The 144,179-nt window shown below is 45.1% G+C and overlaps 1 protein-coding gene across 4 annotated transcripts; it reads right to left on the bottom strand.

The window, feature by feature from the left end:
* Positions 1-48,616: 48,616 nt before the first annotated feature.
* LOC138787351 (proteinase-activated receptor 1-like) lies at positions 48,617-119,134 on the bottom strand. 4 transcript variants are annotated; one of them, XM_069964623.1, is made up of 6 exons: positions 119,087-119,134; positions 115,120-115,213; positions 58,030-58,089; positions 56,547-56,612; positions 51,993-52,049; positions 48,617-49,825 (listed from the first exon to the last, which is right to left on the bottom strand). In XM_069964623.1, exons 3-6 carry the CDS (start codon positions 58,073-58,075, stop codon positions 48,816-48,818), a joined length of 1,179 nt encoding a protein of 392 aa, XP_069820724.1. In that variant the 5' UTR covers positions 58,076-58,089; positions 115,120-115,213; positions 119,087-119,134; the 3' UTR covers positions 48,617-48,815. The 4 variants fall into 4 exon arrangements, with proteins under 4 accessions (XP_069820724.1, XP_069820721.1, XP_069820723.1 ...); XM_069964620.1 differs by lacking the exon at positions 119,087-119,134 and adding an exon at positions 115,685-115,951; XM_069964622.1 differs by lacking the exons at positions 115,120-115,213; positions 119,087-119,134 and adding exons at positions 64,702-64,803; positions 65,017-65,085.
* Between the last annotated feature and the right edge of the window lie 25,045 nt (positions 119,135-144,179).

The following is a 144,179-nucleotide window of genomic DNA, read 5'->3' as shown; positions in this document are numbered from 1 at the left end:
GAAAGGTGACACGAGATGTTGGTCACAGCCTCTTTCCTTCCACCCCCTCCTTGCACATTGACCTCTGTCTGGGTCACAGAGCATGCCTAGAGCACTCTTCACTAGAAGTCAGTGAATTATCCCCAGACTACAGGTTCCTTGTGGCTCATGCAGCTACCATAAAGCATTCCTCTAAATGCTAAAAACAGCTCAAAGGAAGATTGCCACAACTAAAACAAAGACCGTTTAGCAATATTTTGTTTTACAGAGCCATTACGGTGGAGGCATGGGTGTGTGGATCCGGCAACTGGTCTCCCTGTTGGAGATTTTATTTTAATAAATAATATGAGTGTTAAATACAATGCACAGTGTGTATCTATGTAAAGTGTGTTGTATGCCAAAGGCAGAATACCTGAGTTGTGGTCTGGCACAGAATACACATACTTGCCATGACCCTGCCTTAACATTGACTGAGTTATAATTTTACCCTTGTAAAATTTTACCCTAAATGCTGGTTTTCCAAAGGTGACAACCACTATTGACATCTAAAAAAAACTATGATGATGTGTTATTCATATGGCTATGTTCCATGAGTTGACTGACTAATCACAAGCCTCTGCAGTGATGTGTTTTAGTAATGTCTTTGGGTGTCTCTAAAATGTGGTGTCATTTCATACCTCATAAACCCAGTCCATTCCGCAGTAGAAAGACAGTGGTTAATAAAAGTATATATAGAAAGTGTGATAATTTAATTTGATGGACTATTATTCTGTTACTGTCCCACTACATCTGAAAAATAGTTACATGAAAAATACCTACAACTTTGCAAATAGTGTTCACTAGAAAAAAACAAAACTTACTGTTGTATGTCTACATCTCCTATGCAGACATGTGTGTCTCCATGGTAACAGACTACAAAACATGCACTGTGTAGTCATATATTTGGTAGATAAACAGAAAGTAGTGGCCAGGTTGGAAGAATGTGATTCCAAGATGAGACTATATGTGTCTCCATGGTAACAGACTAAAAAACATGCACTGTGTAGTCATTTATTTGGTAGATAAGCAGAAAGTAGTGGCCAGGTTGAATGTGATTCCAAGATGAGACTACTGGATTTATTTAACTACAGACTACAGGCCCTTTTTAAAGGTGGCAATCAGAGCGGCCTCATTCCAGTCTAGTTCCGCAGCCAGGGTGCGGAACTGGATGGCGTAATCACCAACGGAGGAAGTCCCTTGGGATAAATTGAGGAGAGCAGTCTCAGCCGAAGACGCACAGGCAGGTTCCTCAAAGACAGAGCGGAACTCGTCCAGGAAGATTCGGAGATTGGCAGCAACCGGATCATTACGGTTCCATAGTGGCGTGGCCCAGGCCAGAGCTCTACCTTCCAATAGGCTGATAATGAAAGCCACTTTAGAGCGCTCGGTGGCAAACTGACTGCTTAGAAGTTCGATATACATAGTGCATTGGGTCAGGAATCCTCTGCACAACTTGGGGTCACCTCCATATTTACTTGGGAGAGCCAGTCGTAGTTTTGAAGAGGCTGCAGGAGGTGATGACTGCTGAGCTGTGGTATGCTGCTGTACGGCTGCAGTCAGTTGTTGGATAAGCTGTGACTGTTGCTGAATCTGTTGAGCCTGTAGGGCGACCACTCGGGCTACTTCGCGGTTATCAGGCACCTCGCCGGGATCCATGGTTGGAGCCTACTGTAACGCCTGGAGTAGTGGATCCACTGGGCCGTCACCAGCGATGGCACTAACCTCACCAGGGAGCGGAGTCTAAGGGGCCGCTGGTTTTCACCAGAGCCCGCCGGATGGACTTGCTGCGGCAGGCGATCCCCAGGTCGCTACCCCTGGCTTGGTTGCTAGTGACGGCAGGCGAGGCGTGGCAGGAGCAGTAGGCAGGAGATAGTGCAGGCAGAGGATAGTAGACGTGCTCGCAGGTGGCGGACAGGACTCAGGAACAATGGGAAGGCAGCGGGCAAGGACTAGGGACAAGGACTGAAGACAGGAACAAGGGACAAGGACTAAGGTCAGGAACAACAGGGAGCTGGGCCAAACGCTATGGGAAGCATATAGAGGCTCCAACACGAGGGACAGGGCATGCTGGGATTTATAGGGAGTGATTGGGTGCAACTAACAATTAGGGACGGACTGGCCCTTTAAATCTGAGACAGCCGGCGCGCGCGCGCCCTAGGAGGCGGGGACGCGCGCGCCGGCCGGCACAGACGGAGACCGGAGCGGGACGAGGTGAGGCGCCCCCCGGGGCGGAACAGACCGCAGCGCCGGGTCCCTGCACAGGGACCCCGGCAGCTGCGTGGGATAGAGGGCGGTCGCGGCGGCGGCCCGGAGCACGGGACGCCGCCGCGGCCATGACAATCTGCCTACGACATACTGGCAGCGTTCCGCTCTTACTATCAGACGCTTTACAATTTGCCATCTCCCGCCGCGTCCGCAACCCCTGCACCCCGAACACTACAGCAATACCTCGCGGATACTGCCTTACCCGTACTCCCCTCCGACGATGTAGCCTCCCTGGAGGGCCCCTTCTCCCTGGAGGAGCTTCAGGCTACTATGTCCTCTATGCCCTCTGGTAAAAGCCCCGGCCCCGACGGCTATACGGCGCGTTTCTATAAATTGCTCCAACCGGAACTATCCCCTTTCCTGCTGTCGGCCTTTAATACCATCTCTCCCACCTCCCCCTTCCCCTCTGCGTCCCTCCTCGCCCATGTCATTGTCCTGCCCAAAGACGGTAAAGACCCGCTCTCCTGTTCCAGCTATCGTCCCATCTCCTTAATTAATTTAGACACGAAACTCTTCGCTAAACTAATCGCGCAGCGGTTGGCAGCTGTGCTGGGTTCCCTGGTCCACCCGGATCAAGTAGGATTTGTGCAGTCACGTGAGGCCCGTGACAATACACTCCGCACGTTCTCCATCCTCTCACACTCCCAACGACACCGCTCTCTGCTCATGATGTTATCGTTAGATGCGGAGAAAGCCTTTGATCGGTGGACTGGGGGTTTCTGGTGGGAACCCTGACACAGATAGGAGTGGGACCAAACATTTTGGGGAAAATCAGAGCCCTCTATAGCGAACCCCAAGCCCAACTTAAAATAAATGGCGTCTTGTCCCAGCCCTTCCCGATAAGAAATGGGACCCGCCAGGGAAGCCCTCTCTCCCCCCTGCTGTATGTCCTCTGCATGGAGCACCTCCTGGTAGCCCTCCGAAATAACACCCAGTTCACCGGCTTTCACACACCTGCAAACGTCCAGCATAAGTGCGCAGCCTTTGCGGACGATCTGCTCTTGTACATCACCAATCCCCGTTCCTCCCACCCAGCGGTAATGACTGAACTACAAAACTACAAAATAAATTTCTCCAAAAGCACGGCCCTAAATGTTTCCCTCCCACAGTCCCTAGTCCAGTCTCTCAAAAGATCATACCCTTTCAAATGGCAACCTGACTCCTTCAGATATTTAGGCATTCAAATCCCATCAGACCCGGATTCCATCTATGCCCTCAACTACCCACCACTTCTCCAGGCCGTCAAAAAAGATTTGGAGAAATGGGATAAGAGTAATATCTCATGGCTGGGGAGGATTAATTCCCTTAAGATGACGACCCTACCTCGCCTCTTATACTATTTTCAAACAATCCCGACACCCATCCCGAAGCAATTTTTCCTCCAATTACATAAACTCTTCCGCTCCTTTGTCTGGTCGGGGGGCTCCCCGAGGGTGGCGGGGTCCATCTTGGTGAGACGTAAACAGAGTGGAGGCTTGGCCTTGCCGGATTGCTTCCTGTATTATATGGCGGCGGCTGCGACAAGGGTTCTTGACTGTGTTCACCACGGCTCAACTAAGCAGTGGGTGCAACTCGAGCGATCTCTCTTCAGGGTGGACCCCGCCACAATACCTTGGCTTCCCCGCTCGGCACTACACACTAGCCGCACTCAACATTGGCCTATAGTTTCTCGCTCCTTGGCGAGGGTCTTCGGACACCAAGCCCAATCCGCAGGCCTAGTACACCAGGGAGGCCCTCTCACGCCCCTCCTGGGAAACCCAGATTTCCCACCGGGATCACTTTGTTCCTCCTTCCTGGGCCGAAGCAGGCTTCCAGCCCTGAGGTTGGGCCACGTCACCCGCGGCGGGACGCTCAACCCCTACGAGGACTTAGTACCCGACCACGCACGTACACCCCACCTTATGCTTCAGTACAGGCAGCTCCAGCATTTTCTCGCCTCCCACGCCCAGCGCCTTCAACTGACACGCACACTTACCCCTTTTGAGGAACTTTGTGCCGCATCCGCACCCACCTCGCACACAGTCTCATTGATATATACTCACCTACTTAGCACTAGGGCCGTGGACCCCCCTTCTTACACCAGAGGCTGGGAGAGGGAACTTGGTCGCACATTCGAGACAGCGGACTGGAACAGAGCCTTTCTTCTATGCCACAAATTCTCCATCTCCAGCCGGGCACAGGAAACGAATTTCAAGATCTTATCAAGGTGGTATCGGGTTCCCACTCTCTTGCAGAACCTGTACCCCGCTGTCCCTGACCTGTCCTGGAGATGTGGAGAGGCGCGAGGCACGATGGTACACATTTGGTGGGGTTGTGTGAAGTTGCAACCCTTCTGGCTAGCGGTAATAAAGTATATCCACTCTATCACGGGGATCCTCCTCGAGAATGACCCAGCCCCTCTCCTCTTATCTATGATCCCGGGTAGGTTGAGGGCTCTGGCCACTGGCCTTATGAGATTCCTGCTACAGGCCGCGAGATCCGTAATCCCGCGTTTGTGGAAATCTGATAGAGCGCCCACTATTACAGAATGGTTCAAAGAGATCCTATACCTCTGCCGTATGGAAGAACTGGTGCTAGACACAAAAGATAGCGCAGACCGGCACTACAAGGTGTGGAGACAATGGCTGGAATTCACTAACAAGCCTGAGTATCGGTCCGCAGTGTAGGTCCTGAACCCCCCCCCCCCTTGCCCTACCCTTTCCTCCCCTCCCCCTGTTCAGTAGGCCACGGTCTCCTGACTCTTGGTCTGGGGATATGGGCCCGCTCTGCCTGTTTATTTCGCCGGGCCTATGCCCGGATTGTTTTCATGTTATTATGTTTTGATACTTTTAAACTCCTGATTGACTATTCTATTGCATTTCCATGCCGTGATAATTATCTGTCTGTTTTGTTTATGAGCTTATGGGACGACACATCCCAGCCCGCGGTGTGATTTTGCTTCTGAGCATAGTAGACCCAATTGTCCTATGACTGTCCAGGCACGATTTGTACTAGCAGTCTATGCCATGGCGGTATCCTACTGTTTTCATCTCTTTGTTGTTTGATTTCACTGTATACATGTCTTTGAAATAAACCTTGCTTTGAATATTAAAAAAAAAAAAAAAAAAAGAGATGTGCGCCACTTCGTAAATCATACATACAAGTACACCAGTCTTGATAAGCGTGCCCCATAGTCTTAATGCATCCAACTAGTATAATATAATGGACCTACTCGTAAGCACAATTTGGTTGATCACGCGAGCGATTGTTATTTAAACAACGCTTTGATGTTGTAGATTAAAGAGTAGCTGTCATTCGAAATAACTTTTGACATGTCACAGAAACATGTCAAAAGGTTTGATAAGTTGGAGTCTGAGTTTTGAACCACAACCAATCAAAAGAACCAGCAGAGAGACAACCGCACTGCCATGTGCTTCTCTCCCTGCTCTGTGTCTGTCTAACCTGGATGGGCCCATAGACTTGCATTGGGAGTCCTTCCAGGTCACATAACACAGAGCTACGAGAGAATGTGCTGTGTGCTGACCTTTCCTGGCTTGTTCTCTTGATCACTCGCGGTCTGAATACTCAAGACGCCAACCAATCAAAACTTTTGACATGTCTCTGTGACATCTATACAGAAAGTGGCCAGGGTCCAGCAGCACAGATTATTTCAGATTACAGTACTCAGAGGATGCATGATGGAGAGTCCACAATCCCAAGTAATGGACAGATGAACACAGAGACAGGAAAGTAGGGAGTCAAACGTCATCCAGATAGTGTTCTTCTTCAAATTTTTATTGAAAGGCCAAGCATTAAAAGTACAATGTTTCACGAGTCAAAACATCATACTTTTAATGTTTGCCCTTTCAATAAAAATTGGATGAAAACTATCTTGATGTTGTTGGACCCCCTACTTTCCATGTCTGTGTGACATGTCAAAAGTTTTTTTTAATGCCAGGTACTCTAAGTATGTGTGTAAATTTTTACATTAGGATTTATTTTTTTAGCTGCCATCATTTACACAGTGGAGACATCTTGTTTCCTGTTTTATATCAATGTAGTCCCTTTATTATAAAGAACCAGTAGAGATCCAGCGATTTACCCCCCTTGGCATTGAGCATTTTGTGAACAGTGTTTGAAAGTAATAACCTCAGCTCAGCCTTCTGATAACTTGTTCATCCAGTTCACAAGTTATGACTTCGACATTGATCTCACCTCTCGGGAAGCACTGCGCTGTGTTCTAAATTTTAGGAAACCTCGTCTTACAGAAGAATGAGAAGAATATTATATATATATATATATATATATATATATATATATATATATGTATATATATATGAATGTCCAATGTAAACTATGTCAGATTAGTGCAGTTGTTTCTTGTCCTCACACGTTTTAAGTAGGTTGTATTAGGGAAGAAGAATCTGTATACATAGTTCAGAATATTTGTAAATTCTGTATTTGCTCTGTTTTCACTTTTTTCATATACAGTAAACTGAGAATATATGGGTTTATAAATTATTAAACCTTATCAAAGTTATGAAAAGTCATAAGTAGCCCATATGCCATTATCAAGGGTGTAACAAATAACCAAAGGGGGAATGGAAGCCTTAGAATGGAACCATGACCATTGCCAGTAAAATGCAAATTCAGTTTGGCGTCCTGTGTCTTCCTCTTTTTTTTGGTATATCAGTGATCTGCACTATATTGTTCATTACGCGTTCAATGTCTATAGTCATAGTATTAAGAGTCCATTGTCAGATGAAAGCCAAAATAGTATCCTGTTTGCCTCCATCTGGCCTGTATAGGTAACATACTATAAAAATGAATTATGCAATACCTCACGGAGCTCCAGTATCCATTTATGGACACGATCACTAGAGCTTTTAGAGAAAACCATGCAGGTAACTCATTCCTCTTTTTTCTAAAGCTGAATCCATAGTGTAGGTGCTGCAGACCTTTTGCATTATAATGTGTTTTGGGTGACAGAATAGCAGCGACTGATCAGATTGCTTCTGAGAGCTTTTGAAAAAGTGAGCTGAAATCTGAGTGTTCTAGCCAACTGCTTAGCTTCTGATAAGTTTAAGCAACTGAGCTACCCACCTCTAAAGGTGAAATCAGTATTGTACCTATATCAAGGAGCAGTGCATTATGGGAAAAGCTGTTCTTCTTTAAAATGCAACTTCAGAAAATAGCTCAAAATTAGTACAGGAATAGGAAAGGACATTTCTCCTATTTCACTAACATCTTACAGTGTACTTGTCACTTTTTAAATGGTGTGGTTGTTTTTTTTTGGCAAAGACCAGATGAGTTGGGTCCCATGCCCTAGAAATTTTTAGATCCTAGCAACTGCTGTGTTAGTTGTGCAGCCACAGCACCAAAGAGCCACCCATCCCGTGGAATAGAGTCCCGTGGAATAGAGTGCAACGATTAGCCGACATCGTTCATGTCGGCTGATCGTTGCAGTCGCTTGTTTTTCAACATGTTGAAAAACAAGCGACTGATACAGCAACGATCTGCTGCCGTCGCTCCGTTGAATAGGAGTGTCTGCAGCAGACGCTGCTATATCCTATGGGCTGCCTGGACGATCAGCGATCACCCGGGCAGCCCCCCCGCAGCTCTCCGCCGCCCCTCCCGCACTCACCCGCTCGCTGCTGCTGCGTTGAATAGCGGTGTCAGTGAGCGAGGAACGAGGAGCAAACAAGCACTGACCGCTCGTTTGCTCCTCTATGACGACCCGTGGAATAGGGGCATTACGGAGTGTACGCAAGAGCCAGCAAGATAAGCATGCACCTGTATCTGCCAATGTTTACAGTTCCTTCCAACAGTGTAATGTGCAAGTGTGCAATAAACTCAGATCTTGGTCCCTATGTGCCCTCCCTCTGCCTTCAATCCTCTTGGTAATAGTGTGTGAGTCAGTGCCACCATCTTATCGGTGCTGTGCAGAGTATCGGCAGTACTGCCAATGTCAAGGCAACATGGCAGAAGATAGCTGAATAGTAGCATAGGAAAAGAATATAGAGTCAGTATACAGGAGGACAGGGGAATAGTTGCCATATACAGGTGTATAGTTTTTTTTTTTTTTTTTTTTTAAAGATTCTATTTATACTTTTGCATAGAGAAAATACACAGAAACAAAAAACATAAACAGGCAAAGTCCGCCCTATTTAAACTTTGAGGGTGTACACCTTCAGGGAGCAACAAAGAACAAGTATGATCATAATACTGGATAACTCAACCAAGATGGCACATCAGGGATGTATCACCCGAGGACTACCGGCCGCATTAACACACAACCATATAGCTAGTGGCGGACAGAACATGTAGGCCTCACATACACTCATTCACACACACACACAGAACAGGTGTATAGTTTTTGAATGGAGCTAAGTACAGTAGTCGGGTCCCAGGCAAAGGTCTTAGCCAAAACCGTGTTTTGGCCTCAGAAACTTTGGTAATCAACTTACTAAGCTATAGTTTAATGCATTTTCTACATTCTTTAATGTACTCACTGGTTAATGTAAAGCTGGAAGGAAAGACTTCTGTAGAAACTCATAGTATAAATTCTTTTTACTGGTATTAAAGGCAGAAAACATCAGTCCAGTATAAGTTCCCCAGCAAACTAGAGTTGGCACAATGCATTCATGTACAGTATGAAGCATTCTCCTGGCACCCATCTAATTCAGAACCAGACTATTATGATAAAGCATGATTCATCATTCGAGAGTTGTGACGTTACAGACTCCAATGGCAGCAAGCATTACACAGCGAAAGCCAACACCTTCGATTTCCCTATATTAACCTCAGTCTGTCTGTGATGAGACAGCTGAAGAGTTGTGATATCACTTACAGAGTAGTAAGATAAGATGACGACGTATCTAAATTCTGTATCACTTGAGTAGCCCATGCCATGCTCTGATGTTCTTCTTCTTATCAACATTTACATTTATTTCATTGTACACCAAATAATAGGGCCCCCTTAGTAGTCCCCTTTTTACCGTTTTATTTGGATCAAGTAAATCCTTTAGGTCACTACCCTCCAGAGTAGCAATGGCTGAGATGTCTAAGCATGCTACTGTAGCAGTGAACAGAAGACATTGTCAGTCTGGCAGAGGTCAGGACTGGTGGGTTTCCAGGAGTTCAACCAGTGCAGTGGATAAACAAAGGTCAGGGCAGGTGGGTTTCCTGGGATACAGGCTGAAGGGTCAGGACAGCAGAAAGCAAGAAGAATTAGGGTCTTATTAGACAAAGCGATTTTTTAAACGATTAAAGTCCGGCGAAATTCTTTACTAATATATTGTATTGCCCCCCAAAAGTTATACAAATCCCCAATATACTGTTAGTATGGGAAATGCGTATAAAGTGCTTTTTTCCCTGCACTTACTGCTGCATCAAGGCTTCACTTCCTGGATAACCTGGTAATGTCACGACCCGACTCCCAGAGCTGTGCGGGCTGTGGCTGCTGGAGAGGGTGATGGCAGAGGGATGCTCAGTGTCCCTCCAGTGCCCTGTGTCCCTCAGTGTCCCCCTGCCATCATCCTCTCCAGCAACCACAGCCCGCACAGCTCTGGGAGTATATTGGTAATTTGTATAACTTTTCGGGGGCAATACAATACTTAAAAAAAAATTTTTGACGGACTTTTCCTTTATTGACTAACGATAAACGATTGCAAACAAGATTATCGTTTACCATAGTCGTTAGTTACATTAGTTATGATTGTTATTACGATCGTTTATTCCATTTGATCCCAGAAAAAGAATGAACAATGTGCAATTACACTGAACGATTAGTGAACAAATGTGAAATTACAGCGAATGATTAACGATGATTTTAGGGTCAGATCTAAATCAGCAATCAATGACAAACGAACAATTTTTTCATCGTTGCCTGCAATTACACAGAATGATTATTGTTTAAATTTGAATGATATAATGATTTTTTGCATGATAATCGGCCCGTGTAATAGGGCAATTAGGAATGAACATGAGTCAGATACACCTTTTCAGCTTTCAGGAATGTAAGAACCATTTTGCTCAGGAGAGAAAGACTAACAAAGGAGCTAAAGGCAAAGGGCATTGGTGGACAAAGGCAAAGAAACGGAGCGACTACAGTGAAGAGACAAAAAGGGTAAGGATGAAGTAATGGGAGTGTGGTGGTAGCTCAGCAATATAGAATATGGTACTTGTGCTAAAATAATAGCCATGATTTCTGTGAAGCTCCTGATATGAATGTCCAGTAAAATCTATAGCCAGAAGCCAGTTTGCACATATGTGCTTCCCTGACCTTTTTACCATTTAATATATCAATTATTCACATGATGTGTACAGACATAACCATGATTTATAGCCTCCAACCACATGATGTGAAATTAGACATCTGAGACATCCGGTGTACTATGTGACTCAGGTACTAGTTTGCAGAATGAGCTGACATTTCCTTTTTCCTTTGGCACACGCATTGCACCTGCGACAAAGTAACTAGTTATCAGAACCTGACATCATTCCCCCTCACTGTTACCTTGTGAATACACAGCCGGCTTTGTGTGCTTCATAGAAAGGTATCTCTCATTCCGTTTCTGCTATGTAATTTATTACTATGGACTGAATAAAGGAATTACTTTATCTGGACAAGTAGCTTTTTAATACTTAAAGAGGTACCACCAGGTACCATCCTCTTTAATCTGAACCCACTGATCGAACGGCGCCGGCACGGGGAAGCCGGTGCCGTGGCCCGGTTCCCGTGCATGGCGCCGTTCTATGCACCGGAACCGGACAGTACTCAAGCACTGGAGGCCGGCCGGCCGGCCCCCAGTGGGAGGGAATTCCCTCCCCTGTATGATGCGGCTCCATTCATTCCAAGGGAGTGCTTGAGCACCTGCCGGTTCTGGTGCTTCCGGCCGCTTCGCCGAGTCGGCGCCATTCGATCAGTGGATTCAGATTAAAGAGGATGTACCAGGTGGTACATCCTCTTTAAAGTGATTTTTCAGGGCAGGAAGGGAATTACATGAAACCCCTTAACCCACTACAATGTAACTGTACATTGTGATGGTGTTAAAGGGGTATTCTCATCTCAACTTATCAATGGGGATCTGACTATACTTCTTTTAAAACATGTACCCAACATATACTTTTTTTTTTCAATCAGAAGCATACAGAAAAATGGCGGTTTACGTCTGCATATGTATACCATATACCAGGGGCGTAGCTAGGATTCACGGGGCCTCATAGCAAAAAATTTTGAGGGCCCCCCCCTCCCCTACCACAACACAAAGCACTAATATATATATGCTCTCTGTGATGTGGCCATAAAAATAAAATCTCTCGTGGCCAGAGGCAGAATCCTGGCTGTAGCCACAAGAGTGACTGGTAGAGCAGAAAGCCAATGGCTGCTTGCTATGGCAGTCCACTGTATTTACCTATAAGGGCCCATTAGGAGGGCCCTTATGGTTAAATACGTAGGTGCAGGAGCAGACTACCTTCTGCTTAACCTGTTATGTACTGCAGTGTAAGTGACCCAATATTTAAAAGACAAGGAGATATCTACTTTACTGCTTGTGCACTGATAATCCCTGACCTCTGCGCATTTTCCTACTTGATTGCAGCAGAGAACAGAGGTCAGGGGTTATCAGTGCAGTAAGGCAGATATCTCTGTTTTCTGCTTGTTAACCCTTTTTTGTGTTGCAGCATGTAAGTGAACACTGCAGTACATAAGGGGTTAATCAGAAGGATACAGGACATTCTTATCTTTTCCCCCGGACCCCCTCCTGCACGGGCCCCATAACAACTGCCTACCCTGCCTCTGTGGTAGCTATGCCACTACAATATCCATCTTTTATTTTCAGGCATGTGTAGTCATTGGATTGGAATTGAATTCTACAATTTTATTTACAAAAAAAAAAAAAAAAAGATTTTATGGGAAAACATACTTTTTTTTACAATCCTAAAATATATGAAAGGGGGGAGGGGCCCTCTGGCCCCTGCCAGATAAGATTTGGAAACAGGGGGCCTGTGGCTGCATATACAGGTGACACATCCCTGCAGCCAAACTTGCGTTCCCTAATCAGTTAAAGGGAAGCAAGCAGTGGCGTAGCCGCCGCGACCGGGCCCACCACGAAGGGGGGCCTGCGGGGCTCACCCGATCAATCACTCTTGTGACCGCAAGCATTGTTTTGCTTGCGGTCACAAGAGTCCGGCTCCGTCTTTCCCCGGCTGCTGTGCGGCTGCCGGGGGTGTTGCGTCTTATCCCCGGCAGCGCGCGCATCCCAGAGCTCCCTGCACGCCTTGGGCCCTGACTTCCGGTTCCGGCGCCCAGGGAGCTCTGGGATGCGCACGCTGCCGGGGATAAGACGCGACACCCCCGGCAGCCGCGCAGAAGCCGGGGACAGACCAGGAGGAGTGAGGATCAATGTGGGAGCGTGTTGTCAGGTGAGTTAAGTTTTGTTTTGTTTTTTATCAGCCTGCAGGGTGGGGGGAAAGAGGGGGGCATCTATGAGGGTGGGGGGAAAGAGGGGGCTTCTATGAGGGTGGGGGGAAGGAGGGGGGCATCTATGAGGGTGGGAGGAAGGAGGGGGGCATCTATGAGGGTGGGGGGAAGGAGGGGGGAATCTATGAGGGTGGGGGGAAGGAAGGGGGCATCTATGAGGGTGGGGGAAGGAGGGGGGCATCTATGAGGGTGGGGGAAGGAGGGGGGCATCTATGAGGGTGGGGGAAAGAGGGGGGCATCTATGAGGGTGGGGGAAAGAGGGGGGCATCTATGAGGGTGGGGGAAAGAGGGGGGCATCTATGAGGGGGGCATCTATAAGGGTGGGGGGAAAGAGGGGGGCATCTATGAGGGTGGGGGGGGAAAGAGGGGGCCATCTATAAGGGAGGGGGAAAGGGGACCATCTATAAGGGGGGGGGAAGGGGACCATCCATAAGGGAGGGTGAGGAGAAAGGGGGCCATCTATAAGGGAGGGGGTAGAGGGGGCCATCTATAAAGAGGGGGAGAGGAGGCCATCTATAAGGGAGGGGGTGGAGGGGGTAGAGGGGGGCCATCTGTAAGGAGGGGGAGAGGAGGCCATCTATAAGGGGGGGTGGGGGGAGAGGGGGCCATCTATTTGGGGGGGCAACATGGAGAGGGGCCATCTATTTGGGGGGGCAACATAGGGGGAGAGGGAATACACAGAGGGGGGCATACATTATTAGGGAGTCACATAGAGTCAGGGCTACCCACTAAATGAGGGTGTAAAGGGGCCAATACAGATGTGCAGCTTGTATAGAGATGAGGATGGTGCCAGTGTGAGGAGCCTTATATGTCTGTCTGGCAGATTCTGTGGATTCATGGCTCGGAGAAGTTCTCATAATGGCCCAGGACGGATGGAGAAGATGAAAAGGAAAGAACTCCGATCAGAAAAGACGTCTCCTGTGAGTCACCTGATATAACTGCACTGTAATGTATATGGTGTATAGAACCTGTGTAGAGCTGGGGCCACCTCTATATGACTGGATAAGGTGATTTGGTATACTGGATTTGGTCAGTAACAATATGGTGGTGATGGTAGTGGTTGTGGTGTGGCAGTAATGTTTCCTTCCTATATACTGGTATTACTGGTAATACTGGTCTCAGTATACAGGATTTGGTCGGTAACAGTATGGCGGTAATATGTACGGTGATAATACTTTCTCTTCCAATATGCTGGTGTTATTGGTAATATCTAGGGATGAGCGAACTTTTGAAAAGTTCGGTTCGGTTCGATCCGGCGAACTTTCGTGAATTTCAGATCGGTCCGAACCGAAAACGAACCTTGCTCTGACGGCTTAATAATTGCAGCTACAATAGTGGGAGTGTGATAGGGTATAGTTTCGTTTAGTTGCAGTTGCTATTACAATGAAAAAAGTGGGAAAATAAAATTTTCAAAAATAATGAGAAAAAAAAAATAATAATAATAGGAATAAAATTAATAAAATAAAGTGAATAAAAGTGCCAAAATAGGGGGAAAAAAATATTGGAAAAAAAAGTTTACAAGGAGGATGCGGCAGCACTTGATTGCACCCAGGCCAGTAGTGTTAAGAAGAGACAAGTTGAGCAGCAGGAGGAGGCAGCAGTTGATTGATTCCAGTCCAGTATTATTGAGGAGAGACTACTTGAGGAGGAGGCAGCAGTTGATCGATTCCAGGCCAGTATTATGGAGGAGAGGCTACTTGAGGAAGATGAGGCAGCAGTTGATCGATTCCAGGCCAGTATAATGGAGGAGAGGCTAATTGATGAGGAGAAGGCAGCAGTTGATCGATTCAAGGCCAGTATAATTAAAAAAAAACTACTAGAAGAGCAGGAGGAGGCAGCAGTTGATTGATTCCAGTCCAGTATTATTGAGGAGAGGCTACTTGAGGAGGATGAGGCAGCAGTTGATCAATTCCAGGCCAGGATTATCAAGGAGAGGCTACTTGAGGTGGATGAGGCAGCAGTTGATCGATTCCAGGCCAGTATAATTAAAAAGAGACTACTAGAAGAGCAGGAGGAGGCAGCAGTTGATTGATTCCAGGCCAGTATTATTGAGGACAGGCTACTTGAGGAGGATGAGGCAGCAGTTGATCGATTCCAGGCCAGGATTATTAAAAACAGACTACTTCAGGAGGAGGAGGTAGCAGTTGATCGATTCCAGGCCAGTATTATTGAGGAGAGGCTACTTGAGGAGGAGGAGAAGGAGGCAGCAGCAGTTTATCGATTCCAGGCCAGTCTTATCGAGGAGAGGCTACTTGAGGAGATTGAGGCAGCAGTTGATCGATTCCAGGCCAGTATTATTGAGGAAAGGCTACTTGAGGAGGATGAGGCAGCAGTTGATCGATTCCAGGCAAGTATTATTAAGGAGAGGCTACTTGAGGAGGATGAGGCAGCAGTTGATCGATTCCAGGCCAGGATTATCAAGGAGAGGCTACTTGATGAGGAGCAGGCAGCAGTTGATCGATTCCAGGCCAGGATTATGGAGGAGAGGCTACTTGAGGAAGATGAGGCAGCAGTTGATCGATTCCAGGCCAGTATAATGGAGCAGAGGCTAATTGATGAGGAGAAGGCAGCAGTTGATCGATTCAAGGCCAGTATAATTAAAAAAAAACTACTAGAAGAGCAGGAGGAGGCAGCAGTTGATTGATTCCAGGCCAGTATTATTGAGGACAGGCTACTTGAGGAGGATGAGGCAGCAGTTGATCGATTCCAGGCCAGGATTATTAAAAACAGAATACTTCAGGAGGAGGAGGTAGCAGTTGATCGATTCCAGGCCAGTATTATTGAGGAGAGGCTACTTGAGGAGGAGGAGGAGGAGGCAGCAGCAGTTTATCGATTCCAGGCCAGTCTTATCGAGGAGAGGCTACTTGAGGAGATTGAGGCAGCAGTTGATCGATTCCAGGCCAGTATTATTGAGGAGAGGCTACTTGAGGAGGATGAGGCAGCAGTTGATCGATTCCAGGCAAGTATTATTAAGGAGAGGCTACTTGAGGAGGATGAGGCAGCAGCTGATCGATTCCAGGCCAGGATTATCAAGGAGAGGCTACTTGATGAGGAACAGGCAGCAGTTGATCGATTCCAGGCCAGGATTATCAAAGAGAGGCTACTTGATGAGGAGCAGGCAGCAGTTGATCGATTCTAGGCCAGTCTTATCGAGGAGAGGCTACTTGAGGAGGATGAGGCAGCAGTTGATCGATTCCAGGCCAGGATTATCAAGGAGAGGCTACTTGAGGAGGATGAGGCAGCAGTTGATCGATTCCAGGCCAGGATTATTAAAAACAGACTACTTCAAAAGCAGGAGGCAGCAGTTGATCGATTTTAGGCCAGTATTATTGAGGAGAGGCTACTTGAGGAGGAGGAGGCAGCAGCAGTTGATCCATTCCAGGCCAGTATTATTGAGGAGAGGCTACTTGAGGAGGATGAGGCAGCAGTTGATCGATTCCAGGCCAGGATTTTCAAGGAGAGGCTACTTGAGGAGGATGAGGCAGCAGTTGATCAATTCCAGGCCAGGATTATCAAGGAGAGGCTACTTAATGAGGAGCAGGCAGCAGTTGATCGATTCCAGGCCAGGATTATCAAAGAGAGGCTATTTGATGAGAAGCAGGCAGCAGTTGATCGATTCCAGGCCAGTCTTATCGAGGAGAGGCTACTTGAGGAGGATGAGGCAGCAGTTGATCGATTCTAGGCCAGGATTATCAAGGAGAGGCTACTTGATGAGGAGCAGGCAGCAGTTGATCGATTACAGGCCAGTATAATTAAAAACAGACTACTTGAGGAGCAGGAGGAGGCAGCGGTTGATTGATTCCAGGCCAGTATTATCGAGGAGAGGCTACTTGAGGAGGAGGCAGCAGCAGTTTATCTATTCCAGGCCAGGATTATGGAGGAGAGGCTAATTGAGGACGAGGAGGCAGCAGTTGATTGATTCCAGCCCAGTATAATTAAAAACAGACTACTTGAGCAGCTGGAGGAGGCAGCAGTTGATCAATTCGAGGCCAGTATTATTGAGGAGCGGCTACTTGAGGAGAAGGAGGCAGCATTTGATTGATTCCATGTCAGTATTATTTAAAACAGACCAGTTGAGGACCAGGAGAAGGCAGCAGTTGATGGCTCTCAGGCTAGTATTGTTACAGACAAGTTGAGAAGGCAGCTTCCACCCAGTATAATTGACTGTGGGGGCATTAGTAGGAGTAGTATTCTTTCGGACCCAGAAGGACCTAGTACAGACAACTAAAGTTTGAAGCTAAGGATATGCATGTGTGTAAAAATCATTCTTTAAACATGACAACATGTTAATGTAGAGTTCAGCACAGAACAGTCAACGTTAAAAAACACCCCCTCTAACATTACACCTAGTCTAGCAGGATACGGATACGGTAAAATAGACAGAATGCATGAGGTGAAGAAAGGACATTTAAAAAGGTACAGATTCAAGAAGGCTTTACCCCAGTTCCATTATCCAAAAATACGTGTCCAATAGGGAACCACAAAAAAGCCTCCTATTGTAAAGGCACCCGTAAAGAAGGCAAGATAACCTGCCTTTCAGCAACTGTTTGTTGCTGTAACTAACTGTGGTGGTTTTTTATATCACAGTTGAAGGACAGTAGCCTCCGTGATATATACCCCATAGACAGACTTATTCCACACGTGACTGCATGAAAGGCGTGAAATAATTTACACACAGAAGAACCCCATCGGGATTTGCGGTGCAAGATTTCACTACTCTCATGATTTCAAACAAAATACCTCAAGAACAGTTAGTACCCACTCACAGAACGGTGAGTAGTGTTCCTTGGCACGGGTGCCAGGGATAGAACCCCACGGCTATAGTTCACAAAAGGTGAAATCCACACTTTTTTAAGCATAGTCGTGGGGATTATTTTAGGGTTGCTTCTGTTCTTGGGGTATGGGTTGGACGGTGCACTGGTGCAAGGCATTAATCTGGTGTGGAGATGTTAAATGGCCAACACACCATGGGCATCAAATTTGGAAATGGGGATCTGTTATTTCAAATGTATCCGAATTAAGTTGGGAATTTTTAAGGTGATTTTTTTAAAAAATTTGGGGTCTAAGGGGGGAACGTTACTTAATAAGTTAAATTACGGATTTTTACGTTGGGCACATATTTAGCATATTAAGGTCAATTTCTTGGACACACGGATTGCCATGCAAGACGGGTGACTAATGACTTAGTCATTCACATCAGGCAGGGGGGTGGTATAATCCGATGTAATCCAGGCACGATTCATTTTAACAAAAGTGAGCATCTCCACACTGTGGCAAGAGAGCCTCGTTCTTTGCGGTGTTATGATGTTACCCGCCGCAGTAAATACCCTCTCTGACGCCACACTACTGGCTGGGCAGGACAGCAGAGCCAAAGCAAACTCTGCCAGTTGAGGCCAAATCTCGAGTTTTTCTGTTCAGTACTGCACGGGGTTGGTGATGCTTTGGGGCAGGGTAGAATCAAGGTAGGCAGTGACTTGGTGGCTGAGCTCATGCTGGTCCACGCCATGAGTCCGGTGCTGTGTCCTTTCTTCACCAGCTGGCTGCATGAAATCGCTCATGAGGGCTTGCAGGCTGTAGCGACTTCTGATGCCTCCACTAGTGGTGGTGGGAGTGGAGCGCGCTGGTTCCCCCCCAGAGTATGTTGTCTGGGAACCTGGCTGGTCTCGCAGGTAAGTTGAGACCAACTGACTGGTGAGCATGTCCCTGTACTACAACATTTTAGCCTCCCTCTGTGATGGCGGGAAGAATTCTGCCATTTTTCGGCAGAAGCGAGGGTCCAACAGGGTGGCCATCCAGTATTGGTCCCTCTGGCGGATGTCCACAATCTGGCTATCATTCCGCAGACACTCCCGCAGACACCTTGCCATCTGCACCAAGGACAATGACCGCCTCTCCTTTCCACTGTCCTCGGTGTAGTTCCAGGGTCTGCTGGGGTCTTCCTCCTCTTCCTCTACCACCTCATCCTCCATCTCCTCCTGTGATGGAGAGGCAGAGAAGCCAGGTGGCGGTGTGCGGAATGGCTGGGCGTAGACATCTTCCTCCTCCTTAACCTCCATCTGCACTTCATCCAGATCTGGGCTCAAGGCGATGTTCAGCCTTGGAGTTGTGGCCTGGGAATCCTCGCTGATGATGTTGCTCAGCGCACTTTCCAGAACATGGAGGAGTGGGATGATGTCGTTGATCCCATAGTCCTGCCTGCTCACAAAGAGAGTCGCGTCCTCAAAAGGGATCAACAATTGGCAGACCTTCCGCATTAACTGCCAGTGTGTTACTTGGAAGTCGCAGTGTGGCATGAAGCTGCCTGATTGCCACATGAGGTAGTCTGTTACGGCTGACCTTTGCTCGTACAGGCGGTCGAGCATATGGAGGGCAGAATTCCAGCGGGTTGGCACGTCGCAGATTAGCCGATGTTGGGGCATGCCGCGCTGTCTCTGTATTCTGAGCAGGGTGTTCCTTGCAGCGTAGGAGTGGCTGAAATGTTTGCACACTCTACGTGACATCCTCAGAAGGTCATGTAGTGCATGAAATGATCGGAGAAACCTGTGCACTATGAGGTTGATCACATGTGCCATACAAGGTGTATGAGTCAGCCCTCACCGCTGAACTGCAGAGACAATGTTCCTCCCGTTGTCCGCTACGACACTTCCCACCGTTAGCTGAATGGCTGACCCCACGTCGACTATCTCCTCCCTGATGGTCCAGAGGAGCTCCTGCCCACTGTGGCTTCGTTGACCCAGGCTCACCAAATGGAGGACAGCCTGAGAGCGGCGGGCCTGACATCGGTGGTAAGACACTGGGTCAGGTTGGACTGCAGAGGTGGTGGAGGCAGAACTTGTGCTACCCGCTGCTGGCCCCATAAAGCACCGTGGAGGTGACAGTGGCAAGAATGGGCCAACTTCCTGATGGTCTCCTGGGAGGATGTTGACCCAATGGGCAGTAACTGTCATGTACTGGCCTTGCCCTTAATTAGAGGACCAGACATCAGCACTCAGGTGCACGGTCTTGGACACCGAGAGTCCCAATGAGTCACCAACCTTTCTCTTCACATAACTGTGCAGTGATGGGACAGCTTTGCTCGAGAAGTAGTGGCGGCTGGGGACTCACCATCTGGGGTGCGCACACGCCACGAAATCCCTGAAAGGCTGGGAGTCCACAAGATTAAATGGCAGGGACTGAAGCACCAGCAGCTTAACCAGGTGTCCGTCCAGTTTCTGTGCCATGGGATGGCTGCTGGAGTACACCTGACATTTGCCCATGGACTCGGTCAGGGATTGCTGCCTCATTAGGGGTGTACATGGCAGTGAGACTGTGCTGCTGCTGGCAACTGAGGCTGACGAGGCCTGAGTTGCAGTGACAGGATGCTGCATGATGGGATCTGCAGTGTATGGTGCATCCTGACAGGAGGTGGTATTGGGGTCACGTTTTTTCCAGGCCTGTTGGTGTTGCCTTTCCATGTGCTTCCTCATGGATGTTGTCCCAAGATTATCACCCCTGCCACGACTGACCCTCTCGTTGCACAGCAGGCACAGAGCGATGTGCTTATCTGTCCCCAGCCGAAAGAACTGCCAGACGACAGAGCACCGTGGTTTGCTGCCAGCCACGGGGGGGTCTTGCGGCCTGTTGGCTGCCACTGCTGCCTGAGGGTCCCCTCTCAGGACCAAGGCTTGGAGGTAAGTGACTCTGCCTGGTAGGTTGTCTTCTACCCCTCCCTATTGTGCCTCGCTTCCTTGCACCAGTGGGATGTTGCTGCTTCGGTAGCACCTCACTTTCCTCCCCTGATGACGCTGAGGATAATGGTGCTTGGGGGCGCCACGTCCGATCGGCGACATCATCATCACCACCACTGCTACTGTCCTCCAGTGGCTGGGACAGGATCTCAGGTGTGGCACTGGATGCCCCTCCCTGGCTTACAGCCACCACCTCCTCTGCAGTCTCTGCACGTTCCACCTGCTGCCTTTGGTGGACTGCCTCCTCCTCCTCCTCCTCATCACTAAAAAGTGGTAGAGAATCCAAAGGCAGATCAAGATTTGCTAACAGTTCCCTGGCAGAAGGTGCCCCAGAGGTGGGTGGCATAGTAATAACAGGGGACGGGGCAGAGGACTGTCGCTGACCGTCCCATGTAAGGGTGGTGTCGGATGATCCAGCCGACCTCGTTTGGGAGCTTTGGCGGTGGAAGTGGAGGATTGGGTAAGCCAATCTAGAACCGCTGGCTGTGTGGTTCTTACAGAACCACTGGGTGTCTGGGGTAGCTGCTGCCGGGCCTGGTGCTGCCACTTCTCCTACCCTCACCGCCTGCCGTTGCAGTCCTTGCCTGGGAAGTGCTGGAAGTAGGACGCTTGGGCATAGTTCTTTGGTTGGTGTAAATTTTGAAAAAGAAATAATCTATTGGGCAGAAGGCACAAATTTTCAGTGACTATTGCTTTGTGGGTTGGAGGCACCCAGCAAAGCAGAAATTTACAGGTTATCCCAAAAAAAACTATTGTTTTTTTTTTTTTTACTTTTTTGGTTGCAGGTGGCTAGAGGGGTTTGACGGCAACCAGCAGAGCACAAACGGACAGCTTTTGTGGGGCGCTGACTTCGCCTCAAATAGAACAGCTGATTACAAACAAACAAACAAACTAACTTTTTTTAATTTTTTTTTAAAGTTTTTTTTTAAACTTTTTTGGTTGCGGGTGGCTAGAGGGGTTTGACAGCAACCAGCAGAGCACAAACGGACAGCTTTTGTGGGGCGCTGACTTTGCCTCAAATAGAACAGCTGATCACAAACAAACAAACTTTTTAAAAAAATGTTCAAGTTTTTTTTTTTTACTTTTTTGGTTGCGGGTGGCTAGAGGGGTTTGACAGCAACCAGCAGAGCACAAACGGACAGCTTTTGTGAGGCGCTGACTTAGCGTCAACTACAACAGCTGATCACAAACAAACAAACGTCTAGCTTCTCCTCTCTGTTATGGAACAGTAGCTGGTTCAATGCTACGTGTCCTGAGTGACTCTTCTCACTTTTCTCTCCCTATTTCTTTTTTTTATCTCCCTATCTCTCCCTAGATATCAAGATTTTTGAGTTAGATGGCTATCTCTCTCTCTCTCTACCTAACTCTTGATTTCTCAGCCTCTTTCACTATGTATGAGCTTATCAAGATTTCCCTGGATCTTGCAATTTTTTTTTTTATCTTCCTCTCTCCGGCTTCGCTCACAAACAATATATACTCCTTCTCCATCTCTCCCTGTACTTATCCAGTTGTTTGGATATGTAATCTATGTGTTTTCCCTCTCTGCCTAACTTACACCTCCTCTCTCTCTGCAGTCTAGACACACAATGAGAAAGAGCATGGACGCTCAGGCACTTCCTGTTCCTGGAGTGACGTCACACACCTTGATATTCACATAATAACAGGATACAAAGGATTATAGGAGTAATAATCCCTTGTAGCCTGTTCTATTCTCTGATTAAAGTACAGTTTTGCGACGCCGTTGCGATTTTAACGAACTTCGTCACAAACTTTTTGAAAGTTCGGTTCGGTACCGAACCGAACTTTTTGCAAAGTTCGTAACGAATCTGGTTTGTAACGGTTCGGTTCGCTCATCCCTAGTAATATCTGTCTTGGGGTGTGTGTGTGTGTGTGTGTATATATATATATATATATATATATATATATATATATATATATATATATATACACACACCAATAGCATCACTTGGTAGTGAAAGAAGGGGGGGGCCCAAGTTGGCCTCTCGCACCAGGGCCCAGGAGACATTAGCTACGCCCCTGGAAGCAAGCAAAGCTGGTACTGGCTACACGTACGTACATACGCACGTTCTGCAAGCGCTTCGGAGCCTAAGTGAGTAGCTGGAGTCCGGTGCTCTCACAGCCACCTCCCGCTCTTCCCTACCTCCTAGCTCCTGCACACAGCCCATCTGCATTGTCCCAGGAACAGTGCTGTGCAGAGAGGAGTGCCACTGTGCATGTGCATAGCTGCCACACTCTGCTCTGTTCCTCCCCCCGGCAGTAGAGTGCAGACAGAGCAGCCTCAGGACACAAAGCCACATCGCCCCCTTGTGCTATCTGCTATGTGTGATGAAGTAACTCAAAGTAGGGGGTGGAAGTTGAAGCAATTATCATGAATACAGGAATATCAACTGCACACCAATTGGCATAAATTTTTATATTTTTACTTCATGCACTTAAGGGTACAAACACACTTGCGGGATCAGTGAAGCAAGATGAAGCAAGCCGGAGCGGGGACCAGGTGAAGCATTCGCTCCTGCCGGGGGTTAACGGGGTGGGCTACGGACAAACTTGCAGCGGGAAGCACAGGACAGGGACCCTCAGTGAGAAACTCGCTGCGGATACAGCAAGTGTGTTTGTACCCTAAAGGATTTTTTACAGTTTCCATCACAGGTAGCGATGATTTAAAGTGACACTGTCACCCCCTTTTTGCATTCTGACATAGGTATAAAGGGTAAATTTAGCGGTTTTCACACCTCACCTTATTTTATATCATACTTCATGGTGCTTGTTCAAGTAAAAAGTGATCTTTTATCAACTGCAAAGTGTGTTAAGTGTGTTATCCCCGCCCACAGTGGCACCATTGGCCCCGTCCCCTTGACGCCCATTGGTGGGCCAACCTAGAGGGGTGGGGCCTAGACCTTTAGGCCAGCCTGTTCCAATGGCTGGTGAGGGGGCAGGGCCAACAGCAGTGCTGTGGGCGGGGCTAAGTGGCGCAAATGCCGCCCACTTAAATCCGGCCCACTTAACACAATCTGCAGTTGATAAAAGATCACTTTTTACTTGAACAAGCACCATGACGTATGATATAAAATAGGGTATGAAAACTGCTAATTTACCCTTTATACCTATGTAGAGATGTCAGAATACAAGAAGGGGGTGACAGTGTCACTTTAACATAAGTCTTGGTGTACCATTTCAGTGGATGTTTCGGTCATTTACAACATGGTATATTGTGCTCAAGAGTTATAGGAGACACCGTGTGTGGGAACTATATAGGAGTAAGTGATGGCGGCCGGAACAACAAAACTCCCCTACAGGGACAGCAGATAAGTGCATACACATACTCACCTTGCCCACCGCAACGTTCGTTTGTTCTCCCAGCTTTCTGGTGCATGAGTGACACGCAGGGGGACTTTGCTAGGCCAGGTTAGTATGTTGAGGTATGTGGTGGCATGGTTTGCTTATGGGGGGCACATTTTTCGCACAGGGGCCCTATGCAGTCTGTGTCTGCCCCTGTCCACACCGCTATTCTGGCGATCATAGTGGGTCCCAGCAGTCAGACCCCTGTGATCTTAAGGCCCTATTGCACGGAAAGATTATCGGCCGGTATGGGGTACTCCAGCGCTGATAAAAAAAAAACAATCAATCAATCATAAACATAGTTTTTACATTTACCATCCCTCCTGAGTCTCTTTGTTTGAATTTCCTGCAGTTTGCAGGTCCCTGAAGCTCCAGTTGGTGGCTTTATTTTTTTCTTTAGTTCCTGGTCTGGGCTTTCCCATGATGCACTTTGTCTCCTGTGATGTCTAACTGACTCTGTAAAACTGTTAGATGACTTACATCTTGCTCAGCCAATCAGAGCTGAGCAACCTGAGTCATCTGACAAAGGGAGGCTGGCTTAACAGGGCTTAGTATTAACATAACTTTATGTGTTTCGATTACTGGGAAAAAGCTTTTAGCTGGAGTACCCCTTTAAGGAGGGCCTATCACCACTCCTTCCTGTCTACATGCAATGCCCATGAAGTAGCATTTCTGGAACAGTGTATTATGACTTGGTATGGCTGCCTTGATATAGGTCAGAGCTTTTCTGGAGAGGTTCCCTCTTTTTACAATTGCATCAGATACTTAACCACTTGCTCTGTCTGCTCTGTCTTCCTAAAGATCCAGATGCACTGTAAAAACTACTTTCAAGAAAAAAAATCACTATGCATCCTTAGCCTAAAATAATATAGGTAATAATTTTGTAGGACTTCATGGTAATACAGAATCTCTTGCAGTCTGCCATTAAATAGTTTAGTAGCTGAGTAGTAGTGGATGCAACTTCGGTTATTGCAAGTGAATTAAATATTTTCCTATGGGGAAGAAAGTTGGCAGCAACCCTGTAGTAAAAAAAAAAAATACACTGCAACGATCAAGTTTTTTTAAATTATGGTCACAGGGTTCCTTGCAACTTTCCATCACAAAGGAAGTAATTGAAGATGCCCACAAGTCACACTACTGCCAAGATTTGACAGTACATTGCAGCTGACGCCATGTCTTACAATAGTGGTAATGCTTACAGTGTTATTTGTAGTAGACATACTCCCTCTAGTGGTTGTGTTTTTTTTTTTTGTTCTTTTTTAAGAAAAAAGAATTGACGTTTGTTACAGCGGTCAGAAGATGATGACAATCGGCTATGAGACCTTTCTTAGGCCGCTTTTACACAGTGCAGTTCTGCATCAGAAATGCCTGCCGTTTTTAATTCCACAGTACAGCTAACAGTTGATTTAATGCATGCTACATTTACTGACAAAGCACAATTCATCTGAGGGTGCTCTTACACACTTCAGTTTGTAGGTGTGGATCGTAATGAATTAGATATTAAAAAACAGATATAACTTCTTTGTTTTGTAAATTTTTAGGTGAATTATGTTTTCTCAGTAAGTGTAGGTTGTATTGAATCAGCTAGGGTGTACAATAATTGTCTTTTTTTGTCAGATGCGTGTGGGGGTGGGGGTGGAATAGGGCCAGATAGCTAATTAACATACGTTACAAAGCTATATGACATTGTAATTTGTGTTAATTAAGCAAACAAAAAAGTAAAAAAGAGTTATGCTTTAAGGGCCTTATGGTGCGTTTACACAGAGATTTATCTGACAGATTTTGGAAGCCAAAGCCAGGAATGGATTTGCAAAGAGGAGAAATCTTAGTCTTTCCTTTATGACCTGTTCCCTGTTTATAGTCTGTTCCTGGCTTTGGCTTAAAAAATCTGTCAGATAAATCTCTCTGTGTAAAGGCACCCTTAGGGTACTATTACACCAACAGATCTGACGAAAGATTATCTGCCAAAGATTTCAAGCCAAACCCAGGAACAGACTATAAACAGAGAACAGGTCATAAAGGAAAGACTGGATTTCTCCTCTTTTCAAATCCACTCCTGGGTTTGGCTTCAAATCTTTGCCAGATAATCTGTCGTCAGATCTGTTGGTGTAATAGTACCCTTAGACTTGTTATAAACAAGGTCGTTGTTACATAATAATAGGCTTCACAATCTGGTTCAGTTTTTTTTTTTTTTTTTTACTGATGACTTAACTGTAGAATGGCAGATTTTCTGCTGCAAGAAAATTTGCCACATATCTGATGTGTGGATGCACCTCTATAATTAATGTATTGGTATATTGTATATGGTATATTGTATGTGAGAAAAACAAAATGAGAAGCAAAAGTTAAAGGCTTAAAGGGAACCTGTCACCCGACCCGACAGGCTCCCGACCCCCCGCTACAGCCCCCTATACTCACCTGATCCCGCTGGGTCCCGCTTCTGGATCCGGTCGGGTCACTGAGATCTCAGCCGCTGCAGCCCAGCGCGCACGCTGAGAGATGAGTCCAACGCTCATAGAGAATGATAGGAGAGTCCAGCGCTCCGTGAGTATAGGGGGCTGTAGCGGGGGTCGGGAGCCTGTCACCCCGGCACGGGGGGTGACAGGTTCCCTTTAAGCTGCTTCTACTTGTGTACAAAATAATTGGAAAAAATCAGTTGTTCATTTATAAAGAATATATCATTAAAGGGGACTATTACAAAAGTACTTAGCTTTTGCTGCTCCTCCTGGTAGGGGGGGTTTCGGTTTGCCGAATTTACGTTTGTATTTTGATTCTTGCCATTTTTCACGTATGTTAAAGGGGGGTTCCATTAAGGTTTTTGCACATTCATTGTCACGGAGTAAACATAACACCTGGTTGGAGTTCTTGGACTCAGGTAATATATATATAAAAATTGGTTATTCTGTTTACTACCTAGTAAAGTTTGGAGGTATTTTAGAGATAAGTGTGGGATAGAGGGAAAATTGTACTTCACCCCTGTTACGGCCGCGGCGGCGTCCCGCGTTCCGGGCCGCCGCCGCGACCGCTACCTGCCCTATGCAGCAGCCGGTGTCCATAGTCGGGGACCCGGCGCTGCTGTCACCTCGGCCCCGGGGGGCGCCTCACCTCTCCACGCTCCTGTCTCCCGCTGTGCCGGCCGGCGCGCGCGTCCCCGCCTCCTAGGGCGCGCGCGCGCCGGCTGTCTCAGATTTAAAGGGGCAGTGCGCTCCTAATTGGTAGTTGCACCCAATCACTCCCCTATAAATCCCAGCATGCCCTGTCCTTAGTGTTGGAGCCTCTACATGCTTCCCATAGCGTTTGGCCCAGCTCCCTGTTGTTCCTGTGTCCTGTCCGTTACCTGGTCCCTAGTCCCTGTTCCTGAGTCCTGTCCGTTACCTGGTCCCTAGTCCCTGTTCCTGGTTCCTGTTCCCCTGTCGCTCCACCTGTTCCTGTGTCCAGCTTGTCACGTGCTCTCTCATCTGCAGACTATTGCCTGTGCCATCTCCAGCCACGCCTCGCCTGCCGACACCAGCAACCAAGCCAGGGGTAGCGACCTGGGGGTCGCCTGCCGCAGCAAGTCCATCCCGCCTTGCGGCGGGCTCTGGTGAAAACCAGCGGCCCCTTAGACTCCGCTCCCTGGTGAGGTTTGTGCCATCGCTGGTGCCGGTCCAGTGGATCCACTACTCCGGGCGTTACAACCCCATTATGGAATAACTCGTGTCTGCCTGAATTTGGGAAAATTCCATATACGCAGTTCTGGAGGGATAGGGGTATCACTAAGGTTAGTCAGATGTTTGAAAATGGAGGTATTATTAGTTTTAAGAGGTTAAAAGAGGCTTATGGGTTGGAGGAAAAGCACTGGTTTTACTATAGGCAAATAGTTTTTGCTAGAATACAAATAGCTAGAATACACGCTAGATCTGTTTTGTTTGACAGGTTTATTAATGAGTCGCCACAGAAGAAATCTCTTTAATTTATTTACAAAATTATGCTATATGGGGTTTCACAGAAGATGGTGGATAAAAGTTTAGCTGGTTGGTATAAGTATCTGCCGGATTTAAATGGTGACACCTGGGAACTGATTCTTGGGAATCTAAGTAAAATGGCTTTAAAGGGGTAGTGCGGCGCTAAACATTTATTCACAAAATAACACACATTACAAAGTTATACAACTTTGTAATGTATGTTATGTATGTGACTGGCCCCTTTCCCAGTGTTTCCCCCCACCCACGCTAGACCCGGAAGTGTTGGTGCATTATACTTACCGCATTCATGTTGACCCCCGGCCGCCACCTTGTGACAATGACGTCATCTTCGGGAGGCCGGCTGAACCGCTCCATCCGCCCCTCATGCCGGCCCCCCTCTGCCGCGTCATCCGCTGGTCAGCATAACTGTGCTCAGCCAATCGCGGCAGAGCAGCTGGCGACGAGGCAGAGGGGGGCCGGCATGAGGGACGGATGGAGAGGTTCGGGCGGCCTCCCGAAGACTAAATCATTGTCACAAGATGGCGGCCGGGGGTCGACACGAATGCGGTAAGTATAATGCACCAACACTTCCGGGTCTAGCGTTGGTGGGGGGAAACACTGGGAAAGGGGCCATTCACATACATAACACACATTACAAAGTTATATAACTTTGTAATGTGTGTTATTTAGTGAATAAATGTTTAGCGCCGCACTACCCCTTTAAGTGAAGCACATAGATTTGTTCAATTTAAGATTTGGCACCAATGTTTGCTCGAATGGGCTTCATTTCCAGATCTTCTTGCCCAAAGTGTGGGCAGGAGGAGGCTGATCTGTTGCACATGCTTTGGACATGTACTACAATTGGCAAGTTCTGGGAAGAAGTATGTAATGCTTTAGAAGTTAAGTTAAACTGTATAGTCCCTAGGGATCCTTTATTGTTAATTCTGGGAGACTCAAGCAGGCTTAAAGGGGTATTCCCCCCAAAATTATTTTTGCATTAATATGTTGCCCACCCGTAGCTTTCCATCTTTCCAATATAGTCAGTTATACGTCTGCGGAACCTCCTTTATACAGCTGGATCTACCTCTATACCGTCACTGCACTATAGTCAGTTATAAGTCTGCAGAGCCTCTTGTATACAGCTGTATCTACCTCTATACTGTCAGTGCTCAGGGAAAATACTGCACTATAGTCAGTTATAAGTCTGCAGAGCCTCCTGTATACAGCTGTATCTACCTCTATACAGTCACTGTGTTATAGTCAGTTATAAGTCTGCAGAGCCTCCTGTATACAGCTGTATCTACCTCTATACCGTCAGTGCTTAGGGAGAATATTGGTCCTTATATAGTGGATATTATAGAGGACAGTATAGAGGTATACATTTACTGTATGGTGAGGGTAGGGGTCATGGTTTTATGGTATTTTTAGTCCTGAATATACTGGTATTATTGCTAATATTTGTGTTTATATTTTAGGTTGTATTCAGTATCAGTATGGTGGTGTTAGTCACTGGTACTGATAATGGTCATGGTGTGGAAGTGTAGTTACTTGTATACTGGTGTTATTTATAGTAGCGGTCACTGTACACTGGGTTGGTCAGTAAAAGTATGGCGCTAATATGTATGGTGGAAATATTTGCTACTTGTATATTGTTATATGGTAGCTATGATGGTTATTTAGACATGTCTTCTGTTAACATATATGTGTATTATTATTTTTTTATAAATCCTAAAATTTGCACTGGGGCTGTACGTACCCCTCTAAACAATATTATAGCCTGTAGATGCATGCTGGGCCTATCAGCTAGTGCACAATCCTCATACGGCCTACACCGTTATCCAGGGGGAAAAAAAGCATATTTTTATAATTTTATATTTTCACTATCCACATATCACCTATTATACTGGCAAACTATTCCACTCACTCACGAGGTTCAGCGGGCAACAAGAGCCAACATGCATGCGCATCACAAGCCAGGAATAAAAGAGAACAACTGATCTCACGGAATGGCACAGAAGCGCAGCAGAAGCAGCCAGCATCGGAAGCAGTGAGCGGTGCTTTCAGCACCAGGCATCTCCTATTGCATTATCGCTTACCTATTTGCCTTACAGCCCTATTCCGCTCCGCAACTAATACAGCTTGCATCAATTACTGGCTATCAATACAGTTTGCAACTACTTCTGTAACAATCTGCCTCTACATTCACCACTGGCCTTATGAACTCTTTTATCCTACACTCTGGCAAAGCAATTCATACTGATTAACTGCCAGATGCTTTTTATCACTATGGGTGGCATTTATTAAGTCCGGCGTTTTTTACGCCGGACTTATAAATGCCCCCGCAGCTCCGGCGCTACGGAGATTTATGTAGAGGCGGACTGCCTCTACATAAATCCCGTGCGCGCCGGTGCGCACCGCCGAAAACCTACGCCAGCTGAGGACTGGAGTAGGTTTTCGGCGTACATTTGGGCAGAACGGATAGTAAATCGCGCGGACTCTGAGTCCGCGCCCTCCGTTCCGCCCACTACACGCCCCCTTTCCGCCCCTCTGGCGTACTCGGCGGAAAGTGCTGATTTGCGAATATTTTATTCGCAAATCGGCCATTTGCGAATAAAAAAATACGCAAATCGGCACTCTCCGCCGAAAATCATCCGTTCGCCGGATGATACATGTGGCCCTATGTGTTTGCGATCTAAGCTCAGTGTTTGGATATGTGATATGAATTGACCTTTACATGAATGACTTTTACATAAGTTTACCTCTGGGAGATTTTATCTGTACTGTTACTTTCATCTTTGGACATTATCTATGGCGGATATCAGACATCATCGGATATTGGACTGATATACATTTTGCACACTTTTATATATTTCAGTTTCAGTTACTTCAGTTTCTTTTTCTCATTTTTTCATTTTTACTTTTTCACTTTTAATTATATTTTTTCATCTTTTTCATTTTATTTTTATTTTTCTATTTGCATTATAATTTTTTTTTCCATTATCGATTTCTTTTATATATCTACATAATTGTATCTCGATTGTATTGCTCATTTTACTCCAGATCTATTGCTCTGAATGTATTTATCATTTTAGTTACATCACTTATATTTTCTGTGATACTACTTACAGTATTTATTATTTATTCTTCCAATTGATTAAACACATTAGCATTTTTCCAATTCCTACTTCTTTGTCTTTCTGGAGGACCTGGCTATATACTTTTTCTGATGATAGAGGACAGTATAGAGGTATACATTCACTGTATGGTGAGGGTAGGGGTCATGGTGTGATGGTATTTTTAGTCTTCTATATACTGGTATTATTGCTAAATTTGTGTTTATATTGTGGGTTGTATTCAGTATCAGTATAGTGGTGTTAGTCACTATGTTATGGTAGTGGTAATGGTCATGGTGTGGAAGTGTAGTTACTTGTATACTGGTGTTATTCATAGTAGCGGTCACTGTACACTGGGTTGGTCAGTAAAAGTATGGCACTAATATGTATCTTGGAAATATTTGCTACTTGTATATTGTTATATGGTAGCTATGATGGTTATTTAGAGATGTCTTCTGTTAACATATACAGTATGTGTATTATTTTTTTTATAAATACTAAAATTTGCACTAGGGCCGTACGTACCCCTCTGATCAATACTGTAGTCTGTAGTTGCATGCTGGGCCTGTCAGCTAGTGCACAATCCCCATACCTCCTACACCGTTATCCAGGGGAAAAAAAACACTGTTGCTTTCTTTCAAAAACAGCGCCTGTCCTCAGGTTTTATGCAGTATTACAACTTGGCTCCGTTTACTTCAATGGAACTGAGCTGCAATACCGCACAGAACCTAAAGACGAGAAAAGTGCTGTTTCTAAAAGAAAGTGGCTGTGTTTTTTCCACTTTAAATAAAATCTGTGAGGTCCATGCCAGGTACAGGGCTGTAGATCTTGGCATACATGTGCGGGGAGATATCACTGACAGGACCTTTAGTCCAGTGTAAACTACTCTAATTCTTTTAATTACCAGCAGAAGTATTACAGCGACAGCTGCAGCACCGCTTTGTATGATGGTCAGAGCAGGAAGAGGCGGGGGCAGGGGGCGCTTCTGTGGCTCAGCTCCTCCTCTCTGACACTTCTGCTTGTAATGATAAGGAGGATTATAAACCTTTTATGCTGGAATAAAGATCCTGTCTCTTGTATCTCCCCCTACACCTGTCTGCTGGGATCTACAGCTCTGTACCTGGTATGCGCCTAACAGGTTCCCTTTAAAAGCATTTTCATACCTAATCCATTGTGGACTTGATGCTGCTGATTTAATCAGTTAAAATAGATACATAAATATGCAACATGAGATCCACAGTGGATGACGTATCTTTATATTTATGTGTTCACATATTTAAGGCAGTAGAGAGGGACATTTCGAATAGATGAAGAATTTGCTACATTATGTCTCGTACACCGCTATCCATGACATATGGGGAAGGATATGGCATGTGGGCTGCCGGGGTTTGTGTGCCAGGGCTGATTTTAAAGGACAAGTGCCAAGAAAAACTTTTTCCCAGTAATTGAAGCACATTACAAAGTTATATAACTCTGTAATATGCTTCAATCACCTATCTGCCTCACTTCCCTGTCTTTTCCCCCCTGCACCCCCCCCCCCCCCCCCCCCACCAGGAAGTGTCCTGACTCACACAGACCTGATTACTGTCGTCACCGTCAACCAGGCAGCTCCTTCTTGTGAGGATGAGTCATCAGCAGGAGGGCTGCTCTAGGTCCTGTTACACCAGCCCCCCCCCCCTCCCCCTCCTTGTCAGGTGACTCTGCTTATCTTCTCTAGTGACATGACTAATTCACTCACTGAGTCCACGGCAGCAGGAGAGAGGGTATGAGGGGAGGGGGGAGCTGCCTATGTGCCAGAGTCAGTCAGAGGGAAGATAAGCAATTGAGATGTGACAAGTGATGGCTTGCAGTTGTTCAGCCAGTGGGAGCTGAGCAAGCCTGTCACCTGACAAGGCAGGGGAGGGGGGAGAGGCTGGTGTAACAGGAGAAGGAGCTGAGAGAAGAGCTTGGTGACGGTGACAACAGTAATCATGTCTGTGTGAGTCAGGACACTTCCTGGTGGGGGGTGGAGGGGGGAAAAGACAGGGAAGGGAGGCAGATAGGTGATTGAAGCATATTACAGATTTATATAACTTTGTAATGTGCTTCAATTACTGGGAAAAAGTTTTTCATGGCACTTGTCCTTTAAGTCCCAGTGTGGCCCTGCTGTACAGAGTCCAGTATTACCCCCCCCCCCCCCCCCCCACACACACACACACACAGTGACAGTATAGTGATCAGGGTGCAGTGACTCACAGGTGACGTCTTCTCTCATCAGAGTCGTTCACTTTCTCTTCTCTTCTCCATTCGGATCTGGCTCCAACTAGCCCCTTCTCTTCCTCCATGCTGTAAATACTTCCAATTTGCCTTGACACTTAATGAGATCCCCTCTGCACCTCCACACTATTATAATCCCCCTCCCATTTGTCTCCTCATGTAGTCATAATTCCCCATCATGTGCCCCCGTGTAGTTGTAGTCCCATCCAGTGTCCTCATGTAGTTATAATCCCCCCCATCCTATGCCACCATGTAATCATAATCCCCATCCTGTCTCCTCATGTAGTCATAATCCCCCTCCCCCCATCCTGTGCCCAGTGGTGGTCATAATCCCCCATCCAGTGTCCACGTGTAGTCATAATCCCTCCTGTAGTTCCCCTCCTGTGTCCTCATAATCCCCCTGTAGTCCCCCTTCTCTGTCCTTATAATGCCCCTGTAGCCCACTTTTCTGTCCTCATAATCCCCCTGTAGCCCCCCTTCTCTGTCCTTATAATGCCCCTGTAGCCCCATTCTCTGTCCTCATAATCCCCCTGTAGTCCCCCTTCTCTGTCCTTATAATCCCCCTGTAGTTCTTTTGCTGTGTCCCCCTCCTCTGTCCTCATAATCCCCCTGTAGTCCCCCTGCTGTGTCCTCATAACCCCCCTGTAATTCTTTTGCTGTGTCCCCCTCCTTTGCCCCCCTCCAATGTCCCCCTGTAGTCCCCCACTTCCTGGACAAGTATAACAACAAGCCAGTTACTCACCTCACCAATCACTCCCTTGCTGCTGTGTCCTCCTGGATGCTTCCAGGTCAGGCTGCACACAGATCTCATGGAGCAGCCTGACCAGGAAGACATCACTGGCTGCTCCAGATCCCTTCTAGATCGCAGCCCTAACACAGCCTGTGATCTAAAAGTAAATGGCACAGAGCAGAGAACTGATCACTCCCTGCTCTGAGCTTCCTGTCAGCTGTGTGTGCGCCCTCATAAGGACAGAGACACAACTGCAGCAGGGGTGTCCATACAGTGCAGGAGCAGGGAGTCTGGTGTCAGACTGGTGCCCCTGTTTCTGCACATACAGTATTCCTGGAATATGCATACAGGAGCAGAGACATCAGTCTCTTCTTCTGTTGTGAGTGGCCATGCATTTAATATAATGCAAGGCCACTCACTGTGTGGACACTCACTGTGCCCCCTGTCATTCACCACAAGATGGCGCCCTAGGTCATTGCCTACCCCTGCCTACCCTTTGTCCCGGCCCTGAGTCTAGAGGGAGGCAGGGTGGTGCTGGCTGGTGCCGACATTACATGGGGTCCGGGGTCTGCCCACCCCTTCTCTGGTTTCCATTACTGGCAGCAGTAAGGACAGAAACAGTCCCTATGCTGCCACCTTTGGCTGTGTTGGGAACTGCAGGGCTTCCGAAGCCCTGGTCCCAGCATGGTTAAATACCCTCTTCCATAATGTGTATCCTGATTCATACTAGGATTAGCATAGACATTACTGGGGAAGCAATTTTGTTTTGCCTGATGCCTGAATACCCCTTTAAGCAAAAAGGAACAAACAAGAGAAGATCTGAAGACGCCAGCATCTGCATAACTCCCATAGTCCCTTATAAACTACAATTATAAACCGGTAGTCACAGTCACTGGCAAGGACAACTGGACCACTGAGAAACTTCTGATAATTAAAATATAAGTATCCTGAGGAAGACTGCTTCTCAACAAGAATGTGTTTATCGTCCAGAGCCCCAACGCAGTGTCGAAGCTGCACAGCATCATAGAATCCCTCAGTAATTCTGACCCAATCTTCTCGATCTATTGGTGGCATAACTGTGGCTTTCAAACGCTGCCATATGAGGTGGATACAAGATACAGGCACAACAATAAAACCATGTGTTTCCTGAGGGTAACAAAGAGACTTTTCACTGGGGAGATCAGTGACCACAACTAAGTCCTCAACTAAGATCATTTAGCAGCCGACCAAACGTAGATACCAACATCTGTGAAATTTGTCCCAGTCCCCTTTGAGGCCACAAAGACATCAAGGGGTGAATCCAAAACCTCATCTTGTTCTTCATCCTGGTCCTTCTTGCCTCCGTTTCCAGACATGGATGATGAACAAAAGGACGGTAGATGAGCCAGCAAAGAAGAGCTCCTACAACAGGATCACGATCCATCAAAAACTCCATGTTTATTCTGATGCATACACCTTTTAACGGTTGCATATCGGAATAAAGTTACGGCGCCGTGGGGGTTAAAATCTCCCTGCTTTTAGCTACTGGAGGTACTTGAGAGCTTGGAGAAGCCAGCCGGGGCTGCAGTGAGCGGTCCCCGGCAATGTGATCGCCGTTATTCACAGAATAACGACGATCGCATTAGAATGAATGGCAGCTGTGGCAGACAGCCTTTTTATCAACACTGACCGTTCATTTTCGTTCGGTGGCAATAAAAAATGCTGTGGCCAGGCCCCCTCACCTGTCCCACTGACATGGCCGCCGGGAGGCCCCCCTCCCCTCTGGATGCCAAGAAAAAGAAAATGGCGCACGCATGCACCGTTAGCTATGTGACAGAGCTGCCTGTCAGCTGCTGTCACATAGCAACAGGGGAGGGGCCAATTTGTTCCCTTACCCAATGATGACTGTGATAGACAGTCATCATTTTCACAGTGTTTAGTAAACACAGCACAGAACTTTTGCTGTGTTTCTCTCTTCACTCCCTGTAGTTGATCTGTGAGAGAAGAGAGAGAAACTACAAGTCTTGTGCTGTGAAGAGGTCTCACACAAGCACAAAACACATATCCTGCGTCGCCCCTGTCTGATCGCTCGTGTCCGTCACCCCTGTCCGTTGTTACTGTCTGATCGCCTGTGTCCGTCACCCCTGTCCGTTGTCAGTGTCTGATCGCCCTTGTCAGTCACCCCTGTCCGCCGTCACTGTCTGATCCCTCACTGTATGTGAAGAACCCCCACTTCACATATATATTTTGTTCTATATTTTTTTGTTGTTGTAAGTTGTTATAAGTTGTGTGGTCGCAATTACACCTTTACACACCTGTCTATGCTGGTAACAGTATTTTTAAATACTTAAAATGTCCAGCAGATTTAGTGCAGAGCAGGCGTACGCCATGCTGTGTTCTAGCACTTAAGGAAGCGAGACTGACACTGCATCAGATCCGGATTTTTTTCCGGACTCTGACGACAGTAGCAGTGATAGTTCAGAGGAGTCTGTTGTTTGTAGACCCTGTATGGCGGCCGCAGCCGCAGTGGAGGTTTCATACCCTGGCCCCAGTCATGTCTCTAGGGAAAGGGGTGTCCCTAGATCCTGTTAGCTTTTGGGATCCAGCCACTTCTTTCTCTCCCCAAATACCTCCATTCACTGCCACTCCAGGGATCAATAGGGATATAACAAATTATAACCCTATAGATTTTTTTTATTTGTGGGTGATCAGTTCCTAGGATTGATTGTCGAGCAAACAAATTTATATGCCCAGCAGTACATCACCCAGAAGTCCACATCCACCTATGCGACATCTTGGAGGCCCACAAGTGTAGCAGAAATTAAACATTTTCTGGGCTTGACGCTTTTGATGGGGGTAGTTAAAAAACCATCCATACGCTCGTACTGGAGTGGCCAGGCTGCCCACAGTACCCCTGTGTTTGCAGCAGTGATGTCCCACACCCACTATGAGACCATAATGTGTTTCATGCATTACAGTGACAATGCACAGTGCCCCCCAAAAAATGACCCCAATGATGACTGCCTCCACAAATTAAGACCCCTATTATCCCTCCTACAAGAAACATGTACACCCCAGACAAACAATTGGCAGTGGATGAGTCCCTTATGAATTTTAAAGGCGAGATATGGAGTGAAAGTTTACAAGGTGTGCGAGAGCCCCACTGGCTACACCTGTAATTTTTTTCATCTATGAGGGCAGGGACCGCCAACTAAACCCCCTAGGCTGCCCAGGCACAGTTGGCGTCAGCGGAAAAATTGTCTGGGAGCTGATGGCGCCTTTTCTCCACAAAGGCTACCTTCCCAATTTTTACCCCTTTACTAACTGTTGCATGCTGCAAACACAGGGGTCTGTAGGACAGTCCGAAAAAGCAGGGTAGGACTCCCACCGGAATTGCTGTCCAGGCGGGTAGAAAGGGGGGCGTCATTTGCACTGGCAAGTGATATCCTGCTTGCTGTCAAGTGGCATGACAGGAAAAAGGTCTTTATGATCACCACCCTGCATGCAGACACCTCAGTGGTGATAAGGGAGAGGGGGGCCACAACTGAGAGAATTAAAATGGCCTGTGTCTGAGATTACAATCCCTTAATGGGTGGTGTGTACCTGTCAGACCAGGTGCTGCAACCATACCTGGTGAAGCGTAAAACCATGGCCTGGTATAAAAAGGTGGCAGTCTGTCTTATACAGACTGCCACCTACATTGCTTTTTGTTGTTTATCAGAAGGCACAATGGGCGCTTACATTTTTACAATTTCAAGAGGAGGTGATTAAGCGCCTCCTGTTTGATTCCCCTGCCCCTCAGCAGTCCTTTGAGAGTGAGGATGTGCGCAGACTTCCCACACCTTGTCCTTGCCACTGCCACCCGAAGGTATCCCCGAAAAAGGTGCAGAGTGTGTGCCAAGCATGGAAGGAGCAGTGATTCCCGTTTTTTTATTGTCCCATTTCAACCAGGCCTCTGTACTTTGAAATTTATCATACTGTGGCCCACTTTTAATTTTTTTTCAGAAGCCAAAAAGGGTGGGTGGGGGTGATCCTTTGTACGGACTAAATTTCTGTATAATTTCTATTTTATTTTGTGGTTTATTCTTTAGGAGAGGTATTAGTTTTTTTTAAAATTTTCTGCACTTGGAAAAGAAAACGCCAAGAAGGTTGGGAGGGAGGGTTTCTTTCAAGGAGTCGATTTATTCATCACTTCTGTTGTATTTTGTGGTGTATTCTTTCAGGGGAGGTATTATATTTTTTGTCCAAATGGCATTTAATTATTTAAAATTATTGGGAGAAAAAAATTATCCACTTCTACTAGACTACAAGTGCTGTCCACACAATCCTTGTACTGTCATCATTACTCTGATCCCACTCTCTGTTTTTATGTACTTTAGTAATAGCTCATAGGGACCCCCAAAAAGTGACCCAGGCTATGATTGCCTACATAAATGAAACCATTGATCACGCTCCTAAATTCCTTAATTCTTACACCCCTAATGTCAGTGCACCTTTTTGATGGCACAGCCAATTGTGCATATTTTATTTTTACAATTAAAGGCAACATTACTTTGGAAAAGTAGCATTTGTGATCATTTGATCATCTTTCAACTGTTCTTATGACTATGTCCACCCACAAAAGTATGTTATTTCCACTCCTAATACTGTATTTTTTTATACGGGAAAAACTATTTTTTTTCTTTTTTTTGAAGGATATCCAATAATAAAGCTGTTCAATATCAATACACTAGGGGCTTAATTACAATTTTATTCGGTTTGGCTGGACTTCTTTCACCCGACAATACTGAAATACTGTCTTCACTATGGGGACTAGTGACACTTTGCTGTTCAGATGAATGGTTTTGGACACTGTCTCTCTATATATTTCAAAGGTCATTGGTTGTTTTGTGCGCCTAACGGTTCCTACTTTCCCAGGCAGGGGCCTGTTCTGGTGTACCACATCGCGTACCACATTCGTTCCTCATATAAGGATTGACTACAAAACTTTTTTTTCCTGCTACAACTAATTACATTTCAGACCAGAATTTTGTTCTTTATGTCATCACAGTGACACAAATGCAAGATATCTGCTTCTGTGGCAAGACAGTCATATTCACAGGTAGTTGCTGTGGGGTGACGTTATCAAGATGGACATACTTCCACGCTTTTGTTTTTTCAGTCGATCCCTATCAGTATCCCCCTAGTGTTTTTGAAGCAACTGCAAGGGCTCATCAGAAAGTTCATCTGGGGCTCCCTGAGGCCACGCATAAAATACAAGACTCTCACCCGCCCCAAGCATGAAGGAGGCGCTGGTTTACCTGACCTCACCCTCTACCACAAGGCTGCGGTCTTGCTGCGCATTGTAGACTGGTTTCATGGGTCTGGTAACAAGCAGTGGGTCAGCAATGAGGCGGAACTCTCGCCTCTAGCCCTAAAGTCACTACCCTGGATCATGCCTATTAAGCGACCATAGATGTCGGAATTTTTATTCTTGACACGGGAATTCCTACAGGTTTGGGATGCCATGCTACCACGCCTGGGACTGTCCTGCCGTCCGGGCTTGATGAGCCCGCTTTTTGATGACCCAGCTTTCCCACCCTCCTGTGGTAAAGATCACTTTCTGTGCTGGTCTGCGTCTCAGGGTGTCAGGCTACATCAGGTTCTCGGAGCCTCGGTCTCTCTCCAACCTCTCTCGGTGCTTCAGCTGGCCTGCCCCGAGAGGACCCTTTCTTGGTTGGAGTATACCCAGCTACGGTCCTACCTTCGACTTCACTTCCCTGAAGGCATCCGTGTGTCGACCGCTACTGATCTGGAGTCCCTACTGCTACAATCCTCCCCACCACTTAAAAAAATCTCTCAGTTGTACCACTTGCTGCTTGGGAAATGGAACTTGGGGTCTCCTTGACTCCGGCTGACCAACTTAAGATTTTCACCTTGACACATAAAATGCCCACAGCCTCTTTGGCTCAAGAGAAAAGCTTTTAAATCCTAACAAGATGGTATAGGTGTCCCCAACTGTTGCACCGTTGCTAGGTGGGTACAATGTTACACATCTGGTTTGCTCCCATTGGACGACATAAAAAACAAGCCTGCTTTTTGTCCAGAGGCTCTCATGAACACCCAGTGGGAATCATACCTAATTGATTCTGCAGAGGTGACATGGTGCCCTTACCCTCCTGCTCCCCCCCACGTCCTCCCCCCTTCTTCTCCGTATTCCCCTTACCGCTCTTTCTTGCTTTGCTTACTGCTTCTTTCCTTGACTCACTTTTCTGCTCTCTTCTGGTGGTCTTTATGAAGGCTTACTCACACTCAACCGTCTTTATTCGCTGGCCGGTCACTTCCGGAAAGCTCTCAGTGTGATACTGGTACCCTTTTTGGGTCTCTACTCAGGATACCTTTAAATCACCAGTGGAATACATATCGCTCACTATGCATGGCACTACCCATATAGAATAGTGCTATACTCAGTGTTTGAGCAAAGAAGTTCTTACATGATTACTTTATGTTTGCTTGAAATGTACGACCACGTTGTCCATTACTTGCTAATCTATTGTTGGTGCCTTCTTGGGACAGTTCTCTAAATGTCAAAATGTTTGTTTTCTGTTATTTCCTGTCCTCATCTTGAAAAATACAAAATAAACTTCGATTTACAAAAAAAAAAAAAAATTAGGGGGTGCCTTTTCTCATTATGTGGGGCAGCGCACTGATTGGCTGGGCGGGACGTGCCGGGAACCACCGTACCAAGCAGGAGCGGGGACCCGGTAATGTATATTGTCCAGCCATCAGGGGGTTAACGGGGCGGGCTGCAGACAAAGTATAGGGCATTGAAAGTATAGGGCCGGGATCCGGCAAGTGGGTTTGTACCCTTATAAATAAAAATAATAAAAAAAACATATTTGGTATTGCCGTGTGCGAAATCGCACGAAATATTAAATTATCATATTTCTGAACTTGCACAGTAAACGGCGTAAGCGCAAAAACCCGCCAAAGTTCAAAATTGCACATTTGTTTTTTTAAAAGGTTTTAATTTTTTAAAAGCCATCAAATATAAAAGTTATGCAAGTTACATATCGTTGTAATTGTACTGACTTGAGGAACATAGGTAACATGTCAGTTTTACCATAGGGCAAACAGCGTAAACATGAAACCCCTAAAAAAAAAAAAAAAAAAAGGAATTGCACCTTTTTTTTTTTTTTTTTACAATTTCACTGCACATATGAATTTTTTTCTGGTTTGCAGCATATTTTATAGAAAGATTAAGTCTGTATTTGTAAAGTATAATTGGTGTCGCAAAAAATAAGGGCTCATGTAAGTCTGTAGGGGAAAATATGCAAGCGCAGTGGCCTTTTAAACACGAGGAGGAAAAAACGAAAGCACAAAAATAAAAACTGGCTCAGTCCTTAAAAGGGTTAACATAGTTTATTTCTGAAGAAAAATAGAAGGCACTTCCGAAAGTGATTCTTTAGGTTTTACATTTAGGCTATGTTCACACTACGTAAAAGTACGGCCGTTGTTACCGATGGCAACAACGGCTGTACTTTTGGTGCGGTGGAACAATGCCTTACTTTCAATGGGATCCCGATGTGGGCGCATCAGCCGCTCGATTCGTAGTGTGAACTGACAGTTTCCTACATGTCAGTTATTTCCGGCCCCATACGGAATCCCGGCCGGAGCGCATACAATGTGTATACGCTCCGGCCGGGATTCCGTATGGGGCCGGAAATAACTGACATGTAGGAAACTGTCAGTTCACACTACGAATCGAGCGGCTGATGCGCCCACATCAGAGCTCTGCGGCCGTACAGATCATCCGGTGATCCAGGCAGAGACCGGCCGTTCCGTGACCCGGTGGCCAGTCTCTCACGCCGTGTGAACATAGCCTTAAAGTGTAACTGTCATTTAAACCATTTTTGCAGAAATCAGTACAATTTTAACCCCTTAACGACACAGGGCATATATTTACGCCCCCGGGGCCGCCTCGGGGAGTTCAGAGGGGGAGGGGCACGGCGATCCGGCTCTGAACCGCCACGGTGCCGGGTGCCGCATGTAGCCCGGGACCGTGGCTACTAGTGGGCACAGTCTGATCGCCGCGCCCGCTAATAATGTAATCAGATGCAGCTGATTACTTATGCAGCCCGATCCGTGGTGGTCGGCAGCAGCCGAAAGCCATTGAGTGCCTATCTCATTAATCTTTGCTGTATTACTATTTAGCATAGATCTCAATGAGAGATCAGTGTACTTATACTAGAAGTCCCCCAGGGGGCTTCTAGTATAAGTGTAAAAGAAAAAAAAGTTTACTATTAGTAAAAAGCCCCCTCCCCTAATAAAAGTGTGAATCACCCCCCTTTTCCCATGTTATAGATAAATATATCACCGCGTGTGTAATCTCCCGAACTATTCATTTATCACATTCCTGATCTCGCACGGTAAACGGCGTAAGCGCCAAAAAATCCCAAAGTGCAAACTTGCGCATTTTTTGTTTGCATCAAATCCAGAAAAATTGTAAAAAAAGCGATCAAAAAGTCGCATATGTGCAGTCAAGGTACCGATATAAAGAACACATCATGGCGCAAAAAATTACTCCTCACATAGCCCCATAGACCAAAGGATAAAAGCTCTATAAGCCTGGGAATTTTTTGGGGGTTTTGCAGTGTACTCTATGAAAAAATTCAGTCTCTCATTGCAAAGTACAATTAGTGGCGCAAAAAGTAAGGGCTCATGTGGGTCTCTAGGTGAAAAAATGCAAGTGCTATGGCCTTTTTAAGCACAAAGAGGAAAAAAAACGGAAGTGCAAAAATGCAAGTTGGCTCTGTCCTTAAAGGGTTAAGAAACTCTGTAATAGCCTCCCCCCTCACGTCTTATCTGTTCACTATCAGGTAAAGCCATCTTTATTACAAAGAAGCAGAGTGAAAACGCATTTGCTGAGTCCATTATAACCTATGAAGGGGTGAGGGGCCGGGGAAGAATGAGCAGAGAAGCTATGGCGGAAACTGTATGAGCACATAAAATGCTGGATTCACAGGTCACAAAGGTCACTGCTAACCTGGGAACTTGGTGAGATAACACCAAGGGGCCCCTCCCCCCTCCATAGACTATAATGAACACAGAAATCCTGCTTCTTTTGAAATGAGGAGAGAGGATGCAAAACAGCTTTTTGAGTACAGAAAGAAACTTTTTTGCTTAATAAAACCTATTACAGAGTTTCTTAAAATCGCTTGTGCTATTGATAGTCATTGATTTCTGAAAAGTGACATTTAAATTACAGTTACGCTAGAGGTCTATACTCACCCTCCATTGCTGCCAGTGTCTGTAAACTAATAAACTTTTAGCCAGACTGTTAGCAGAGCAGAGATCTCACTGATCTGTGCAATACTTAAGCATTGCATAGATCAGTCTAATTGATTAAAAAAGGTTTTTAAAAATAAAAAGTTCTAATAATCCCCCCCCCTTTCCATTATAAAAATGTAAAAAAAACATATATTTCACATCATCGCATGTGTACATGCCCAAACTATAAAAGTATCACATTCTTGATCTTGCATAGTAAACAGTGTAAGTGCAAAACAAATGTCAAAGTCTAAATTTGCTGACTTTGGTCATATCACATCCCAGAAAAAATTTTTATAAAAAAGTGATCAAAAAGTCACATGTATACAAATGATCAAAGCTACAGCTCATGGCGGAAAGAATGACCCCTCACACAGTCCTACAGGCCAAAAGATTAAAAAGTTATAAAAGTTAAGGGAAAGTTTGAGAAATTTTAAGCAAATTTTTTTTTAAAAAAAAAGTAAACTTTCTATTTAAAGTTATAAGATAACGTGTAGGATTTGTTACATGAAGAACAAAAACCATTCTGGGGGCATTATATCTGCAGTTTGGGGGAGGGCATCATATGCTCAGTCTGTGGGGCCTTATATTTGGTTTTTTTTGGGGGGGGGGGGGTGTTATACTTTATTAAGTAGCGAATTGGTATAGAGTATCGAAGTAAAAAAAAAAAAGCTGACATCAATATCTAACTCAAAATTCTGGTATCGTGATATCACTACACCTAATGTGCCTATGCAATGCATTAGTAAAAAGCTCTAACCTACAACCTAAAGTTCTCATCTGTGGATTTCCATTGAGTAGAAGGTCCTAGTGGTTGGGCTGGAACTAAGAAAGCCAAGAATAAGTGAGGATATGCAAACTGAAGAACAAATGATTAAGAGGTTCTGTCAAGTAGACCAGTCTAGAAACCCTGACCCCTGTCTACCACCAAAAGCAAGTTGATAAAGGTAATAAGAGGTAGGCAGGGCCACTTTAACCAGAGTGAAAATGGTGCATCTGCACCGGGCCCTGTGGTTAAACTGGCCCCCTGAGCAGGGACGGCCTTTGCTATGTGCGACCAATGCGGTCACACAGGGCTCCGTCTGATAGCCTGTTGCGGGGACGCCATCGGGCTGGGTAAGTAATTAATCTACCCGCCTGCTGCTGCGCTTGCACCCAGTGCTCATAGTTGCCTGCAGCAGCACTGACAGAGCAGGAGCCATTGGTTCCCTCCCTGTCAGTCACTCTTAAAGCCGCAGGAAGTGCTTTGCCTGTGGTCACAAGAGGCAGCTCTCTCCTTGTGGTGCTGGCACTCGAGTGACGTCACTGGAGCAGCGGCGCCTGGACCACAAGGGGAGTGCACCCTCTTGTCACCGCAGGCAAAAAACTACCTGCAGCCACAAAAGTGAAGAGTAGATGAGACGCGTGCACACAGGTGAGTATAAGTGTTTGTGTATTTATCTTATAGGCTATGTACTACTGGGGGAGGCTATTTACTACTGGAGGAGTGCACAGGAGAGGCCATGTACTACTGGGGGAGCGCACAGGGGGCTATACACTACTGGGGGAAGCACACAGGGGGTCTATATACTACTGGGCGCAGCACAATGGGGTCCATATGTGGTGTCCCACCATGGATGTTACTAGTGCTTTACAACCCTACCAAAAGCCTGTACTTCAAGTAGCTGTGGTAATGAAGTAGTACCTAAGTTTTGCCACTATTCTCACTATTGAATGTAACTGTACTTGTAGTTTGCACAGCTGCAGGAAACGAAAGGGTTATTGTTTATTGTGATCTGTACACCAATGAAGACCTTCTCTACCTATCTCTAAGCTCCTTTCTTTCTATGCTTTCTTCTCCACCACTCACAGGGGATATTACACCTGTAGGAAGTTGTCACATGGGGAGAGGAAGCATACATCCACTTTTAGTTAGTCTTAGTCTGGTTGTTGAGCAGAGAAGATGCCAAACAAGTTGGTCCCTGCTGTGGTCCAGCTGGGCCCTGGCTTTGCAAGGTCCCCACTCCAGAACTAGTCCGCAGTCTTAGTCAGGTTCCTGTGCAGAGCAGATGCACATGAGAGGCGCAGAAACCAGGTTCTTGAAAGCAGCACTTCTACACTCTATGCAGTGTTAAACTACTCTAAGAAGAGGACAAGTCAGAAAAACCCCTACCCATGCCGAGAATAGGTCTAAAAGTGCAGGAAAGTATCCCAATAACAAGAGGAACTGATCCGGATAGAGCAAAGTTGCAAGAAGCCTATGTACTCTATCTCGCAGCGTGGGTGTAACCAGGAAATCTTGGCCAGTCTGCTAAACCCAGGTAACAAGGTCTGGGGCTTGTGTCACCCTCACAGGACGGGTCACCCGACACTGGTGGGCAAAAGGGGGTATAGTGACACAGGTTGAAAGACGGGCACAAGTAAATTTTTTCAAGTCTTTAGTATTCTACGTCTTCTAAAGTTCCGGCAGAGCACATTACTATTTGGGTTGGGACACGACACGACACACTCCTGTCTACTACTCCGAACCTGGAGTACAAACTCCTCTCAACTATTCTGGATTATCAGCACAAACTCCTCTCAACTGTTCTCAGCTCTACTACTCTAAAGGTCCTCGCTACAGCTTCTGTCTTGTCAAGTCTACAGTCTGCTATCAGCTATTGTATAAAGTATACTCTCAGTAAAGAAGATCTATTTAAGCCAACTGGACTCAGTGATTATTACTCAGGCACCTACACAGTAGATCATGGGTCTCCAAACTACTGCCCTCCAGCTGTTGCAATACTACATTTCCCATCATGCCTGGGCAGCCAAATCCAAAGCTTTAGCTGTCCAGGCATGATGGGAATTGTGGTTTTGGAGGGCCGCAGTGTGGAGACCCATGCATTAGATAACACATCCTTGGTTCATCTCCCCTTTGGGTGGCGGCACTGATAGTCCGGGTGGGTCACAACTCCACTCCGGACCACCGTGATAGGTACCCAAAGGACCCCGGCACAGCCCGGCAGGTCAGCGACCACAGGGGAAAGGGTGTAGCTCGCCACTTTAAAATAAAAGCAAGTGTGCCTCCATACTTATGTGCCCACCGGGCACTGGCGTAACAACAGTATATCATCTCACTAAGCTATATCTCGACCAACCACTACAGCAGTGGCGTCACAGTACCATCTAGCAAGTGACCGGTCGAGCCTCACAGGAGTGAACCACACATATACTACTGGGGGCAGCACAATGTGGTCTATACATTACTGGGGGCAGCACACAAGGGGTATATACTACATTGGGGCTGCACACACTGGCCTATTATGTGGGGACTGCACAGGGGGGCCTATATTATATAGGGACCTTACTACTATACTGGGGCACAGAGCATACCTAATTATTAAGAGGGGTGTAACTACTATATAGGGGAACAGGGGACCTAACTACTGTATGTGTTAGAGCCTAAAATAATTTGGAGAGAGGATTCACAGCCAGGAGAAGACTTTAAAAGGTGGCCCACACTGGATAAGAAAAAAAAAGATTCTGATCAGAGAAGACGCCACCTGTGAGTCACTAGATGTAACTGCACTCTGTTATAGGGTTGTAGGAATAGTGGTCATGGTGTGCCGGTATTATGTAGTGGTATCATTGGTGATATCTTTCTGTTTTGTTCAGAGCAGTTTTGAGGCAATATGTAATCACTGTATGGTGGAAATAGTGCTGTAAAATAACTACCATATTTATTGGGGCTCTTAATACAGTGTAGGGGAACTTTCAGGGCATTATCCTCTGTGTGGAGCACTGATTCTGATAATATTGGCTGTGGGGGACGCCAAAAAGCAAGGGGGGGGGGGGGCGGCACTCTTGAGGCCTTTGCACTTGGCCCACCAGTGTATTAAAATGGCCCTGGAGGTTGGTATTATGCAGGTTAAATGTATCCTTTAATAACTATATGAATTAGATTTTTGGTTCAGTTGTTTGACATAAAGGGAGGTTGTCATCAGAAAATGTGACCTATTTAGGAATTTTGATATTTATATCTTAAAATAATGCTAAAATCTTGGAATTTTCAGTGCGGTCACAGAGCCTAATAATAACACTGACACTTCCAATTCAGAAGAGAAAACTTTTCAACTATCCTCACTATTATCTCAGATAGGATTACAATGAAAAGTGACACTGGTATATAGATAAGACAGGATGAGGCCATTCACAGAGGTCATGGCCACAACTCCCCTCCTCACACTTACCTCTGTACAGGCCACAGGGCACCAGACATAGATAAACAGAAGAGTAAAAGCTTCACACAAAAGGACAAGTCAGTAGTTAATTCTTTCAAATGTTTATTTAGAAGGAAAAGCACTTCAAGTAATAGTAATACAATGTACGCTGCTAAAAATGAACAAATAGAATACTATTAGAGGTGAGAGAATTTACATTACAAATGAAGCAAAGCTCGCAGTTTTGCTTGCTCGGCAGTTTGCTTATCAGCCGGCTGCCTTTGATCTCGGTGCTGCTTCCCGACGCTCGTCCCTGGGTGCTTGGAAAAGCTAGATCCAGTCCAGGGAAACTGGGAGACATTTCCCAGGACTGGATCCAGCTATTCCAAGAACCCGTGGTGGAGTGGCAGGGAGCGGCACAGAGATTAAAGGCAGCCTTTACATTCTTAAGGTCCCCATACACTTTTAATAACTGAAGGCCATATGATCGTCTGGCCGTCAGTTATGTATCTTGTCCATCCTCCAAGCGGACGGACGTCCCACGCACACAATGTATTGGATAACGGACGTTTTCACCACATACGTCAAAATAATGATCATGACAATTATTTTCGGGCTTCTTTTGCAAACAGCGTACGTTTTTTAGCAGTTGTTCACACACAGTTTTTCTTTTTTCACTGTTCTTTCTCCATTTTTACTATTAAAGCAACTCTGTACCCACAATCTGACACCCCCCCCCCCCCCCCAAACCACTTGTGCCTCCGGATAGCTGCTTTTAATCAAAGATCTGTCCTGCGGTCCGTTTGGCAGGTGATGCAGTTATTGTCCTAAAAAGCAAGTTTTAAACGTGCAGCCCCATGCCCAATGGGCGTGGCTTAGAATATCTGTGCCCTAACTTTGCACCACCCCTCTGTCCCTCCTCCCCACCCTCTTCATCATTAGGAATGCCACTGGAACATTTACTCCTGTCTGAACATTGCACAGGTGCCTTAACGATGAAGCCCATGTGCCGGGCCGACACAGCTGATGAATAGTAGGCAATCTGCCTGGAGCATTCCTAATGATGAGGAGGGCGGAAGGGGGGGACGGACAGAGGTTGTGCCAGCTTAATGCATACACAATCTAGGCTACGCCCGTTGGGCACAGGGCTGCAGGTTTAAAAGTTGTTTTTTAGGACAATAACTGCATCACCTGCCAAACGGACCCCAGGATAGATCTTGGATTAAAAGTAGCTATCCGAAGGTACAAGCGGTTTGGGGGGGGGGGTGTCAGATTGTGGGTACAGAGTCGCTTTAAATTCAATGGACTTTTCAATTAAGGCAAACCCAAAGGCCAATTAGTAACCCCAAACTAGACTAATGTACCAACAGCCGTCATTGCAAGGGAAGGCTAGAGGGCTAAATGACGTCCGTTATTTAGACTTTTAAAAAGAGCTGAAAAACAAACAAACCTGTGAACATAGCCTTAAACTTCATTTACTCAACTTGGTACCTTCTGTACTCAATTGTTTGAAAGCATAGAGCTGGGGTGTGATTTGTAGTTTTTCAGACTTCCTACAGCTTAAGAGACTATAAACATACTTCCGACACCTTGCTGATGCATAGTAATACATTAAAGGATCAAGACAACTACTTATGCTACTTATACAAGCACACAGAATGTAGGCAAAATAAAGAGACTCAGAATGTCCACTAAGGAAGTGCAGATAATGCATTAGAAAGATGATATTGGTTGGACCAAAGCAGATAATGAACACACAAAGGACTATAATGGTTAAGAAAATAGCTCTTGTCTTCTTAGAGTAATTGTCAATGACCTCTGGGCTTTTACTTAAGGATCGGATTATTCCAGTGTAACAGAAGATTGTAACAATTAATGGAAAGAAGAAGAAAATGGAAGAAAAGGCTGTGAAATAGTACATGTAGAAGCCCTGTTGGTCTACTAATTCCAGCAAGTCATGGCAGGTTGTGATGTCCAGGGACCAAATGTGAAGAGTCTGCTTAGTGACCAGAAGCGGCACAGTGCTAGCTATGGATACTATCCAGATGACAACACACACCAGCCAAGCACGCTTCTTTGTTCGCCAAGTACGAGAGTGCATTGGAAACACCACAGCCATGTATCTGTCCACACTCATACTTGTCATGAGCAGGATGGAGCAGTACATATTGCAGTAAAATGCCGCTATGGTTAATCGGCACATTTCTTCTCCAATTTGCCAGTTGTTCCCACTGAATCTATAGACAATGTGAAAGGGCAACACAGCAACAAATAACACATCAGCTGTCGCCAAGTTCAGCATATACACTACTGCCGGCGTCTTGATTTTTATCTTAAGTAAAAACATTACTATTGCCATTAGATTTAGCGGCAGAGCCAAAATTACCACCACAGTGTGAATGGATGGTACAAAGGCGGTCAACCATTGACCGGTAAGGTACACTTTAGTGTAATAAGAAACATCCTTGATCAAAGTGTACACTGGAAAAAAACAAAACAAAGAAAATACATTTCAATTATTGTTGTGCCATCTCCTCAGCATGGTGGTTAACACTAGGCTGCTTGGAAGATATTCAAACAGTACTATTATATTTATCATTATATACTGAAATATTATGTTAGTATAGAGAGATTAGAGATGAGGGCGACTCGAGCAGGCTTGAGTCAGATTGCTCAGCATTTGAATACCGGTGGCTGAAGAAGTTGGATGCAGCCCTAGGGGTCCGGGAAAACATGGATACAGCCATAGGCTATGTTCATACATAGTATTTCCGTCAGACTTTTGATCATTGGTATTTGCAGTGGGTTGAAAAAACACAGACTGTGCAAATATATATATTTCCATTATAATTTTGCCCTGATAATTCAACTTTTGATTTTGATTGAAAAAAGACTGCCGAAAATACTGTGTGTGTGAACATAGGCATAGACTCTAGACACAAATCAAAATACAGACAGATCAAAAGGGGCTAAGAATACACTACATATACACTATATCTAACTATTGTATTTACAAATGATAAAATGTGAACAATTTGAAAGTTAAAGCGACTCTGTACCCACAATCTTCCCCCTCCCCCAAACTGCTTATACCTTTGGATAGCTGCTTTTAATCCAAGATCTGTCCTGGGGTCTGTTCGGCAGTTGATGCAGTTTTTGTCCTAAAAAACAACTTTTAAACTTGCAGCCCTGTGTCAAATTGGTGTGGCCTAGAGCAGCACTTTTCAAACTGTGAGGCGCAGCTTACAGTCCGGTGAGGCGCAAGGTCTGGTGCACAGGACGATACTGATACAGCTGGGGCTGCTCTCTAAGGAACCCGGTCCCCCTGCAGTGCGGTCACACATACTACTGACCCTGTCTGCAGGGGTGCCGAGGAGGCGCTGCGGGGTGTACTAGGAAGACATGGGGTGCTCTCCCAGCAGGACCTGCTAGTACACCTGTCACCAGCCTCGGTTCCAGATTTGCAGTGAAATTCACCGCTAATCCAAAAGTTCGGGTCTCCATGGATATGCATCCATGGAGACCCGAACTTTTGGATATGCGGTGGATGTCGCTGCGAATCAGGAAGTGCGGCAGGTACCAGGTGCACGGTTAGTTGTAGGGCAGACATGTGTCTCCCCAAGACCGGGACATGGCCGCACCGAGACATGGCAGAGCTACTAGAGGCCGGGGAGCACTGGAAGGCGCTGGGCAGGAGCTGGCATGCCATACTAAGGGGGTGGGGGTGAGGGGGAGCATTAATTGCTGGTGTTGGTGGGTCAGAGAGGTTTAATTGAATGTATTGGGGGTGGAGGGCTTAATAACAGGCATTATAGCAGGGGGCATTATTACTAAACAGGAGGAAACAGCAGGAGGCATTATTACCAAATGGGGGATACAGCAGGGGACATTATTACTAAATGGGTGGATACAGCAGGGGACATTATTACTATAAGCAAGAGTCTAACCCTGTCATGATGCCAGGGTCCTGTCGGCGATTGAACGTGCAGGTTATTCTGTAACTATTTGGCACTGGTGGGGGAATTAAGGATGTGTGAGGCTCTATATGGCAATATTTGACAATGCATAGTAGTATGTGTTGGTTGGTGAGGCCCGACCATCAATATGGAGCCCCAGGTGAGGCCTGAGAATGAAAAGTTTGAGAAGCACTGGCCTAGAGTACCCATGCCTTAGGATTGCGACACCCCTCCGTCCCTCTTCCCCGCTCTCCTCATCATTATGAACGCCCCTGGGTAGGATCCTATTCATCACTTGTCTTAACACTGCACACAGTGCAGTCACTGCACAATCACAGTGTTCACACAGGTGATTAATAACAGAAATTGTTCTAGGGGCATTCCTAATGATGAGGAGGGTGGGGAGGAGGGACGGAGGGGTGTCACAATCCTAAGGCACAGATCCTAAGATACTCTAGACCACACCAATTTGACACGGGACTGCAAATTTAAAAGTAGTTTTTAGGACAATAACTGCATCACCTGCCAAATGGACTACAGGACAGATCTTGGATTAAAAGCAGCTATCTAAAAGTACAAGCTGTTTGGGGGGGGGGGGGGGGGGGGTCAGATTGTGGGTACAAAATCTCTTTAATATTTAGACATTAACTTTTTGCACATTTAGAGATTTGCAGCAGACACATGTTACTTACTTGTGTCATTGTCATTCCAGTATATTTTAACAGGGGCAAAAGAGTTATCATAAAAATCTAAAAAAGAAAAAAAAAAATTATGAGAATGTATGCCTCATAACAGATATGTAACATTTTATTTTATAGACATGTATCCAGCAGGAATTTGAAGTATAATCTTCCCTTTATAGTTCCCATTCCTTTTGAATCCACAAAACAAACTGCTGTGTGAGGGCTCATGCACACTGAGCAAAAGATGAGGAATTAGGGTATGTGCACACTGAGCAATTCCCGAGGAATTGAAGCAGAAAGTTTTCAGGCAGAATTCAAGCAGAATTTAAGCCCCCCATTGACTTCTATAGGATTCCTCTAGCAGATCTACAGCAGAAAATTCTGCTCAGAAATTCTGCAGTGTGAACAACAGAGCAGAAAACCCATTGAACACAATGGGACTTTGCTCTGTACATATTTTACAGGAGGAATTTCAAGCTGAATTTCAAGTTGAATTCCTCGCCTTTTCCTCAGTGTGCACATAGCCTCAAAGAGGAAAGTTTTTTGCTTGAAATTCCTCTTCTATTCTGCTCTAGCAGAATAGGAGCTGAATTTGAGCAAAATTCAAGCTGAATTCAAGCTGAATTTTAAGCAGAATTCAAGTCCCATTGACTTCTATAGGATTCCTCTAGCAGAATCCAACCAAAGTAGTAACATGTCACTTCTTTGGCCACAAAAGCGGATCTTCAGCAAAAAATTCTGCAGTGTGAACAACACACTGCAGTGTGCTCTGTTCATATTTTAGGGCGGGTTCACACTATGGAATTCTCACGGATAAATTCCGCCGGATTCCATTGCCTGTACACTCTCACGGCTGTGCCCCTCTCCGCCCGTGCCGTAGACACCATTCTATGCACAGGAAGAATCCGCCGAAAGAATTGACACGTCAATTCTTTTGGCGGATAGCGGAATCGGCCAGCCCATAGAATTGTGCCTATGGAGCCAGCGGAAAGGCGCGCGGCCGTGAGCGCGTACAGGCAGCGGAATCCGGCGGAGTTTATCCACGAGAATTCCGTAGTGTGAACCCGCCCTTACAGGGGGAATTTCAAGCAGAAATTAAGAGCAGATTCCTCTTCAATTCCTTGTCTATTGCTCAGTGTGCATGACCACTTAGCCCATCCTTTGGATGCCTACGGCTATCAAAAAGACCATGAAACTGCCAAATAAACACTCTTCCAAGCATTCATGTGTTCTAAATAATAAGGAGAGTAAGCAGCTGGGAGACTGCACTGATGGCAGCTTATCGATTCAAAAACATAGGATTGGGCAGTTAAAATTCAACATGTTCAATATTTTTCTACCTCGGCTTCATCTGTCACCACAAAATCGGAATCAGCCACCATATACTGTACATCAAACAGTTCTACTGAAGCCACTGGTTTCGATCAAATTTTTCTTATTTGTATTTGGAATTGAGCCTCCTCATTTCAACGTATAATGTCTCATTTTGAAGTTTAAAATAAGAGAAATATTTTAGATTGCCTTTGTATACTTTCTTGGGAGCAGATAAGGATATCAGTGTTATTGCACATCTAGCATGATGTCACTGCATTGCACCACCACATCACCTGCACTGGGTTGCATACAGCAGGATGGACACAATCCGTGGGGGATTAACTATACCATAAGCCCCAGGTTGTTCACAAAACGTAGCCATTTGGCTGGGCGATCATGATGACTTCTGGTCACAACCCATCACCCCAACCTAGTGACATCCCTGGATTACACAAATCTCAGATGATGACTGCTTCTGTGTGCAGGAGGAGCCCTCTTTTACTGTATTGACCAAGGATATTTTAGTGAGCTTCCTTTTAGTGAGCCTCAAAGCCTCTGTTCTATGCAAGGCTAAACATTATAACAATATACGCCCAATATACAGAGGATGTATATGGAAACTTTACATACATGACAATATCTGATGGAAAGGAAACTGTATACTGAGTGTGACTAGATATGGAGAGATAACTTCTCAGATTATCTGTATCAAGCAAAACAGACAGTTTTATGTCCATAACAGTTAGGTATAATGCAGGCATGTGGTATTGCATGTCTGAATTATAGATCTAGATATAGCTATTTATTTTCTTATTTTAAATATCAGAAACACCTCCTATATGACCTCTATAGATGGTGCAGCATGGAGGATGTGCTTTATGGGAGACAGTTAACATGTAATTGCGGCCCTGTGCATCTCCGCTGGTCCTATAGGCTTCAAACTATGGTTTGGCAGATTCCGCCATCCTCCCGAAGTCAGCACTTTGCTGACGGAACGCTTGGGGCAGGGTACATACCGGGGTCACTCTCATCCCTTTCCTAACCTGTTATTTTGGTTTGTATATTTTTGGGTGCATTTAGCATTTTCTATGTCATCTTTAGGTATCATGTTTATTTTGTACGTGTATACATGTATCTCGCACATCTTTATTTGGGTATCAGTGAGGGATGTTAGATTTTCAAATGTGTGATGTGCATTTATGTAGAGTATCCGGTTGGAGGGTTGATCTACCTTGTTCTTCCTCCTTGAAGTAGGGTTTTATCACTGTATGTAGCCTTTTTTTGTGTGTTTTAGCTTGCACCATTACAATCAAATTCTTTTTTTATACGGCCGATAATCATCCCGTGGAATAGAAAGCAACAATCAGCCGACATTGTTCATGTCGGCTGATCGTTGCGTCGTTTGTCTTTCAAACATGTTAAAAAACAAACGACCGGGATAACAGCGATATACTGCTGCAGCACCGTGGAATAGGAGCGGCGGCAGCAGGCAGCAATGATTGGCGTATGATGTCACTAAGGCAAGTCTGTATTTTATTCAGGAATGATAAGGTGATATTCAGTCATTATGTGGGGGTAATACTTGTCAGTATATAGTGTGTCATTAGGCACTGGTCACTCTGTGCTGGTAATATTGGTCATTGTATAGTGTGTTTTCTTCAGTAGTAGTGTGGAGGTACTATTTAACACTGTGTGAATGTAATATTTGGTCCTGATATAGCAATATTTTATAAAAACAATGCATATAACTAGTTGTTGCGTGTCAGTCCTTTACGACACTAGTAGCAATCCTGGCACGCCACCTTCTGAACTGACTGAATGTGACTAAAGGTGGCCATACACCTTCCATAACTGAGCCTAACTTTGTTCTCTCTCGGGAGGGGTAAGCCACAGCTGGACAGATCCAATGGCAACTTATCCACTGGCAAAAGTGTAAAATGTATGGGGACTTTAAATTGTTGCTACAATATATCACCATTTGGGGCCCCACCTTCAACTTTGCCCAGGGCCACATTTATGGTGCGTTTACACAGGCAGATTTATCTGACAGATTTGGAAAGCCAAAGCCAGGAATGGATTTGAAAAAAGGAGACCCATTCCCAGTTTAAAGTCTGTTCCTGGCTTTGGCTTAAAAAAAATCTGTCAGATAAATCTGCCTGTGTAAACGCACCATTAGTCTAAAACCGGCCCTGCCTAATGGTACTTTTACACGGTGCGATAATTCGCCCGATCGCACGATTAACGATTTTGAATGAACAATTTATTTTTTTTTATCAACGTTTAGACGGAACAATACATCGTACGGAATAATCGTTTTGCGATCGCTTAAGCCTATCTCACACATAGGTGAAATCGCTGAAAGAATGTTTACACTGAACGATCTGTGAATTTTTTGCGAATGATCAACGATGATTTGAGAACATGTTGAAAGATCAAAATGAACGATTTCTCGCTGGTCGTTTGTTCGTTCGCTGCGTTTACACATACGATTATCGTTCGAATCCGATCCGATCGTTATCGTGCAAATTCGAACGATAAATCGTTCCGTGTAAAAGGACCATGAGAAAGGAAATACTAAAAGGGCAGACTAGATGGACCAAGTGATCTTTTTCTGTCGACAATCTTCTATGTTTCTTTTTACCATATAAAAGCAATGACTGCACGAACTTTGCTAACTATGTTTGTGCAGTCCTCGCCATGTGATAATTGAGCCATCTAATAGGCTCTGTAAGCGAGCACCTATCTAGTTGATCGCCACTCGTTTACCCCCGCTAATCGTGTAATACCACCCTAATGCATACAGGGCCACTTCTGTGTATATACAGGGCAATATATGTGTATATACAGCAGTAATACTATCCTATCTTAACAAGAGATTATTTTAAAAAAAAAAACACCTAAAATAAATATTAGAAATTGCTTTGCATCATCATAACTTTTTCTTATATCTTTGTCAATAGGCTTGCATGAAGGCTTCTTTTTTTACAGACGCTAGTTGGTAATATTTGGGGTACACACAACCTTTACATTATGTTTTATTGCCTTTGTTTGGGGAGACAAGATTTCCAAATAAACAGCAATTCTGTGTTGTGCAGCAATATATTTTTATTTTAGTGTATTGGACAGTGGCATCACTCCTAGATCTATGGTGTAATAGGACTACTAAGATGGCAAGCCAAGGGGCCTTCACTAGAAATGACAAGAATGTAAGTGACTGTTTAAAAACTCTTCATATATTTCAGTCATTACCTTTTACATAGATACCATGAGGGTTGAGAAATCCAGTGAATGTATAATTTATTTCTGTAAAATAACCTGCAAAAAGAAAAGGAAATCAGAAGGCAGATACATCGTGCACACTAAGGACTGATTAAACAGTCTGCTGACAGCTAGCTCGCTCTTTCTTGCCATACACAAGAATGTTCAGCAGAAGGGGTAAGCCACAGCTAGACCTCTCTGTAGAATTCTCCCAAAACGAAAAGATCAGGCAGTGAAAATCGTCACTCCTGATCCATATCATCATCTTACCGGCAATGATCTACTATATATATATATATATATATATATATAGCCCCCGGCAGCCGATGACATATAGCCCCTGTGGCAATGTATATGGGAAGTGGTACTGTGCAGTGTATATACATACAGACACTGAGGGAAGTGGTACTGTGCAGTGTATATACATAAAGACACTGAGGGAAGTGGTACTGTGCAGTCTATACATACAGACACTGAGGGAAGTGGTACTGTGCAGCCTATACATACACACTGAGGGAAGTGGTACTGTGCAGTCTATATATACAGACACTGAGGGAAGTGGTACTGTGCAGTCTATACATACACACTGAGGGAAGTGGTACTGTGCAGTCTATATATACAGACACTGAGGGAAGTGGTACTGTGCAGTCTATACATACCCCCCCCCTCGTACCCCACATGCACTGACTACCGCACCTGGCCGCCATCACAACAGGCACACTACCAATCCCCCGCCCAGGCCGCGGTCCCCCCACACACATTACTGGCCAGCCGCCACCCCTGCCGTCCCTCCGGTTGTACTCACCCACTCACCCACAATCTAAGCTTGGTGCCGCTGGGGTGAACTTGAAGAACCGCCGGGTGAGGAGAGGCGGGAGGGAGGCGCTGGAGGAGTGTGGCGCCTCTGCGGCAGTCCGTCCAATGAATGACGGACGTGCTGCATCACGTCACTGGAGAAGCGTGTCCCCAGTGTGCGGGGACACACTTCGATGTAGCGTGCAGAAGGCGGTCATTGTCCTTAAAGAGACAGCGCGCCGCCGCCAGGGCCAGTCGCATATGGCGCCCAGATTAATAAATCTGGGCGCCATTTGCAAGATGTCAGTCGCATTGGCGACCATTTTGGTCGCCATCTGGAGCCCTGCAGAGCAGGAGAGGTTTTCTATGGTGATTTGCTACTACTCTGGAAGTTCCTGTCATGGACAGAGGTGGCAGCAGAGAGCACCGTGTCACACTGGAAATACACCACTTCCTGCAGGACATACAGCAGCTGATAAGTACTGGAAGACTTGAGTTTTTTTTAACAATTTACAAATCTATATAACTTTCAGCCATCAGAAAAACATTGTTTTTCTCCAGAGTAACCCTTTAATGGAATCTAAACATCTCTAAGTTGATCAAGTGTTACCTTAATGGTGCATGGTGCACTTTTATATGGTTTCATTATTCTCCTGACTTTATTTAACTCATTCATTACCTTGTTCATTATACGAACTGTTGTTGGAAAAATCAACTATATCCATACTGAGCGTTGTATCTGAAAAGATAACAATAATAGGATAATGCACATGTGGGAAATCAATCATTGCATTTCATGTGATTTAGGCTGTGCTCCAGATTACTTGGTAATATATCACAAGTATACTGTATACCAATATACCACAAAGTACCGGTGGTTGAACACCCAGGTATGGATAGGGGATAACACGCTAAAATGGGCAAACCCCCTTAATGGATGGAATGTAATATACGAGTGATTAAACATGTTCTGCAAACTACACTTACAAACCCACCATAGTCATTTAAGGGGTTATCCAGCACTACAAAAACATGGCCACTTTCTTCCAGAGACAGCACCGCTCTTGTCTCCAGCTTGGGAGGGGTTTTGCAGCTCAGTTCCATTGAAGTGAAAGGAGCTTAATTGCAAACCGCACCTAAACTGGAGACAAGAGTCATGTTGTCTCTTAAAGAAAGTGGCCATGTTTTTGTAGCGCTGGATAATCCCTTTAATACACTACATTTACTCCATGGGTAAGCTACTTTGCCAGTATCCTATTGTATACTACAGACGTAGTACATTTGCTAGATGTGACCGTAGCCTTAGAGGGGTTTGTTTCTATCATTTTGAAAGCTACAGCATCATATAAAAGCAAGGGCTGGAGTATGAATGAATACTTTTATGCTGGATACGTTTTCCACAATTCCTTTATAGGGTATTACAGAGAAAATACCTTAGGGCTCTAGTACACCTCTCAAAATTTTACAAGTCGGGTCAGGTTGTGTGCTTGCTTCCCGCTCTTTCCCGGGATGCTGCACCATGCTAATACACACACAGACAGCGAGCAGAGAGCAGCGGTAGGGGCCACCCAGACAATCCTTAGATCCTGAAGGTGGCTCATTGAAGTCAGTGGCGGTTTGCTGCCACTGCTCCTGTTACACAGAGTGCTGCGTTACAGACCATCACCGGTCATTGAACATGTTGAAAGACCACTATCAGCCGGATGTTCTCTAATCTACCAGCATTATGTTACAGAGCAGAAGCTGATGAGCAGAATGATACATTTCCTGTGGGAAAAGATTCAGGATAGCAAGTAATGTGGCATTCCGGGGACCGCCTGGAATTCTAGGATACAGCCTATTATAAGGTGTCTGGCTAGGTTCGAGTTCGATCAAACCTAGCTTTTCCCGATGTTCGATCAAGCCCAGTCATGACCCAACTCCCAGAGCTGTGCTGGCTGTGGCTGCTGGAGAGGATGATGGCAGAAGGATGTTCAGTGTCCCTCCAGTGCCCTGTGGCCCTCAATGTCCCCCTGCCATCATCCTCTCCAGCAGCCACAGCCCACACAGCTCTGGGAGTCGGGTCGTGACATCACAATTTTATCCAGGAAGTAAAAGTGCAGGGAAAAAAAGCATGTTATAAGCATTTCCTGTAATAAGTGTATATTGGTGATTTGTATAACTTTTGAGAGGCAATACAATACTTTAATAAAAATTTTCGCCGGACTTCTCCTTTAAGGCTGGCTTCACACTGCCTTAAAATACTGGAAAAACATAGCGTTGTATTTTTTTTTGGGGGGGGGGTCGTGTTTTTCTCTAATTTCCAGCTCTGTGACAGTTTTTACAAAACACAATATACTGAGAGTGTGGTGCTTTTTTTGCCAAACTGTGGTGTTTTTCTCCAATAGCCGTCAATAGAAGTCTTTTTCTCCACAGAAAAACACTGGTGCTTATTAGAGATAAGCGAGTACTGAAATATTCGACTTTCGAGAATTCGAAACGAATAGACACTGAGATTCAATCCCATTATAGTCTATGGGAAAAAATTTGCGGCACTTGGAAATCCAAATTCGACCACTTGGAGGTCACCAAGTCCCCCATGAAGCCTCCCTAGACGATGCAAACCTCTGGAATGACACTGGGACATTAGGGGGAGCATGCCTGGTTGAACCCAACACCCTAAAATCGCAGTATAATGCCACTTTCCGCAGTTGTGAAGGAAAAATATTTGTGAATGCTTTACAAACATTTATGGCAATGTTCACACTTCTTGTTCGTATTTCTTGCGCAGCGTTAGATACATGATTTCAATGTGCGTCCGTAGAGCAGCATGTTATTCGCGCGCATCACGCGTCATGCTGTTAGAATGTTACTGGAACAGTATGTATGACGTGCCTTTTTCTTGGCTACTGGAACAAAATGTATCATGTGCCTTTTACTAGGCTACTGGAACAGTATGTATAATGTGCCCTTAGTGGGCTAAACCAGGGACACTATAAGTCCCTTGTACATACAGGGTACTGGAATGAATACAGCTGTTGATGCTGATGCTGCTGTTGTTATCATCTATTTCTTAGCAGTGAGAAGTGCTTTAAATTTAGAGATTACTTTTTCGCTGGTTCTTAGCCCTGAAAAGGACTTTTGGGTTCTGTAGTAAGCCTGCCTAACCAAAACACTAATAAAACCTAGGTTGAAAGCTCATCTGTGGTTAAAAGCAAGTACAGTTCCCCCCATTTTCAAAACCGGCCAGAGTAACAAATTGATAAAAATGATTTATGTAAAAAATAACAGACACAATCCTCTGGATACCAATAACTAAAAAACAAAAGGGGAGACACAAAACACACAAAAAAATGGCAGGAGCAGAACACCCATCACTTTGACAGGTGTTCTGTGCCTTACATTATGCAGCATCTTGCCAGATGCTGCTTCCAGTTTAGCACACAAGGGGCTAAGTGAGCCAAAAAAAACTGCCAAAAAAAGATGTTGTGTGGTCGTGGACTTATTGTGGTACACTAATTCTGATGAAGAGGCCATTACTGTAACCTTAGAAGCTCAAAGACTACACTTAACCCCTCGGCAGCCAGACAGATCTCACACTGCACCCAGGTCCCCGCCATTCTTGCTGGGGATGGGTGCAGTGTAGGGAGGAGAGTCCATACTACTCTCCGCCATCTCTCTTCACCAGAGCTTGACAAACGGAGCTTGAAATTAACCAGGATCGTTTTCTTCAAATCTGCCATCAGCAGCTGAGGTGGGACATCACTAACTGGTGATGCTGACACTGCACAAGTGTCTCTTCAGCCAATGAGCAGGTGCAGCAGAGTCCCACTGTAAGAAATATGATTATTGCCAATATTAATATTTATGCATAATAATACTGAACAATAATAATTTTCTCACGTAGGTTCTAGGGGACGGTCAGCGAAGAAAGTACACAACAACAGTGCATATAAATAAAAGGAATTATATTATATAAAGATTCAAATGAACTGTGTGAAAGATAAGAAAACAAACAAAATAATAAATCTTGAGATATGACACAAAATGGCTCACCACAAATACAAAACAGTACATAAATGTCATGAATGTGCCTGTGCGAAACTCCGTGCGCCCCTTGGCTCGTGCTGCGCGCTTGAAATGGCGCTGATATTCAGTGTTTTTGTATGTTTGTGCGGTGTCCTGGGCCTTGTCTGAACACTGGCCTATTTCCTTCTGTGTTTGTTCAGCCACACCCGCCTGAGATACTCCTGGCCATTTCGGAGTTAACTCTAATGCTGGTTAGCTTGTCTGGTCAGGTTGCTCTTGCCCCAGGTGTTCTGAGGAGATTAGGGGTCTGGTCCAATCAGCTCCTGCACTGGACCTCTGGTCTCCTATATAGTGTCTGCCAGCCTGCCTCTCAATGCCGGATATTGAGCTTGTCTCAGCCTGCGTCTGCTGACTATTTTTGCCTTGTATTCTGACTCTCCCTGCTTGCTGCCTGCCCCTGACCATATTGCCTGTTTATTGACCTTGCTTGTTGGATTGTGTTTTTGTACTGCGCTGCCCGATTGTTGTGACCCGGACTGTCGACCATTCTTTATTGTGTTTTGTCTGTCTGTCTTGTCTTTGTGTCCCACCAAGCCAGTACGGGGACCGCCGCCCAGTTGCTGCCCTGGGGTTTAGCCTAAGGGGGCAAGTAGGTAGAGTCAGTGGGCGGGGCTGAGCTTAGGGTGCACTGTCTCTGTGTGTCTGGTGTCACCGGTTCCTGACAGAATATCTGGCCAAATATATATACTGCCCCCCTCTGGTGCCATGGCTACTGTGGAAGATCTTGCTACCCGGGTGGAGGGGGTGTCAGGCCTGGTGGTCCAACTGGCAAACCAGATAACTCAGTTATTGGATTTAAACCTGGTGGCTAAGATGGAGGCTTTGTCTTGCCTGGTTGGTGACCTTGCTAAACAGGTTCAAGTTTTGTCTGCCAATCAGAATAATGCTGTGGTAGCGCCCCCAGTGGTGGAAAATCCTAGAAAACCGGTCATGTTGCTCCCTGATAGATTTTCTGGTGATATGGAGAAATTTGAGTCCTTTAGGGGTGCTTGCATGTTGTTTTTTTGGATCAATCACTTCTCTTCTGAGCAGGAGAAGGTTGGTATTGTGGTCTCACTGCTGCAGGGAGATCCTCAGGCTTGGGCTCTCAAAATCCCTCCTGAGGCGGAGGAATGGAGTAGCTTGGAGAAATTCTTTTTGTCCCTGGGTACTATATATGCTCAACCAGATCACATAGCATTGGCAGAGAACAATCTACTCTCTCTCCGTCAGGGTAAGCGACCAGCAGAGGAATATTGCTCTGAGTTTAGGAAATTTTGTGTGATGACTGCTTGGTGTGAACCAGCTTTGAAGGCTTTCTTTAAGCAAGGATTGGCAGAGGGCATTAAGGATGCCTGGGTAGGTCACCCAGATCCTCCAACCCTTAAAGAGACCATGGCTTTGGCCATTTCTATTGACCACAGACTACGAGACAGAAAAAGGGCGAAAGCAAACTCTGACCTCTTCAAATCTTCTGCTTCTCCTGCTGAAAAACCTTTATCCCCCCCTGTTGTCTCAGAGGAGGAACCTATGCAGCTGGGAGTATTGAATGTCAGGACCAGACAAGAATTCCGGAGACATAATGGCCTGTGCTTTTACTGCGGGAACAGTGGTCACTACATCAGCCATTGCCCCATCCGTCCCCGGCGATCAGAACATCATCATCAGCGTCCAGATGGCTACCAGGAAGGTCATCTGGGCGCACAGGTAACCATTGGTGAAATGGGCATACACTGTTCCTCTGATAAACCTGCCATACCTGTGCCTGATGTGAATGAAAATTGTGGTGATGATAACTCTGTCTGTAGCTCATCTGTCTCTATCTCAGAGTCCTCCGCTGACGAGTGGGAGACGGATAGCGATATTACTAGTGACATTCAAACCTGTGTGGTGAGAGGTAGTTTTCCACCTACACCTGATTTATCAAGTGAGGGTCCGGAGGCCCCTCATAAAAGGGGGGGTACTGTCATGAATGTGCCTGTGCGAAACTCCGTGCGCCCCTTGGCTCGTGCTGCGCGCTTGAAATGGCGCTGATATTCAGTGTTTTTGTATGTTTGTGCGGTGTCCTAGGCCTTGTCTGAACACTGGCCTATTTCCTTCTGTGTTTGTTCAGCCACACCCGCCTGAGATACTCCTGGCCATTTCGGAGTTAACTCTAATGCTGGTTAGCTTGTCTGGTCAGGTTGCTCTTGCCCCAGGTGTTCTGAGGAGATTAGGGGTCTGGTCCAATCAGCTCCTGCACTGGACCTCTGGTCTCCTATATAGTGTCTGCCAGCCTGCCTCTCACTGCCGGATATTGAGCTTGTCTCAGCCTGCTTCTGCCTCTGTTTAGTTCTCTGTTTATTCTGACTATTTTTGCCTTGTATTCTGACTCTCCCTGCTTGCTGCCTGCCCCTGACCATATTGCCTGTTTATTGACCTTGCTTGTTGGATTGTGTTTTTGTACTGCGCTGCCCGATTGTTGTGACCCGGACTGTCGACCATTCTTTATTGTGTTTTGTCTGTCTGTCTTGTCTTTGTGTCCCACCAAGCCAGTATGGGGACCGCCGCCCAGTTGCTGCCCTGGGGTTTAGCCTAGGGGGGCAAGTAGGTAGTCAGTGGGCGGGGCTGAGCTTAGGGTGCACTGTCTCTGTGTGTCTGGTGTCACCGGTTCCTGACAATAAACCAATTATCAGGAATAATCAAATAATATATCAAAACAATATTCCTGCAATGGAAAACAAAGTTAGGGTTACCAAGTCCAAATTGAGTTCCTGTGGTCCTCACTCCAGCCTTTGCTGCAGGAGACCCCAATTCTCTGTATCCTTCTAGCATATTCCTCCGGTCTTCCCAGGATGTCCTTCCTTTTCCTAATGCCCCCAGTCATGGTTTCTTATACTAATTTCCAGCTTTCCCTGGTGTCCATTTGTCGCTTTGATCCCTGGAATTTCTCCTCCCTCTCCATGCACACAGCCAATCAAGCCACTTTCCCATATTAGCATTTTTACACCTAGGCATTTACACCAAACTGACAGGGGATATCTCGACTGGTTGTTATAACTGTTGGCCTTTCCAATACAGTTGGGAAACCTTTTGTTATAAGGAAATGTCCAGGCCTCCTGATATTTATCACCTCCCTAATACACTGACTTGGAACTGCATTCAGACTTGGCAATCTAAACAACTGGACTCTCCATTGTCTACAAGTACACAATTATATACAGTAGTGTGTGTGTGTGTGTGTGTGTGTATATACACACATATATATATATATTACAATGTAATAGGCATAACACATTTCATCTGTATGTATATCTTACACCACCTCAGCTGCTCATTGGCTGACCCCTTCCTTTCTGGAGCAGATGCATTTGGAACCAAACACAGACTTCAGCATTGAAGTCCTTGTTCGAGTCAAAACCCAGACCTGAAAAACGTCAAGAACATACAGCACATCATTCACACATTAGGTCAAAAATGCTCCCCAAAAATCACGAATGCAGGGAAAAAACGCCATATGCGCAAATAGCGTTTTTTTCTGGCGTTTTTCTAGTGTCCAAAAAACGATACAAAGAAAACAAGTGTGAGAGCACCCCCAATTGCATGTTTATACTTTTAAAAAGAAATTTTTTTTGTTTACCATGTGAGCCATTGGATAGATGTGAAAAAAATTGAGAGTTCTTGGTAGTTGATGCCTTTTATTGGCTAACTGAAAAAGATGATGACAGAATGTGAGCTTTCAAGGCTACAGAACTGGTTCCCTTAATCAGACATGGTGTAACACAATAACTAGAGAGATAAATTATAAAAAGCAGAAACATCATATTGATTACATCTCTATTGCTGTGTCCCTTTTGTGTCCGCAATTACGACGAACACACATAGGGGGATATTTATCAAACATGGTGTAAAGAGAAACTGGCTCAGTTGCCCCTAGCAACCAATCAGATTCCACCTTTCATTCCTCACAGACATGGTTGCTAGGGGCAACTGAGCCCGTTTCACTTTACACCATGTTTGATTAATCTCCCCCAAAGTCTCTTTTGGCTATTTGACAGCTGTTTTTTTTTTTTTTTTTTTGGCAGTCATTTTATGCCCAAATAACGGCCTTTATTTAAAAAATAACAGGATCCACAAATAACAGACGATGTTTTGATAAGCCGTTATTTGGATGTGAAACGACAGCCATCCAAAAAACAGCCCTTATTGTGTTACACCATATCTGATGAAAAGGCCAGTATTGTAATCTCATCAGTAGTGAACTCATCATAAGAGACAACTTAATCTTTTAACCACAACTGAGGCATCTGCCAGCTAAAGCAATGTGGTTCAGGAAGCTTTATTTGCTCAGTCTTGGGGGGGGGATCTGGGGGATGGGATCCCTTTCGTTTACTATGCGGCCTCCCCCTCAGCGTGAAGGGAACAAACCCTGAAAAAATCAAAAAGATACTTTCCTAGGTGCTCCAGCATACTGGCCCCAGCCCTTCTTTATAATTCATATCTCACCATTCTGATTCCTAGCATATCAAACATTATATGCCCCAGACATTGAGAACGTGAGATCCCCCCTTTTGTAATGACACAGACAGGTAGACAGACCATTTTTGGACTCCCTGCGATGTCCTTGTCCTACCCAATGCTACGGAATTGGTTCTTTATTCTTGGTTCTTTATTCAGAATATTTTTACTTCTTTTCTGAAAGAGAACCCCCTCCCCCCCCCCCCCCCCCCCCCCAGCAAAGAGGTGTGATCTCCACAATCTAACCACAATGTAATCTACAATCTCCATTGTTATCGCCCCCCCCCCCCCCCCCCCTTGCTGAGAGCATTTGGTCTTTTCCACAAGGTAAACAAACGGCCTGACTCCATGCTAATCAATGATTGCATATCATTAACTTGGATCAGCTCTGGGCCTGCAGACAAATTTAATTACAGTTAATATATAAAGAATATCAGAAGTATCCTCTGTAAGAATATATATAAAAGCACATCACATAGAATTTTTACATATATATAAATAAAGACAAGGCTGTCCATATTCATTACAGTGTACACTTATGTTAGTCAAGGGAAAACAGATCCTGACAGATGCCATACAACTTCATTGTTTTTACCAAAAATGGATCTGTTAAATGGACAGCAAAATGCAGTGTGAACCGAGCCTTAGGGTATATTCACACGGACGGGCTCACAGCGAGATTCTCGCTGCGAGCCCGGCAGGTCCTGTCAGTTCCTATACACTACATACTTGCTGCGGTCTAAACGACCGCAGCGAGTATGTAATTATACCGCCCTTAACCCCTTCTGCTCCCCCGCTGTGTATATACTTTACCTGTCCTCGCTGCACAGGTCCGGCGTCCTGCTCTCCCGCCCGGCCAATCAGTGGCTGCGGCTGGGCAACACACTGATTGGCCGGGCGGAGAGCAGGACGCCGGACCCATGCAGGGAGGACAGGTAAAGTATATACACAGCGGGGGAGCAGAAGGGGTTAAGGGCGGTATAATTACATACTCGCTGCGGTCGTTTAGACCGCAGCAAGTATGTAGTGTATGGGAACTTCCAGGACCTGCCGGGCTCGCAGCGAGAATCTCGCTGCGAGCCCGTCCGTGTGAATATACCCTTAAAAGGAAATGTGTTGTCTAGTTTTTTTTTTTTTTTTTTTTTTACTGATTAAAGTCTGATGCTGAAACTTTTTTTCTTATCTGTTTCTAATTTGTGACTGTAATTTTGTGTTTCATTTTTTGTGCATTATAATGGTATTTTTAATAGCATTTAGAGCAAGCCTCATGGACAGAGGAAAGTGACAGAGAGAAACTGTCTCATTGACAAGAATGGAAAAAGTTACTGGGTACTCTTAAAGGGGTTGTCCAGTGGAAATCTTTTTTATTTCAAATCATCTTGTGTTGGATAGTTATATAGATTTGTAATTTACTTCTATTAAAAAAATCTCAAGTCTTCCCATACTTTTTAGCTGTTGTATGTCATGCAGGAAATGTTTTATTTTCAGTCTGACACAGTGCTGTCTGCTGACATCTCTGGCCGAGACAGGAACTGTCCAGAGCAGGAAAGGTTTTCTATGGGGATTTATAGAAAACAGAGACAGAGTTCCTGTTTTGGACAGAGATGTCAGCAGAGAACACTGTGTCAGACTGAAAATAAACAACATTTCCTGCAGGACATACAACAGCTAATAAGTTTGGGAAGACTTGAGATTTTTTAATAGAAGTAAATTACAAATCTACATAACTTTCTGATATCAGTTGGATTTGAGAAAAAACGATTTTTGCTGGGCAGTCCCTTTAACCCCTTAACGACATCGGGCGTAAATTTACGCCCTGATGCCGGTAAGGGAGTTCAGAGCGGGGCCGCGCGGCGACCCCGCTCTGAACCGTGGCGGTCCCGGGTGCCGCTTGTAGCCCGGGATCGTAGGTATTAGCGGGCACGGTCCGATCGCCGTGCCCGCTAATACAGTAATCAGATGCAGCTGTCAAACATGACAGCTGCATCCGATTACCGGATTCAGCCGTTCCCTGGTGTCTAGTGGAGGGATGTTATCCCGGAGGAGCGATCTCCGTTTCTGAAGCCGGCCGGGGACCGCTCCAAGATGGCGCCGTCTCTGGTTCGGCACTCGTTTACTTCCGGCTACAGCAGCCGAAAGCAAACGAGTGCCTATCTCATGGATCTCTGCAGCATATCTATGCTGCAGAGATCTCTATGAGAGATCAAAGCACTTATACTAGAAGTCCCCCAGGTGGGCTTCTAGTATAAGTGTTAAAAGTAAAAAAAAAAGTGTTGTTAATAGTAAAAAGCCCCCTCCCCTAATAAAAGTCTGAATCACCCCCCTTTTCCCAGGTTATAAATAAAAGTAAATAAATAAACAAACATGTTTGCTATCGCCGCGTGCGTAATCGCCCGAACTATTAATTAATCACATTCCTGATCTCACACGGTAAACGGCGTCAGCGCAAAAAAATCCCAAAGTGCAAAATTGCACATTTTTGGTCGCATCAAATCCAGAAAAATTGTAATAAAAAGCGATCAAAAAGTCGTATATGCGCAATCAAGGTACCGATAGAAAGATCACATCATGGCGCAAAAAATTACACCTGACACAGCCCCATAGACCAAAGGATAAAAGCGCTATAACCCTGGGAATGGATCGATTTTAAGTGACGTATATTTGTTGACAATGGTTTAAATTTTTTACAGGCCATCAGATACAATATAAGTTATACATGTTACATATTGTTTTAATCGTAACGACTTGAGGAACATATATAACAAGTCAGTTTTACCCCAGGGCGAATGGCGTAAAAACACATTTCCCCCAAATAAACAAAATGCTTTTTTTTTTTTTTCAATTTCACCACACTTTGAATTTTTTTCTGGTTTCGCAGTGTACTTTATGCAAAAATTCAGCCTGTCATTGCAAAGTTCAATTAGTGACGCAAAAAATAAGGGCTCATGTGGGTTTCTAGGTGGAAAAATGCAAGTGCTATGGCCTTTTAAGCACAAGGAGGAAAAAACTAAAACGCAAAAATCGAAATTGGCTCTGTCCTTAAAGGGTTAAGAGGTCATTCTATAGGGAGGGGGAGCCTGAGCTGTGAACATCACCTATTGTCTTTTCTATCTACTGCTGTTACCAGTCGCTGTAATTCTGTACAGATTACTTTACAGCATCCTCCCTCTTAGCATCACAGACAGATGTCTCAGCTTATTTTTAGGATTAGTAGTGAGAGTGGAAGATTTCAGGATTATTTTAAAATATAAATAATAAAATGGCAAATCAGAAAAAAAAATCACAAAAACTATGTTTAACATAAAAACTTAATTGAAGCAATAGGTCATTTTTTGATGCAAATTCCCTTTAACCCCTTCCCGCATAAGGACATACCTGTACATCCTGTGTTGCTTGGGGGGGGGGGGGGGGGGGGGAGGGGAATCAAAGAGGGGTCATACCATGACCCTGCTCTATACCACTGCTCTCCCAGGTGCTGAAAGCCGGTGCAGGCCGATCGCGGCGCTTGGATAATTAGCAATTCAACCCCTTAGGGTCAAAGCCAATTTTCATTTTTAGCAGTTTATGTTTAAAAGGCCATAGCACTTACATTTTTTACCTAGTGACCCATATGAGCCCTTATTTTTTGCGACACCAATTGTATTTTGCAATGACAGACTTTATTTTCCCATAAAATATGCTGCGAAACCAGAAAAAAATAATTTGCGCTGTCAAATTGAAAAATAAAAAAAAGAAATTTCTTTTCATTTCAGGGAGTTGCAAATAAGCAAGCAAGCTATGAATAGAAAGTACAGATCATGGTGACAGAAAAATAACCCTTCACACAGCCCCATAGACCAAAAAATAATAGGGCTGGTAATAGAGCAAATTTATCTATAGGATCTATAGGTGAAAAAATGCAGGACTTTTAAACATGAGGAAAAAATTAAAGCGCAAAAATAAAAAGTGGCCCACGAGAGAAGGAAATAAAGGACAAGTCCGACGATTTTCTTTTTTAGCCTATTTAACACACATTACAAAGTTATATAACTTTGTAATGTGTGTAAATAAGCTGTGTGGCCCCGGTCCCCTCCTTTCCGACCCCCCCGGAAGTTAAATAAAGCATACATACCCAATACATACCACAATGCCGTCACAGCAGGGGGCGGGCCTTCTTCCTCCTCTGCGTTTTCTGGTAAAGTGAATAGGACATGAAAAGGCTGCCTTTTCATTAGCTGGACCGCATCACATAGCTTCCAGCTTGCTGGAAGTCTGTGTGTGTGTCTGTTTTTTTTTTTTAGGTCCCGCTGGAGACCCCTAATAAAAGTATGAATCACCCCCCTTTTCCCATTTAATAAATAAAAAATAAACATATTTGGTAATGCTGCATGTGTAATCGCTCGAACTATTAATTTATCACATTCCTGATCATGCACGGTAAACGGCATAAGCGCAAAAAAATTCCAAAGTGCAAAATTGAGCATTTTTTGTCGCATCAAATCCAGAAAAATTGTAATATAAAGTGATCAAAAAGTTGCATATATGCAATCAAGGTACCGATAGAAAGAATAGATCATGGCGCAAAAAAATGACACCTCACACAGCCCCATAGACCAAAGGATTAAAGTATTATAATGATGGTAATAAAGCAATTTTAAGGAACATTTAGTTTTTTTAAACATCAAAATTTTTTAAAAGCAGTGAGATTAAATAAAAGTTGTGCAAGTTGCATATCATTGTAATTGTAACATCTTGGGGAACATGTATAAAATGTCAGTGTTACCATAGGGTGAACGGTGTAAACCTAAGCCCCCCAAATAAAAAAAAAATGCTCCACACATGTACCGTATTTTTCGGCGTATAAGGCGACTGGGAGTATAAGACGACCCCTGACTTTTAATCAGATTGTCAGCGGTTCGCCTTATATGCCGAAAAATGTTAACCCCTGCTTGACTGCAACCCTGCTTCGGTCAGGCAGGGGTTAACTGCAGCTAAATAAAAAAATAAAAAACATTTAACTCACCTGGGCCCGTTCCCGGTGTCCATCGACGTATACTACCTGTGCCGGGGACAGAGATCGCCAAACCTCTCCTGGGCAGCCGAGCGTCTCATCGGAGAGGCTCAGAGATGCTCGGCTGCCGGGAGAGCTTTCGGGAGAATGAGAGAGGCTTCGGCAAATTTCCCGCTCCTCTCTTTCTCCCGAAGCTCTCCCGGCAGCCGAACGTCGCCGAGCCTCTTCGATGAGATGCTCAGTTGCCTGGGAGAGGTTCGGCGATTTCCATCCCCGGCGCAGGTAGTGTACATCACACTGCCGGGAACGGGCCCAGGTGAGTTAAATGTTTGTTTTTTTATAGTAGTCATCCCAAATGATGGGGATGGGGCCATTTAAGAGCCCCCCCCACCATATGGGGCGACCATACCCGGCGTATAAAGACGACCCCCGAAAACTAAGAAGATTTTTCGGGGTTAGAAAGTCGTCTTATACACCGGAAAATATGTGTTTTTTTTCTGGTTTTACAGCATATTTAATGCAAAAAGTAAGTCTGTCATTGCAAAGTACAATTAGTGGTGGGGATAAGGGATCATGTGGGTCTGTAGGTAAAAACTATAAGTGCTATGGTATTTTAAACACAAGGAGGAAAAAACTAAAGCGCAAAACTGAAAATCGGCTCAGACCTTAACCCCTTAACGACATTGGGCGCAAATGTACGCCCCCACAGGGTGGCCTTTAACGCAAATGGACGTACATTTACGCCCGGTGTTTCCCCGATCACTGTGTGATCACACACATCGATCGGGGAAGATGGCCTGCTATAATGTATAGCAGGCCATCTCTGCTCGTCAGCACGGGGGGAGGTTAACCCCCCCTGTGCCGAAGATCGCTGCTATCGGCTGATCAATTCAGATCAGCCTATAGCAGCTAAATTCAGCTTTCCAGGTCATCGGTGACCCGGAAAGCAATGGCAATTGGTGTCCCCGTGTTCTGCATCCCTCAGCTAGGTAGGGATCCGGGGGTCCGGAGCGAAGATCGGCGGGCCTGCGCGTCCTCTTTTCTGCATCGGCTGACTTCCGGGTTACGTCGGGTCTGTATCGTCTAACTTCGAAAATCTTCGGCTTCGGCAATCTTTGCCAGCTTCGCTCTACTGCCCTCTAGCGGCTGATCAGTGTATATTATACACTGATCAGTGGCTTTGGGGAAAAAAGATTTTTTTTTTTTTCAATATTTTTTTTCTTTTTATGCGCCCTAACGTTGTTGGGAGCTGATCAGCATCGCACGTAAGTGTGCCCCTGACCAGCAACACCTCCTTTTTGCTGTATGGGTTTCCCCCCTTTTTTTCTATATCCTACTGCCACTGTCTGCAGATAAGTACCGCACATAAGTGCGGCATTTATCAGCAACTCCTTTCTTGGCGTAGGTTTCTTTTTTTTCTTACTGTAAAAAAAAAAAAAAAAAAAATGTAAAAAACACTACATTACATTACATGAAATAAAGTTTGACACTAAACATTTACATACCCCATATACCAATCCCTATATAAAAATGCCCCCCAGAGTGTTTTTGGCATCGGAGGCATACGCTATTATTGCCTCCGACACCGAAACAGCCAGTGAGGATAAATGAGGGGATCCTTTTTCTCTCCATTCATCCTCATCATCATCCAGTGATGTGTCTGGGGGTAGGTAGCGTACGCTGCCCCCAGACACGTCTTTTCCACCAGTACCGTCCCAATAAGAGATGATGGTACCACACGTCATTGGAGTTCTACATTTTCTAAAATCTTTCCCTTATTCCTATTTCAGGGGTCACATTAATTCAGGGATTATTCTGATTTCCATTATAGAGTCGGGAAGGAATGTTTTTCCCTGTGATGAGGCTACTGTCGTCTGCCTCACAAGGGTTTTTTGCCTTCCTCTGGATCAGCACAGGTTGAATTTGATGGACTCCTCTCATGGACTCCTCTCATTTTCATTCTTATAAACTAATAATTGGCCTAATACCCCCAAATAAATTAAACTTTTTCCCTTTTCCCTAGCTAAGTAGGTATGGCCGCCATTCCCATTAAAGGCTTGCCATGTTGCATTTACAAAGCCTCTGTGCGGCCAGGACATTAGAAACCCCACACAAGTGACCCCCTTCTGGAAACTACACCCCATAAGAAATCTAACAAGGGAGCAGCGGGGATATGGCCCCCTGGTGACGCACACATTTGTGCCGTGAAAATAAAAATAAAAAATAGTATTTTTTATTTTCACAGCACATGTTCTACATATGTGCCCGTCATCAGTGGGGTCCATAAGCTCACTGCACCACTTGTTAGATTCCTTGAGGGGTGTAGCTTCCAGAATGGGGTCACTTGTGGGGGGTTTCTACTGTCCTGGCAGCACAGGAGCTTTGTAATTGCGACATGGCCTCCATCCTCCATTCCAGCCTCTAAATGGCGCTCTGTCCTTTTGGTGGCTTGCCCTGTGCCCATATGGCACATTATGTCCACGTGGGGTATTTTCGTGCTCGGAGGAAATTACCCTACACGTTTTGCATTCATTTTCTTTTTTTAACCCCTTCTGGAAATAGAAAAAATCAAGGCTAGACCAACATTTAGTGTAATTTTTTTAAAAAATTTTAACACTAAATCATTGATCTTGTCTTGATTTTTTTCATTTTCACAAGGGGTTAAAAGATTTTAAAAAACACACAGAATGTGTAGAGCAATTTCCCCTGAGCACGAAAATACCCCACATGTGGACATAAAGTGCCAAGTGGGTGCAAAGTAAGCCTCCAAAGGGAAGGAGCGCCATTTGGCTTTTGGAGGCTGGATTTGGCTGGAATGGATTTCGAGGGCCTTGTTGCATTTAAAAGGCCTTCATGTTGCCAAGACAGTTGAAACCCCCCACAAGTGACCCCATTATGGAAACTACACCCCTCAGGGAATGTAACAAGGGGTGTAGTGAGCATATGGATCCCACTGGTGATGGGCACAAATGTGGAACAATGTGGCAGAAAATTAAATATTAAATTTTTTACACTATAATGTTGGTTTAGCCTTGAATTTTTCATTTTCACAAGGGGTTAAAAAACACACAATGTGTAGAGCAATTTCCGCTGAGTCCGTAAATACACAACATGTGGACAGAAAGTGCTGTTTGGGCACAGGGCAAGCCTCCAAAGGGAAGGAGCGCCATTTGGATTTTTGATGCTGGATTTGGCCAGAATGGATGATGAACGCCATGTCGCATTTACAGAGCTATCGTGCTGCCAAGACAGTGAAAACCCCCCACAAGTGACCCCATTCTGGAAACTTTATCCCTTAAGGAATCTAACAAGGGGTACAGTGAGAATATGAACCCCTTGATGATGGGCACATTTGTGCCGTGAAAGTGAAAAAATGAAAAATTTCCCTTTCATGTCACATTGTTCCGCATTTGTGCCCGTCACCAGTGGGGTCCATATGCTCACTGCACCCCTTGATAGATTCCTTGAGGGGTGTAGTTTCCAGAATGGGGTCACTTGTGGGGGTTTCCAGTGTTTTGGCAGCACGAGGGCTCTGTAAATGCGACATGGCATTTCTCTGATAATAGGTTTACAATTATGAAAGATATTGGATTACAATAAAATCTCTGCACAGAAAATTAAAATTTTCAAATTTCTTACACACTTAGCTTTTATTTCTGTGACTCCCCTAAAGGGTTAAAAAAAAATTCTGGATGTTCTTTTGCAGAGTTTGGGGGGTGTGGTTTCTGAAATGGGGTGCTTTGTGGGGCTTTCTAACATACAATCCCTTAAATACACTAAACCTGAACAGGTCCCTAAAAAAATCTGATTTTGAAATTTTACAGAAAATTTGAAAAATTGCTGCTAATGTTTTAAGTTTCCTATTGTCTAAAAAAATGAAAGATAGTTTAATAAATGCTGCCAACATAAAGTAGACATGTTGCTAATGCTATTTAATATATAATTTATGTGGTATAACCATTTTCTGTATAAGCAGAAAAGTTTCAAAGTTGGAAAAATGCATTTTTACACAATTTTTCACGTAATTTTTTTTTCCCATAAAGATTCATTATAAGTATCGACTCTAATTTACCAGAAATGTAAAGTACCATATGTCACGAGAAAACAATCTCAGAATCAGCCTGATCGGTAAAAGCATCCCAAGTTATTAATGAATAAAGTGACACAGGTCATATTCATAAAATTTGTCTCTGTCCTTAACCTCTTAACGACGCATGACGGGTATCCCCGTCATGCGGCCGTTAAGAGTAAACAGAGAGGGCTCCCGGCGTGAGCCCTCTCTGCAGCGCGCTAAGTGCAGCCAGGGACCGCGTGTACTAGCCGGCGCTTCGCGGCTAATTAGCGTGTATTAGCCGCGGCCGGCTAATTAACTATTCAAATGCCGCTGTCAAAGCTTACAGCTGCATTTGAATAGCAGCTGTGACCCCTCTCCCTGATGTCCAGTGGGGGATCTCCCCCCGCGATGCGATCGCGGAGGGGAGATCCGTTCTAATGAGCCGGCCGGGGCTCAGCGTCGGAATGACGCTGATCCCAGCTCGGCAATCTATTCAGATGGTCTGCAGCAGACCATTATAATAGAGCATCGATCTGATGGATCATTGCTCTATTATATACACAGGATTGATCTCAATGGGAGATCAGTTCTGTATATATAGAAGTCCCCCAGGGGGCTTCATATTACTGTTAGTAAAAGTTAAAAAAAAGTGTTTATTAATAAAAAATCCCCTCCACTAATAAAAGTCTGAATCACCCCCCTTTTCCCATTTTACAAATAAAAATAAATAAATAAATAAACATGTTTGCTATCGCCGCGTGCGTAATTGCCCGAACTATTAATTAATCACATTCCTGATCTCACACGGTAAACGGTGTAAGCGCAAAAAAATCCCAAAGTGCAAAATTGCGCATTTTTGGTCGCATCAAATCCAGAAAAAATGTAATATAAAGCGATCAAAAAGTCGCATATGCGCAATCAAGGTACCGATAGAAAGAACACATCATGGCGCAAAAAATGACACCTGACAAAGCCCCATAGACCAAAGGATAAAAGCGCTATAAGCCTGGGAATGGAGCGATTTTAAGGAACGTATATTTGTTAACAATGGTTTTAATTTTTTACAGGCCATCAGATACAATAAAAGTTATACATGTTATATATCGTTTTAATCGTAATGACTTGAGAAACATATATAACAACTAAGTTTTTCCATAGGACACACGGCGTAAAAATGAAGCCCCCCCCCCCCCCAAAGAAAAATAATTGCGTTTTTTTTTTTTCAATTTCACTGCGCATATAATTTTTTTCTGGTTTCGCAGCATATTTTATGGAAAAATTCAGCCTGTCATTGCGAAGTACAATTAGTGACGCAAAAAATAAGGGCTCATGTGGGTCTGTAGGTGTAAAATGCAAGTGCTATGGCCTTTTAAGCACATGAAGGAAAAAACGAAAACGCAAAAACGAAAGTTAGCACGGTCCTTAAAGGGTTAAGGCCTCTTCAGGCTCTGTCCTTAAGGGGTTAACAGATTAAGACAGACACACACTATAAAAATACTACAACCAATACATGGTATCAACATGAACTTGCAATTACCCCTATCAATTTGTGACTTTTTCTCTCATATAGAAACTTTGGGGAGATTTATGAAAGGGTGTAAATATACACCTGGTGTAAACTGCCCACAGCAACCAATCACAGCTCAGCTTTCAGCTCTGGTAAAATAAAAGACTAGCTGTGATTGGTTGCTGGGGGTAGTTTACACCAGGTGTATATTTACACCCTTTCATAAATTTCTACCATTAAGTTAAGTTTCATAATCATGTAATGGTGTGTTTACACAGAGAGATTTATCTGATCTGACAGATTTTTGAAGCCAAAGCCAGGAATGGATTTGAAAAGAGAAGAAATCTCAGTCTTTCCCTGTTTATAGCCTGTTCCTGGCTTTGGCTTAAAAAATCTGTCAGATAAATCTCTCTGTGTAAACACAACCGATGGGTGGTGAACAGATTGATATGTAGCCTTATGGGAATAGATTCAGTCTAATTAATATTTTTATTTTAATTTCTGTACATTCTGGGTTTATACATCCAATTACCAGTTCTAATCATTGCTTGACAGTAATCCCTATTTACCTGCTCATATAAGGATGGCTGTTAATCACTAGGTAGGACCACCTACTGGACTCCAGAAATTCAAATAAATGAGTTACAGGTTACATTAAATCTATTCCCACAAATCTATATATCAATCTGCTCTGCTCCTGCTGGTTTGTAAATGCTAAATACTGTCCGATAAACTGAAAAAGTGTCTATGAACAACCAATCCAGTTACATCCCTTATGATGCTAATTCCCTCAAACTGTATTACAGCATATGGTAAAATAAAGAAAGTGATAGACATATTCCTATAAAAGAAATTCTGTCCATATTGTTGTACAGGTAAAATGACTGATCATCAGCTGCGCTATGTAGTTTCAGAATGTCTTACCTGGAGATGGAAGATCACAGAGTACTGTACAGAGGATGCTGAATGCACCCAGGATGGAAGGTAGTAGCTGTGCTATGCTCTTCATGACTGTGTTGCTTTTCCTCCTCTGCTTCCAAAGTCCTTATAGAGAGTGTGTAGAGGGTCAAGGCAGGGCAGTGAATGTTACAGTCCTGATACTATCAGGCTACTTCTCACAGGCTGGGTGTAGCCTTTCAAGGGGGAGGTGGAGGGGGGGGGAGCAGTTTGTACATTAACATAATAGTTTAACCACATTAGTATTCCACTCTATTCTACCGCTAAAATGGCTTGGAATTTCCATGTTGCATAGTATAGAAATATGTTCTGTATAACTATTATTATTGGGGATCTGTCTTATGACATCAGACTTCTCACATATTGCTTACAAAATCCAAAGCCTCTTTCTCTCTGTAAGTTCTTCCTGTGCGGTGACATGATGCAGCCTGACTATTAAGATACTGAAGACACAGTTGTTGCTGATTGTGAGATAATCGTCTGCCTCCAGGGCAGGTAGGGGGGATCAAAGGCCTCTGCTGAGACCCCCTAATAGTGAAAGTAGGATAATGGTTGCTAATCACTTAGGGTGTCTTTATTTTTACTTTTTACTTTACAGGGTAAAATAAAGACAACTACTTAAAAAATATTTATATTGTATAGTAAAAGGTAGGGCTGAGCGATATTGGCCTAATTCAATATCACGGTTAATCGTACATGTAGCCGCGATAACGATAATTGAACGATAATTATGCCATGTCCCTTTTTCTAAACCACACCTTTTTTGCAAGCCACACCCACTTGGCCGTGCCAAACTGGTGATATTTAGTTTAAAAAAAGTGGGGGGAAAAAATAACTCACTGAGCAGCAACTCAAGGCTGTGACATTTAGTCTATTTCCATTATTATTTGTCATTATTAAGGGACTCAGCAGAGCCCTGGAAATGTATACACACTACAGGACGTGTATACACAGGTATACAGCAACGTACACACTACAGGAAGTGTATACACAGGTATACAGCTACTTACACACACCAGGATGTGTATACACAGGTATACAGCTATGTACACACCAGGATGTGTATACACAGGTATACAGCTATGTACACACACCAGGATGTGTATTCACAGGCATGCCAGCATTTGACCATTCAGGCCCCCAAGTGTTATATAGTGGTACATGCTTTATCCATATGATGTCCATATGGTGCCCACAGTGTGTTATACTTTACTAATATAAAGCCATATAGTGCCTGTAGTACCATACTTTACCCATATGAAGCCACATAGTGCCCGCTGTACCATACTGTAACATACTTTACCATATGAAGCCATATAGTGCCTGCAGTGATATACTACCCATATGAGGCCATATAGTGCCTGCTGTACCATACTTTACCCATATAAGGCCATATAGTGCCCACGATGACATACTACCCATATGAGGCCATATAGTGCCAAAAGGGAGTCAAATCTCAAATATGAAGCCATATAGTGCCTGCAAATACCATACTTTACCCATATGAAGCCATATAGTGCTCATAGTACTATACTTGAAAGCCTTAGCAATCCAACACTTGACTGTTCAGACCCAAATGATGTCAGAGTGTTACACTTTACCAATACAAAACCATTGAGTGCCCAGTGTAATGCCCCCTTTACACGTCCGGAAAAAACACCCGGATTTCCGGACGCATAGACTTTCATTGGACACGGACACCCGTTCCGGAAAATAGGATTTTTTACAACTGGTCCTATTTTCGTCCGGAAATCTGGCCCGGACGCCCCCATAGAAGTCTATGGGAGCGCCCGGGCCCCGGACGCTTTCCTGATGCACATCAGGAAAGCGTCCGGAGTTCCACTCACCCGGACAACCTTCTGCCGCTGCCCCCGGTCTGCCCCGGCCTCCTGCTGCCTCTTCTGCAAGCCACCGGCACTCGCGACACAACCTCCCCCCCCCCCCACGGCCGCTCGCAGCACAACCCCCCCCCCCCCCCCGCCCCGCGGCCACTCGCGGCACCGCAATGGAACGCCCCCCAACACCCCCCCCGCCACGGCCACTCGCGGCACAACTGCCCCCCCCCCCCCCCCGGGGCCACTTGCGGCCCTGCTCACAAGTCATGATGGGAGTTGTACTTCTGCATCCTGTGGCCATCCAGGTTGCAGAAGTATAACTCCCACCATGCCCCTGCTGACAGGTCATGATGGGAGTTGTACTTCTGCAGCCTGTGGCCATCCACGTTGCAGAAGTACAACTCCCACCATGCCCCTGCTGACAGGTCATGATGGGAGTTGTACTTCTGCAGCCTGTGGCCACCCAGGTTGCAGAAGTACAACTCCCACCATGCCCTGCTCACAAGTCATGATGGGAGTTGTACTTCTGCATCCTGTGGCCATCCAGGTTGCAGAAGTACAACTCCCACCATGCCCCTGCTGACAGGTCATGATGGGAGTTGTACTTCTGCAGCCTGTGGCCATCCACGTTGCAGAAGTACAACTCCCACCATGTCCTGCTGACAGGTCATGATGGGAGTTGTACTTCTGGAGCCTGTGGCCATCCAGGTTGCAGAAGTACAACTCCCACCATGCCCCTGCTGACAGGTCATGATGGGAGTTGTACTTCTGCAGCCTGTGGCCATCCAGGTTGCAGAAGTACAACTCCCACCATGCCCCTGCTGACAGGTCATGATGGGAGTTGTACTTCTGCAGCCTGTGGCCATCCAGGTTGCAGAAGTACAACTCCCATCATGTCTTGCAACCTGGGTGACCACAGACTGCAGAAGTACAACTTCCATCATGACCTGTCAGCCGGCCATGATGGGCGTTGTACTTCTGCAAGCTGTGACCATCCAGTTTGCAGAAATACATCTCTGATCGTGTCCTATTTTTTTCTCATCAGGAAATCCTGATGGTTTCCTGAAGGTAAAAACGGATTACTGTCAGGAAATCCTGATACTTTCCTGATGACATTTAAGGCCTCTTGATCAGGATTTCCTGACAGTAAAAACTGACACGGACGTGTGAATGGGGCCTTAATTCATATAAAGCTATACGGTGCCAACTGTACTGTACTATTTACAACTAGTGTCCATATAGTTCAATATACACAGGATTTACACATTCCCCAGGTGATAGGTAATTCACTCAAAGTCCTTGGCCACATACATTTAGGTTGAGCATACACTTCTCTTTATAGTGTCCATATAGTGCCAACCAGTTCCCATAGGGACTATACCTTTCTCACAGCTGGGGTTTTGCTACACTTGGAGCCAGTTAACAATCATCTCTGCACAATAATTTACAAACTCTTAGCTGTGGGAAGGATCAGATCAGTGCAGGTTTTCAGCCCCTAAATAGTTACAATGCTCTGTCGTGCTGGGCAGGGAGGGGACCAGTCAAAACACCATTAGAGGCAAAATTCTATGATTCCATTGAACACAAACACGATATTAGGAAAATATCTTCCAGTACCAACAAAACCCGGAAATTTAAGAAACAAACGAAAATACATATATACCATTGAATCATAATGAAGACCCCACAAATATCAGGTCTTACAAAGACTCCAAGATTAGATAGCCAATGCTCACAAATTAGCTTACCCAATTCGATTTAATTCTGAAGCTCTGTCACCAAACCTATAAGAGCCAATGCACACAAGGGGCACAAAATCACGAGGCATATCCAAGTCTCATCAAATGTCAGACAACGGCAAACAAAAGCATACCATGCCTTAATAAACAACAAGTGAAGTTATGGGAACATTGAATTGTTAGTAGTTCAGAACACAACTAGTTGCGTTCAAAACCACTTTAGGCCTCCTCCTCCCCTATAGCCTTCCTTACCATCACCAAAAGTGGTAAAATAAAATACCACCAATTATAATTGCCACACATAATGTGGTGTATAAATATCTACCATTCCCATAGCCATACGATACATTGACATGTATTTCAAATATTCTGCTTTGCTACAACAAACAGTCAAAACACCATTAGATGCAAAAATTCTAGGATTCCATTAAACACAAATGCAATATTTGGTACATATTTTCCAGAACCAACAACAACCGGAAATATAGGAAACAGACCTAAATACATATATACCATTGAATCATAAGGAAGACCACACAAATATCAGGTCTTACAAATGCTAAGAGACTCCAAGATTAGAAAGCCAATGCTCACAAATGAGCTTACCCAATTCCATTAATTCTGAAGCTCTGTTACCAAACCTATAAGAGCCAATGTACACAAGGGGCACAAAATCACAAGGCATATCCAAGTCTAATCAAATCTCAGACAACGGCAAACAAAAGCATACCATGCCTTAAAGCGGAAGTGCAGCGGTAAATAATTATCCACAGAATAACACACATTACAAAGTTATACAACTTTGTTATGTATGTCATGTCTGTGAAATGGCCCCCTTCCCCATGTCCCACCCCCCCCCCAGCCGTGTACCCGGAAGTGTGGTGGGCTATACATACCTGTCACGTGCCGACCTCCGTCTCCGATCTTCAGTCACTGACATCTTCTTCGGGCAGCCGGCGAACAGCTCCGACTCTCCCGAATGCCGGACGCTTTCTGCAGCATCATCCGATGCTCAGCCGCGATTGGCTGAGCATAACTGTGCTTAGCCAATCGCAGCTGATGACGCGGCCGCACCACACTTCAGGGTACACGGGTGGGGGGGGTGGGACACAGGGAAGGGGGCCATTCACAGACATGACATACATTACAAAGTTGTATAACTTTGTAATGTGTGTTATTCTGTGAATAATTCTTTACCGCCGCACTACCCCTTTAATAAACAACAAATTAAGTTATGGGAACATTGCATTGTTAGTAGTTCAGAACACAACTAGTTGCGTTCAGAACCACTTTAGGCCTCCTCCTCCCCTATAGCCTTCCTTACCATCACCAAAAGTGGTAAAATAAAATACCACCAATTATAATTGCCACACATAATGTGGTGTAGAAATATCTACCGTTCCCGTAGCCATACGATACATTGACATGTATTTCAAATATTCTGCTTTGCTACAACAAACAGTCAAAACACCATTAGATGCAAAAAATCTAGGATTCCATTGAACACAAATGCAATATTTGGTACATATTTTCCAGAACCAACAACAACCGGAAATATAGGAAACAAACATAAATACATATATACCATTGAATCATAAGGAAGACCACACAAATATCAGGTCTTACAAATGCTAAGAGACTCCAAGATTAGAAAGCCAATGCTCGTGTCGAGGAGGAAGGGCCATGAGAGCGGACGCATGAGGCGTGAGTACGCTCATGGGCGGATTAACTTTACTATAGGCCCCGGGCTGTTCACCAGGCCTGGGCCCCCCCACCCCACTGTAACTATGGCAGCATTAGCCTGGCGTTCATAGTACAGGACAGATAATGTCATGATGTCCTGATTTGTGCCCGCCCGAAACGCCCCTATTATAATCCACTACTGAGTACGCCGGGTAACTTCATGTCAGAGACCGAGTCTGAGACTAGCCGCCTTCCGTAACATCAGTGAGGGGGAGCTGTGAGGGTCTGAGCAATACTGAGAATCGGGTGGAGGAGTGGAGACAGCCTAAACAGAAGGCAGTGGCGGAACTACCGCCGTAGCAGCAGTAGCCGCCTTATCAGGGGGCCCGGTGCCCGATCCTGTAATGGACCGAGCCCCCTGAGAAGACACTCGCAGCACCCGACCGCCCCTGTCCTCAGCGTCCCCTGCGGCACCCGCCCCCTCCTTCCCTTGTCCTGCGCAGGGCCGTTTTGGGCGACCGCACGGGGCGCCGACAGCTAGGGGGTGCTGATGGCACTCTCCGCACCCACTTAGCTGCGGGCATCCCCGGCCGCCCGCTCAGCCCATCACCTGCCCCTCTGCCCCATCACCTGGCAAGACTGCCCTCCGATCGCCTGCCCGTAGCTCCGCCTCCCACCGATAGCTCCGCCCCCAGCCCGCCCGTAGCTCCGCCCCCGGACCGTTCGTAACTCCGCCCCCGGACCGCTCCGACTCAGCCGAGCACATGGAGACATCTCCCTCCTGCAGCGCAGTGACGTCATGGAGAGAGAAGACGTTGCAGGGGCGGCAGTGGAGGAGGAGAGGGACCGCGGTATGCCAGAATAAGGTGAGTATAATGTGTTTTTTTTTTTTGTGTGTGTGTTTGCCAATGCAGGGGGAGCAGAGGGGATTAGTACTATGGGGGGGGGGCACAGGGGGGATTTTTTTTATGGGGACGGCATGGGGGAATTACAATGAGGTCAGCACAGGGGAATTACAGGGGGTGGTCACCTAGTTTTCCCAGCATCCAGTAAGTCAGTATAGTGGAGGTCACCCAGCTTTTCCAGCATCCTGTATGTCAGTGTAATGGAGGTCACCCAGCTTTCCCAGCATCCTGTATGTCAGTGTATAATGGAGGTCACACAGCTCTCCCCTAATCCTGTATGTCAGTATAATGGAGGTCACCCAGCTTTCCCAGCATCCTGTATGTCAGTGTGTAATGGAGGTCACCCAGCTTTCCCAGCATCCTGTATGTCAGTGTAATGGAGGTCACATAGCTTTCCCAGCATCCTGTATGTCAGTGTAATGGAGGTCACCCAGCTTTCCCAGCATCCTGTATGTCAGTGTGTAATGGAGGTCACCCAGCTTTCCCAGCATCCTGTATGTCAGTGTAATGGAGGTCACCCAGCTTTCCCAGCATCCTGTATGTCAGTGTGTAATGGAGGTCACCCAGCTTTCCCAGCATCCTGTATGTCAGTGTAATGGAGGTCACACCTTGCAGACTTTACTGCACCAAGCAGCAGAATTACTACAGTTTAGGAGCCTATAGGAGGGAAAAGGGAAGGAAGTTGCCGGAAATGTGCAGAGCCTGAGATGTATGTCTGGCAGGTTCTGAAGACACGAATTGTAGCTGCAAGAAATCATCATGGTGGTCCGGGCCGGATGGAGGAAAAGGAAAATGGAGCCTCAGATCAAAGAAGACGTCACCTGTGAGTCCCTGTACGATGATTTTGTATTCAGTTGAACTCTTAGGGGTGCAACGCTGCTCTATGCCATAATACACACCCTGCTTCTTCCTAATAACCCGATTCCTGATAAAAGCCCCCCTTCCTTCTCCAGGGATGAATTGAGTGAGGTCGGGGGGGGGGGGGGGGGGCTTTTATCAAGATTCGCCCTGTTGCCAAAATGATCTAAAAACTGCCCTGGTCCTGCGGCCCCCTCCCCCATCCTCAGCGTCCCCTGCGGCATCCGTCCCCTCCTTCCCCTGTCCTGCGGCTCCCGTCCTCCGCGCCCCCTGCGGCTCCCACCCTGTCCTGTGTCCCCCTGCGGCCTCTGTCTCAGTCCCGTGTCCCCCTGCAGCCCGTGTCCCCGTTCTGTGTCCCCCTGCAGCCTCCGTCTCCATCTCCCGTGTCCCCCTGCGGCCCCCTTCCCCGTTCTGTCTCCCCCTGCGGCCTCCGTCTCCGTCCCGTGTCCCCCTGCAGCCCCCGTCCCCGTTCTGTGTCCCCCTGCGGCCTCCGTCTCTGCGGGGTCCCTGTCCCCTACCATCACCATCAGTGCCCCCACAGACCAGAGAGAAGAGGAAGGCGGGCACAGAAGCCACACAGGACCAGAGGACAGAGCAGGAACCAGGACAGGTGAGATTACCCCAGAGAACTACAACCCCCACTACCCCACTATATCCTGGTAACAGTTCATGATGGGAGATGTAGTTTTACAGCCTGTGGACATTCAAGTTGCAGAACTACAACCCTCATCATTTCCTATTGATGGTTCATAGTGGGGATTGAAGTTCTGCAGGGGATTAGAGGTTGACATAGTATAGGAGGGGGGAGGCAGTGGCACAGTAGAACTACTTCTCCCAGCATGCTGTGTGGTAATATGCAGGACTACATCCCCCAGCTTTGTGTATAGGGTGGGCTGTAGAACTACATCTCCCATCATGGTGTGTGGTAACATACAGGACTACATCTCCCAGCATAGTGTGGGGTAATATACAGGACTACATCTCCCCGCATAGTGTGGGGTAATATACAGGACTACATCTCCCAGCATAGTGTGGGGTAATATACAGGACTACATCTCCCAGCATAGTGTGGGGTAATATACAGGACTACATCTCCCAGCATAATGTGGGGTAATATACAGGACTACATCTCCCAGCATAGTGTGGGGTAATATACAGGACTACATCTCCCCGCATAGTGTGGGGTAATATACAGGACTACATCTCCCAGCATAGTGTGGGGTAATATACAGGACTACATCTCCCAGCATAGTGTGGGGTAATATACAGGACTACATCTCCCCGCATAGTGTGGGGTAATATGCAGGACTATTTCACATAATAGGAGTTGTAGTTTTGCAACAGATAAGACGATGACAGGGTACACAAGGGGGAGATGGTGGCACAGTAGACTAGCGGCTATGTGGGTGCATGTGTATATGTAGGGCTTACAACACATTGCCAGAGGCAGCATTCCTTCCAGGAGTATGCTGAGGAGGGGGGCCCCATACAGTTTTTTGCTATGGGGCCCCATGAATCCTAGTTACGCCCCTGACAGAAGGAGTCCACGGACGCTGCAGAGGGAGATTGTCAGTGCTTCGTGCTGAGTGCTGGGGGCCCCTCCTGGAGAGAGGTGAAGATTTATTGCTGCAGATGCCGAACGGGAGCTCGGGGATCCTCTGTGAGAGACGGAATCCCGGGTCATGACCTGAGGCTGCAAGTTACTGAGTGACTGTTGGCTGGTGAAGACGGGTGAGATCGCTCCCATTAGGTTATAACTGTGGAGTCCGGAGCAATCTATTGGTTTATTCCCTACACTTGATTACCCCTGTAACCTCCTGCGGGTTTTGTTTACACTTGTACGGGGAAGATATGTGCCTTTGCAAGTGTCAATTGGATTAATATACACTAACTTATATTAACAAAGACTTCATCTGTTTTGAAATAACCAGCTAATTATCTCTAGCTTCAAGGAGCTTTTGGAAATCTTGTGTTGCCACATGCTGCTAATTGACTATCTACACATGAAACCCCCTGTGTGCAGCTGATTTGACTGTGCTTGTTTGACTTTGCATTGATGTACACTAACTTATACTAACAAAGACTTCTCCTGTCTCGCACTGACGTCCAGCTTATTATTTCTAGTCTCATTGTATTCTGGAAACTTTGCACAGCTACAGTATATGCTTGTTGGAGTTATTGAGATTAGCTGAAACAGTTGTAGTATTGCAATCCCTTGATCTGTTCTTGGTTGCTGGGGCTTTTTCTTACTGAGTTTTTGTGGGATTCTCTCTATATCAGGAATATCTTATGTTTGGGTTATTCTATTCTAACTATTGTATGCGAGGAACAATCTAGATTCTGGTTTACTGAATACGACATATTTGAAGAACTTTTCCTAGCCCACTTGAATTGTCTTTCCCGAGTGTATATATGAACTGTGTGAATTATTCTTTGTGATTCTAGTGTGTACTAAGTTTGGAGACATGGGCATATTGTGTAGATAATTTTTTGCATAAGGATGCCCCCCAAAAAGAGACCAGAAGAGCCCCAACCTAGGAGGTCAGGGGGTCCCGCTAGTGCTAGCCTAATAGGGACTAAGAGAACAATCCAAAAATTGGACAAATATCTACAATCTCCCCTCAGTGTTGAATCTGCTAGCCCCACGCCTGTTGCACAGCCTGCCCCCTCCCCAATAGAAGAAATAGAACAGGAGAAAGATAGGGTGGGAGAAGGAGATGAAATAGCAGTCAGCCCTGCTACAATTATGGGTCAAGATTCAGGAATATTGGGGAAGATGTTTGATATGATACAAAAATTAGACAAATCATTATCAGAGGTATTGGTTAAAATGGGCTCCATAAAGACAGAAGTATCCTTTGTTTGGATTGATCTTGGGAAAATGACTGAAAAATTAAATGAAATAGAGAACAGGGTGATAGATGTAAAGAAAGCACAGGGAGTTTGTGCAGTAGATATAAAGGAGCTGAAAGTCAAAGTTGATCAAAATCACAAAAAACTTATTGATTTAGAAGATAGAGATAGACGTTCCAACTTGAAATTGGTTGGCTTTCCTGAAGGGAGCGAAGGAAAAGATTGTACACAATTTATCTATGAGTGGTTGGTGGGGACATTTGATACGGCGACTTTTTCTAAGTTCTTTGGGATTGAGCGTGCTCACAGAGTCCCTTCTAGAAGGGGGGCTCCGGGTACTTACCCTAGGCCAATCATCGTTGAGCTCTTCTTCACTATACACTATACACTATTGAATTTAAACAGGAAAACTCCTGAAATTATGTATAACTTTATATGTTTACTTGCATCAGACATTGGCGTGGTTACTGGCTTATCCTGTATTTCTAACTATGTACAATGGCTGGACCATGGATAAATAAAGCACTTATGCCTGGTGTCAACGAAAATTTATAGTCTGTAAGCTCCAATGAGCAGGTCTCGTTTATACTTTGTATTTTTGTTTTTATTTATGTTCTTATTTAATTTAATTTAACTGTGTATTATGTACCTCTGTACTGTATAGAAAATAAAAAGCGCTGCGGTTCGAGGGGGGATGGGGTCGTAGGGTAAGTGTTGTTGCTTTTTTTTTTTCTTTTTTTTTTTCACTGTTCTGTTTGTTTCTTATCTTTGTCCTTCCCTTTGCTCTTCTCGTTGCCTCTCTCTCATGTCCCTTCCTACATGGTTATTCCCCTCTAGTTATACGATGTTCTATGAATGGGGGTAGATAGTGTAAGAATTGTATCTTGGAATATACGTGGCTTATCCGATAGAGTAAAGAGAGCAGCTGTATTTAAAGCAATTAGCTATTACCTACCAGCAATTATAAATTTGCAGGAAACGCATCTTATTCCAGAGGCAATAGAGAGGCTAAAAAAAGGTTGGATAGGTGCAAGCTATCACTCTACCTTTTCGGCCTATTCAAGAGGAGTGAGTATCCTGATTCATAGATCCCTTAAAACTGAACTGATTGAATCCTATATAGATAACTTGGGGAGATTTCTGATCCTCCACCTGCGATGTGAAAATATAGAGATGGTACTAGCAGCCGTTTACTTTCCACCCCCTTTTTCTGTCAAGTTGAAATCGATAGTGTAATGCATAAAATGCCGAATAGCCCTAAATTTATTATAGGAGATTTCAATGAAGTGTTTGACGATACCCTCAATAGATTTAGATTAGATGGCCGAGGGGGGGACGGGGGGTAGGTCGCAGTTAGCTAAGGTGGCGGGGGAACTAAGGTGGAGAGACCTATGGAGAGTAGGGATGAGTGAACCGAACCGTTATGAACCAGAATCATTAAGAACTTTGCAAAAAGTTCGGTTCGCTACCGAACCGAACTTTCCAAAAGTTTGTTACGAAGTTCGTTAAAATCGCAACGGCGTCGCAAAACTGTATTGTTTTCACAGAATGGAAGAGGATATAAGGAATTATTACTCCTATAATCCCTTTTTTTCTGTTATTATGTGAATATGAAGGTGTGTGACGTCACTACAGGAACAGGAAGTGCCTGAGCGTCCATGCTCTTTCTCATTGTGTGTTTAGACTGCAGAGAGAGAGGAGGTGTACGTTAGGCAGAGAGGGAAAACACATAGATTACATATCAAAACAACTGGATAAGTACAGGGAGAGATAGAGAAGGAGTATATATTGTTTGTGAGAGAAGCAGGAGAGGAATAAAAAAAAATTGCAAGATCCAGGGAAAGCTTGATAAGCCCATACATAGTGAAAGAGGCAGAGAAATCAAGAGTTAGGTAGAGAGAGGGATAGATAGGCATCTAACTCAAAAATTGTGATATCTAGGGAGAGATAGGGAGATAAAAAAAAAAGAAATACGGAGAGAAAAGTGAGAAGAGTCACTCAGGACACCTAGCATTGAACCAGCTAATGTTCCGTGACAGAGAGGAGACGCTAGACGCTAGTTGCTGCTCTGCTGGGTGAAGTTAACCGCGTATAGCCGCAAGCAAAAAAGTTTTTAAAAACTTCAAATAAAAAGTTTGTTTGTTTGTGATCAGCTGTTCTAGGTGACACTAAGTCAGCGCCCCACAAAAGCTGTCCGTTTGTGCTCTGCTGGTTGCCGTCAACCCCGTCTAGCTGCCCGCAACCAAAAAAGTTAAAAAAAAAACTTAAAAAAATAAAAAATTTGTTTGTTTGTGATAAGCTGTTCTAGGTGACACTAAGTCAGCGCCACACAAAAGTTGTCCATTTGTGCTCTGCAGTCTGTGGATGGATGCCTAGCCTTGGTAACCCTTGTCTTATGTCGTTATACTCGCCACAGAGTTAGACTTTGACTTACAGGGGCCACCCTGGTGTTTCCCTATTTAGGTCCCAAAGCTCGCAACAGAGTGAGGACCTGAGGGACTACGTATCAGGGTGGTTTGGTGCTCTCCCCACTAGGAGGCACCCCTTGGCAATGGGCTTCCTTCTCTGGAGAGAGGGATATCTGGCTATTCCCGTGTTCTGAGACTTGTAACTGAGGCTCCACGGACCCCTTTTTTGCATATTCAAATTTTGTATGGGACAATCAATGGAGACTCTTAAATGAGTACTCCATTGGAATTTTTCGCTGTTCTCCCTGAGTTCAGTGATTGTTGTGTTTTGTTGCTCTGCTGGTTGCCGTCAAACCCGTTTAGCCACCCGCAACCAAAAAAAGTTAAAAAATAAAAAATAATAGTTTTTTTGTGATAACCTGTACATTTCTGCTTTGCTGTGTGCCTCCAACCCACAAAGCAACAGTCACTGAAACTTTGTGCCTTCTGGCCAATAGATTATTTCTTTTTCAAAATTTACACCAACAAAGACCTATGTCCAAGCGTCCTACTTCCAGCACTTCCCAGGCAAGGACTGCAACGGCAGGAGGTGAGGGTAGGAGGAGTGGCAGCACCAGGCCCGGTGGCAGCCGGGGCAACAGGCGTGGCAGCAGGGTGCAGCTACCCCAGACGCCCACGGGTTATGTAAGAACCACACAGCCAGCGGTTCTAGATTGGCTTACCCAATCCTCCAGTTCCACTGCCCAAATCTCCCAAACGAGGTCGGCTGGATCATCCGACACCACCCTTACATGGGACGGTCGGCGACAGTCCTCTGCCCCGTCCCGTTAATATGCCACTCCCCTTTGGGGCACCTTCTGCCAGGGAACTCTTGGCAAACCTTGATTTGCCCTTGGAGTCTCTACCACTTTAAGTGATGATGAGGAGGAGGAGGTAGTAGTCCCCCAAAGGCAGCAGGTGGAACGTGCAGAGGCTGCAGAGGAGGTGTTGGCTGTAAGCAGTCAACAGAGTCAGGGAGGGGCATCCAGTGCCACACCTGAGATCCTGTCCCAGCCCCTGGAGGAAAGTAGCAGCAGTGGTGGTGATTATGATGTCGCTGATTGGACGTGGCGCCCTCAAGCAGCATTATCTTCTGCGTCATCAGGGGAGGAAAGTGAGGTGCTACCGAAGCAGCAACATCCCACTGGTGCAAGGAAGCAAAGCACAAGAGGGAGGGGTAGTAGACAACCTACCAGGCAGACTTCATCAATACCTTTTAAGCCTTAGTCCTGAGAGGGGACCCCCAGGCAGCGGTGGCAGTGAACAACCAGCAAGACCCCCCCCGTGGCTGGCAGCAAACCACGGTCCTCTGTCGTCTGGCAGTTCTTTCGCCTGGGGACAGATAAGCACATCGCTCTGTGCCTGCTGTGCAATGAGAGGGTCAGTCGTGGCAGGGGTGATAATCTTGGGACAACATCCATGAGGAAGCACATGGAAAGGCAACACCAACAGGCCTGGAAAAACCGTGACCCAAATACCACCTCCTGTCAGGAGGCACCATACACTGCAGATCCCATCATGCAGCATCCTGTCACTGCAACTCAGGCCTCGTCAGCCTCAGTTGCCAGCAGCAGCACAGTCTCACTGCCATGTACACCCCTAATGAGGCAGCAATCCCTGACCGAGTCCATGGCCAAACGTCAGGTGTACTGCAGCAGCCATCCCATGGCACAGAAACTAACCGGACACCTGGTTAAGCTGCTGGTGCTTTAGTCCCTGCCATTTAATCTTGTGGACTCCCAGCCTTTCAGGGATTTTGTGGTGTGTGCGCACCCCAGATGGAGAGTCCCCAGCCGCCACTACTTCTCTAGCAAAGCTGTCCCATCACTGCACAGTTATGTGAAGAGAAAGGTTGGCGACTCATTGGGACTCTCGGTGTCCAAGACCTGAGTGCTGATGTCTGGTCCTCTAATTATGGGCAAGGGCAGTACATGTCCGTTACTGCCCATTGGGTCAACATCCTCCCAGGAAGTTGGCCCATTCTTGCCACTGTCACCTCCACAGTGCTTTAGTGCCCCCACCGTCAATTGTCTATTTGGAAACATACTGGGTGGAATCAAGAGCTGCGGAAGCTGCCAACTCAACTTGTCTGTTTTTAACAATACTGGCCTGAGAGCCATCAACTGCTGCCTTCTTCTGCTCCTCAACTGGTCTGTTTTTGATAATACTGACATTGAATCAATCAACTGCTGCCTCATCCTCCTCAATTAGCCTCCCCTCGATAATACTGGCCTTGAATCAATCAACTGCTGCCTCATCCTCAAGTAGCCTCTCCTCGATAATACTAGCTTGGAATCAATCAACTGCTGCCTCCTCCTCAAGTAGCCTCTCCTCAATAATACTGGACTGGAATCAATCAACTGCTGCCTCCTCCTGCTGATCAACTTGTCTAACTTGTCTCTTCTCAACAATACTGGCCTGAGAGGCGAGCAATCAACCGCTGCCTCCTCCTGCTGCTCAACTTGTCTCTTCTCAACAATACTGGCCTGGGTGCAATCAATTGCTGCCGCATCCTCCTTGTAAACTTTTTTTTTCAATATTTTTTGTCACTATTTTGGCACTTTTATTTACTATATTTTATTATTCTATAATATTTTTTTTTTTTCTCATTATTTTTGCACTGCAACCAAACAAAACTATACCCTATCACACTCCCACTATTGTAGCTGCAATTATTCAGCCGTTAGAGCAAGCTTCGTTTTTGGTTCGGTTCGGACCAATCCGAACTTCACGAAAGTTCGCCGGATCGAACCGAACCGAACTTTTCAAAAGTTCGCTCATCCCTAATGGAGAGTGTTAAACGGGGAGCGTCAGGAATACTCTTGTGTTAATAAATCCCACAAGGTAATGTCTCGCATTGACCATGCGTTGGGTACAGATGGAAGTGTGCCATGTGTGAAGAGGATGCAGTTTGGTAAGAGAGGGCTTTCAGATCCCTCCCCATTTTTTCTAGAGCTCTATAGGAATGAATGTCCCTTGCCTAAACCTATTAGAATCAGCCCTTTCTGGCTGAGTTTGATTCAGATAGACTTAGAGGGGGAGGCAAAGGGATTTTTTGAAATAAATAAAGGAACTGCAAATATAAGGACTACTTGGGAGGCTTTCAAGGCTACCTTGAGAGGGATACTTCACTATAAAATCTCTTGGTGTAGAAAAGAGGCAAAGAAAAAAACTGTATGAGAGTGTAAACAGCTGTGAAACAAGTTATAGAAATGCAGCTTCAGAGGAGAACTGGAATTTATGGATGCAAGAAAGAGAAAAGCTAGAGGAAAGGCTGGCTTTAAAAGCAGAGATTAGAGAACAATTCCTGAAGGCTAGAGGGGGAATAGAGGGAGAGGCATCGGGAAAATATCTATCTCAGTTAATTAATTACCAACAGAGTAGAAATGGCATAGTGGCTATTAAATAAGGGGATAAGATAATTACATCTACAAAGGAATATTGAAAGTCTTCCATGATTATTATAGGGGGTTGTATACGTCGGAATTGTGCGTTGGGCACGATAGTATAGTTGAATTTTTAAAGAATGTTTCTACTCCTAAACTTACAGATGCCCAGGCACAATACTTAGAGGAGCCCATCTCTCTATCTGAGTTAAGAACAGCCTTAGTGAGGATGCGGGAGGGCAAGGCTGCAGGCTCTGATGGATTACCTGTAGAGATATAGAAAAAAATGGGGGAGCCCTTTTGTATTGAGTGTCTGGATCTACTAAACTCCTCTCATTCTGAGAAAATATTGCCTGACTGCATGAAAGAGGCGGTAATAGTCGTAATACTTAACCCCTAGACGACCCAGGGCGTATAGTTACGCCATGGAAGTCTGTCCCCAGACGACCTAGGGCGTAACTGTACGCCCTGGGTGTTTCTCCCGCTATGAAGCGTGCTCCGGAGCGGAGCGCGCTTCATAGCAGGTGGGGGCCGGCTGCAATCAGCAGCCGGGACCTCACCGGTAATGACACGCTGCAGCGATCGCGCTGCCGCGTGTCATTAACTCCTTAAACGCCGCGATCGCGGCGCGACCGCGGCGTTTAAGTGTAAGTGACAGGGGGAGTCCCCTGTCACTTACCGATCGGGACCCCCGCAGTGTGACTGCGGGGGTCCCGATCGGTAAAACGGGCCGCCGGAGGTCTCTCACCTGAATCCGTGCGGTCCAATCGGCGCTCTGGTCACTGAGCCTGCACAGGCAGGCTCAATGAGCAGATCGCCGATAACACTGATCAATGCTATGCCTATGGCATAGCATTCATCAGTGTAGAAATCAAACTAATCTATGTAAAAGTCCCCCAAAGGGACTTCAGATGTGTAAAAAAAAAAAAGTTAAAAACACTAACACACTACCCCAAAACCCCTCCCCCAATAAAAGTTGAAATCACCCCCCTTTCCCATTATATAAATAAAACATATAAAAATAAATAAATAGATAAACATATAATATACCGTAGCGTGCGTAATTGTCCGGTCTATTAAAATATAACAAGCGTCATTGCGAACGGTAAACGGCGTACACGAAAAGAGGGAAAAAAGTGCGCGGATTACCGATTTTATGTTACATTATATATATAAAAAAATTAATAAAAAGTGATCAAAACGTCCGATCTTCACAAATATGGTATTAATAAAAACTAGAGATCATGGCGGAAAAAATGACACCCCATACAGCCCCGTAGGTGAAAAAATAAAACCGTTAAAAGCGTCACAATAGTCCCATTTTATTTATAATTAATTGCCAAAAAAAAGGATTTCATTTAAAAAAAATATATAACATTAGAGAATCTGTGTAAAACTGCATGTGGTTGTGTTCGTACTGACCTATAGAGTAATGGTATCATGTCGCTTTTACCATATAGTGCATTACGTAGACACAGGAACCCCCCAAACGTTACCTAATTGCATTCTTTTTTGCGATTTCACCTATTTATATCTTCATAAATAATATATTTGGAATTCCATCATACATGTTATGGTAAAATGAAAGAAACCATTACAAAGTACAACTATTCCTGTAAAAAACAAGCACTTACATGGCCTGTAGATAAAAAACTGAAAGTGCTGGAGCTCTTAGAAGGGGAGGAGGGAAAAACGGAAACACTAAGATCAAAATTTGCGCGGTCCACTGGGTCATTTTGGGCCTGGTCCTCAAAGGGTTAAAGAGAACCAATCACTGGCGAAAATGAATTTTTTTTTATTCCCTAATTAGATGTAAATCCTAATTTTAACAATATTTGTAAATATAATTAATTAATTTTAAAACTGCGTTTTTTAAATATTTCTGTTTTACTTTCCTGCCTCGCGCCGGCTCTTTTCAAAAGAGCCGGCGCGAGACAGGAAACTCCCGTCATGCAGAGCGGCAGCAAGGCCGGTGGGGGCCCGCCATCTTGATGACGTCACTTGCGTTCCACCGCTGGAACGCAAGTCACGTCTTCAAGATGGCGCCCCCCCCCCCCCGGCCTAGCTACACCAAGCAAGCGGATTAGGTAAAGTAGAAGATACAGACTGTAAAGACAGTCTGTATCTTTATAAATAGACTTCATGAAGATACAGACTGCCTTTACAGTCTGTATCTTCTACTTTACTTACTCTGTTCTGTGCAGCAAGGCCGGCGCCGCCATCTTGATGACGTAACTTGCGTTCCAGCGGTGGAACGCAAAGACGTAATCAAGATGGCGGCGCCGGCCCTGCTGCACCGGCACGAAGTAGTAGGTAAGGCATAAGATACAGACTGCAAAGGCAGTCTGTATCTTCATAAATAGACTTCATGAAGATAGAGACTGCCTTTACAGTCTGTATCTTCTACTTTACCTAATCCTCTGTTTCTGTGCAAGCAAGGCCAGGCGCCGCCATCTTGATGACGCAACTTGCGTTCCAACGGTGGAACGCAAATGACGTCATCAAGATGGCGGCGCCCGGCCTTGCTTACACAGATACGAAAGAGTAGGTAAGGCATAAGATACAGACTGCAAAGGCAGTCTGTATCTTCATAGATAGACTTAGGGAAAGATATACTTTAATATTAGGGACAGTGAAATTTAGATGATAGGTTCTCTTTAAGGGTACAAACCCACTTGACGTATTTGCTGCGTGAATCAGTCTTAAAAATAAGCAGGCAAAACGCAGGTTGGCTTTATACGATTGTTCTGCGTTAAAATACGCAATTGCGTATTTTTGAAGCGTGAAGCTTGTTGTTAGCAAAGCATCAGTTGTTAAAATACGCAATTGCGTATTTTTGAAGCATGAAGCTACATGCGTTTTTCGCACAGGTTGTTAACAACTGATGCTTTGCTAACAACAAGCTTCACGCTTCAAAAATACGCAATTGCGTATTTTAACGCAGAACAATCGTATAAAGCCAACCTGCGTTTTGCCTGCTTATTTTTAAGACTGATTCACGCAGCAAATAAGTCAAGTGGGTTTGTACCCTAAAGAGGGTAAAGACCCCCTGAGGCCAGATTCCTATAGGCCTATATCATTAATTAATTCAGATATAAAGATCTTATCATCAATTCTTGCAAAACGGCTAGCCTCAGTTATGGAGTCATTGGTACATAGAGACCAGTCTGGATTTATGCAGGGTAGGGGGGCATATACCAATATCAGAAGAGTATATTCAAATATTCAGGAGACTGGGGGTGACACCAGAGGCAGGGCGTTGGTTTAACTAGATGCGGTCAAAGCTTTTGACCGCATTGAGTGGAACTATTTGTGGGTGGTGCTGGAGTGGATGGGCTTTGGACCTAACTTTATGCGTTGGCTACAGATCCTATACTCTGCTCCAAAGGCTCGTATACTTGTTAACTCTGCTTTGTCTGAGGCCTTTCCCCTATCAAGAGGAACGAGGCAGGGTTGTCCCCTGTCTCCTCTTCTGTTCAACTTATCAATAGAGCCTCTGGCATGTATGATTAGAAGTGATGAGGATATAAGGGGCTTTGTGTATTCTGACAGGGTTAGAGAAAATATCACTCTTTGCCGATGACCTTATGCTATTTCTCTCTGATATGAAAGTATGGGTTCCCAGGTTAATCCAGCTTATAAACGAATTTGGCCACTACTCAGGGTTTGCAGTAAACTGGGTTAAGTCATCTCTGTTGTTGTTCCACGAAGAAGATCGGTGTGATTTTGGACAACTGAGAATATGTAGCCCCGGATAAACCATAAGATATCTGGGTATAGAGCTATCGGTGGAATTGGAACAATACGGGGAGCTGAATCTACTTCCGCTTCTGTCAAAAATTAAAAAAATAAGTAAAATATGGAATAGACTCCCAATTGGAATTGCGGCGCGTATGAGTATTATTAAAATGGTCATATTGCCGCAAATCCTATATATTCTTGCTAATAGCAAGAATAGTCCCATATGGTTTGCAAAGAAGACCTTTAGACAGATTACATCTATATGCAATGAGCTCATATGAAAAAAAATAAAAACGTTAGGATCAGCTATGATACGCTCACTCAAAGCAAAAATAAAGGCTTTGAGTGAGCGTATCACTCAAAAAAAGCTTCCAGATTACGAGTTATATTACCTAGCTGCTCAGATGGTATATATAGTTAAGTGGATACAGTATGATTTTACAGGCAGATGGACGAAGTATTGTAATCAATACCATCCTGATATGCCTTCTATGCTTGAGGCCGATATGTTGGTTAGTAAAAAGACTCCCATAGATTATATTTTAAAAAAGGTATGGGTCAAGACAAAAAAAAAGATTACACATTGAGGGTTCAAATCAATTTACTCCCCTTTGGGATAATCCACAAATTATTGAGTTCACTAAAATAGATGATCCAAGATTTTGGGTGAGATAAGGGATATATAAAGTTGAGCACTTAGTTGAGGTGGGGGGAATATCAAAACTTTTGATCTATTGATACAGGAGTTCGGATTGAGTATTAGGGAGCACTTTCGTTATATGCAAATTTGTCACGCCTTTGGGGCGACACAGGACAAAAAAATATTTGGGGTACAGGAGCACATACTTTTTCATTCACAAATAACTAATGCTAAAAGAGGTTTCATAGGGAAAATATATAAATTACTGTCACTGAAAGTTAAACATATAGAAAAAGCACACTATAAAAAAAAGTGGGAAGATGATCTTGGAAGGGATAACATAGATTGGTCTAGAGCTTTTGAGGCTGTAAATATGACTAGTCCCCGCCCTAATCATAATGTGTCACAATTGTTTATACTATATAGAGCATATTATACTCCCTCCAAATTAGCTAAGATAAGAAGCGATAACTCAGATAGGTGTATTAGATGTCAAAGGGTGAAAGGAGATCTAATTCACATGCTATAGAGATGCCCAAAACTCTTCAGATATTGGGAAGAGATAACTCAATAGCTAGAAAAAATCATAAAGCTTACAATACATCCTGATCCATTACTCTTTAGGCTGAGTTCACACTAGGTATATTTCAGTCAGCAGGGCCGCCATCAGGAATTTCGGGGCCCCATACAACCAAAGTGTCGGGGCCCCCCACATTAATTAAAAAAAAAAATGTGTTCGCCCCACGCCTTGCTGGGAGGTATAATTTGGTTCAGATCAATTCTAGAGAACTGGCTCATATACCCCATTTTCCCCAGTGGCTTAAAATGTAACCACTGTTATACAGTTATAAAATTGTAGAAATTAAATGTGAACAAGGTGCAATTCAAATAGACACTTACTTGTATAGCTGCCTCTTGTGCTCTGTATGCAGTGCATTATATTCACCCCTGCAACGTACAATTTATAGCGTGTCTACAAGCCCAGCGGGGCTCATTATGATGGAGACTAAAACGTATACAAGAGTGGGGTAGGGGTTCCCCTGTATTCAGAATGCTGTTGAGTACTAGGGTTGAGTACGAGGGTCTGGGGGGGGCTGTTTGATTTGTATATGTTCACCAATATCCCCCCCCCCCCCCCGGTATGCTCACTAACATAGAATATGTTGATAAGGCTAATATAATGAGGCTGTTCCATGTTAGTGAGCATATACAAATCACCCCCCCCCCCCCCAGGCAGACTAGTTTAGCTCACCCAAGCCAGTGATAGCGAATACATGGCGGTGAGAACGCTTTCTAGGAGATCCTGTTTGTGCAGCAGAGGTGTCTTTATCCTGCTCTGCATAGACCCTCGAAATTCAATAATCCCAGATGGGGCATTGCCGAGCACTCAGCAGCATTCTGAATACAGGGGAACCCCTACCCCACTTTGTATAAGTTTTAGTCTCCATCATAATGAGCCCCGCTGGGCTTGTAGACACGCTATAAATTGTACGTTGCAGGGGTGAATATAATGCACTGCATACAGAGCACAAGAGGCAGCTATACAAGTAAGTGTCTATTTGAATTGCACCTTGTTCACATTTAATTTCTACAATTTTATAACTGTATAACAGAGGTTACATTTTAAGCCACTGGGGAAAATGGGGAATATGAGCCAGTTCTCTAGAATTGATCTCACACACAGACACCAGCACACATGTATACAGACACCAGCACACATGTATACAGACATACAGACACCAGCACACATGTATACACACATACAGACACCAGCACACCAGGGCACGATGAAGTTTGAACTTCTGCAACCTGGAGAAATCACCTGATATCACCTGCAGTCCTATGTAACACCACATAACACAGTGGTATCTCTGAGTACAGATAATGTAGTATATTTCACCTGCAGTCCTATGTAACAGCACAGATAACACAGTGATACCTCTGAGTATAGATCATGTAGTAGATGTCACCTGCAGTCCTATGTAACAGCACAGATAACACAGTGATATCCCTCTGAGTACAGATAATGTAGATGTCACCTGCAGTCCTATGTAACACCACAGATAACACAGTGATATCTCTGAGTACAGATAATGTAGTAGTCACCTGCAGTCCTATGTAACACCACAGATAACACAGTGATATCTCTTGAGTACAGATAATGTAGTAGCTGTCACCTGCAGTCCTATGTAACACTACAGATAACACAGTGATATCTCTGAGTACAGATAATGTAGTAGTCACCTGCAGTCCTATGTAACACAACAGATAACACAGTGATATCTCTGAGTACAGATAATGTAGTAGCTGTCACCTCGGGGCGCCCCTACTAAATGATGTTCTACAAAATAAGAAAAGTGTCATACAGTGACTCACCGGTGACGTCTTCTTTGATCTGAGGCGTCACTTTCCCTTTTCCTCTCCATCCGGCCCAGACCTCCATGATGATTCCTTCCAGATACGTTTCATCCCCTTAGAACCTGCGAGACAAACAATTTAGGCTCCGCACATTTCTAGCAACTTCCTTTCCTTTCTCCCCCCTGTAGGCTCCCATAGTAACTGCGCTGTGTGGGATGTCCCCTGTATGTAGGATCCCCTGCTGTGCCCCCTGTATGTAGGATTCCCAGCTGTGCCCCCATGAGCTAATAATGCCCCTAGAGGTGGCCCCCATGAACTAATAATGCCCCCAGAGGTACCCCCATGCACTAATAATGCCCCCAGAGATGCCCCCATGAGTTAATAATGCCCCCAGAGGTGCCCCCATATACTAATAATGCCCCCAGAGGTTCCCCCATGAGCTAATAATGCCCCCAGAGGTGCCCCCATATACTAATAATGCCCCCAGAGGTGGCCCCATATACTAATAATGCCCCCAGAGGTGCCCCCATATACTAATAATGCCCCCAGAGGTGCCCCCATATACTAATAATGCCCCCAGAGGTGCCCCCATATACTAATAATGCCCCCAAAGGTGCCCCCATGAACTAATAATGCCCCCAAAGGTGCCCCCATGAACTAATAATGCCCCCAGAGGTGCCCCCATGAACTAATAATGCCCCCAGAGGTGCCCCCCATATACTAATAATGCCCCCAGAGGTTCCCCCATGAGCTAATAATGCCCCCAGAGGTGCGCCCATACACTAATAATGCCCCCAGAGGTGCCCCCATATACTAATAATGCCCCCAGAGGTGCCCCCATATACTAATAATGCCCCCAGAGGTGCCCCCATACACCAATAATGCCCCCAGAGGTGCCCCCATATACCAATAATGCCCCCAGAGGTGCCCCCATATACTAATAATGCCCCCAGAGGTGCCCCCATACACCAATAATGCCCCCAGAGGTGGCCCCATATACTAATAATGCCCCCAGAGGTGCCCCCATACACCAATAATGCCCCCAGAGGTGCCCCCATACACCAATAATGCCCCCAGAGGTGCCCCCATACACTAATAATGCCCCCAGAGGTGCCCCCGTAGACCAATAATGCCCCCAGAGGTGCCCCCATATACTAATACTGCCCCCAGAGGTGCCCCCATACACTAATAATGCCCCCAGAGGTGCCCCCATACACTAATAACGCCCCCAGAGGGGCCCCCATACACTAATAATGCCCCCAGAGGTGCCCCTAAAAAAAACAAACATCCTACTCACCTAATCCGCGCTGTGCAGGCAGCAGCTCTTCCTCCTCTTCTTCGGGCTCCATCTTGCGAGCCGCAGGGACGGGACTTCCGGCAGACGTGATGACGTCACATCATCACGCCTGCCGGAGGGGCACATGACCACGGCCCGGCCTCCCATAGGCTGCTGGTATGAAGTGCCGGCAGCCTATGGGAGAGAATACAGGAGGAGGACGCTGACAGGTCCTTCTCCTGTATTCTGATCGCTTTGATGTTCCGCCCGCTGTGCGGGCGGAACATTAAAGCGATCAGTGCATCCCGAGAAGCTGCGTGGCCGCAGCTTTTCGGGATGCTCAAAAACAGTTGGCAAGGGGGGCCGTGCGGGCCCCCCTAGCGTAGCGGTCGGGGGGCGGCGGCCGGCGGGCCCGCCGGGCCCCCCCCCGTGTCTCTTAGGGTCCGGGCCCCATACGGCAGTACCACTTGTACTGCCCTATCGGCGGCCCTGTCAGTCAGTATTGTGGTCCTCATATTGCAACCAAAACCAGGAGTGGATTAAAAACACAGAAAGGATCTGTTCACACAATGCTGTAATTGAGTGGATGGCCGTCATTTAATGGCAAATATTTGCTGTATATGGCGGCTATCCACTCAATTTTACCGTTGTGTGAACATAACCTTTGTGTGTTTTTAATCCACTCCTGGTTTTGGTTGCAATATGAGGACCACAAAACTGCCTGAAATATACATAGTGTGAACCCAGCCTTATACTGGGTATTTTTGTATATCTAAAGTGCTCGTCTTATACAAAGATAATGCTTGCTAGAACCCTTTTCGCTGCCAAGAATTGTATTCTGAGGTTATGGATTAAGACGTCGGACCCAGAAATTAATATGTGGAAAAAAGCTGTAAACCATGTAATAGCAATGGATTATATAAAAGCAAAAAAAAATAACAACATTCCAATGTTTAGGAAGATTTGGGGGAAATGGCCAATGGGCCAACGATTGGGAGGGGAGGGAGAGGGGGAGTAGGGGGATAAGAAAAAGGGAAGGCAACTTTGTATTTATTTATTTTTATTTTTTTTTAATCTCTTGTACTTATATATGCATCGGGGGCTGGGAGGGATGGGGGTGTGTGGGTGGGGTTATTGCTATTGACTATGGATAGTTATGTTATTTACTGAGTTTCTTTTTTGACCCAAGATGATGACAGAGTTTGCATTATAGGAATAACACCGTTTGTTGTCTATTCGATATATTTGTGACCGGTGGAGTACGCGCGGGGCACCTAAGTCTTGTTATATTGCTATGGGTATAGTGCTGGGTTTGCCTCGCGTGGGGGGCGCTGGCGCCCGCTCGGGTGGGGACTGTCGCCAGGGTCGGGCCTGGTTCGGATAGATAGGATATGTATATGGTTATACGAATGGAGAGGGGTCCTCTCCTATCTGGCGACCGTTGCTGGGTCCTGGCTAGATGCATCCCGTGGGTATGATGTGAATGGAATTTGCTCATCCGTGGTGGCAGAGCGGGGCATACCATTAGTCCGACTGGCTACCAAGGAGATTGAGTCGGTACGAGACTTCTCCTGCGAGTCTGGGAAGGTTTCGTGCTAGACTATTAATGGACTCGGTGTGTAGACCTGTGGTTGAATTTTCGTCAAGTAAAGGTGCGTGACCGTCACAGGGTATCACATCGCTGGTGAGTATGGTTGTTGAGTGGCTGTGTAGGGATGCTGGGGCTGGACCTGTTTCTGTGTCGCCGGGAAGGAAGCTGAGATTTGTATCACTAAGTTACTTTATATAATTTTGAACGATATTTATTTACTTATATTGGATGGACGAAGGTCCGGCGGGGCCCGGGCTGGGGGGTGGCTCTCGCACGGGCAGGGTGTTCCCCTAGGCGGGGCTAGTGACTGTAGAGGGAGGTGGTGTGGAGGTAGTGGTGAGTTCTCCCGAGGATGTTATCGGGGTTAGCGGGTGCCCGGCGGAGATGACTCCATGGGAACAACAGGTCTTTTATACTGATCCATGGTTTAAGTGGGTAAGAGGACAATTAGGGCAATGGGATGATTTTTTCTTTTTTTGGAAGATTTGATAATAATGACATATTGTAATTGTTGGTTGTTTTAATAAAATTTAATAAAGTATGAAAAAAAAAAAAAAGAAAGCCAATGCTCACAAATGAGCTTACCCAATTCCATTAATTTGGAAGCTCTGTCACCAAACCTATAAGAGCCAATAAACAGTCAAAACACCATTAGATGCAAAAATTCTAGGATTCCATTGAACACAAATGCAATATTTGGTACATATTTTCCAGAACCAACAACAACCGGAAATATGGGAAACAAACATAAATACATATAAACCATTGAATCATAAGGAAGACCACACAAATATCAGGTCTTACAACTGCTAAGAGACTCCAAGATAAAAAAGCCAATGCTCACAAATAAGCTTGCCCAATTCCATTAATTCTGAAGCTCTGTAAAAACCTCTAAGAGCCAATGCACAAAAGGGGCACAAAATCACGAGGCATATCCAAGTCTAATCAAATCTCAGACAACGGCAAGCAAAAGCATACCATGCCTTAATAAACAAAAAATGAAGTTATGGGAACATTGCATTGTTAGTAGTTCAGAACGCAACTAGTTGCGTTTAGAACCAATTTAGGCCTCCTTCTCCCCTATAGCCTTCCTTACCATCACCAAAAGTGGTAAAATAAAATACCACCAGTTATAATTGCCACACATAATGTGGTGTAGAAATATCTACCGTTCTCATAGCCATACAATACATTAACATGTATTTCAAATATTCTGCTTTGCTACAACTAACGGTCAAAACACCATTAGATGCAAAAATTCTAGGATTCCATTGAACACAAATGCAATGTTTGGTACATATTTTCAAGAACCAACAACAACCGGAAATATAGGAAACAAACATGAATACATACATACCATTCAATCATAAGGAAGACCACACAAATATCAGGTCTTACAAATGCTAAGAGACTCCAAGATTAGAAATCCACTGCTCACAAATGAGCTTACCCAATTCCATTAATTCTCAAGCTCTGTCACCAAACCTATAAGAGTCAATGCACACAAGGGGCACAAAATCACGAGGCATATCCAAGTCTAACCAAATCTCAGACAACGGCAAACAAAAGCATACTATGCCCTAATAAACAACAAATTAATTTATGGGAACATTGCATTGTTAGTAGTTCAGAACGCAACTACTTGCGTTCAGAACCACTATAGGCCTCCTCCTCCCCTATAGCCTTCCTTACCATCACCAAAAGTGGTAAAAAAAATACCACCAATTATAATTGGCACACATAATGTGGTGTGGAAATATCTACCGTTCCCATAGCCATACGATACATTGACATGTATTTCAAATATTCTGCTTTGCTACAACAAACAGTCAAAACACCATTAGATACAAAAGTTCTAGGATTCCATTGAACACAAATGCAATGTTTGGTACATTTTGTCCAGAACCAACAACAATTGGAAATATAGGAAACAAACATAAATACATATATACCATTGAATCATAAGGAAGACCACACAAATATCAGGCCTTACAAATGCTAAGAGACTCCCAAGATTAGAAAGCCAATGCTCACAAATAAGCTTACCCAATTCCATTAATTCTGAAGCTCTGTTACCAAACCTATAAGAGCCAATGCACAAAAGGGGCACAAAATCAAAAGGCATATCCAAGTCTAATCAAATCTCAGACAACGGCAAAAAAAAGCATACCATGCCTTAATAAACTACAAATGAATTTATGGGAACATTGCATTGTAAGTAGTTCAGAACACAACTAGTTGCGTTCAGAACCACTTTAGGCCTCCTCCTCCCCTATAGCCTTCCTTACCATCACCAAAAGTGGTAAAATAAAATACCACCAATTATAATTGCCACACATAATGTGGTGTAGAAATATCTACCCTTCCCATAGCCATACGATACATTGACATGTATTTCAAAAATTTTGCTTTGCTACAATAAAAAGTCATAACACCATTAGATGCAAAAATTCTAGGATTCCATTGAACACAAATCCAATGTTTGGTACGTATTTTCAAAAAACAGCAACAACCGGAAATATAGGAAACAAACATTAATACATATATACCATTGAATCATAAGGAAGACCACACAAATATCAGGTCTTGCAAATTCTAAGAGACTCCAAGATGAGAAAGCAAATGCTCACAAATGAGCTAACCTAATTCCATTAATTCTGAAGCTGTTACCAAACCTATAAGAGCCAATGCACAAAAGGGGCACAAAATCACGAGGCACATCCAAGTCTAATCAAATCTCAGACAATGGCAAACAAAAGCATACCATGCCTTAATAAACGACAAATAAAGTTATGGGAGCATTGCATTGTTAGTAGTTCAGAACACAACTAGTTGCGTTCAGAACCACTTTAGGCTTCCTCCTCCTCTATAGCCTTCCCTACTATCACCAAAAGTGGTAAAATAAAATACCACCAATTATAATTGCCACACATAATGTGGTGTAGAAATATCTACCGTTCCCATAGCCATACGATACATTGACATGTATTTCAAAAATTCTGCTTTGCTACAACAAACATTCAAAACACCATTAGATGCAAAAATTCTAGGATTCCATTAAACACAAATGCAATATTTGGTACATATTTTCCAGATCCAACAACAACCGGAAATTTAGGAAACAAACTTAACTACGTATATACCATTGAATCATAAGGAAGACCACACAAATATTAGGTCCTACAAATGCTAAGAGACTCCAAGATTAGAAAGCCAACGCTCACAAATGAGCTTACCCAATTCCATTAAATCTGAAGCTCTGTCACCAAACCTATAAGAGCCAATGCACACAAGGGGCACAAAATCACGAGGCATATCCAAGTCTAATCAAATCTCAGACAACGGAAAACAAAAGCATAACATGCCTTAATAAACAACAAATGAATTTATGGGAACATTGAATTGTTAGTGGTTCAGAACACAAATAGTTGCTTTCAGAACCACTTTAAGCCTCCTCCTCACCTATAGCCTTTCTTGACATCACCAAAAGTGGTAAAATAAAATACCACCAATTATAATTGCCACACATAATGTAGTGTAGAAATATCTACCGTTCCAATGGCCATACGATACATTGACATGTATTTCAAATATTCTGCTTTGCTACAAAAATATTCTGCTTTGCTACAACAAACAGTCAAAACACCATTAGATGCAAAAATTCTAGGATTTCATTGAACACTTGGTACATATTTTCCAGAACCAACAACCGGAAATTTAGGAAACAAAATTAAATACATATATACCTCTGAACCATAAGGAAGACCACACAAATACCACGTCTTACTAATGCTAAGAGACTCCAAGATTAGAAAGTTAATGCTCACAAATGAGCTTACCCAATTCGATTTAATTCTGAAGCTCTGTCACCATCCCATAAGTGCCAATGCACACAAGGGGCACAAAATCACGAGGCATATCATAGTTTAATCAAATCTCAGACAACAGCAAACAAAAGCATACCATGCCTTCGTAAACAACAAATGAAGTTATGGGAACATTACATTGTTAGTAGTTCAGAACACAGTTGCATTCAGAACCACTTTAGGCCTCCTCATCCCCTATAGCCTTCCTTACCATCATCAAAAGTAGTAAAAAAAATACCAACAATTAGAATTGCCACATATAATGTGGTGTAGAAATATGTACCGTTCCCATAGCCATTAGATACTTTGACATATATTTCAAATCAAGTCGCCTAAACCAAGCATTATTTTCTGTTTGCACCAATATTGTATATATACCCGGCTTTGTCCCTATCCCCTGTCAAATAAACAGCTGAACACTTTTGCATGAAAAACTGAGTCTTCTATTAATATTAATGGGGTTATAAACCCTTCCGTGAGAAGCACCTACAACCTACACCCGTAGTGCACCCCTATCTCTTTCTATCTATATATTTCAAATATTCCACTTTGCTAAAACAAACAGTCAAAACACTGTTAGAGGCAAAAATTCTAGGATTCCATTGAGCACAAATTAATTATTTGGTACATATTTTCCAGTACCAACAAAAATCGGAAATTTAAGAAAGAAACTAAAATACATATACACCATTGAATCATAAGGAAGACCACACAAATATCAGGTCTTACAAATGCTAAGAGACTCCAAGATTAGAAAGCCAATGTTTACAAATGAGCTTACCCAATTTGATTTAATTCTGAAACTGTCACCAAAAGCCAATGCACACAAGGGGCACAAAATCACGAGGCATATCCAAGTCTAATCAAATCTCAGACAACGGCAAACAAAAGCATACCATTCCTTAATAAGCAACAAATGAAGATATGGGAACATTACATTGTTAGTAGTTCAGAACACAACCACTAGTTGCGTTCTGGACTGCTGTAGGCCTTCAATACTTGTATATTGTTCACTCTCATGTACCATTACTCTGTTAGCCTTCCTTACCATTACCAAAAGGGGAAAAAAATACCACAAATCATTATTGTCACATATAATGTGGTGTTGAAAAATGTAACGTTCCCATAGACATGAGATACAGTGACCTGTTTATTCATTTATTCTGCTCTTCTACAATAAAAACTCACAACTGTATTTTGACTAAATATTGAAACTTTGTAAAAAATCTAAAAAGTTTTTCCAATGCCAAGATTCATTAGATATGATAAGATTATTATAGGAAACAAACATTAGAAGATGCAATTAAACATATTAAGTATACTATCCTACATATGCCAACATATTTTAAGTATACAAAGCTCAACCTTTCAATAAACTCAACCAATTCATTTAAATTCTTGTGCTTTGTAACAAAATCTACGAGGGCAATTCACATTCTGTCCAAAGATAAGTGTAGAAATTTCACTGTAATCCTAATTCATACATTAACCAAAGCAGTACATACTAATCCTGCCCAACTAAAATAATAAAATTTTTATGCCATTATATTATATAAGGAAGTTCTATGGGACAAGATTTAGTTAGTCTGTAATACGTGACAGTGCACAAGTAATGTTCCTATTTGAGCTAAGGAAGTCCAAGGTATGTCTTCCCGCTCCATTCTAAGTGAAGGGCAGGCACAGTGCACAGCACCCCACTTATCAACTATTGGTAGCCTATCCTGTGAATAGTCATCCAATCCTTTTTTCCCTGGAATAGACCTTCAATACTTGTATATTGTTCACTCTCATGTACCATTACTCTGTTAGCCAACAAGTCACGCTTATCAGATATTGCTAAATATTCTGGTAAATAGAAATAGAAATTGATTCTATGATATTTTAATTCGTTCCAGTTTGTCCCGAAAATTAATGTATATGATTTCAAACCTATTAATCTAAGTAACAGAAATATTCTAACAATTTTATACACAGAATTAGAATCCAAATCGTAGGAGAAGCTCACTACAACCAAATCCCAGATGTCGCACATCATGCACTAATGTAACAAATCCTAATGGTGAGTTTACACAGAGAGATTTATCTGACAGATCTTTGAAGCAGAAGCCAGGAACAGACTATAAACAGGGAACAGGCCATAAAGGAAAGACTGAGATTTCTCCCCTTTTCAAATCCATTCCTGGCTTTGGCTTAAAAAATCTGTCAGATAAATCTCTGTGTAAAGGCACCCTAACTCTGCATTTAATGTGTTACTGGCCTTGATGATTTAACAAACTTTAAATTGACCCTTAACATTGCACATCCCGTTGAAATTATTCTGATCACTTCTGCATCATGGTTTGTAACATGTTAAAGTGGATCTTGTAGTTACAATTTACATTTTAAACTGCTGACACTTTGTGGCAACTGCAGCTGCTGCAACACAGGCTGCAGTTTACAGTGAATGTGTCCGCTGCAAAGTAAGTACCAAACTGCTGACACTGTCATACAGTATGGCTCTTAGTCATGGAGATACAAAAATGCGTGATTCTTTGGTGCAAAGTGTCAAACGGGTGTTCCCAACCTCCAGAATTGCTGCACGCTGCAAGGCCTCCTTGTTCTCCTCCCATCCATATCCCTGTCTGATTGAGAGCCAGCTGGGAGCTGACCTAAGCAGGGTCAGACGGGAGGAGGAGTAAGGAGGTATTCCAGCTTGCAGCACTTAAGGAGCTTGGGAACACCTCTTTCACACGTTTCACAGAAGAATAAAAGTTTTGTTCTGTTATGGAAACACAGACAGTTATATGAAAGGTACCATGTGTCTCCTGACTTTGGTGTCAGCAGTTTGGAATGTGAATTGTAGCTGACAGACTAACTTTAATTAAAATGATATTGACTCTATAACATTATAACAGTAAAAAATAAGTATTGCCATAAACAAAATTCATTCTTTTTATAATTCATTTTATATTTCACAATAGACTTTCATATAATATATAAGCACAATAGTTCTGAGCAAAACAATTAAAAATGCATAATTTTTCTGTAAAATAGTATGATATGTATGAAATTAGCCTTAGGGTGGGTTCACACGTAATAGAATCACAGTTGATTTTACACGGGTTACTCAGCGAAATCCACCGCGATTCCACTCTTGTCACTTTTAATAGGATTACATACTCGCAGCGGAATTAGCATCCCGCTGTGGGTATGTAAAGGGCAGCACCTTTATTCATTATTTGCGGCCATCAGCCTTTTCTTGCCAAATGAAGGTGTGTTCCTGTAGTGGAAGCATAGCCCAAAACAGTAAAGAGCAGCAGAAATGACATTTAATGGACTTAAAGGGGTTGTTCACCAATTTTTTTTTTTTTCTTTCAAATCAACTGGTGCCATAAAGTGCCAGAGATTTGTAATTCACTTCTATTAAAAAAATCTTAAGTCTTCCAGTACTTATCAGCTGCTGTGTGTCCTGCAGGAAGTGGTGTTTTCTTTCCTGTCTGACAAAGTGCTCTTTGTTGCCTCCTCTGTCTATTTCAGGAACTGTCCAGAGCAGCAGCAAATCCCCATAGAAAACCTCTCCTGCTCTCCAGACTGGAAATAATACAACTTCCTGCTGGGCATAAAGCAGCTGATAAGTACTGGAAGGCTTGAGATTTTTTAATAGAAGTAAATTACAAATCTCGGGCATTTTATGGCAGCAGTTGATTTGAAAGAAAAATGTGTACAACCCCTTTAAGATAACACTTTCCCTCTCAGTATGCTCCAAAGCCCTTTGTACAGATACTAGAATACTAGAACTTTCAGTTCATGTTCATAAAAATACAACCTCCGAGATGGGTAGAAAGTCTAGGCTGGTTAAAGAGATTTTTCAGGAGAAAAACTATTGATCCACAGTGTACACTATCAAAAGTTGATCAGCAGGGTGAAGACAGCAGGCAACCCCATTGATCAGCTGTTTGGGGCCCACAGTATGCTGAGAACAGACTCAGAAGCAGGTGGTCCCATTCCCTGTGTATGGCTATGTTCACACAACGTTTAATAGCGTCTGTTGCATAGCAACGGATGCTGTTAAACATTCGGCCGCCGGGCTGTACTCAGCCTATTCCTGTAGCCAATACCTCTGTATCGGCTGCAGGAAAGTTCTTTTTTCACAATTGATTTGCGGGTACTGGCGGCTGTGCCCGAAAATTAATTGGCCATTCACTCCAATGCAATGTACGGCCGTGCTGCACATTGCGTTGTGTGAACAGCTGATGTTTCCAGACGTTGTTCCGTGAACAGCGTCCGGAAATAATTGACAGGCACATTATTCTAACGCCCGTTCTAAAGATGGTTCGGGTGTTTGGGTACTAGCGACGGAATCCGCCCTAGCTCATACGCGGGAATTTGCTAGTGTGCACGCACCCTAAGTCTGAAGAAGTGATGGGGTAACTGCGGCCCTCCAGCTGCTGCTTTGGTTGTCCAGGCATGATGGGATTTGTAGCTTTGGAGCAGCTGGAGGGCCGCAGGTTCCCCACCCCTGGTCCAGAAGTTACAGGTGAATCCCATATTTATCACACTGTACAACACACTTCTCAGCCAGAAAAAATCTTACTATAAAGTCCCTGTGTCTTATAGCCTTACCTCCCTGACTGCTTCCTTAAAGGGGTTATCCAGTGAAAATCTTTCTCTTTCAAAACAACAGATTTCAGAAAGTTATATAGATTTGTACTTCTATTTAAAAGTCTCAAGTCTTCCCATACTTATCAGCTGCAGTATGTCCTGCAGGAAATGTTTATATCTTTTCAGTCTCACACAGTGCTCCCTGCTGACATCTCTGTCCAAGACAGGAACTTTCTATGGGATTTTGCTGCTGCTCTGGACAGTTCCTTTCCCGGGCAGAGATGTCAGCAGAGAGCACTGTGTCAGACTGAAAAGAAAACAACATTTTCTGCAAGACATGCAGCAGCTGATAAGTACTGGAAGACTTTAGATTTTTAAATAGAAGTAAATTACAAATCTATATAACTTTCTGAAACCAGTTGCTTTGAAAGAAAAAGATTGTCACTGGATAACCCCTTTAATGATTGGTCAAAGCACTGATATAGCTCTGTGCCCAATCAATGAGGGAACAGCACAGCAATCCATGGCCGCACAGTTCTCTTCAGTGTCTTGGAGAGTGGTAGAAAATACTATATGGTACTTTAAATCAAATAATTGCAAGGCTAAACAGGATAATATAGGTGAATCACATGGCAGGAGCAATAATAAGGTCAATGTCACATGAGCATAATATGAGGGAATCTGTGTGACCACAGGGCTGATGATCCATCTGACAGCATCATAGGGATCTTTAGGGATCTATCATGCTGTCACCTAGTCTGATTACACCCAGGGCCGATTCTAGCTTTTTTGCTGCCTGAGGCGAAAACTGAAATAGCGCCCCCCCCCCCCCCCCCCCCCCCCTATACTGAGATCAACATCATATAAAAACCTAATACCACTACATAATGACTGCATATCACCACCCCATAGTGACAAAATATTATACCAATATTATTACTACACCAGGGAAAAATACCACGACATCCTGAACACACTACCCCATCTTAATGACTGATAAATACCACCAGTACTGCTACGAAAAAAAACTAGCGTATAGAGTCCAGCATTACCCCCACACAGTGACAGTATAGTGATCAGGGTGCAGTTACATCCAGTGACTCACAGGTGACGTCTTCTCTCTTCAGAGTCGTTCAATTTCTCGTTTCTTCACATCTGCGCCATCAAATCTGCTGCAGATCCTGTACGTGTGAACGCACATGTGTTTTTTTTTGTCTTGCTTGAGGAACTCTCTTGTCTCCCATTTAGAATCAAGACGAAACGCAACAAAAATGCACATGTGTAAATGTTAGTGCATCCCCTTTCCTGTGACTCTCCAGGTGGTGAAAAATTACAACTTCCATCTATCATGCTGGGAGTTGTTTCACACCAGCTAGCATTACTAGGTCTGGACATTGGCATACTGAGTATAAGATGCTGCAAAGCTGGGTGACCACATTATACTGAGAACAGGACACTGGGAAAGCTGGGTGACCACATTATACTGAGAACAGGACACTGGAAAAGCTGGGTGACCACATTATACTGAGAACAGGACACTGGGAAAGCTGGGTGACCCCATTATACTGACAACAGGACATTGGGAAAGCTGGGTGACCCCATTATACTGAGAACAGGACACTGGGAAAGCTAGGTGACCCCATTATACTGACAACAGGACACTGGGAAAGCTGGGTGGCCACATTATACTGACAACAGGACACTGGGAAAGCTCGGTGGCCACATTATACTGAGAACAGGACACTGGGAAAGCTGGGTGACCACATTATACTGAGAACAGGACACTGGAAAAGCTGGGTGACCTCCATTATACTGAGAACAGGACACTGGGAAAGCTGGGTGACCACATTATACTGAGAACAGGACACTGGAAAAGCTGGGTGACCACATTATACTGAGAACAGGACATTGGGAAAGCTGGGTGACCCCATTATACTGAGAACAGGACACTGGGAAAGCTGGGTGACAACATTATACTGACAAAAGGACGCTGGTTGACCTCAGGGAGATCAACCAAAACACCGCAGAGACACCATCACGTGTCTCAACGTCAGTGTATTCTAGAACATTGCCCCCTGGGAAAACGAATATGCAAAAGAACACTGCAGAGACACCATCACATGTCTCGACGTCAGTGAACTAGCCAGACCTTCCCTCCGGGAAGGAACAACTAAGCCAAAGCGTTCTCCAGTCAAGGAAACCACCTCAGCAAGGTATCCATCCACAGACAGCTGTTTCGGGGGTTTTGCCCCTCATCAGTGTGGAGTAGGTTTCTGGCTAGTGGGAGCAATGACTAGTAAGTGCATGCAAAAGGACGCTGGTTGACCTCAGGGAGATCAACCAAAACACCGCAGAGACACCATCACGTGTCTCAACGTCAGTGTATTCTAGAACATTGCCCCCTGGGAAAACGAATATGCAAAAGAACACTGCAGAGACACCATCACATGTCTCGACGTCAGTGAACTAGCCAGACCTTCCCTCCGGGAAGGAACAACCAAGCCAAAGCGTTCTCCAGTCAAGGAAACCACCTCAGCAAGGTATCCATCCACAGACAGCTGTTTCGGGGTTTTTGCCCCTCATCAGTGTGGAGTAGGTTATACTGACAACATTATACTGACAACAGGACATTGGGAAAGCCGGGTGACCACATTATACTGAGAACAGGACACTGGGAAAGCTGGGTGACCACATTATACTGAGAACAGGACACTGGGAAAGCTGGGTGGCCACATTATACTGACAACAGGACATTGGGAAAGCTGGGTGACCACATTATACTGACAACAGGACACTGGGAAAGCTGGGTGGCCACATTATACTGACAACAGGACACTGGGAAAGCTCGGTGGCCACATTATACTGAGAACAGGACACTGGGAAAGCTGGATGACCACATTATACTGGGAAAGCTGGGTAACTCCCATTATACTGAGAACAGGACACTGGGAAAGCTGGGTGATCACATAATACTTAGTATAAGATGCTGGATAGCTGGGTGACCTCAGTCATACAATATGGTGGGTGACCTCACTTATACAGTATATTGTATAGCTGGGTGATCTCTAACTTGCAGTGCGAGTTAACATACAACCCGCGGGCTGCACAGGGGGCGGGGCTTATCATCAGGGGGCGGGGCTTGTCGGACATACCGGGGACTGGCCGGGGGCAAGTAAATCCTCTATCAGTGGGCCCCCAGTCATTCAGCAACCCCCCAAATCACACTACCTACATCAGTAGTGGTGCTCCCTGTCCTCCAGCAGCAGCGCTACAGAAACCACAATCAGCCACCTCTTCACGTGGAGACACGTGTCAGCTGGATGCTTTTGCAGGCGGCAGTGTCTCCTGGGCTCCCCCACACACAGAGCCTGCAGTACATGTACAGGAAGCTGCTGCAGACAGGGCACTGCACCACACAGCCTCCTCCTCCTTCCCGACCACCACCAGCCTCACGCTGCTGCTGCTGCTGCTGCCGACACATGAGCTCAGGCACAATGCTCAGACATGTGCGCCTTCAGCTCCTTCACTGCCGCGCTCTGCACCAGCTCCCGCACTTCCCCCAGCCCGGCTCCTGCGTGCCCCCTCTGCCTGCGCCGCGTACTGCAGGTAATATATGCATGGCTGCTTACTGTGCAGGGGCGGCCAGTGCCGCCCCCTGCAGAGTCCTATGACCTGCCGCCTGAGGCAAACACTTCACATCGCCTCATGGCAGATGCGGCCCTGATTACACCTCTGGCCAGGGAAGGGCTTTCAGCCATAACACAGACACAGAAATGCCCTCATAGTACGTATTAAGCAAAAACATGGATAGCTAAATGTACTCAGGACCCAAAGTGACCAATGTAGGAACGGTAATATTTTATAACCTATTGTACATTAAACCATATCCGTTAGTGTTTTTTCCCCTTGAATCTATTTTGCAATATACTGTATTAAAGTGATATTGTCACCTCCTTACACTATGTGCAACTCTCCACACCGTCCACAAGCTAAGATGCTGCATATTCAGGATAGCGGGGAGGGATTGTTCAGCTGCTGTTTTCTTTGAAAAGCTAAACAAAAAAGCTGCAAAAATGTTTCAGATCGCATTGAATTTACCAGGGAAAATAAATAAATAAATAAATAAATAAAATACACTTCAATCACCCTTTAGACAATGCTACGTACATAAATAAATAAATAACAACTAAATGGATTAAATGTTTTCAAAGGTGACATAAAGTGTTATTAGATGACAGATTTGCTGGATACAATAAATGCTACAACATAGAGTTTAGATCATCACTAAATTGCATAAATTACTGTTGTTTTGTTGCCTATAGCAACCAATCACAGCTCAGATTTCATTTTACCAGCGCTCATGAGTATTTGGTAGCTGAGCTGTGGTTGGTTGCTATGGGCAACAAGGGACATGGTTACTACAGGACTGCCTCCCCCTTGATCCCTAGATCAGAGTGCGCTCATCTGTTACCCCATCTTATTTTGGGGAGGCCCTCCATGCTTGATGAAATGGGAGCGCTCACCTCTCTGCCAAAACTGTCACCAGTGGTGCTGGAGCCGGTGTAGCATCTGTGTTCTCCTTACAGAAAGGAAATGGGGAGAATAGAAAGGCAGCATCCTCTTCATCCAGCTGGGGGCGCCACTCGGTACTGGTCCTGACTGGTTCTGACTGGTCTTCAAGCAAAAAAAGCAATAGAACACCGATCTCATGGATTCATGCAGTATAACTATACTGCATGGATCTCTATGAGAGATCAGAGTGCATATACTAGAAGTCCCCCAGGGGGGCTTCTAGTATATGTGTAAAGTAAAAGAAAAATGTATTTTTAATAACACAAAATCCCCTCCCCTAATAAAAGTCTGAATCACCCCCCTTTCCCCATTTTATAAATAAAAATAAATTAATTAATAAACAAACATGTTTGCTATCGCCGCGTGCGTAATCGCCCGAACTATTAATTAATCACATTCCTGATCTCACACGGTAAACGGCGTCAGCGCAAAAAAATCCCAAAGTGCAAAATTGCGCATTTTTGGTCGCATCAAATCCAGAATAATTGTAATAAAAAGCGATCAAAAAGTCATATATGCGCAATCAAGGTACAGATAGAAAGATCACATCATGGCGCAAAAAATGACACCTCACACAGACCCATAGACCAAAGGATAAAAGCGCTATAAGCCTGGAAATGGAGCGATTTTAAGGAACATATATTTTCTTTAAAAGGTTTAAATTTTTTACAAGCCATCAAATCAAATAAAAGTTATATATGTTACATATCGTTGTAATCGTAACAACTTAAGGAACATATATAACGAGTCAGTTTTACCCCAGGGCGAACGGAGTAAAAACAACCCCCCCCCCCCCCCAAATAAAAAAAAAAAAAAAACATTTTTTTTTTCAATTTCACCACACATATAATTTTTTTCTGGTTTCCCGGCACATTTTAGGCAAAAATTACATCTGCCATAGCAAAGTAGAATTAGTTGCGCAAAAAATAAGGGCTCATTTGGGTCTCTAGGTGGAAAAATTAGGGCGCTATGGCCTTATATACACGAGGAGGGAAAAACGAAATCGCAAAAATGAAAACTGGCTGTGTCCCCTAAGGGGTACCACTACAAGAATAAACAACTAGTGGACTGTACCACTACAAGGATAAACAACTAGTGGACTGTACCACTATAAGAAAAAACAACTAGTGGACTGTACCACTACAAGAATAAACAACTAGTGGACTGTACCACTACAAGAATAAACAACTAGTGGACTGTACCACTATAAGAAAAAACAACTAGTGGACTGTACCACTACAAGAATAAACAACTAGTGGACTGTACCACTACAAGAATAAACAACTAGTGGACTGTACCACTATAAGAAAAAACAACTAGTGGACTGTACCACTACAAGAATAAACAACTAGTGGACTGTACCACTACAAGAATAAACAACTAGTGGACTGTACCACTATAAGAAAAAACAACTAGTGGACTTTACCACTACAGGAATAAACAACTAGTGAACTGTACCACTATAAGGGTATAAACCCACACACCGTATACGCAGCAGATACGCAACAAATACACAGCAGATTTGTTGGTACAGATTTGATGCTGTGTTCAGTTATTTAGATCTAATCTGCTGCGAGTTTGCTGCGAGTTTGCTGCGAGTTTGCTGCGAGTTTGCTGCGTATCGCAGCAGTAAATACGCTGCATATACGGTGTGTGGGTTTATACCCTAAGAACAAACAACTAGTGGACTGTACCACTATAAGAATAAACAACTAGTGGACTGTACCACTACAAGAATAAACAACTAGTGTACTGTACCATTACAAGAATAAACAACTAGTGGACTGTACCACTACTAGAATAAACAACTAGTGGACTGTACCACTACAAGAATAAACAACTAGTGGACTGTACCACTACAAGAATAAACAACTAGTGTACTGTACCATTACAAGAAAAGGTAACCAGCATCAAAATACTAAGTGAAGGCAGCCATACAAATAAAAACATTAAGAAAGTAAAAGCTATTTAGTCTTGTCTTCTTTTTCCCCAGCTGTTTATGCATTTTGCTGCTGTTTGTCACCTTCCTCATTGTAATCACCCATCTATGGTTCAGTGCTGTTGCTAGGTAACTGTCCATACTAGGTTTGCTGGCACAGTAAAATGAACGACTCTTAGGGTCCTATTCCACGGGCCGAGCAGGGCCCGATCAACGATATAAACGAGCGGCGATCTGCTAGATCGCCTCTCGTTTACTGGACATATTCCACAGCCCGATGATCGTTGAGCGAGGGCTGCAAGGACATCGTTACCGATGTCCTTGCAGCCCTTGCAGCATCATACATTACCTGGCTGCAGGGCTTGTCCTCTGCTCCGTCTCCTCCCCGGGTCCCCCGCGCTGTATCTTCTGAATGGCCGGTCAGCTGACAGGCCACACTCAGCCAATCACAGGCCGCGGCGGTCCCGGCCTGTGATTGGCTGAGCGCTCCATCAGCTGACCGGCAATTCAGAAGATAGAGCGCGCGGGACCTGGGGATGAAGACAGCGTGGAGAAGAAGCCCTGTAGCCAGGTAATGTATGATGATGCTGCTGTTTCTTCTCAAATCGTCGGTCGCCCGCCGCGCACCGTTATTCAACCGTAGCGATGCGCGGTGGGGGAACGATGATTTTAGGTCTGGCCCTAAATGAACGATCAGCCGATGACACGATCATCGGCTGATCGTTCTCTCTATTTCACTGAACGATAATTGGCCGAATCGGGCCAAATGGGCCCGATCCGGCCGATTATCGTTACTGTGGAATAGGGCCCTTACAGAGATTGTGCAATCAGGGTAAACAGCGCCTTTTTGCCACAATTACTGTAAAATCATTGCAAAAACACAACATGTGAACACAGGCTTACAAACATAAATGTAATTTACCCCTTAAATGTATGTCTTACTTTAACATTTCATTACTATTCCCTTCACCTCTAAGACCCACAGGGTTTTGTTAATATCCAAATTAGGTACAAGAGCCCAGGGAGTGTTCCCCTACCCGCAATAGCAGCTTAGTGCAAACGGGACACTTCAGCTGGGGTTTAATGGGTAGGGGAACACTCCTCGGCTATTCTGACTAATTAGCATATTAATAAAAATAAAAAATAAAATATATATATATATATATATATATATATATATATATATATATTTTAATAGCAGTAAAAAAAAAATCACAACTTTTTTGTTCAACCTGTACAAACATTTGCAACTTTTCTGAATATGTGCATTGTAAATATATTGAATAAATGAAATGCCCTGACATTACTGTAGATAAAAGCATAAAAGAAGCCACATGTACACTTCTAAGGATATCCCCATGAGCTCTCTATTTAAAAAATAAATAAATAAAATAAACATTTTTTTAAATCAAACCTGGATGTTGCTCCTGTGTGCAGCTGTTCCTCATGCTGGTCCATACTGAATGTTGCTCCTGTGTGCAGCTGTTCCTCATGCTAGTCCATCCTGGACTTTGCTCCTGTATGCAGCTGTTCCTCATGCTGGTCCATACTGAATGTTGCTCCTTATGCTGGTCCATACAGGACGTTGCTCCTGTGTGCAGATGTTCCACATGCTGGTCCATCCTGGATGTTGCTCCTGTGTGCAGATGTTCCTCATGCTGGTCCATACTGGATGTTGCTTCTGTGTGCAGCTGTTGCTCATGTTGGTCCATCCTGGATACCGCTCCTGGGTACAGCTTCTACCTATGGATCAGCTTCTACTCCTGGTCCTCTCTAGGTGCTGCTCCTGTGAAGAATGAGCAGAAGCAGACAGGTGCAGCTATTTATACCCAGTGAGCTGCGCTCTGATTGGTGGAAATTCCAAGCCATAACATTGCATGAATTATGGGTAGAGCCGCTTTCTGATTGGCTAAAGCTGATGACCTCATGATATGCATGACCTAATTGGAGTGCTAATCTCTGATTGGTGGAAAATCCAAGCTATAACATGGCATACATTATGGACAGTGCTGGCTTTTGATTGGTAGAAATTCTTTGATGACCTCACAATATGCATGACCTAATGACAGTGCTGATGTCTAGTAATGACATCATAGGCATTATGGGCAGTGCTGCTTTCTGATAACAGAATGAGTCTACAGATCTTTATGTAAAATCAGAGCTACAGAATATGATGGAAGAGATTGGATATGTCACAATGCGATATTAAGGCGTGTAGCGTCATGTATGGAGGCTGATAACAGATAGGCATTAGCTGGATATGTGAAGCTGGATATCTGGTGCATTTAATCATGAGCTTTGCTATTGCTGTAGGGTATGTTATATTTGTTTCTTCTATACAGACCTCAGTATGTTAGAGATCATCTTGTGCCCCCAATAGCACTCTGCAGATCAGTTATCTTGCTAAGAAAAAACACTGAGATTGCAGAGGGGGCACTGTCATGTCACTACAGCTGATCAGCTTATAGAACTCAGTTAACTGAAGAGAGCAGAATATCAGGGAGAATAAGGGGCAAATGCCAGTATCTTTACCTCTCAGCCTCCAACCTATCCTTTATGTTGATGATACCTGTGGCCTAGGGCCATGACAAAGCATAGGCAAGGGTAGGCAATGGCCTAGGGTGCCATCTAGTGGTCCAGGGCAGGGAGCGCCAGGCTCAGAATTGGCCACCTCGGAAACCTCCAATGTGCTCCCTCTTCCCCCAGGTGTTAGAATCCCTCAAGCAGGTCTGCTCATCTTCAGTGTATAGTTTTGACGCTGCGGATTCGCAGTGGATCCGCTGCAGATCCAGTCCCATTAATTTCTATTGAGCACATACTTTCAGCTTTATGTGCTTTACCCCCTGTTGCCCGCAGCCCCGCCGCTGAGATCATACATTACCTGCTCTGGCGAGGCGGCTGCATGTCAGGCTCCCGACTCCCATCGGTCCCGCTCAGCCAATCAGCACCACTGATTGGCTGAGCGGGACTGGAGCCGAAGCCTGGGCTTTGCACAGCTGTCTGCAAATGTTGGGTAACAGAGGAGGGGGGAGAAAACACAGCACAGCAGCCTGCAGAGGTGACACAGCATGTGATCAGTAGGGAGCTGTATCTGCAGAGCTGTGTGTGCTGTGTCCCCTTCTGTATACCACCATCTGCAGCATTTCCTATCTGAGCACCTGACCTCTTCACTGCTGGCCTGGCTGAAATTGGGATACAAGTAAGGAGACAGACACAGGAGGTTCCAATATATGTGTATGTGTGTGTGTGCATAAGTGTGTTTGTGTATACATGTGTGTGTTTATCCTGTCATGTTTCCAACCACCACCACAACTCCACACACTGTGCCCGCTGAATATTTCCATGCACTATATCCCCAAAACAGTTCTGTGTTCTCTTTATTGTAATACACACTGTGGTCCCCAGAAATCCATTAATAAACACTGTGATACTCTGAAATTCATTATAATACACACTACAGCTCCCTGAAGTTCATTATAATATACAATTTACTCCTTAAAATGTATTATATTACACACAATGATGCCCTGAAATTCTGTATAATATACACTGTGTTCCTTAACCCCTTAAGGACTGGGCCTGAAATGGCCTTAAGGACCGGGCCAATTGTCACTTTTGCGTTTTCGTTTTTTTCCTCCTCGCATTCTAAAACCCATAACTCTTTTATTTTTCCACCAACAGGGCCATGTGAGGGGTTTTTTTCAGGAACAGGTGTACTTTGTAATGGCATCTTTCAATCAGCCATAAAATGAACGACGGAACCCCCAAAATATCACTAATGGGGTGAATGTGATTCCGCAAATTTGGGGGGTTCCATGCAATGCACTTTATGGTAAAACTGGCATTTTTTCTTTATTCTATACGTCGGTCTAAACACGGCAATATGCATGGTTACTAGGTTTTCTAACGTTTTACTATTTTTATTAGCTCCTGATGAAGAGAGCGAAACATGCGTCGGGCTTGTGGGCCAGACAGGGGTAAGATCTCAGTGTGTGTGCGGTGCCTGGACGCTGGTGTGTGGTCACATATGAACTGCAATTGTATATGGCGTTTTACTTCTGGCGCTCCTCTGTTAGTTGGTGGCCAGCTGAGGAATTACGTACCTGTTTTCCTCTATAGATTATATAGTACTGGTTTAGCTGTCCACTTCTATGTTGGGGTGTTCTAGTTCAACATCACTGCCTGTACTTTACTATTAGTGACCACCAGATGGCAGCCTTGTAATTGGCACATATTACACTATAGCACTTTAGCATGTTTATATATATATATATATATATATATATATATATATATATTTGGTTGGTTTACCGCACTGAGATCTTTTTCCCCCTCTGGCCTTAGTGTTATCTGTGTCATTCCCCATGGAAATTTTGAGTTTTTAATATTATGTATATGATGTATATGGTAATAAAGGAGTTGTTATACTTCTAGATTATTTGTGCAATTTCTTTGGTTGTGTATTTTTATTAACAGTAAGGCCCCCTTCACACGTCCGGAAAAACCACCCGGATTTCCGGACGCATAGACTTTAATTAGACACGGACATCCTTCTGCCACTGTCTCCTGCTGCCTCCTCCTCCCCTCCCTGGACCTCAGCAGCAATGACCCGCCACCCCGCCCCTCCCAAACCTGAGCAGCGCCGGCAAACCCCCACCGCTCGTGGCACCACATCCCCCCCCCCCCGGGGCAACCACCCGCCACTGCCACTCGCAGGCTGTGACCATCCAGTTTGCAGAACTACATCTCCCATCATGTCCTATTTTTTCTTCTGATCAGTAAATCTTGAAGGCTTTTCCTGGTTGTCCTGATGGTTTCCTGAAGGTAAAAACCGATTACTGTCAGGAAATCCTTATACTCTCCTGATGCCATTTGAGGCTTACTGATCAGTAATTTCCTGACAGTAAAAATTGGCACGGACGTGTGAAAGGGGCCTGAGACTTTTTTTTTGCAAACAGGTATATTTAAAATGGCCCTATTGTGACTCTTATAGCTATTTTATATTTTCACCTACGGGGTCATATGGGGCATCATTTTTTGCGCCAAGATCTCTAGTTTTTATTAGTAACATTTTTTTTCTTGATCCGATGTATTGATCACTTTTTTATTAATTTTTTTATCCCTGAGTATTTTTAACCACTTTTTGTTTACACCGTTCACCGTGTGGCAACAATAATGTTTTATTTTAATAGATCGGACGATTACCCACGCTACAGTATATTATATGTCAATTAACTTTATTATTTTTATGTGTTTTATGTATAAAATGGGAAGGGGGGAGGGTGACTTTTATTGGGGGAGGGGCTTTGGGACATTATTTAAAACTTTTATTGATTTTTTTTAAGCTTTTATAGTCCCATTAGGGGACTTTTACTTACATTAGATTGAATACACTGATCACTGCTATGCAATAGCATAGGAGGGATTAGTGTAATCTGCGATCTTCTGATAGAGCCTGCCTTTGGCCTTTGGCAGACTCTACCAGAAGATGGGACTGCACGGAGGTAAGGAGTAGACCTCCGGCAGTCAGGCAGTGCAATCTGGAGATGCTCCGGTCACTTACACTTAAATGCTGAGGTCGCGTAGGTTAATGGCGGGCAGCCAGGGTGAGATAGCATCCAGTCCTCACTGGCTATGGAGCGAGCTCAGCTCGTGAGCCCGCTCCATAGCCCAGGACCTTAAGGGCCAAGCAGCGGGGGCGTAAACGTATGGTCCCGCAGTCCTTAAGGGGTTAATATTATATATATACAGTACAGACCAAAAGTTTGGACACACCATCTCATTCAAAGAGTTTTCTGTATTTTTATGACTATGAAAATTGTAGATTCACAGTGAAGGCATCAAAACTATGAAATAACACGTGGAATTATATACTTTACAAAAAAGTGTGAAACAACTGAAAATATGTCTTATATTCTAGGTTCTTCAAAGTAGCCACCTTTTGCTTTGATTACTGCTTTGCACTCTTGGCATTCTCTTGATGAGCTTTAAGCGGTAGTCAACTGAAATGGTCTTCCAACAGTTTTGAAGGAGTTCCCAGAGATGCTTAGCACTTGTTGGCCCTTTTGCCTTCACTCTGTGGTCCAGCTCACCTCACATCTCGTAGCACCCCATCACTCTCCTTCTTGGTCAAATAGCCCTAACACAGCCTGGAGGTGTGTTTGGGGTTATGGTCCTGTTAAAAAGTAAATGATGGTCCAACTAAACGCAAACCGGATGGAATAGCATGCTGCTGCAAGATGCTATGGTAGCCATGGTGGTTCAGTAGGCCTTCAATTTTGAATAAATCCCCAACAGTGTCACCAGCAAAGCACCCCCACACCATCACACTTCCTCCTCCATGCTTCACAGTATCAACCAGGCATGTAGAGTCCATCCATTTACCTTTTCTGCGTCGCACAAAGACAAGGTGGTTGGAACCAAACATCTCAAATTTGGACTCATCAGATCAATGCACAGATTTCCAATGGTCTCATGTCCATTCCTTGTGTTCTTTAGCCCAAACAAGTCTCTTCTGCTTGTTGCCTGTCCTTAGCAGTGGTTTCCTAGCAGCTAGTTTACCATGAAGGCCTGCTGCACAGAGTCTCCTCTTACCAGTTGTTGTAGAGATATGTCTGCTGCTAGAACTCTGTGTGCCATTGTCCTGGTCTCTAATCTGAGCTGCTGGTAACCTGCGATTTATGAGGCTGGTGACTCGGATGAACTTCTCCTCCGCAGCAGAGGTGATTCTTGCTCTTCCTTTCCTGGGGCGGTCCTCATGTCAGTGCCAGTTTCTTCGTAGTGCTTGATGGTTTTTGCAACTGCACTTGGGGACACTTTCAAAGTTTTCCCAATTTTTCGGACTAACTGACCTTCATTTCTTAAAGTAATGATGGCCACTCTTTTTTCTTTACTTAGCTGCTTTTTTCTTGCCATAATAAAAATTCTAACAGTCTATTCAGTAGGACTATCAGCTGTGTATCCACCTGATTTCTGCACAACACAACTGATGGTCCCAACACCATTTATAATGCAAAAAATCCCACTTATTACACCTGACAGGGCACACCTGTGAAGTGAAAGCCATTTCAGGTGACTACCGCTTGAAGCTCATCAAGAGAATGGCAAGAGTGTGCAAAGCAGTAATCAAAGCAAAAGGTGGCTACTTTGAAGAACCTAGAATATAAGACATATTGTCAGTTGTTTCACACTTTTTTGTTCAGTATATTATTTCACATGTGTTAATTCATAGTTTTGATGCCTTCAGTGTGAATCTACAATTTTCATAGTCATGAAAATACAGAAAACTCTTTGAATGAGAAGGTGTGTCCAAACTTTTAGTCTGTACTGTGTATATATACTATATATATATTGTATTTTGGGAAGGGGGGAGGGGTGCCATTTGCCTTCTCTGCCTAGGGCACCAAAACACCTTGTCCCGGTCCTGCTGTGGCCCCTTCCCCCCACTTCAACGCGGCGCAGGTTGAGTGGGTATGCGAGAGTAGTGGGAAAAAAAACACCCAGGGTACATAGGGAAACCACTATGAGCACTGCTGCCACCCTCTGCCTCTACGCTGCTTAAAGGGGTTATCCAGCGCAACAAAAACATGGCCACTTTCCCCCTACTGTTGTCTCCAGTTTGGGCGGGGTTTTGAAACTCAGTTCCATTGAAGTAAATGGAGCTTAATTGCAAACTGCACCTGAACTGGAGACAACAGTAGGGGGAAAAGTGGCCATGTTTTTGTAGCGCTGGATAACCCTTTTAATCAGCAGCTGAGGGCCACTGAGGATGTGCTCCTTCACAGCAGGGAGGGAGGAAGATATTCCCTGCTCCCCCATCCTTGGCCCGTTATCCTCGGTCTCCTCATGTCTCGGTGCAGGCTGCCTGGTACAGAGGCTGCAGGGCACATCCATTGCAGAAAGAGCCTCTGTAACAGGCAGCCTGCACCGGGACATGACAGGAGACAGAGGAGAACACATCAAGGATGGGGAAGCTGCTGGGAGAATGCTACAGGAAGAGCTGCTGGGGAGCATGTGACAGGTGAGTTAATGTTTGTTTGTTTTTTGTCTAGTGGGGGCACTGCACGGAGGGGTCCATAGAAAAATGGGACATAATACAACTATATGGGGCACAGATGGGGGCAGTGGCGGACATATCAGCTGCACAGTGGCCCATCAGACTCAAAGCTAGAGGAGATATCCTATGGCTGCAGAGAATATGAGAGCACAGAGAAACAGCAGAGTCCCTGTTCCTCCAGCTACTCTGATCATCTCCTGCCCTGCACACAGTCAATAGAGATGAGCGAACCTGCCAAGGTTCTGGTTCGTATGAACCTGAACTCTCGGCTTCTGACTGCTGCTGTCTGCCATAGGCTGTATCCCAGTTTTCCAGGCGGCCCTCCGGCTGTATCCACCCTCTCCACGGAGCGGGCAGACAGCGGCAGTCAGAAGCCGGGAGTTCAGGTTCATACAAACCCGAACCTCGGCAGGTTCGCTCATCTCTAACAGTCAACAGCGTCTCCTGCCCCGACCTGGCCTGGACACATAGGAAGAGAGAGAGCATTGTGTAAGTTCTGCTCTCCTATCTCATTAGGGCTGAGCTGGGGGGTTGTCAGGGCCGGGATGTATGTGTTTGTTTGTGTGTGTATGTAAATGGGGGTTCATGGGGTGTAGTATCAGGGCTGGGATGTGTGTGTGTGTGTGTGTGTATGGGGTCATGGCAGTGTACTGTTAGGACTGGGGTGTATGTGTGTATGGATTTACTAGTTTTCCCTTATCAGTAGCTTGTATTTAGTAATTGCTGACAGCAGTTTAACCCTTACATTGCCTTCCTGCAGCTCATGAATCCATTGTTTTGCAGGCACCGTAAGGGTTAAACCTGTCTGTTTGCTGCAACAAAGAACTGAAGGAGCCAGAGAAGTAATAATATTCACAGTGTAGGGCCCATATTCCTAAAGTAAGGGCCTTATTACACAGAACAATAATCTGCTGGTTATCAGGACAATTTGACAGATCATCGCTCCATGTAATAATGACAATGATCAGCAGGATGACAATGATTATCAGCTGATTGTTGTAGTTTATTCCAGTCTAAAAATCATTGGCCGCCGGGGTGCACATGATGACATGCAATAGCGGTGGCCAATGGCTGATGATTGTGTAGAAAAAAAATAATAAAGGTCATACATACCTGTCCACGCTTACCACTGTTCTTTTCAATTCTGTCAGCTCCCCGCAACCACTACTGGAACTTCAGAGCCAGTCTCAGAAGTGACTGGCCATTCAGCTAAGCACTGACCAAGATTTGACCGCTGTGGCCGCTGATTAGCTGAGCTGAGCCTATCACTTCTGATACCAGATTTGAAGTTCCACCAGTGGTTGCGGGGAGCGGACAGAAGCGAGAAGACCACCAGGGAGCGCGGACAGGTATGTCTGGTGAGCCCCCGGATGATGTTGTAGCGGTGGGACGGCCGGTCACTTGCTAGGTAGAAGTGTGACGCCAGCGCCTGGTGGGCACACAGGTGTAATGGCAAGCCTGCTTTTAGAGTGTAAGGCCGATTGTACCCTTTTTCCCTGTGGTCGGTGTCCTGTCGGGTTGCTGCAGGGTCCCTTGGGATAGTGTAGTCACAGGTGGCCAGAGCGGTGTAATGACCCTCCCGAATAGTAGTAGGACCTGCCACCCACAGGAAGGGGAGATGTCCCAAGGTTGTGGTCAGGGGTGGACCCAGACTGAATAGGGCCCCTGTGCGAAAAATTTGCCTGGGCCCCCCGATCACTCTCCGTTTCCTCTCCATCTGGCCCAGACCACCATGATGATTTATTCCAGCTACAATACATCTCTTCAGAACCTGCAAGACAAACATCTCAGGCTCTGCACTTTACCTTCAACTTTCATCCCTTTTTATCTACCTATAGGCTCCCCATATAGTCATAACACTATCTTTTATGACCCCCCCATACAGTAATAACATCCCCTTCTATTACCCCCCCCCCCATATAGTAATAAGGTGCCCTGCTGTGCCTTCCATATTGTAAAAATGCCCTCTGCTGTCCCGTCCATATAGTAATAATGCCCCCTGCTTTGCTCTATAAAGTAGTAATGCCCCCTGTTGTGACTCCCTATAGTAAGAGCAGGCTGAGACTCAGAGATAGCTCTACTAACTGACTGACTACTGGTAGTTTGTACCCATATGATGCCGCTGCACCCCATATCATACTACTACCCCCTTCATTCTCCTGCCCCTCCATCATCATACTACTCCCCCTTCATTCTCCTGCCCTTCCATCATCATCCTCCTGCCCCTCCATCATCATACTACCCCCCCCCCTTCATTCTCCTGTTCTTCCATCATCATCATACTACTCCCCCTTCATTCTCCTGCCCTTCCATCATCATACTACTCCCACTTCATTCTCCTGCCCTTCCATCATCAGACTACTCCCCCCTTCATCCTCCTGCCGCTCCATCATCATACTACTACCCCCTTCATCCTCCTGCCCCTCCATCATCATACTACTACCCCCTTCATCCTCCTGCCCCTCCATCATCATACTACTACCCCCTTCATCCTCCTGCCCCTCCATCATCATACTACTACCCCCTTCATCCTCCTGCCCCTCTATCATCACACTATTACCCCTTCATCCTCCTGCCCCTCCATCATCATACTACTACCCCCTTCATCCTCCTGCCCCTCTATCATCATACTACTACCCCCTTCATCCTCCTGCCCCTCCATCATCATACTACTACCCCCTTCATCCTCCTGCCCCTCTATCATCATACTACTACCCCCTTCATCCTCCTGCCCCTCCATCATCATACTACTACCCCCTTCATCCTCCTGCCCCTCTATCATCATACTACTACCCCTTCATCCTCCTGCCCCTCCATCATCATACTACTACCCCCTTCAACCTCCTGCCCCTCCATCATCATACTACTACCCCCTTCATCCTCCTTCCCCTCCAACATCATACTACTACCCACTTCATCCTCATGTCCCTCCATCATCATACTACTACCCCTCTCATCCTCCTGCCCTTCCATCATCAAAGTACTACCCCTCTCATCCTCCTGCCCCTCCATCATCATACTACTACCTTCTTCATCTTCCTACACCTCCATCATCATACTACTACCCCTTCATCCTCCTGCCCTTCCATAATTGTAGTAGTACCCCTCTCATCCTCCTGCCCCTCCAACATAATACTATTCCCCCTTTCATCTTCCTGCACCTCCATCAGCATACTTCTCCCCCTTCATCCTCCTGCCCCTCCACCATCATACTACTACCTCTTTCATCCTCCTGCCCCACCATCATCATACTACTTCCCCCCATCCTCCTGTCCCTCCATCATCATACTACTACCCCCTTCATCCTCCTGCCCCTCCATCATCATACTACTACCCCGTTCATTCTCCTGCCCCTCCATCTTTATTTAAAACAAAAAAAGTGTGATAAGTGCGGAGTAGGATGTAGTGGAGTTGATAAGGTTGTACTGAGGTAGCGTAGTAGAGAGGAGAGTGCCTTGAGAGTCTCAACCCAAGTAGTAATGTGCTCTGCCGGGATGTTGGAGTGTAGAGAAGAATACTTTGTAGAAGAAGAAGAAGAGACAACCTGTGCACATGTATTGACTTTCCCAAAGTCTTCACACAACCTTATGCCCACTAGTTTTGACTGAACCGTACTACTAGGTGACACAGGCCCCAGACCTTGTTACCTGGGATGAGCATAATGGTCAGAATTTTCTGGGTACACCCGCGCTGCAAGATGGAGTTCATAGACTTTACATAACTTTGCTTCACTCGGATCAGTTCCTAGCTCTTTGGCTCTTTAATGGATACTGTCCTGCACTGTAAAACTCCTAGTCCTTGGCGTGGGTTGAGATGATCTGTTGGCTAGTCCTCTCCTGAAGAGTTTAGCACTGCATAATGCAGGTGTGGTGCTTCAAGAAAAAAGTTTGTAAGAGGTGACTGTCCTTTGTCCTGCGGGGCACTGACTAAGATTGCGACTTGTTAGGGGGGACCTGGCAGGGGGCCAGAGCACAGGCAAAACCACTGTGGAGAGCTATCTAAACTGCGTCCTTTCTCCACAGAATCTCAACTGAGACTCCTCCCTCAGACGCGCTGTGGTTGGGTGGAAAGAGTGCAATAGAAAAGCAGAAAGGGAAGAGGTGATAGGATAGAAGAAAGTAGAGATCCTACTGGTGCACAGAATCTGGTACACACAAATATGATATGTTAACACAGCCCTGCCTGCACAATGCAATAGGCTTAGTAAGCGATCGGCACTCTCTTACATTAGTGATCGGGCCATCTAATAAAAGTTTCACTGTCATCATAAAAAAAACTTTTGACATGTCAAAAGTTTTGATTGATTCAGGTCTGAGTGTTCTGACCTGTACCAATCGGAAGAATAAGCAAGGAGAAGTACACACTTAGCGTAATCCTCTCCCAGCTCTGTGTCACATGATGAGTCAGACTGACTGATTACTTATGTAATGTAAGTCTATGGAGCCAGACTGATATCAGGTGACACAGAGTGGGAAGTGGACGGTGCTGAGTACGGTCCTCTCCCGGGTCGTTTTCCCAATTGGTACAGGTGTAAACACTCGACTAGCGTACTTGTATAGCGGTACTAAATAAAGCCCCGTCTCTATGCACTCAGTTGGATTTAGTAAGAGGTGTACACTCTTAGTAAATCCGTCGGACCTACACCTATTCCCTGGTGTATGCTAGGGACATAAATGAAAATTCCCCCCTTTATATTCTGATCTTCTGCAATGCATTCAGTGTACAATGCTCCTAGGACTCCAACTACAACAGCTGCAAACACTACAACTCCCAGCATTTACTGACAGCCGGAACCTCTCAGAGTATGATGGGAGCTGTAGTACATATAAATAAAGAACTCAAGGGGTTGTCCTCTCAGGAACTACAACTGACAGGAAACCCCGAGAGCTTCATAAGTGTAGGGTATTCTGAGAGTTGTAGTTGTTATTCACTAGGGAAATGTGGTCACAGATCAGTTCAGGATGGGAGCGGGTCAGCATGTCACTTCTCCCTGGGTCCTTGAGTGTCCCCAGCATCAGTTCCACACTGGGACCTGCTCAGACTGCAGTACAGCACAGACATAATAGAGGGGCCCAATAGAGACTCCTCCAGTGCTGTGCTGTAGGGCTCTCCCGGGACTCCAGGACACATGTCCCAGGTACCCGGGCGAACATATAATTGATCTAAGTGTGTGCCTTTAAAGCAGAAGGGCGGTAGTATAATTAGGTTATGGGGGGCCCAAGCACATTTGTCCTCAGGGGCATATAAAAACTATAGGGGGCATATAAACACCATATGGGGGCGCAGAAGAAGCCTTTATGAACTATGTAGGGCACAGGGGGGGTATATATACACTACATGGGGCCACAGAGGCAGTATATAATATATGAGATCACAAAAGGGGCTATGTATACTATATGGGGGCACAGAGAGGGCCTATTATATGGGCACAGAGTGGGAACTATTACTGTGTGGAGCTAGACTTTGTATAGAGGTGAGGATGGTGCTGAAGTGAGGAGCCTAAAATGTTTGTATGGTAGATTCTGTGGAGATGAATTGTGGTCGGGGGATGTCTTCATGGTGGTCTGGACCAGATGGGGAAGGAAAGCAAAGTGACCGACCTATCTCAGAAGACGTCACCTGTGAGTCCTTGGGTGTATCTGCAGTGTAATCACTTATATGGGAGAGGAGAGTGTGAGGTACGATTAGTTTATGTGGATTCCATTCAATCAGGGGTCTGGGATATGAATGTATTTAGGGACCTGCAGAATTGTTTGTGCAGCCCTTGCTGTGATCAGTCGTGATCAGCAGACTATGATTTTCATGTTTAACCCCTTAACGACATCGGGCGTACCCATACGCCCCCGTTGCCTGGGCTTTAACGCAAACGGGCGTATGGGTACGCCCGATGTTTCCCCGATCGCTGCGTGTTCACACACAGCGGTCGGGGAAGATGGCCTGCTATAATGTATAGCAGGCCATCTTAGCTTCACGGCACGGGGGGTGGTTAACACCCCCCGTGCTTACGATCGCCGCTATAGGCTGATCAATTCAGATCAGCCAATAGCGGCGATCGGAACCTTTCCGGGTCATCGGTGACCCGATGACCCGGAAAAAAATGGCGGTCGGTGCTGTCCGAGGACGGCACCGACCGCCATTACTGTAAAAAGTAATGTTGATCGCCGTGCCACCGGCCCGATCGCCGTGAACGGCCGGCCGGCCGTTCACGGCGATCGGGCCGGTGGCACGGCGATCAGAGTCCAGCAAAATAGTAAATACCTGCCCTGGACCCCTCAGCTAGAGAGCCGAGGGGTCCAGAGCAGGTATTTGTACATTACTCACCTGTCCCGGGCTCCTGATCGGCGTCTTCCGGGTTCGCGGCGTCCTCCGTCATTCCGTTCGGTCTTCGGGTCTTTCCGGCGGTCCTCGTCGTCTTCTTTCGGCTATTTTCGGCTCCAGCCTCGTCATTTTCCGGATTTTGCGCTCTGCTGCCCCCTAGCGGCTGATATGTGTAATACACTTATCAGCAGCTACAGGGATATTCAGAATATAAAAAAAAATTATTTTTTTTTCCCAAATTTTTTTTTTCTATTTTCCGCACCCTATCGCCGCTGAGTGTTGATCAGCATCGCACGAAAGTGCGCTGCTAATCAGCAACTCCTCCTTTTTGGCGTAGGGTGTTTTTTTTCTATATTCTACTGCCACGGTCTGCTTATAAGTGCCGCACATAAGTGCGGCATTTATCAGCAACTCCTTTGTTGGCGTAGGTTTTTTTTTATACTTACTGTAAAAAAAACACGTAAAAAACACTACATTACACCACACTACATTGAATAAAGTTTGACACTACACCACTACATACCCCATATACCAATCCCCGTATAAAGATGGCCCCCAGGGTGTTTTCGGTGTCAGAGGGATACGTTATTATTGCCTCCGACACCGAAACAGCCAGTGAGGATGAATGGGGGGGATCCTTCTTTCCTCCATTCATCCTCATCATCCAGTGACGTGTCTGGGGGTAGCGTAGCGTACGCTGCCCCCCAGACACGTCTTTTCCGCCAGTACCGTCCCAATAAGAGATGGCGGTATGGTGTGAAATTCTACAAACTCTGTGAGAGTACCTCAGGGTACACTTACAGATTTCGGGTACGTGCAAACTGCGGAATGGCGAAGGATAACCCTTTGTGCATTCCGCAGCTGGCACCCGCCGGCGGACTGATGCGGGCGCATGTCTCTATCCGTGTCATAGACTCCATTCTATGCACGGGCGGAATCCGTCGTCCATCCAAAGAATGAACACGTTGGACGGAGAGCGGAATCCGCCCGTGCATAGAATGGAGTCTATGACACGTGTGGAGACGTGCGCCCGCATCAGTCCGCCGGCGGGTGCCAGCTGTGGAATGCAAGAAGGGTTATCTGTCGCGATTCCGCAGTGTGCATGTACCCTTAGAGTGTATGAAGGAAGGGACACCCGAATCCAGCCCCCAGATGCCCCCCGCGGCCCCCGCCCCCCCCCATCCTCGGAGTTAATGGGGAGATCGTCCGGGAACTGATCTTCCCACTGCTGGATAAAGGTCACCACCTGTACAGGGATAACTTTTATACCAGCACCCCCTCTTCCGGTCCCTCGCTGCCCTGTAGCTTGCGGCACGATCCGTAAATATCAGAAGTAGTAATAGCGCCCTAATATTTAGCAGCCATGGAGCGGACCCAGCACTTCTGGATATGAAGGACCCCGTATCGCACCAGGACAACATTCTCCAGGTGACGTCCCCCACACTGGAGAACAGGAGACCCCAGAAGAAGTGCAGAGTGTGGGGTAACAGGGGGATCAGGAAGGACACCATTTTCCAGTGTGACACCTGTCCTGATCGCCCCGGCCTCTGCATACTGGATCGCTCCAAGGCGCACCACACGTCACTGGGGTTCTACATTATCTAAATTCTGTCCCTTATTCCTATTTCAGGGGTCACGTTGATTCAGGGATTATTCTGATCGCCATTATGGATTCGGGAAGGAATTTTTCCCCTGTGATGAGGCTACTGTCGTCTGCATTACGAGGGTTTTTTGCCTTCCTCTGGATCAACACAGGTTGAATTTGATGGACACCTGTCATTTTCAACCTTATAAACTAATAATTGGCCTAATACCCCCAAATAAATTAATAATTGTCCCTTTTCCCCAGCTAAATAGGTATGGCCGCCATTCCCATTAGAGGATGCCATGATGCAATTACAAAGCCTCTGTGCAGCCAGGACAGTAGAAACCCCCCACAAGTGACCCCATTCTGGAAACTACACCCCATATGGAATCTAACAAGGGGGTCAGCGGGGATATGGCCCCCTGGTGACGGCCACATTTGGGACGTGAAAATGAAAAAAATTGTATTTTTTATTTTCTCGGCACATGTTCTACGTAAGTGCCCGTCACCAGTGGGGTCCATATGCTCACTGCACCCCTTGTTAGATTCCTTATGGGGTGTAGTTTCCAGAATGGGGTCACTTGTCGGGGGTTTCTACTGACCTGGCAGCACAGGAGCTTTGTAATTGCGACATGGCCTCCATCCTCCATTCCAGCCTCTAAATGGCGCTCTGTCCCTTTGGTGACTTGCCCTGTGCCCATATGGCACATTATGCCCACATGTGGGGTATTTTCGTACTCAGGGGACACTACCCTACACGTTTTGTGTTCATTTTCTTTTTTAACCCCTTGTGGAAATGGAAAAAAAATCAAGGCTAGACCAACATTTAGTGTAATTTTTGTAAAATTTTTACTCTAAATTATTAATCTTGTCATGTTTTTTCATTTTCACAAGGGGTTAAAAGATAAAAAAAAACATTTAATGTGTAGAGCAATTTCCCCTGAGTACGGAAATACCCCACATGTGGACATAAAGCGCCATGCGGGTGCAGGGTAAGCCTCCGAAGGGACGGAGCGCCATTTGGTTTTTGAAGGCTGGATTTGGATGGAATGGATTTCGAGGGGCCATGTTGCATTCAAAAGGCCCCTGTGTTGCCAAGACAGTTGAAACCCCCCACAAGTGACCCCATTATGGAAACTGCACCCCTCAAGGAATGTAACAAGGGGTGTAGTGAGCATATGGACCCCACTGGTGACGGACACAAATGTGGAACAATGTGGCGTGAAAATGAAATATTACATTTTTTACACTATAATGTTGGTCTAGCCTTGAATTTATCATTTTCACAAGGGGTTAAAAGAGGAGAAAAAAAACAAAATGTGTAGCGCAATTTCCCCCGAGTCCGTAAATACCCCACATGTGGACATAAAGCGCCATGCGGGTGCAGGGTAAGCCTCCGAAGGGAAGGAGCGCCATTTGGTTTTTGAAGGCTGGATTTGGATGGAATGGATTTCGAGGGGCCATGTTGCATTCAAAAGGCCCCTGTGTTGCCAAGACAGTTGAAACCCCCCACAAGTGACCCCATTATGGAAACTGCACCCCTCAAGGAATGTAACAAGGGGTGTAGTGAGCATATGGACCCCACTGGTGACGGGCACAAATGTGGAACAATGTGGCGTGAAAATGAAATATTACATTTTTTACACTATAATGTTGGTTTAGCCTTGAATTTATCATTTTCACAAGGGGTTAAAAGAGAAAAAAACACACAATATGTGTAGAGCAATTTCCCCCGAGTCCGTAAATACCCCACATGTGGACATAAAGCGCCATGTGGGTGCAGGGCAAGCCTCCGAAGGGAAGGAGCGCCATTTGGATTTTGGAGGTTGGATTTGGCTAGAATGGATGATGAACGCCATGTCGCATTTACAGAGCCCTCGTGCTGCCAAAACACTGGAAACCCCCCACAAGTGACCCCATTCTGGAAACTGCACCCCTCAGGGAATCTAACAAGGGGTGCAGTGAGGATATGGACCCCTTGATGACGGACACATTTGTGCCATGAAAGTGAAAAAATGAAATTTTTCCCTTTCACGTCACATTGTTCCACATTTGTGCCCGTCACCAGTGGGGTCCATATGCTTACTGCACCCCTTGTTAGATTCCTTGAGGGGTGTAGTTTCCAGAATGGAATCACTTGTGGGGGGTTTCCAGTGTCTTGGCAGCACGAGGGCTCTGTAAATGCGACATGGCCCTTGAAATCCTTTTCAGTGAAATCCAGCTTCCAAAAGCCAATTGGCGCTCCTTCCCTTTGGAGGCTCGTCCTGCGCCCCCTTGGCACTTTATTGCCACATGTGGGGTATTTCTGTACTCGGGAGAAACTGCGCTACACATTTTTTGTCTTTTTTTGCCTCTTATCCCTTTAAGAAAATGAAAAATTGAAGGCTAGAACAACGTTTTAGTGTAAAAAATAATTTTTTCTTTTTTCACGCCATATTGTTCGGAAAATCTGTGAAGCACCTGTGGGGTCCAGATGCTCACCGCACCCCTTGTTACATTCCTTGAGGGGTGTAGTTTTCTAAATGGTGTCCCTTTAGGGGTGTTTTTTAGGTTTTGGCACCCCAGAGCCTCTGCCAACCTGAAGTGGTACAGTCAGAAATGACCAAATATAACGGAGGCATTGAAATTCACTAGGCGCTCCCTTATATCTGAGGCTTGTGGTTGCGTCAAATAGCGCAATAGGGTCACATATGGGGTATTTCTATAAACTGCAGAAACGGGGCAATAATTATTGGGGTGCATTTCTCTGGTAATAGGTTTATAATTATGAAAAATATTGGATTACAATAAAATCTCTGCACAGAAAATTAAAATTTTCAAATTCCTTACACACTTCGCTTTTATTTCTGTGACTCCCCTAAAGGGTTAAAACACTTTCTGGATGTGCTTTTGCAGAGTTTGGGGGGTGCAGTTTCTGAAATGGGGTGCTTTGTGGGGCTTTCTAACATACAGGCCCCTCAAATACACTTTAAACCTGAACAGGTCCCTAAAAATATCTGATTTTGAAATTTTACTGAAAATTTGGAAATTTGCTGCTAATGTTTTAAGCTTCCTATCGTCTAAAAAAAATGAAAGATAGTTTAATAAATGCCGCCAACATAAAGTAGACATGTTGCTAATGCTATTTAATATATAATTTATGCGGTATAACCACTTTCTGTATACGCAAAAAAGTTTCAAAGTTGGAAAAATGCATTTTTTCACATTTTTTCACATTATTTGGGTTTTTTTCATAAAGATTTGTTATGAGTATCGACTCCAATTTACCAGAAATGTAAAGTACAATGTGTCACGAGAAAACAATCTCAGAATCAGCCGGATAGGTAAAAGCATCCCGAAGGTATTAATGACTAAAGTGACACTGGTCATATTCATAAAATTTGTCTCTGTCATTAAGGCCATTTCAGGCTCTGTCCTTAAGGGGTTAAAGACCGCAATCAGCAGATGAGCTTCTCCTCCTCGGCTGATCACTGTCTCTGTTACACGGAGCGATATCTGCCTGATTTGGCCGATAATCTCCCCATGTAATAAGACCATAACACCCAGGGATCAGTGTATTCCTAGATTTCCAGGAGGGATAAACAGAGAACAGCACAATGACAGAAGAAATGACAGATCCTCTGTAATTCTGTATTTTACCTGTGACTGCGTCTGATCACTGTTGTATACTCCTCTATAGTCTGTCAGGTGTAATACTCTGCAGCATCTGTGCACACCTGGTATCTGATATCACTGCTGTATTTTCCTCTTTAGTCTGCAGGGTGTAATACTCTGCAGCATCTGTGTACACCTGGTATCTGATATAACTGCTGTATTATCTTCTATAGTCTTCAGGGTATGATACATGGCAGTATTATTGAGTATATTGGTCGTGTACACTTATTATTCTCTGTGATAATTCTGGGCTTTACATATGTAAGAGAATGGTGTAACATAGTATTGCTATAAATTCTGCTCAACACAGTTAATGCAATCGGTTGGGGGAGATATATACAGTATATGTGTGTGAGCTGATAGTGTTTGTTTGCTCGGACTGCTTTTTAGCCTACAAGGGGATATGTATGTGGCTACAGGGAGACATGTATCTGGCTACAAGGGAACATGTATCTGGCTACAGGGGGACATGTATCTGGCTACAAGGAGACTTGTATCTGGCTGCAAGGGGACATGTATCTGGCTACAGGGGGACATGTATCTGGCTACAGGGGGACATGTATCTGGCTACAAGGGGCCATGTATCTGGCTACAGGAGGCCATGTATCTGGCTACAAGGGGCCATGTATCTGGCTACAGGGGGAATGTATCTGGCTACAGGGAGACATGTATCTGGCTGCAAGGGGACATGTATCTGGCTACAGGGGGACATGTATCTGGCTGCAAGGGGACATGTATCTGGCTACAGGGGGACATGTATCTGGCTACAGGGGGACATGTATCTGGCTACAAGGGGCCATGTATCTGGCTACAGGAGGCCATGTATCTGGCTACAAGGGGCCATGTATCTGGCTACAGGGGGAATGTATCTGGCTACAGGGGGACATGTATCTGGCTACAAGGGGCCATGTATCTGGCTACGTAAGGAAATATCTGCCTGCATGGGGCATAGCTTACAGTATGAGGCATATTCAGCTGCAGGGGGCATACCTGGCTAAGGGCACATCCTGTTGCAAGTATACCTGGCTAATGGAATATCCCACTGCAAGGGGCATAACTTGCAGAAAGGGGCATATCTGGCTGCAGGGGACATATCCTGCTGCAAGGGGCATGTGGCTGCAGGGAGCATACTTGGCTAGGGACATATCGGGCTCCATGGGACATTCCTGGCTGCAAGAGACATATGTGACTGCAGGGGCATATCTGGCAACAAGGGGCATATCTAGTAGATGTGGGCATACTTGGTTTTATGTGTCATACCTGGCTGCAAGAAGCATAGCTGACTACAAGAGCCATACCTAGCTACTGGGGGCATACATGGCTGCTGGGGCCTTTCTGTCTAAAGGGGGCATTATTACTGCCCACAGGAGCTGATATTATTGGGAAGGTGCATTAATAATTGCTACAGGGGGCATTATTACTATTTATTATTGGGGAAGGGGGCATTATTGTTAGATATTACTACTGACTTTATTTATGGGTTCTACAGGTCAGTCCCAGAGGTATGGGTCTCATGGGTCATTATGTTACCCATAGGGAACCTCAGTAGATGGCAATGCTTTCCAAATAATAAAGGGTATTTTCTTCTACATTATTCATAATGAACAGGGACTGAAAACAGTGGAAAAGACTTTCTACATTTCACATATATAACTATGTAAATTAAAGGGGTTCTCCCCCCGCTCCCCCTGCGCACAGCAATAAAAGCCGGATGGTCTGAATACACTGCTGGTGAGTGCCTCCTTTTATCCTTTATTCATTGTTAGTAAATGTATAGTACAAATGCTGGGTAATAACAATAAATAATCCCATGCAGTTTAAGGCAACTATACTAAATAACCTACTGTATATACAAAAAATCCAGACTACTGCAACATAACTAAATGGAAAAAATACTTTATTAATTCATAGAAACAATACATGACAATACATTAAAATGTTGAACAAATCAGCCCCGATAATCATGGTGTACAGGGTATATGAGAGCAGCTAATTTTCCTCCATGTAGTATTTAGACCCAATTTTAGCCCTCATATAGTTCGCAGGGTCCCTCTATGCTCTCATATAGTAGAAAGGCCACCATCTATACCCTAACATAGTAGATTATCCTCCCTTGTTCCTCCATATAGAAGACAGACCCTCCCTGTGCACCCCCATATAGTAGTGAAGCCCCACTGTACCTTCATATTGAAATTCAGCTTCTCTGTGCATCATATAGTAGTTAGGCCTTCTGTGCCCCAATATAGTTATTATTTCCCTCTGTTTCCATGTAGTAGTAGTAGTTAGGGCCCTCTATGCCCTCATATAGAAGTTAGACTCCCCTCTGTGCATCTATCTAGTATTTACACCTCTCTGTGCAGGCAATCCCCCTACAAAGGTAGTATCCTCCATGTAGGCATCCCCTCCAGCACCATCTCATGTAAGTAATCCCCCTGGTATGTATTCCTCATGCAGCCACCCCCTTCCACAGCAGTAATCTCCCTGGTAATCCTCCTGGTTGTTAGACAACACCACCACTGTGAGTAGACCGTACCTCCAAATTTGGTACCCCCTTTTCGGTGAGCCAGCACATCCCATACCCCAACCCAATTAGACAACATTCTTCCCAGGAGTTAGCCCCTAGGTCTCCTCTATAACTAATAGAAAAAAGCCATACTTACCTGCTTTGTGGTTGCAGTACTGTAGTCTTCTGATGTCATTTCTCTCCCTGCTCTGTGAGTGCACAAGTGACATCACTCATGTCCCACAGCTCTAAGAGAGGGAACGGCCTCTTGTGGCCACAACAGTGATTAGCAGGGTGAAGAGCCAATGCTCTCCTTGCCTTGTCAATCATCCTGCTGCATTCAACTGTATGTTCTCTTCGCATACAAGCGCATACAGCTAAATTGTCAGACACAACATTCGGTAGCAGTGTGGGCCCCCCAGAGGCACTGGTTGCTGGACATGGGTCATCTACAGCCAATAGACATTTGTTAAGTCTTTCTTCAAAAGCAATAGCTTTTGCGGACAACATTAACTGGCAAAATCTTCAGTGAGCTCCCTGTCTGTGTGGGCCCGGGAATGGCCGTCTCCTCTGCCCCCACCAAATTACGCTACTGAATCGATCGCATTCTAAGGGTTAATCGGCATTACCCCTTTCATCACAGGGGGTACTTGGCTTGAAAAGGTTGAGAAACACTGCTCTAGAGCTAGACTGCTGGAGGTATGACTGGTGCAGGCAGCAGGTGGCAGTATAACCACAGAGAGCTAGTCGGTGTTACCGATGCTGCTTCTAGATCCAGGCTGCTGGAGGTGTGACTGGTGCAGACAGCAGGTGGCAGTATAACCCCAAGAGAGAGACTTAGTCTATGTTGGTGATGTGGCCTCTAGATCCAGGTTGCCAGAGGTATGACTTGTGCAGACAGCAGGTGGCAGTATAACCCACACATAGACCTAGTCCCTGTTGGTGATGTGGCCTCTAGATCCAGGTTGCCAGAGGTATGACTTGTGCAGACAGCAGGTGGCAGTATAACCCACATAGAGAGACCTGGTCCCTGTTAGTAATGCTGCCTCTAGATCCAGGCTGCTGGAAGTATGACTGGAGCAGACAGCAGGAGGCAGTATAACCCTCAGAGAGATCTAGTCCATGTTGGTGATGCTGCCTTCTTCTTCCTGTGTTAGGAGTGGATCCTGTAAGAGGTTACTGTATGTTTGGTCCTTGTTCTGGGTAATGGAGATCCTTCTACTACTACTGGGGTCCTGTCACTTTCCTATAGGTCCTATAGGAGACAGTCTTTAGAGAAGCATTGGATGGCATTCTTATAGGGGAGGGGGTTAGGGTCTGTCTCTGTTATGAGGGAGGTCTGTGGCTGTCACTGTTACTGGGAAGTGGTCTGTACTGAAGCTGTCATTATTATGGGGGTCTGTGGCTGCCCCTGCTATGAGAGGGTTTATGTCTATCACTCTTATGGGGGGTATTTGCTTGGAACTAAAAATGTTTTCTCAAGAAAAGTTGGCTTTGGTTCTTAAACTCTTGCTCGGTTCTCAAACACTTTTTAGGCACCCAGTCTCAAAGTACTTGGTATCTGAACGTTTTTGTGAGCATGGATGGTGGGTTGTACCTGGTAGGTTTAGCACTGGTGAGGCTTCACATTCAGTACAGTACTATATAAGACTGCTGGAGTGCATATATAGTACAGTAGTAGTACAGTCAGTGCACCACCATCTCTCATCCCTTACAGTGCTGGGATGGGGGGGACGCTATACAGTAAAGGATGAGTGAGGAGTTAGTGACTACTGTACTATAATTGCTCGTTTTGTCGAATGTTTTTTGTGTATAACGTACTGAACAGTATATAGTGCTGTTCTGTAATGTACTGTACAGTATAGTGATGTTCTATTAAACTGGGCACTATACAATGTAATAAATGAGTATTGTAGGTAATTATTGGTGGGTGCTGGAACCAATAAAACACATTTACATTATTTCCTATGGGAAGGCACTGCTCGGTTCTCAAACTGCCTTCAGAAACCAATTAAGTTCGTGAACCGAGGTACCACTGTATCTATATTGATTGATTTTCCCCCAGAGAGCAGCAGTGGCATATAATGTTCCATGCTCTACACTGCAGCACATCTCATTTTCCTGCCATTTTCAGTGAATTATGGGCTCTGCTCCATCCCTGGACCATGTAATCTGCGCTCAGTAAAGCTATATCTGTAACAACTGGAGTTGTGGATCCGCTGTACCACCACTAGCGATGACCTAAGCCTCACCAGGGAGCAGAGTCTAAGGGGCCGCTGGTCTTCACCAGGCCCCGTAGCAAGGCGGGATGGACTTGCTGCGGCAAGCGACCCCTAGGTCACTACCTCTGGCTTGGCTTGCTATTGGCGGTGGGCGAGGTGCAGCAAGAGACAGGTAGGAGCTCAACAAGATTCTGGGCTGGAACCGACCGCCGCACGGACCACGGGTAAGGGGGAACACTGGGGTGCCGGGACACAAGTGGACCTGTGTCCCCGCATCGGAGGCATCCGCAGAACGGGAACGACGGCCGTGACAATATCAGGCAGCGCACTATGTGTAGAGCAGAGGTCGGGTGGGTCGGTTGCCAAGGAAACTTTATTGCTTTCAGCAAGTTTAGTTTTCAACGTTAGTTAGAAACGTGTGTGGGTGTCATGTTGTTGTATTGTCAACTCATACCTCCCAAGTGTCCCTCTTTTAGAGGGACAGTCCCTACTTTTGATCCACGTCCCTCTGTCCCTCTTTTCCCCTTACATGTCCCTCTTTTTGACCTACAAATTACATTGGCATTAATAAAGTCTCTATGTTGCTCTAGAAAGTGTCTGTTTTTTTTTTTGTATAATAGACCCAAACTTGCATATTTTTCTACCATGTGGCCTCTCTGCCTGTCAATCATCCCCTCTGAGCGCGCTGACAGGCAGAGCACAGTGACTAGATACAAGCGGGAAGCCGCCCACCATGACTACTTCCCCACTTGTATCTAGTCACGAAGTGGAAATGGAGGAAATTGATATCGATGAAGCATTTCCAACATCTCAAGCTTAAACAGTATACATCACCCCATGAGATACCAGTGCCGTATACTCACCCGGGACACATACGTGGGTCTCGGGACCTCATCCCTACCACACACTAACCAGTGACGACTATTAGTTTACCCTGACAGCCTGTACATCTATCGCGTGACTGTCTAGCGTAGGGCCAGATACCATCTGGCAAAGGGACGCCCGACCCAGCGGTCCCTTCAGTAGGACAGGTAGGGTATAATAGGGCTACCTTTCTCTATAACCCCCTGGTTCATCAGCACCTGTCCATACTCTCACTGTACAGTTTTTGGACTATTTGCACTTATTCTTCTTGCACTTTTTTATCCAATAAAGTTGCTTAGGCTCACCACAATAGTAATTTCTCTCGTACTCCTTTTTGTTAGTAACGAGCCGGGGAATAAAAGTCCTTTTCTCCGTTATAAAGCACCTGCTCCAGGTGCTTTATACAATGCTCAAGGAAACCATATCAGCCCAAATGGACTGATTGGTTCCCTTTAATAGTAGAGGGGTTCTGTATATAGGTAGACACATGCTGTTGTGTATCTTGCCTGTGTTTCACAATTTAGTTTCCTTCAGGTTGCTGCCACTCACTGCCACTGCGGTGGAACCAACAAAGGTATAGAGAAGAGCCAGGTACTATCATGCCTGGAGCATCACAAATGATGCCCTGGGTCTGAGTCTGCGCCGAGTAGATGTTATTAGTCTAGAAAGGCACAAAATCATTGATATTCCCACATTGGTAATACAAGCTGCAGCTTTTTGATAACCAGTGTCAAAGCAACCCTTGGGGAGATGGGGGGGGTTGCAGGGTTATGAGGACCCTTCAGCAGGTCCACTAGTCTTGCAGCCAAGACACCTCTTCTATCAAATCCAAGATACACGTAGCTATAGTGGCCCTATAAAAGGGATGACAGTCTGGCAGACTGGTTCCCCCACGATCTTTGCATTTAATAAGAAGGGAGTGCCCAAGTCTGACTTTAGATTGACCCCAAACAAATCTAGAAGCTAATTTGCAAAGCCACCTAAACAATGGGCCCAAGAAGACGCAAAGGTATGCCTTGAAATAAATACAATAACTTATTCAAGGTGTCCAGCTTGAGAACCCCAATTCTACGAAACCAGGAATGCGGCACCAGAGGGACGTCACCAGAGGTTTATAGTTAAGATCAAAAAAATGCGCTGGGTCTGCTGGTATATGCGCGCCCAAGTATTTGACACTGTCCATTTTACAGTAAAATGGAAAGCTTGACTGCAATGCCGCTGCCTCCTTATCAGGGATCGCTGTATTTAGTCTATCAGATTTATGTAGGTTAAAGCGACTCTGTACCCACAATCTGACCCCCCCCC

This window comes from Dendropsophus ebraccatus, chromosome 3 (assembly GCF_027789765.1).
Source record: "Dendropsophus ebraccatus isolate aDenEbr1 chromosome 3, aDenEbr1.pat, whole genome shotgun sequence".
Classification (NCBI taxonomy): Eukaryota; Metazoa; Chordata; class Amphibia; order Anura; family Hylidae; genus Dendropsophus; species Dendropsophus ebraccatus.
This window is presented reverse-complemented; position numbering and strand designations above follow the sequence as displayed.

Excerpts from the sequence above, each read along its gene's own strand:
- LOC138787351 (XM_069964619.1), bottom strand. The coding sequence starts at position 77,454 with ATGAAGAGCATAGCACAGCTACTACCTTCCATCCTGGGTGCATTCAGC. Across the intron at positions 58,090-77,369 it reads CTGTGATCTTCCATCTCCAG|ATACAACGCTCAGTATGGAT; the intron begins GTAAGACATTCT and ends TTATCTTTTCAG. Across the intron at positions 56,613-58,029 it reads CAGTTCGTATAATGAACAAG|GTTATTTTACAGAAATAAAT; the intron begins GTAATGAATGAG and ends TTCTTTTTGCAG.